This window comes from Phycodurus eques, chromosome 15 (genome assembly GCF_024500275.1).
Source record: "Phycodurus eques isolate BA_2022a chromosome 15, UOR_Pequ_1.1, whole genome shotgun sequence".
In the NCBI taxonomy this organism is placed as follows: domain Eukaryota; kingdom Metazoa; phylum Chordata; class Actinopteri; order Syngnathiformes; family Syngnathidae; genus Phycodurus; species Phycodurus eques.
The window spans coordinates 21,182,308-21,319,807 of record NC_084539.1 but is presented as its reverse complement, the minus strand read 5'-3'; the positions used below and the strand labels follow the sequence as shown (position 1 = coordinate 21,319,807).

The 137,500-nt window shown below is 42.1% G+C and overlaps 5 protein-coding genes across 29 annotated transcripts in view; 2 read left to right on the top strand and 3 right to left on the bottom strand.

Moving 5' to 3' along the window:
- Positions 1 to 7,671, bottom strand: part of arhgef28a (Rho guanine nucleotide exchange factor (GEF) 28a) — a 26,497-nt gene extending 18,826 nt beyond the window's left edge. For 4 of the 11 annotated variants that reach the window (XM_061699008.1, XM_061699017.1, XM_061699016.1 and 1 more), the window contains exons 1-3: positions 6,034 to 6,065; positions 3,769 to 3,953; positions 431 to 656 (exon numbers count right to left, since the gene is read on the bottom strand). In XM_061699008.1, coding sequence (XP_061554992.1) covers positions 431 to 656; positions 3,769 to 3,953; positions 6,034 to 6,035 — 413 coding nt within the window. In that variant the 5' untranslated portion in view covers positions 6,036 to 6,065. Of the gene's footprint in view, positions 1 to 430; positions 657 to 2,362; positions 2,416 to 3,768; positions 5,567 to 6,033 lie in introns of those variants that run through there. The other 7 variants (XM_061699013.1, XM_061699012.1, XM_061699010.1 and 4 more) reach the window with 7 other exon arrangements.
- A 1,190-nt stretch (positions 7,672 to 8,861) lies between these two features.
- LOC133413929 (transcription factor 7-like 1-C) lies at positions 8,862 to 14,529 on the bottom strand. Of its 3 annotated transcripts, none has more exons than XM_061698862.1 (9): positions 14,387 to 14,529; positions 13,167 to 13,566; positions 12,781 to 12,861; positions 12,419 to 12,480; positions 12,255 to 12,341; positions 12,031 to 12,178; positions 10,844 to 10,975; positions 10,714 to 10,765; positions 8,862 to 9,212 (listed from the first exon to the last, which is right to left on the bottom strand). In XM_061698862.1, exons 2-9 carry the CDS (start codon positions 13,524 to 13,526, stop codon positions 8,908 to 8,910), a joined length of 1,227 nt encoding a protein of 408 aa, XP_061554846.1. In that variant the 5' UTR covers positions 13,527 to 13,566; positions 14,387 to 14,529; the 3' UTR covers positions 8,862 to 8,907. The 3 variants fall into 3 exon arrangements, with proteins under 3 accessions (XP_061554846.1, XP_061554847.1, XP_061554848.1); XM_061698863.1 differs by having other exon boundaries at positions 8,862 to 9,203; XM_061698864.1 differs by having other exon boundaries at positions 13,167 to 13,379.
- Positions 14,530 to 28,241: 13,712 nt separating this feature from the next.
- egfl7 (EGF-like-domain, multiple 7) lies at positions 28,242 to 38,166 on the top strand. Of its 2 annotated transcripts, none has more exons than XM_061698892.1 (9): positions 28,242 to 28,452; positions 30,738 to 30,958; positions 31,523 to 31,675; positions 33,371 to 33,483; positions 34,349 to 34,444; positions 34,989 to 35,141; positions 36,282 to 36,361; positions 36,438 to 36,594; positions 37,652 to 38,166. In XM_061698892.1, the coding sequence occupies exons 2-9, from the start codon at positions 30,861 to 30,863 to the stop codon at positions 37,669 to 37,671; spliced, it is 870 nt and encodes a 289-aa protein (XP_061554876.1). In that variant the 5' UTR covers positions 28,242 to 28,452; positions 30,738 to 30,860; the 3' UTR covers positions 37,672 to 38,166. The 2 variants fall into 2 exon arrangements, with proteins under 2 accessions (XP_061554876.1, XP_061554877.1); XM_061698893.1 differs by lacking the exon at positions 28,242 to 28,452 and adding an exon at positions 29,290 to 29,532.
- Positions 38,167 to 40,286: 2,120 nt separating this feature from the next.
- Positions 40,287 to 49,267, bottom strand: agpat2 (1-acylglycerol-3-phosphate O-acyltransferase 2 (lysophosphatidic acid acyltransferase, beta)). Of its 2 annotated transcripts, XM_061699452.1 has the most exons (6): positions 48,867 to 49,267; positions 46,158 to 46,291; positions 45,441 to 45,616; positions 45,253 to 45,348; positions 41,549 to 41,621; positions 40,287 to 41,473 (listed from the first exon to the last, which is right to left on the bottom strand). In XM_061699452.1, exons 1-6 carry the CDS (start codon positions 49,055 to 49,057, stop codon positions 41,319 to 41,321), a joined length of 825 nt encoding a protein of 274 aa, XP_061555436.1. In that variant the 5' UTR covers positions 49,058 to 49,267; the 3' UTR covers positions 40,287 to 41,318. The 2 variants fall into 2 exon arrangements, with proteins under 2 accessions (XP_061555436.1, XP_061555435.1); XM_061699451.1 differs by having other exon boundaries at positions 40,287 to 41,621.
- A 2,794-nt stretch (positions 49,268 to 52,061) lies between these two features.
- On the top strand, positions 52,062 to 114,241 carry LOC133414208 (formin-binding protein 1). Of its 11 annotated transcripts, XM_061699423.1 has the most exons (18): positions 60,903 to 61,121; positions 71,220 to 71,335; positions 77,519 to 77,575; positions 77,654 to 77,801; positions 82,659 to 82,721; positions 84,040 to 84,144; positions 89,827 to 89,955; positions 90,441 to 90,587; positions 92,113 to 92,307; positions 93,521 to 93,709; positions 102,284 to 102,298; positions 102,570 to 102,605; positions 105,755 to 105,864; positions 106,057 to 106,189; positions 106,535 to 106,656; positions 106,746 to 106,918; positions 108,312 to 108,470; positions 111,043 to 114,241. In XM_061699423.1, the coding sequence occupies exons 1-18, from the start codon at positions 60,990 to 60,992 to the stop codon at positions 111,048 to 111,050; spliced, it is 2,037 nt and encodes a 678-aa protein (XP_061555407.1). In that variant the 5' UTR covers positions 60,903 to 60,989; the 3' UTR covers positions 111,051 to 114,241. The 11 variants fall into 11 exon arrangements, with proteins under 11 accessions (XP_061555412.1, XP_061555407.1, XP_061555406.1 ...); XM_061699428.1 differs by lacking the exons at positions 60,903 to 61,121; positions 111,043 to 114,241 and adding an exon at positions 52,062 to 52,473 and having other exon boundaries at positions 108,312 to 110,986; XM_061699422.1 differs by lacking the exon at positions 111,043 to 114,241 and having other exon boundaries at positions 108,312 to 110,986.
- Positions 114,242 to 137,500: the final 23,259 nt, after the last annotated feature.

Here is a 137,500-nt window from a genome sequence, read left to right as displayed (position 1 = left end):
CCAACTAAATATGTTTTTATTAAAAAACAGTGCTTTCCTTTTCGTAACAGCAAAAAAAAATAAAAAATTAAAATCTAAATTCTAGTGAGCTCAAGAAATTAACAATTAAACATGTAACGCTGCATTCACACCTGACAGAACCATTCACGTGACGTGATTACATAAAGCAGTGCGCTACATTCAAATCTTGCTAGCAGTTTGAAAACTGCATACGTTACCTTTAAGTTAAAAAAAACAATCAACTTTTGAAAGTGACCCATGCGCCTCGAATGTATCACATTTACATTATATTTAATATATGCAATGCTAATCGCATCATACCTAATGTCCATACACCTTCATGTATATCATCATATTTAATGTTCTATACACCTCTACAAACATGACAATTTAGCACAGGGACACATGGCCAGAGTACACACGAACATACCTGAGGCTGCAGCTGTACAAGGGAGGGTCCGTGGCGTGGGCGTCGGGCGCCAACATGGCCGCAGGGGGCCCCTCCGAAGGCGGCGGCGGCGCGTCCGTGGCGGCCAGTAGATGGTCCGAAAAGGTTCCGTCAGTATCGGTGCTGACACTCGTCACGCCACTGATGACGCGCCCAATCCGCACTGCTGTGTGCTGCGTAAAGTGCTCACCTCTGGACTGCATGTGTACTGTTGTTTAAAAAAAAAAAAAAAACACACACGTAGAATCTGTAGATTAGTATGTGATTAACTCCAGAAAGAGGAAGGTTTTGACCCAAGGGAACGCAAACACCCCAAATATGAAGCCCCAGCCAGCAGTCTGTTCGCTTAGCGCGTCATAAAGAAATCAAATACGTGACCAAATGGATGTCGTTCTGACAGAAGGAAGAAAAGGAGCACAGTAGACTCTGAGCTTTCTTGATGAGATTTTCCATGCACATTCATCCAGGATTTCAATATCTAGGAAGGCTGAGGCTGCTTTTTATTGAGAGGAAATCCTGGGCATCGCCGAGGCATTTCCGCTTTCTTGTGCTTGCTTTTGGTGAAATTCTGTCCCTGAATGCGGAATCACATGTTTCGGGTTGACAGGTGGTGGGGGGCGGCGGAGACAAAAACAACACACTTAACGTTGCACTGAGACACTCCGAGGAACAGACGAAAAAGGCTTTGACCAAAGGTAACTCGGCCACATGCCTCAACAAGCAGCCATTTAGCTTAGCATGCCACACGCACTGGAAACAGCGAGATTTTGGCCCAAGGTAACAGCAAACATGAAACCTCAACATGCAGCCAGTTCGTTTAGGTTAGAATAAACACAGAAAACTGCTGGGTTACGTCCCAGGGTAACGCACCCACACTAAATATGGCACCTCAACTCGCAGCCTGCTCCGTAATTAGCACGTCAAGAGAACAGAGTTGACACTGACCAAGGCAACGGCTTAAACATCCCTCCATCCAAATGTGGACAAGCGCCTTTGAAAAGGACTTCACGTCAACTAAAATGTCAAATTTTTGTGAGCCAACAATATGACAGCTTGTAAAACATATGCCCCCGGGCCCCCCCCCTCGTCTTTTTCAGGTGGGTAAGAGAGTAGAACGGGCCATTCCCACCGTGGGGAACAAGTTGGACGCCATTCCTATACAGATTCCAGCCAAAGAGAGATGCCCACAGCTACCTCGGGGTAGATTTTCAAAAATATTTGATTTCAAATATGATGTCTACCCTACTATTGTATCTACTATCTACCGCTTTCCGATTTGCAAAGCAACAAGAGAGAGCGACGGGCCTTGATTCAAGGGAACACAAGCTACATTTTCATTCAAGAGTTTGAACCATAGTTACAACAAGGTCTCTAATTATCGATTGTCAGCTAGCTTAGCAAGCTATAAACACAAAAAAATAGCTTGGCTTTGATCCATCCATGCTAAATAAAAACAATACAGTAAATAGCGATGCTGCGTCTCAAGGTAGGACAACCGCGCTAAATATGAAGCCTCAGCCAGCAACCAATTAGCAAGACATGCTAAACAATTTTATTACAACAAACATGAATCAAAAACCTTCGGACTGAGCTTAAGTGACGATCAGTTAATAAAGAATTACTAAAATAAAATAGCATTTTGCCAACCCAATAAAGATGGACTTATTTTGGAGCTCTGCCCCTCAGTTTGGGAACCCTATTCATCGCGCAGTCATCCTTTAAAGTCGTGAAGAAGAACATAAAGTTACCGCATGAAGAAGCTGGAATGCCTTCTTCATCATCCACAGAGAGGAAAAGCTGTTCTTTAAAAATCTTACAGAAACAAAAAAAAACCAAACAAACAAACAAACAAACAAAATCACTTCTGGAAGTTTTGTTAAGTTGTGGATTTAAGACAACAAGAAGAAATTCAACCTTTGAAGCTTCCGCCAGCCTGTTGTCTTCTACTCGCAGCTCCTCGCTAACGCCTGTGCAAAATAAATAAATACATAAATATTTTACCTGAGAGCAGATACACCCTCTTTCTCCTCCCACTGTCTTCCGCAGAGGATACAGTGCAATGGCCGCGGGAAAAGAAACAAGACATCCCCCCCCCCCCCCCACCCCACCCCCACCACCACCACCACCAGTCAGAGAGCAATGGACGTTTGCAGGGCTCCAGACGGGCTGAATGTCAATACCGAGGCACACTTCCTGCTCGGGCTTTACTGGTCAATACCACCATCACCACGGTAACGATTAATAAAAAAAAACAAAAAAAGCAACAACAAAAAACAGAAGCTACAGGTTGTGGGAGACATGCCACACTCGTTTTTTGGACGTAGAGTTGACTTTATTGCCATTTATTGGCTTTACTGTCATTTACGATGACCCAGATTTAAAGTTGTATGACATCACACAAGGATTTATTTTTTCCCCCTCAGTGTTATATTTATTTTTTCAAGATATTAGTAGCAATTTTCAACAAGGGAGTTTGTATTTTTCAGGAATTGTTTTTTTTTTTTTTTTTAGAAAAAAAGTGGTATATTTAGAGGGAAATTTTCATTTATATAATAAAAAGTCCTAATATTTCAAGTTTAAACTACAGTCACATTTTTTTTCTATCTTCTGGATTGATTTGAGAAAAAAAAGTTTTGTTCATTTTTTTTTTTTAAAGAAAAAAAGGAGTCACATTTTCCTGGTTTAACTGTATTCCTGGGGCAAAAACATCCTCATATTACAAAAACAAAGTATTTAAGGAAAAATGTGTTGTGGGGCATTTCTTTTTGAAAAAGGTTGTATTATTTTAAATCTGATTTGTTTAGCGAAAAAACAAATGTACATGTAATATCTGAGAAATCTGTTTTTCATTTTTGGAGAAAAGGGTAGTATCATCTGGAGTTATACTTTTTTTTTTTTAAAGATTGTTTTCACACACACGTTAAAAGTATTTTTTACACTTGTGTTACCACTACAAATTTTAAAGAATCAGATACCGCAGACACATTACAGCTTTGTTGTTAGAGTTTAGATTAAGGTTTTCTGTTTTATACTATTATACAGTTTCCATTTGGATGACAGTTAAGAATGTTGAAAGGTTTTATGATGATTTCTATTCCCATTATTTCCTGCGGGAACAAATTGTTTCCATATCCACACTAATCCTGGAGTGGATGTACTGTTCTGCGGCTTTGTGCGTGTGTTTGTTGCTGTGTGATGCCTTGTTTTGTCGAGGATGTGTCTCAAATGAGGGAACAAACAGGAGAGAGCACGTAACCGACAACGTTAAGTAAACACACTTTCGAGAGCAACTTGACGACGAGCCCCAATTAACTCCTCACCTTTTTCAGGAGGAACGTGTTCAGCGTTGACTCCCTCGGCTCTCAACAACTGGATCTGGAACATAATGTCGATATAAAAAGGACCACTCGAATCAATAAAAAAAAATATATATATATAAAACATTATCGACTCTTTTGACCATGTTGAGGACATCCCGGTCTCCCAGTGTGTCCCGCAGGGGTCCCTGGAACACAAACAACGGTGTTTAGGGACACGCAGAACATGACACCCACCTTGAAATCCACAACGTAAGACTGGATCTAGCGTCTACTGAGCGCTGTTGGCCGGACCTGATAGGATCCGAGTCGTGCGGCACTGTTATTTGTGGTCAGCACTTAGTAGTGTCACGGTTATCAATGTTGTTTTGACGCTGAACAGAAAGATAAGATGCAGGCCTTTCTTAGTCCTGAGCACTGCATTCACTCTTGAGGTTTTGCTTGATAAAATTCACTTCATTTAATTCAAAACATGCCTGAAACTTCTGTCTTGCGCCAGGTCTCTGTTGAAAAAGTGGTTTTTAATCTCAATGAGACCAACCTGGTTGAATAAAGGTTACAAAAAAAATAAATACACAGAGATATTGTCGCTTTATAACGAAAAGCATGTATTTTTTTTCTGGTCTTACTGTATAATCTTATTATCGGTCTTGCTTCCAGTCTTACTATGGTTTTACTAGAGTCCTACAACTGATCTTACAATACAGTCTTACAACCGGTCTTACCGTGGTCTTGCTACCACCTCTTAGTACCTGTCTTGCCATGGTGTTATTACCAGCAGGTCTTAAGAGTTATTTTTATAGTTTTTCTTTAAAACAAAAATGTGTTGTTTTTATGTTTGGATAAAAAATAAACACCTGCAAAATTTTGAGATAAATGCTTTCGAATTTTTGCCACCGGAACCTAAATGGAAACAATAAACCTCTACAATAAAAAAAAAAGGTCTGCCCATTTGTAATATACATCCATCTCCATCAAGCGCACATGACAAACAAACAAACGCAATCTTTAACCCTAACTGGATCATCGCTGCCCTGGGGAAGGTCAGTCTGGCAATCTCTGGCTTTATGGCACTACAAAACCTGATCCTGTAACAATGAAATATTCAGCAGCTTACGCTTGCATCGCATGCGTCCCATATGGTCAGTGTCACGTTGGACAGCCTGCGGGAATAATAAAGGTTTGACACTTGTAGCCTCGCTCAGATAGGACACAATGCCCGTCGTCTGACAGCACGGTGACTCTAGCACCTTCGCGTGTGTTTGTCTTTTCAGCAGGCGAACAAAACAAGCGAGCACGTGCTGCCTACGGTCGCCGGGGAAACGGCAAATCGGCGGCTCTCGGGCCGCCCGTCATCCCCCCGGGAGCTACGCATGCGGTGATGTCAGCAAAGAAACAAAAACATCTCAGATAACAGACGCTTCTCTTTGACAGGTCTCTCTCAGATTTTACCATTAGTCTTATTTTGGTCTTCTTACGGGTCTTACTTTGATCGTACGATGGTGTCCTTCCAAGGTGCTCTTACAACCAGTCTGAGGTCTTGTTCCAGGGTTTACAATGGGGTCTTACTGCGATTCATACAATTACAACCTGACTTACTATAGTCTTTTTCCGGTTGTACTTCCAGTCTTGCTTTGGTCTTCTTACAGTGGCCTTACTGCCCATCTATACTCATATTTCGTGCGTGCGTGTCAGCCGGTAACGGTTCACGTCTGGTTCTCGCGCGCTCCACCAAATTGGCGACACAGCCAAAACAAGCAGACACATCGGCTTACCCAGAAATCTGGCAACGGTCTGGTCAAGCGGCCCACCCACGCGACCACCCCGAGACCCTTATACGCAAATTGCCTCCCTCGGGACGAGAACTTTCTGGTTTGGGTTTTGCTAGCAACAAGCAGCATGAAGTGTGAACGCATTTGACATTTTTCAGTATTTGCCATAACGGTTGGTTACCGTTTGCTTATTTTTTACCCCCATACTTAATTTTACCGGACACCTTTACAAGATACAAAAGCTATTTAGGGAATTTCACCTCCACTGTCCAGTATCCAGGACTTTATTTCACTGTCACACTGGTTGAAATTTTGGCTAAAAAGTTATCAAATCCATTTCCAAACACTGAATCGTTTCAGATCGTATCGTTCTACATGAACCAATCTCATCCTTGAATCGAATCGCCAATCACAAATCGTGATATGAATCGAATCGCTGCCAAAATGTATCGCTCCGACCTTACTAATATGCTTAGGAAAGGAGTGCGGTACTTACATGTAAAGGCACCTTGTTTCTGGTCGCCTCCATTTTAACCCGGAAGGAGGGAGAGAGGATAATGACTAAAATGAAAACAAAAGATCACTTCAAATGTGTTCAATTGAAGAGGAAGTTGATAGTGTCATGACACATTACATACACTGAAGCCCCATGACACTTTTCTTCTAAAGATACACCAGCGTGTCATCGAGGGATCATCGTCACAGCTGGGACTTTTTTTTTTTTTTTTTCTTCCTGTAATTAGACTTCCCTCTATAATGACACCATGATTCTCGTGTGTTGTACGTGGGCTTGGATTACAGGAAGTGAGACCTCACAGTGCAGTTCCAATGCATGCATGGTCCACCATGTTATGGCTCCAAGGATCACACAAACTGCTTCTTGTGACTGAATGTTCAATATCAGGGTTCTTTTTGTGTTGATTTGTGAGTTTTCTTGACATTTGCTTTATTTTAAGGTGATTGCTTCAACCTATAAAAGAGTATTAATAAAATATTTACGGATACGCAAAACCCTCACCAAGGCCTTAAATACGAGGTGCGAGTCGTCGTGGTTTGCTGAATGTTGGTTTTCTCTCAACAACGACGATTATTTGCTAGGTGAGCGGCGGAGATGCTAACACTCTCCGATTTTTCCCAGATGGAAAGTAGCACCAATTTCGACAATATTAACATCTAATTGATCTTTCGGGTTTCACAATAACATTGTGCCATTTTCCCCCTATACTGTATCATCATGAATTTCGTTACCATGAGAGTTCCTAAAAAATAATATTGCTATTTAATCCTGAAGTCACCTCGCATTTTGGGGAAATTGTCACTAACTCGTGTCACAAGGACTAATTTAACTAGCTAGCTAACAAACAAACAATGAGCTAAAACTATTAGCAAACTACAACTAGATAACTTACATAGCTAAATAACGTTTGGCATGATATCTGTGTTAAAGAGGCTACTCCATTACACTCGTGTTGAAAAATGCAAACAAAAAATTAACGAGTGAGCTTTAAAACAAATAAAAAGAACATTTTCTTAAAAAATTAACTCCGAGCTCACTAGGCTCCATAATGAACAAGACATGAAGAAAATGACTTTTTTTTGCAGGTTATCTGTGTGAAAAAGGTTACGCCATTACACATGTGTTAGCAAACAAAAAATGGAAAATGTATCTTCATATTTTGGCAGCTGTCTTATTGATGGTTTAACGCACATCACTAGTGCCTCAGTATGAGTTTAACTAACACAATTGTAAATTCATATAAACGTAAATGCAAATATCAGACGACACCACTTCAAACACAACTATAAATTACACGTATGGTGCAAATTAACATGTGAAGTAACAAAAGCTGCTGTGATAGTAGACAAACAGTAAATGGACGCTTTCAAAACAAAACCACTTTACCTTTTCACAACGATGTACATGAAGGCACCGGCTGTCCAAGCAGCGAACACAGCCAAAGTAAAAAACGAGTACTTAAACGCAGCACGACCATCTTTGTGAATCATTACCTGCTGTCGCTGGCGCTCGCGTGGTTGGCCACTTGTATCCCACTTTTTTGGAAGTTTTTTTTTTTTTTTTTGTCTGTTTGTCTTACACGACGAGTCTCTCTCTGCTGTATCCGCGTCGTCAGCTCGTTTTTGCAGGTGAGAGGAGAGCGGCTCCTCCTCTTCCTCCACTCCGTTATGTAAACATAATTTGGCCACTAGATGGCGCCTTCTAATCATAATCATCATCATCATCATGTGATGTCAAAAATACAACACAGCACTTGCACCTAATATAAATGCTAAAAAATGTATGCATTTAAAAATGCATGACAACCAATGGCAATAGGCCCAAATAAGTTCATATTAAGTCAACATTAACATTGGGGAGGAGGGAGGGGGGGCGGAGGGAGAATACATTGTGGCCACAATATAGATATTACATGCACATAAAATGCAAATTGAAAAAAAAAGTATTTTGTGGCCATAATACACTAATTTTAGCTGAAAAATTGGGACATTTTGAGATTTAAAGTTTCTAATAGGCGGCACGGTGGCCGACTGGTTAGAGCGTCAGCCTCATAGTTCTGAGGACCTGGGTTCAATCCCCGGCCCCGCCTGGGTGGAGTTTGCATGTTCTCCCCGTGCCTGCGTGGGTTTTCTCCGGGCACTCCGGTTTCCTCCCACATCCCAAAAACATGCATAAATTGGAGACTCTAAATTGCCCGTAGGTGTGACTGTGAGTGCGAATGGTTGTTTGTTTCTATGTGCCCTGCAATTGGCTGGCAACCAGTTCAGGGTGTACCCCGCCTCCTGCCCAATGACAGCTGGGATAGGCTCCAGCACGCCCGCGACCCTCGTGAGGAGAAGCGGCTCAGAAAATGGATGGATGGAAGTTTCAAATATTGCACTTCACTCGGCAAAGCAAGTTTTGCCGAATGAAACTCATCAACTCACTTCAACAGAGTTCCTTGGTTGGTGCGAAGGAACTCTGCCACTAAATGGTAGCAAAACCACTACTTTTATCCAAATGAAGCGCCGTAATTCCCTTCAACATGGTTTCGTGGAACCGAGACGCCGCAAGATAGCGGTACTCTTGTCAAAATGAAGCTCTACCATTAACTTCAACGTACTTCCTTTGTACCAAGATGAACCAAATTAATACTTTTATTGCCTTGGCAACAGCAAATAAGGGAGGATAGGTTTCCCCCCAAAAATGCCCCACCCCCAAAAGAAGTTAATAAATCCAAATGAACCAAAATAAGTGCAAATTGTCTTTTAATGAAATGAGTGAGAAAGAGTAAAAAAAATCATTAACATTTTTATACACTATTTACATACAATACATTACACAAAAGTAAAAGCGCTGACTGTGTGTTTGTGCCTAACAGCATCCGAGCAGGTGTAGCAGCCGAGCGTCCATGCCCTCGATGTCGGACTCGTCGCCCGACTCCGGACACTTGTTGGCATCGGAAGCGGCGGAACACGGCACGGCGGCGCAAGACGCGCCAGCGCACGATGCGGAGGTACACGGCTCGTCGGGGGAGTCGACGCCCTCGGCGGTGATGACGGCTTCCAGCCACGAGGAGAGAGACGAGGACGAGGAGGCAAAGGAGGACGAGTAGGTAGAGGCGGGCGCATCGTCGCCGGTGTTCCAGCCGTCGGCGCCGTGACGCGGCGCTGCGGAAACTGCATGTCAGGAAGTACAGAAATTGCATGTCAATGCTGAAGACCTCATGCTGTGGAATTAATTGAATTGTTGAAATGTAAACTTCAACTTGACATTCATCACATTATAGTCCGCTGGGGAAAAAAATTAAAAATTCTAAGACGCCCTGAATGAGCTGAACGATTCGAAGTAGGACTGGTTTGAATCGGTCGAGAAATGGGAAAGGTGGCAGGGTTTGAACTGATTAGTAGTTGACTACACCGCATCGAAGTTTAACGCTTTAAGTCGACTAATAACTCGTCTCGTGTTTTTCGCATCTAGTTCTCCAATTTGCCAATTTACAGTCGCCCGTCTGCTGCCGTCACCAGACGATAGGCTCTGTAGTGCAGCGTAATATCCGGTGGATGAGATTAGTCGTTAGCCTCGCTAGTTTCAGCTATTCCGATCTTGAAATTCATACGAGCGGTACCTTGGGACTGACACGAACGAAACGAGGGAAGCGGCGCTAGTGACACGCCATCTTCGTCATTAAAATATTCTATCTAATCATACCCAGACAACAACTGTGTGCTGACACGAACTTTATTCATCATGCAAGTTGTTTGCCACAACATCGCAACGCTTGCATTGCTTTACGACAACGACAGCGAGGCTTGCGTCGCTTTACGTCGCTGACGTCGTTGGCAGGCTCTAAAATATTAAGCATCACTCACTGTTTTTATTTCATTTGTGCTTTTATTGTATTTGAGGATAGGGCTTGCTACTAGTCTCATTTTGTTATTTTATGTATTCATTTTAATATTTTACCATATTTTTTTTTTGGTAATATTTTCACACGCTTGTAGGCATACGCCCGTATACACTGACGCCAAGATCGTAAAGCGACACGAGTGTCACTTTTAGTGTCGTATAGCGACAAAAGTGTTGCAATGTTGGTTGTATAACACAACTCCTATGAATAAAGTTAGCGTTAGCACACAGTTGGTACATTATTAGATGTAACATTTCGGAGACAAAGATGGCGTTTCACTTTGTGCCGCTGCCCTCGTTCCTCGCCGCCAGTCCCGACCACAATTCGCATCCACCATCAGCTTATTTTGTACTCATAGATCGTTATAGTCCAGCGACGACAGCAGACGCGAGAGTGTAATTTGGCCGTTTGTAAGACGAGATGCCAAAAACGTGATTTCGATACGTCGCGTTCAAGCATTTAACGTCGATGCGGACTTGTGAAGTCGAGCCGGCTCGTTGACTAGTCGACTAATGGGAAGTTGTAGGAATAATTGTAAAATGATTTTTTTTATATGGCAAATGTGGAGTATGGAGTAGAAAAGTGGGAATTTGGGCAATGTGGACAAATATTGATGATGAGGTGAATACTTTGATGTTGTAAGAAAGGAGGATGAAAAATAAGATGCTTAATTTAAAAAAACCAAAAAAACATTGTTTTGTGCTAAATAAACTGGTCTTCAGAATTCATAGAACAAGACATCATTTGCATCCGGCTACAAACTATCTTACCTGCATGTCTGGCGGCTGAGGCGTTGCTGCGCCGCCTCTTCTTCTTGGGGCCCTGCACACACAAAAAACATCTAAGACATCGGAGACACCGGGCCGGTCGTCGCGTTTATTGACGCGAACGTGGACGCACGGTGTTGTTGTTGCTGGCGTTGTTGCCGCTGCTGCTGCTGGAGCCGTCGGAGGACATTTGCTCGTGCACCATCTTCTCCATGTAGGCCTGCTCGTAGTATTTAGCCTGCTGCTCCTTGCTCATTGACGTCCACTGCGAACCCAAAACACTGAAATTAATTTCACCCTGCTGAGTGTCATCACAGTTGCATGTCAAGTAGGCCTGTCACGATAATTACTATATCGTCTTATCGTTGAATAAATAAAATCGACACGAGTTTTTCCGGGGCTCGATACCTTGTGATTGTTTTGCTGAGCCTGGGCGCGGCTCACTCGGTGAGCCGACGGCGGGTTGGGGGGGGGCTGTGTCAGTAGCCGCTAGTGTGCTGGTGGAACGCCGGCGGAGCGGTCTTGGCTCCGTCCAACACACCACAGCTTTGCTCCATGTGCAGCGCGTAGCACACAACAAAGACACTTAAGGGAAAGTTAACTGTTTATTGTGTTCGCTAGCCCGCGATCTAACGAGCTAGCGAGCTAAGGAGCCCAGCAGCTCGCTCCACCGTAGCGACATCGTTTAAAACGTCAGCCCCGCGCTCCGATTTGTTGTGTATGTTACTGGCAAGTTAACTGTTTATTAGGCATAACCTCAGCGGCGCTCGTTATTCTGCCAGTGGTTGACAAAAGCGAACGTATTTGATTGACAGGTGAAGGGCTCGTCTCCAGCCTTCAGCGGACCAATCACACAGTCCTGCAGCTCGAGGGCATAAAAACAACAACAATATTTTCATTGATCATGATGGTTTTTGGGAAAATATATCGTCCTAAAAAATTTGTTATCGTGACAGGCCTATCAGAAATGTGGTAATATTCGTTTTTTTTCGCAGAGGATAAAGAATATACGCCTGTGAGTATTACATCGCGAGCATGTTGAAGCCTCTTTTTTTGAGGAATTGTTCATTGGGAAGTGAGATGCGTTCACTGGCACCATGCAGCGCTCGTATCGCCAATGTTTGCTCACAAGTCAAAGCAAAAAAAATCGACCGAACGACAGCTCGTATCTTGAAAAACGTCTTATGTTGGGAACCCGTCTGTATCTCAAGGCACCACTGAATATGGCCAACTACAGGAGCCGCAAAAAAAAAATCGTCCTGACAAATAAACCCGAATTAATCGATGAAATCTGTTAATCGCCCGGCCCTACAGACTCACCAGCTGAGCTAGCAGCTTGTTGACAGCCACGCTGTCCTTGTGCTGGCTCTTAAACTCCGGGCGCCGTTCCCTCAGGAAGCACATAAAGGCGTTCGGGGGCTTCTTGACGCCAGCCGACTTGCGTCGCCGCTTGCACTTTCTTTTACGGCTAAGGGACCAAAAAGCATGCGTCAAATGTACACAAAGTGTCTTATTGGGATGGGGGGGTGGTGGTGGGGTCTTACCCAGAGGAGCAGGTGGATGTGGCGGGAGGAAGAGGAGGAGGCGTGGCCTGAGAGGTGTCCACTGCCGCGTACAACACTTCCCCGTTCCTATCATGCAAACAGGAAGTGAACATCTCGTAGCGGTGGTGTGAGCGTGTGTGTGCGTTTGTGTGCGTGCAACTCACAACATCCCGACGGCGTGCAGCGTGGTGCCTTCGGGCAGCGGCACCACCGGCAGACTTTTTTTCTGGAGACACAAAAAAGTTGCAGCGATCTCACAAGTCCACCAGATGTCAGCAGCATGAGCCATTTTAAAGCGCTGGTGTAGACTTATTCATGCTGCTACTCTTTTTTTCCCCTAAATTTCAAACAGTTCTTCCGTCTGTCTCTTCATAACATGGGCTGTTGTCAAAATACCCCAAGGATCGATAATTATAACTGTAACTGTTGTTAATAGTCATATTTTGATTAAGGTTAGATAAGATTGACATTTAACTTGTCATTTTTCTGATGGTTGGAGATGTCCAACGTGTTTGCGTGTGTGTACCGGCTGCTGTGGAGCAGTTGGGAAGCTAAAAGACGGCTGGCTGTGGACGACCTGTTGCTGTGGCATCTGGCACGGCAAGTACTGCAGGGAGAGAGAAAGTGTGCATTAATTCGTAATAGCAAACGCTAACACGCATCTCGCTCTCAGACCAAATACAAAATACTGTGGATGCGTGGAGATCCAAATTCCATTTTTGGGACCATTAAAGTCATGCAAAAACATCCAAGGCCAAACACATCTTAATGCGTGGTGACACTTGAGCGCAACTTTAAATGTGTTTTACTTTTTCTTTGGCTTTTTCTGTATGGGATGTCACCAAAATCGGAGGGAAGTGATAAATCCTATTTCTTGGTGTTTTTGTTCACGAGACCTTTGCATCAACTTACCTGGAGACGGAAAGGAGCCCCCGCCTGGCGGCTGAGGTGAATGGGGTGCACGAGGTACGGGTTGAACTGCGGCCCGTACCTCATACTGGGAAGCGGCACTAACTGGGCGTGCGGGACGAACGGCAACCGCTGCGGGAAGCGGGCCAGCTGCGGGTGGCCGTCGAACGAAATCCCGGCGTAGGCGTGAGACGCAGGGGCGTTCGAGGGCGGGTGCTGGTTGGGAGGATGAGGAGAAGGAGGAGGAAGAGAGTTGGTGGGGTCACACATGATGTTGGAGCACAACTCCTGCAGCGTGTCGGCAACATCCTGCCACTCGAGCTCGCCTACGATCTGCTCAAACTCTTCCCTGAGCTTCTCCATCAACGCCCTGGTTTTAGCTGTCCCTAATTCTGTCTTCTTGCTGTTACATACATACAAATTAGATAGATAGATAGATAGATAGATAGATAGATAGATAGATAGATAGATAGATAGATAGATAGATAGATAGATAGATAGATATACTTTATTAATCCACCAGGGAAATTCACTAATAACTAATAATAACATGAACATAAATAACTAAAGCGAAGCAAAGCACATTTATTTATATAGCGAATTTCCTATACAAGGTAACTCAATGTGCTTCATCCGTGTTGTGGATGCAACTACTCGTGTGCGTAATGACAAGAGAGAGAGAGAGAGAGAGAGCGAGAGAGAGAGAGAGAGAGAGAGGGGGGGGGGGACTTTCTGTAGATTACCTTCGTGGCTGTGTTCTTTCATTTTACAGGGACTTTGTGGCGGAGTATCGACTCCATTGAAATTGCTGGAAAACGAAAGCTTGACGTCACATAGACGAGAGACCGGGCGGTAGGTTAAACATGCAAATGCATCGACCTTATTTAACAATCGCCACCAGGGAAATGAAGTGATGTAAACGCTCCAAACGGGAGGCACCGGACATTTTGACATTCACCGCCATTTTGCGAACGGAATAAAAAAAAAAGAGCCGTTAACAGTCTCCCACATGAAGATTTTAACTCTAACTATTAACCGTTTCTCTCCTAGAGTACATAAACGCTTTTGTGATATTTAAAAAAAAAAATGAATTGTTAAAACTTCTGGGGAAAGAAGTGACATATTTAGACGAAGTGTTCAGCTAGCAGTTAGCGAAAACGCGTTACACTTACGGTATATACGGTTGTTTTATTTTTGAATTTTTTTTATAGATAGCAGCTTACCAGTTGGTCCACTAACGATTGGGTGTTTATTAGTCGGTCTGACGTGTTGTCAGTGCTTCAAAACTTGGCCACTCGCTGCAGATATTTGGAGCAAACTGGTCGGAGTTGTCGCTCGATGGACGATCCGTCCGTCCCCCCCGCGAAGCCGGTTGCCATGGTAACCAAGGCTGCGTCACCACCTCACGTGAGCCATCAGAAGTACACTCAGTCATAATGTGCTGGCTGATATGTATGTTTGTCAAGTGCATTAAAATTGTAATGTTAGAATTTTTTTTTTTTTTTATAAAGTCTGTTTCTTTTTTCAGCAGAAATGTTCGGAACCGTTAAACAAAAATGAATGAAAGGCACAGAGTTTTGCGGAAAATCTTCTATTACCGCTCAATCTCATGATTAAACGAAAGGTACCATTTAAACATTTTAAAGGTACAACAAAACGCTGTTTGTCATATATGTTAAAATGATCTATAGGAACTGGCAGTAGAATACTATCAAAATGATCTTTTGTAAAATTTCACAGGTACCATTAATCACGGTACCTGTGAAAAAAGCAACAAGTTAATTGAAAAAGTGTATCCATTCTTTTGTCTCACCCTGTGTATTAAATAAACACTGTAATCCGATATATATATATATATATTTTTTTTTTTAATTCTTAAAGGCATTAAATGCAAAGCTGTTTTTCATATGGAGCAAGTTTAAGACCGCACTCCCTTTTTTCAAGAACGCTCCATGACACAATGATCTACAATGGTAATAAAACTCTACTGCTATTAGGAATGATAATCATAGTGATAAATGCACATCTGGGAAAATGTACTTTCAATTCACGAGGACAGGGTTTAGTAGTTTTCACACATTGTGAGTTTTTGATTTATTCTTCATAAAGTGCCCTGGGTGTGATTTATTTCGTCAACATCAGAGAGGACAGGCATCTATTACATGTAACTCATGTTAGGCGTCATATGTACAAGCTCATTTTTATCGTAATCAATGGCTTATGTTATTGACTATTTTTACCTTGAAAAGAAAATCCAAGGAGTATTTTCTCATGGTAGATGACATTATTTGAAAACAAATAATAATCATACAAATTGGAAATGAGGTAAAATAAATAATACATATGACAGTACAATAAAGCCAGCTGTTTTTATTTGCTGAGGGAGAACGGAAGCCTCTATTTGGAGTGAGGAGATTATTTGTCCCCATTGATTAATTGAGGCATGGCATCTATTATAGCGGAGATGACTATTTGAGGAAATGCAGCAAGAAATATACTGTGTATATGTATATGAAGATACTAGCGTATTACAACAGAAAGTCATCACAGCTGGTAGTACGACCTGGTAATTTATTCCGGTGGAGAAAAAGAAAAAAAAAAAAAAAGAGATGTCGATTTGGGGTGCGGCGCTGAATTTTCGCAAGCAGGCAATGCATACAGGATAGCATCATTTGTAATGTACTTTGAAGTTATCGATGTACGACACGGACCATATGCGTGTCCTTCACCAAGTTTTGGATGTATGTTCGAGAGGAGGCCATTCATTTGAGGAAATATGGCGACTAAACTGACCTGCGCCACATGCGGGGTTGAATCACGTGACTTTGTTGTTGCTGTTTTAAAATGAGCTTAGCCGAAAAGAAAAAATGAACTTCGCTTTGACATCTAAGTCAGGATTGCTGGGAGCCATGGGGACTCGCCTCCATTTTTATGTTTCCCCCCATACACAAAGCAGGCTGAGCACAAAAGCACACTTGATGCTTTCCAAATGTTTCCTGCGACTCAGCGGGAGTTTTGGCGGCCTTTAAGGACGTCAAACCCGAAACAGGCGGAAGATTGATCACATTTCCAAAGCTAATTCTGCAGATTTTTTTTTTTAATCCTCGTTTGGCGACTCCGAATTGTTTAGTTGAGCGCAGTTCTACTTCAACTCAGATTTATTTATTTATTGCATTTTAATTTTTTTATTTGAGTTTTTATTTACAATATGCATTGCGCCAGGCTGTGGAGTGCTCAGAAAGAAAGTGCCTATAAAATGACAACAACAACAAAAAAATACGTTTGGATTTAATATTGTGCGCATGCAGAAATTAAATAAAACCAAAAATGTAGTTATTGTTATTATTTGCACATGCAGATGAACAAAGAAAGGTACAAGGTACAAATAAAAATATAGTAGTTATTATAAGTACAGACTACGGGCACACATTTTCATAAAAAAAAAATAAAACAATAAATGAAACTAAAAATAGTCATTGTTATCTGTACATGCAGACAGCTAATAACACTTGTATTTAAACAATAAAATGCAAAATGAATAAAAATACAAAAATATACAGTACTTACACAATCCATGCAGACAGCTAGAATAAAAATAAAAATAAAAAGCTACAAGGTACAAAAAAGTAGTTATATGTATGTGGGCTACGGAAGTAATTTTAAAAAATAAACTAAAAAAATAATGACAATAAAAATAGTCATTGTTTTCGGTACATGCAGACGATAATAATAATTACATAAAAAAATAAAATGCAAAATTGATGAAATTGCAAATGAAACAATGTTACTTATATCCATATATATATATATATATATATATATATATATATATATATATATAAATACACATTAAAAGGTAAGAACTACAAAATCCCAAAGTAAGAGATTAGAGAGAGAAAAAATTATATATATATATATATATATATATATATATATATATATATATATATATATATAATATATAGATAGATACAATATATCAGCATTATATTATTCTTATTATTTTAAGTGTGGACGAATCCAAGTTAAAAGAACTTTTGAAAAAATATCATTGGCACACTACAGACATTTTTTTCAATTCTGAGATAAACTATCCCAAGCATGCGCTCCAAGCCAACTAGTTGCTAGTCAGCTGCCAGCTGGTTAGCCGGATTTTTTTCCCCCTGAGACTGCGGAGAACATTTTCTCGTAGGGCTTTTGTTCATTCTTTCCACAGAAAGCGAGCGAAAGCTTACGCAAGCTGTGCCGCCGCCGCCGCCGCTCCTCGAGAGTCTCCGCACACTCCGTGCTCGTCGAGTGCGAGAAGAAACAAGAAAAACAAAAAAAATAAGAATCATCAAATAAAATGACAACAATAGATGACGACTGAGCACAAATATTTTCCCGGTCACGCGTGACTTTCATTCTGCCGTCCGTGTCTGCTTGGGAAGGTTTTTTGTGTGTGTTTTTTTTCTTTTCTCATTTTCCCTTTCAGCGGTGACAGAGCGGGAGAGGCCACTCGGGGAGAAAAAAAAAGGGGTCAAGGAGGTCAGACAGAGCCGATCCGTGTGAAAGGCAACCCGCGAGAAAATGCAACGGCGGGAGCACGAAGCCCACGGCATCGGAGGAAGTGTCGGACGGCGGCTGTGTTTCGTCTGCTCATCGAATGCGGACTTCCGCATCAGCTCACGGTGGCGGTATTATCCCGCTTTACTGGTTTCTGTGTGAAAGCCACTGGACTCTTCTTATATGGCTCTGACGCGACAATTTTTCAGGAATGTCTTTATAAATGACGATCAAAGTGCGTGATGTGGTGTCACTGTCTGAGCATACCACTTTGCTGGGTTCTGCGTGAAAGCCACTGGCCTTCACTTAAATATAACATTTTGTGGGACGTCCGCGTGAACGAGGCTAAAAGTGAGCGCGGGATTCCACTTGGTCTGTGTGAAACTGCACATGGCCGTGGTATTATCCTGTTTTTTTCTGGGTTATGTGTGAAAGGCATTGGACTCTACTGAGGTATGTGGCTCTGATGGTAAAATCTTGTGGGACGTCTTGGTGAACAAGGCTAAAAGTCATTGTGTGATGCCGTGTTGTTGTATAAAACCCCAAACGGTTGCTGTAATTTTACATTTTGCTGGGTTTTGTGTTAAAGGCACTGGTGGAAATTCTTTTATGGCTCTGACGCGACAATTCAACATCAGTGCGAATGAGGCTAGAGGTGAATGTGGGATTCCGTGTGAAATGGCATGGCAAAATCCTACTTTTCCGGGTTCTGTGTGAAAGGCACTGGAGTACTTGTATGGCTCTCAATTTTGCGTGAACGAGGCTAAAAACGAATGGGGGCTGTCGTGTTGCTTCACACAGTTGCAGCAATATTGCACTTTGCTCAGTTCAGTGTGAAGGTTTTGTAAGTTCTAAAGATGCATTATCACTGAATGGCTGCATGGTGATATTAAGTCGTGTAAGCCTGCTCCAAACAAACACAATTGGGCTTCTTTTGCAGGTTTGTCATACCACTGTTCGTCAATAGGGGGCGCTGACACCTTTGCTGTCATATCGGGATGAATGTGACCTGGAGGGATAAAACCTAACCATTTTTGGTTGTTTACTTTTACAATCCCCATTCAATTTTTTAAAAAAATTCTTTTTCATGTTAGGCTAATTTACCGGCCACAACATTAGGTACAGCAAGGTACAGGTGGATGGATGGATGGATAATTAGATAGAAAAAATAGATAGATAGATAGATAGACAGATAGATAGATAGATTGATAGATTGATAGATCTAATATAAAATTATTTAAGATAATACCACATAAATAAAAATAAACAAAAGTTTCGAAATTAAAATAAATAATAACTGATAGCACAAATGGCCTGTTAAAAATATATAAAATAAAATTGAAATAAAATAAAATGCAAGTTGAAAGAGTCGAAAAAAAGCAGACTAGAGAAGCAAAGCAAGCTTGTTTATATAGTGCATTTCATACACAGTGTAACTCAATGTGCATTTTAAAACAAAGAGGGAAAAAAATCCTACAGTAAAAGAAAGATCATGAGAAGAGAGAAGACAAATTTCTCTTTTTAAAAAAAAAAAAAAAATACGAAAAGAAAATTCAACAATTCTAAAATCAATAATAACTGATTCAAAAGAAGAAAGTTTAAAGAAGAAAAACTAAATTACGGCATAAAAAAGTCCCTCAAGGAACCAATCTCCATCAAGACGCACTATTATAAGTGTTGTGAAATGGCTGCTGGAGGGTTAAGGATGGAACAAAGCCTCACGTTTGATCACACTGCATTAAAACAACTTAATAACAACCAGCAGACACAACGTTATGATACATCATAGCAACTAATAAACACAAGTCACGGATGGAGCGGGAAAAACGCAAGGACAAGATATTTATGAAAACCACAAAAGTTCTGGAGGGGGGATTCGTTGATTCACTCATTCGTCACCACGGTGAAGGCCTCGCTCGGTCACTCCCCGGCCGCCCGCTCGCTGGGAGCCGATCGGTCACGCGGAGCGACGACCGAGCTCCGGGTGACGGCCAAAGAAACGTTATTAATAGCTCGCGTTATTGCTACGTGCCCTGCGAATATTTGCTTTTATGACTTACAGTTGGCGGTCACGTGAGCCTCGACTGTAACGCTATTGTTTCCTTTTAGTAGGAGCAGAAAAAGAGTTCATGCGTTGCTGTTCTCTGTGCGCTAAGTAGAAGTTCGTTACAGCAGCATTGATGCTAATTCCCATTCGCCTGTCTATGTCGTTTCACATTATATGCTAGCATTTTCGCGATGACATGGTCTGGTCGAACATTTCGGTGTTTCAAAAGTTCCGTGGTGAATTTCCCGGCATTGTAAGTTCACAGAACTTGGAACCAAAATTGGTTCCCGGTATCTTTGCCTCAGAGAGATAAAAGGAAAGCGAGAGGGGTCCGAAGCCATCATGCCAGTGTGGGAATGCTTTTCATTCAGCCTCATTCAGCCTCCCCCTCTCGTGCACTTTCACCCCTGAACCCCCACCATCGACACACACACACATGCACACAGATAACAGACAAGGGCTCGCAAACATCGCAGACGTCTGACAGAGCAAAAATGCTGATAAGGGGTCGCGTTCAAACATGTTCACACACACATATACCCCCCCCACCCCCATCAGTGTGCAGGTGCTTTGATGTGTCCTGCCGGGTCATATGACCCAATCTGATTTGGGAAGAGGAGTAGTGGGGTCATTTTTAAACCTGATAACTTGGTGAGCATGGAATGACAGGCTCGCCAGGAAGATGAATTGGGGGGGGTAACCTCACCTTTGCAAAGTTCTAACGGTTGAGGAAGGAGGGGAGGGGGCGGGGGGGGGGGGGGGGGGTTCCTCGCTACAGATGACACAAATGACAAAACTCCCAAGAGGACGTTTGCTGACGGAAGAAAGAAAGAAAGAAAGGAAGGCTTCCTTAAACGCATTATACGACAGACAAAAGAGTTGTAAATAATTATTTGTTTATCTTTCAAGAATTGTGTATTTAAAAAAAATTAAAAAAAAGGTATCTCAAATCAATGCAGTCAAATTTTGTGGGCTCTACTACTAATACTATTACTGCTACTACCGGTACCAATACTACTACCAATATTAAACATAATAAAATCTGTTGTGGTGCCTTGAGTTTCAGTTGTTCCGTAACCACACTTATATTTTAAAACACTTCAATCTTAAATCACTTAAATCATATTTCTCCATTTAAATGAATGCAGATGCCATTAATTTGATCTAGCGCCCACCCCCCCCCCAAAAAAAATAAATAAATAAGAAAAATAGCCCTCCACAGTATCAGAATCAGAATTATAATTGTAATTAGAATTATAATTACAATTATAATTACAATTAGAATTGTTAAAACTTTAAGCAACGGACATCCAAACACATGTGGTGCAGCAACACACGTAGACAGACAATATAACAACACTCACAGGCATATATTCTTTATCCTCCTCGAAAAACGACTAATATTACTACTGCAGCTTACTGAGTCACTTAGTTGTGAAAGTCTTTTTCACAATATCCTGCCCCCTGTTGGCCAAGGTGCACACACCAGAAGAAGCACAATGTCAATGGGAGCAGGAAATCATCATGCAAAAACTGTTAAAAGTTTGCATTTCATTTAATGATGTTATAACTGTAATGTACAATACTGTAGTGTGCTATTTTTCTGATTTAAAAAAAATGCCCCCCCCCCAAATCACATCATCTGTACGCCGTGTATTTTTATGAGTAATGAGTGTGAAATAATATGGAAGCGGTTTGTAGTACATTTCCAATCTTATACAGGCATTTAATGAACGTTATGAAGAGGGGGAGGCATCGGTCGCTTGCAGTTTTTCGGCATTGGCAGCAGAGCTCGGTCGCTTCCCCCCCGCCGAAATCTTTGCCCGGCCAATCCGAGCTCTCGTGGAGGCCCCGTCGTCTCTCCTGACACCGAGCGACCGCTTGTGTTGTCGTTGCAGGGAAACAGCCGGCGAGCGGAAGTCGGTAGCGAAATGACCTTTCCTGTCCCCCGCCACCCCCGTTCCTCTTTAACTTAATTAGCATTCATGTTTTCATTATTATTATTATTATTATTAGATTGAACTAGCTACACTTTTGCTCTTAGTTCCGTGAAACAATCACGTGACTTGTTGTGCGCCTACTTTAGAGTCCATAGGGAGTAAACAATAACCTATGCTGTTTCTGAATTAATTCAATAAATAAATGCAAAAAATAAGTTTGAGTCTCTTTTTATCCTATATTATTTATAGATTTTGATGAATTAATATTACTTTATTTTATCATCCTTTTATTGTCGTATATTGTTTTCTGTTGTTGGGTGTGAATAAGATAAAAAGATGAATTAAAATATATCATATAACGATTAAAACTTACAGTGTATTCACATCCAACTGCAAACACATAACAAACATACATGTGAAAGGAATAATAATCATCATCATCATAATAATGAAATGTATAATATTTTTAGATCTACTCATATACACACATAAGAATAATACAAATAAAATGAATACATGCAAATACAAGTTGATTTAATTCTTTGTCATTTCCATTTCACATATATTATTCTTTTATAATTGATATTGTCTTTCGTGTTAGTGATAACGATTTATATCATACATTAATATATATTATATGCTTTTTATTCTTAACTTATTTTGAGTTTTAAATGTGTTTGTTTACACCCAACAGTAAAAAAAAACCAAAAACATTTACACATTAATAATATGATTGCATAAAAATAAGATCAATGATGAAGTAAAAATATTGAATCAAACATTTTGTAATATATATACAGTATGTATATACAGATATTTATATATAAAATATATACATAAATAAACAAATTAAATAAATAAACAACATGACACACCTCATTAGGTGGAGTCATTAGATGGTCTGAAATTTGACCTTATTTAGGCACACGAGAATCCAAAATATTACAAACAAATCTTAGTATGACGCAATGACTGACAGGCGTCAGTCAAAATAAGATTCTATTATCTTTGGGAAGGTCCACAATTTTTGTGTGTACCTAATAAGGTGGCCGGCAAGTGAGATTTTCCTTCAGGACGTCCACCATCTTGGCCTGCTTAATGGTCACCGGGCAAAGTGGTCTGCAAATCTCAGCGAGGGAGGGGCCGAGGGGTGTGAGGGGGTCGCGGGGGGTCCGGTCTGCAGGATCCAGATAAATCCAGAGGGGAGTGGGCAGGAAGTGCTCGCACATCACTTCCTGTCTTTGTCTCTGCCGCTATTTTCAAGGCTCGGAATGTCGCTCCTGTGGCGCGGGAGGGGTGAAGGAATTCAAAACAAGTTCATTAAGTTGCAGGAGAACCATGAGACGTAGAAAAAAAAATAAAATCTCCTTCGCTTTCCACTTGAGGCCCGAGCGTCGCCCGGCTCGGGCCGCGCCCTGTTCGCATCCTGCGGCGGACCGCCGCGCTCCCGCCCGCCACCTCCGGTATCATCGTTAACATACATCAGAGGTGGGAAGAAGTCACGTATGTGCGAGTGGTGTGCAAGTCTCAAGTCCTATTCAGCCGCACACCGAGCGACGTGGCCGAACGCAACTGAACTGTGGCGCACTGTGCATGGTCGTGTGTTAAAAAGCCAATCCTGTAGGCATCGTAACAGGTCTCCTGTTCGCGCAAAGCTACTGTTAGCATTGTCACAAACATGCTACAGTAAGGTGTGTTGTTCATAATGTTAACGACTAGTTGGGTGGGCAAGATCAGGTGGTCCCAGAGGACTTGTGGGAACAGATGCCCCCCCTCCAAAAACATTCTCGTTTTTGCTTTTGATGTGGTGTGGTGTCCCATCCACAGAAGTGACGGCTTGCTTGAGCGTCTTGAGATGCACTCGGGGAGAAACTCAATCTTCTTGATGGCACCCTGAAGAGGACCTCGGTGGCTCTTAGACTTGGGATACATCCATTGAGTCCGGGTAAAAAGAGCTCCGAGATCCACCTGGACGCATTCAAAGGAGGAGCGAATGATCTTTAAAGTCTCCTGCTTTCTGTCGAAGCTATGCTAATGTGTCACCCTCCGGTCCACTGGGGGGCAATGTGTTATCAAGCGGCGCGTCCAATGGAGAGGCTTCGTTTAATAATGCTAACGCTTACTTTACTGATCGAAAAACAAAACCGTGCGGTGTTAGAAATGCTAACAGTTAGCCACCTACGGTAACACCAGGTTGAGACAGAACCCATCGAAAAATGGAACCTGCAGGAATTTCTGGCGAGTGCTGGATGTGTCCGACGCATGACAACAATATCCTATATTCTTCATATGTCTGGGCTATGGCATGTTTGGTTTTTCGAACCTCAGGGGTCTTGTAGTTGCAGAAATTCCTGGTAAATATTGGTTGTTTCCCATACGTGACAACAATCTCCCATTGATGAATGACCCGGCCCATGTGTCTGTTTTAAAAAATCAAATGTGGCCCTGGAGCACAAAAGCTTTCCCAACCCTAATTTTGTGCTTTACATTATGTCGGAAGCTCGAGTTTCACTGAAATATTTCTTCCAAAATTGAAAAATCTCAGCATAATGATCTCTGACGTCCCCGCCGAGTTGCTTCCCGTATTTGATGACATGCTAACAGAGCTATTCAAAACATTTAGCGTTTAGCCGTCCGGAAAAGCTGTCGAGCTGTCAGCAAACGTTGGCGAGTCTCCAAACGAGTTCTACAAAGATTGAATCCCCTGGGACACTGCAGCGAGAGAGAGAGAGAGAACATACATGAAGTCTCTCAAAATCATATTGGAAATCTTTTCAAATCAATGTTTTGAGACTTTAATACTGCCGAGATTTCTGGCAAGTGCTGCCTCCTACATGTGTCAACAATCTCCATGTATTCTTTATTTGGTTAGGCTGTGACGTAAAGCTAAATGATGCAAAATGTACAATGTTGAGTCCAGGGAGCGCTTAGCTACAGGAATTTTGTGTAAGTACAGGCTATGCCCTAAGCCTGTCTAACATATGACAACAATCTTCGCGTATTCTTCATTCGTCTGAGTTATGATGTAGTTACGTTTTTGGACTTCAGGGGCATTGTAGCTGCAGGAATTTCTAGCAAGTACTGGCCGTGTTCTACACGTGACGACAACCTCCGGTACTCTTTATACCGTACGTCGGGCTATTTCATAATTACATTTTCAGTCCTCAAATACCCAAAAGTTGCAGGTATTTCTGGCAAGTATTGGTTATTTCCTACACATCACAACAATCTGCTATATTGTTTCTATGTCTAGGTTGTGAGCGTGGGCGAAATCTGTCAAAGAAACACAGTACACTACATTCCAAACATCTAGCGTTTGGCCGCCGTTTGGCCGTCTGCAAAAGCTGCCAAGCTGTCAGCAAACATTGGCGAGGCTCCAGTCGAGTTGAAGAAACGTCGAACTCCCCCGCGACGTGACGGGGTCTGGTTAATATTTACGAATTTGTGCCAGGAGAGAATATGAAGTCACTCTGGGACGGCGCTTTCGGAGAAACATTCGGACAAATCCAAGAGGGCAGGCGGGGGTTTATAAACACGGGGGGGAGGCCGTTGAAGGGACATAACAACATGTAGTGGCCAGCAAAATATGCGCAATATTAGTCAAAGTCTACCGCACACAAGTTTTGAATTATCCCGTCTTTACGCTAGGAAGCGCCGGGACCGCTGGGGTAAACGGGGGAAAGGGGGTAGGGAGGGAGATTCAGGCAAGCACGCTTCGGCTGGGTCTAAATGCTGGGAGGGAGGGGTCTCAGGCCTTGGATGGCAGGATGTCCTGTTTGGATGGAAATCCCACCGAGCAAAAAAAAAAAAAAAAAAAAAACGAAACATGTGACATTGCTCGTGAGTCCGAAGATTTGATCAAACCCAGCGAGGGGAACGTGTTGCCGTAGGGCCTCAAATGTATCTTATTTAGCGCGGCTCTCATTAACTGTAAAAATGCTTTCGGGCCACCATACATTCCCTTGTGTCTGCATGTAACACGCGTAATGTAAACATCAGTCTTTAGAAGCGGGGACTGGCAGTTTTTGGACCTCGGCGTGTCGTGTGCGGCATAAGACAACAATCTCCCATAAAACATCCCTACTATATTTGACAAAAACATTCCTCAAAAGGATGTGGGAAAATATTTGACAATGAGCATTCCTGGACCTCGGAGACCACCTGAGTGGAAGAGATTTTTGGCAAAAGCTGGCCTGCACGTGACAACAATCTCCCATTTCCTTTCCGTGTGTTTGGGCTAAATCTGTCAAAAACAGATCCAAAGTCTCCCAAAGGTATTTCGGTAAATGTTTTATGATGCCAGTTTTCTGACCTCGGAAGCATTGCACCTGCAGGAATTTCTGGTAAGAACCTGCTTGGAGCCTACATTTGACAACAATCTCCCATATTTTTTGATATGTGTGGCTATGGCATATAGTCATTGTCAGACCTCTGAGACCTTGCCCTCTGTAGGAATTTCTAGCGAGTGCCGGTTGTATCCTACATGTGACAACAATCTATATTCGTCAAATGTTTGGGATATGCAGTTTTCATCTTCTGTTTTTTGTCTTTCTTTTAAATATGTCCACCAAAGGTTTTTCTACTACCAAAGAAAAGTTGCTCATGTTGTGACTTCAAACTCTCATAGATGGAAAATTGTTGGCGACCTCGGTGCAGGAATTTCTGGCAAGTACTGGCTATGCTCGACATGTGACACCAATCTCCCATTTTGTTTTAAATACGACCACTGGAACTTCTTCTACTACTGAAGATAAGTTGCTGATGTTTATGGTCCCCAGATTTTAAGCAGTCATTGACGGCAAATTGATGGAGACCTAACTACAGGAATTTCTGGCAAGTTTTACTACTACTACAGAAACAATGTTTATGGTCCCCAGAACATGAGCACTTACTGAATTTCATTTGTAATTTTCTGTCACTTTGAAAGCCCGCGAAAGTGAAACATTCTCCGCAAAATGGCGATTTTGTTTTTCTTTCCTGAACTGACCAACTCTCTCCACGCTATGAACTCTAAAGTTGTGTTTGAGAGGCGCAACGATTTGCCAGGCAGCCGCCCCGGTCCGAGGTCAGCGTCGCTCGCCCTTTACCCAAATCTGTCTGACGCAGATCCGCTTCCCGTCCGAGCGAGATTGGTATTGTTCGCACGGAGCCGGCGCACCGATCTCGCTCGCGCAGACGTTTCCTGTTTCCTGTGGACGGGGAAGCGGCGCTGACGCTGGCCCCGCCTCCTCCGCTGATGAGCGTTTGGATTTCAAAGAATGAACGCCGCCAGAAGAGACGCCCTCTTCCCCGCACTGATTTTACATCCTACTCTGTGGTTTGCATTTGCCACCTTCTACCAAGCGACTTCTCAGATTTTCTGGCTTCAGGTTAGAAATGTTTCCAAGGACCCCCCCCTCATCACCATACCGCCAATTAAGCATAACTAGCACGTGTACCCCTGGATGGCATAAGAATTAAAAGAGGAAAAAGTCAAAATGTTACGATAGCAAATTCATATTTTTTAGAGACAAAATGCACCATCAACACCGTGTGTGTCTGTGTGTGTGTGTGTGTGTGTGTGTGCGGGGTCACCTGCAGGTTTGCTGCATTGTCAAGAAGTCTCAGCACCTAGACACGGTCATCATCGTTGTCCAATGAGAACGCGGCACGCTCGCTGAAATGGAACAAAGACACTCGAGCCTCATTGCGGGCTAATGTACCCGAGGAAAGGCGGTCGCCACGGTAACAAGCGTATTAAACGGCATAATTCGAGAAAATAATAATCGTTTGTACGTTTTGAGCTGTCGTGTTCAAAATTCGAAATCAGTTTCGTTTTCAGTCTCTAAAATGTTGGCAAGAAATCTTCGAAATTTACACGGGAACATTTTTTACTGGCCTCTGATTTCAAAAGATATGCATATTGTGTACGTATAATATGAGACGTTCATACATTTCATACATTTATGTGTTCACAGCCATACTAGCCCTCCTAGGAAAAATATAGCCTTCGACCAAAATTGAGTTTGACACCCCTATACATTTAAGGCAAGTTCTTGTAACATGATTTTCATAGTTTCAATCTGGCTTTGAAAAAAAAACATCTCACACGGATGCTATGAGAGACATCAAAACAAAAACAAAGTATCACAAATCCTCCAATTTGATTACAGCCATAAACACTCTCCTGCAAAATGGAGTTAGCCCACTCTTGTTCTCAGTAGCTCAAACGATGGAACAGATTATTTCTAGTTCCTTGATTTCCTATGGGGATTCCCATCCAAACTGTGCGGGCCGAGGATGAGGTAAAACCCTGGTTTGTACGGCCCTGCGCAATAAAACCACAATAAGGGAGCACGTCAGTCCGACCAATAAGAGAAATAGAACAAAAAAAGTGCTTCCAAATCATTTTTAGTCGCAGGATGAGAGTGTGTTTGTGCACCAGTCGACTTTTCTTTTTTTTTTCTTTTTTTTTATCAGGGCCCAACAGTGACAGGAAGTCCGCTTTGGGGATTGTCCGAGCAACTCCTGCCTAAGTTGCAACAGGAAGCGCGGCATAAAAAGCAAGTGGAAAAACGCCCTGAGATCATTTCGGAGCACAGAGGAGGACCGCCGCCGCCGGTACCACCGAGGCCACCGAGACCACCGAGACCGGCGCCGCAGAACGCACGGACGGCTCCAGGATGGAGGACGCGGCCGGCGGGCCACAGGGCCGTAGCTGGAGGGGGACGACGAGGGCGTACACCCGCGCGCCTGATGAGGGCCTGCAGATGCAAGGGTAAACAATAGAAGATGTATTTGGGAAACATATTCTGCTTCAAAAGATTCCAGTTAGTAGTTGGTAGCAGTAGAGGAGGCCAACATATGACTTGAGTTGATTTGGTCTACTTTAATTTAAAAAACCAGAAAATATTTTGACAGTTCGTGGCATTTTATTTATTTATTTATTTATTTACTATTATTATTATTATTTTATTATTATTATTACTTTTAATAGTTTGCCAATTAACAATTCTAATGTAAATAATAATAATTAAACAAAAAGTATACAAGAAAAATATTTACATATTTTTTCATTTTAATTCAATATTTCTAAACAATTAGTAATGTGTATTTAAATATAAATGTAAAAATATCAAACAAAACAGAATACATAGCTTTTTTTTCTCTTTTTCTCTTTTTTTCTGTTTAAAAAGTGATCAAATACAAATGTGATTTACATAAACTTTGTTATATTATACCAACAATATAAAAATACTTTTAAAATATTATAATATATATATATATATATATATATATATATATATATATATATATATAGAATATCAAACAAAATACATTTTAAACTTGATAAAAAATATTTATTTTAAATTTTATTATTTTAAATATTAAACAGAAACTACACAAATTCTAAACACAGTACATACAACGAAAAAAAATCCTCAACAAAATACTACAATTTTTTTTATTGTAGTGCTGTATTATTTATTTATTGTTTTTATTTTTTTGTGTGGATAGACTTCCAATTGTGTCGTCATCAAAAAGAGACAAAGGAGTGTAGACGGGATGACGTAAGTGAGGCGCTGGGGGTCCATCGAGGGGACGGTGAGGGGGGGTCGTAAATGGGGGGGAAGGGGGGGAGGTGCTCCCATCACCCCCCATGCGCACCGTGTGTGTGGCAGTCTGAGTTGATCGGCCGCGCACACACACGCGCACGCACGCACGCACACGTCACTGGAATTTTGATGACTATTAATCGGATTATCACGAGTGGATTTGAATTGGAACTATTAACTGGAAGCGAGCCTGTTGGACATTTTTTTGTTGTTCTACTTTGTGGACTTTTCCCATAGCAAAGGTGATTGTTTTGTGGACGCTTCTTTCTATTATCTATGTGTGTGTGCGTGTGCGAGTGTGCCCGTGCGCGTGCGCGTGGTCGCTTCGTTGCTTCGTATGTGCACGCGACAGTTGCACGTGAGCGCGCGCGTCGTGAGTGCAGGAAGTCGCGGTTTGTTAGGGAGGTCGTTGAGGGAAACGGCGTCCCCGTGTGGCCACTCGCGGTCACGACAAGGTGTCGGTCACTCATAAAGGGTAACGTGGGTCACAATATGTACGCAAGTCGGAACATACGAAAATTAGCATAATGAGAAAATCTGGCAAGTTTGAGAGCATTTGGATTTATTTGTTGGTAAAGTACATTTTGAATATAAATGAGGTGAACTCAGGAGGTTAAAAATGAAAAATGTATCGTCGATATGTATGCGTTTAGAGCACCGCGTTTATCAGTTTAGGCCGAAAACAGAAAATACACAAAATACGCCTTTATAAATGGAATCAAAAGATAATCATTCAGTGTTGCTTTTTCAAATATCATGCAGAAAATACAATGATGAAAGGGGTTATCGGTCAGAGAAAATGCAAAAATGAAAAAAAAAAAGTAATTAAATTAAGAAAATTAACAAATGCTACAAACATAAAATGTAACTTAAAAATATGATTCGGTAAATGCACAAATTGCTGAACATGTTACCATGTTACCTGTTGTTAAAAATGTTACTTCCGAAAATTCATAAATTACTCAATACCCCTTCTTTAAGAAAGCAACATTTACACAGACTACTGTGTTTAAAAAAAGTAATTCATTATGAGCAATTACTGGTGATACAAGCAAATAAATGCACAAACATACAGAAGATTGTAATCTTACATATGACTCATAAAAAGTAATAAAATGTATTTTTTTGGGGTAATTTCCATGGTTATAGCACTTCTGTGGTGATGTCACGCACCATAAAAAGCCAAAGAAAAAGCAAATCGCGTGCAGCGTTAAAGGTGTTGACGAACACGGAGGCTTTTGGAGGGCATTCTCCAAGTGTGGTATGCGGGCTCCCTCTAGTGGCAATCAGAAGAATTGCTGCCCAAGTACAGCTCAGTTGTATTTAACTTTTTAGTACAATACATATGTAATCTGTTATGTTTTTTTTGTAACTTATATTGTAGGTAAAAAAAAAAAATGTTTTGTGCAAGTGTTTTTGGAGTGCTCCTCTGTTTCTGTCTCTCAAGCGGTCCTCCTGTCGGCGGCGCGCATTCCGAGCCACGTTGGCCCTCCCGTCCTCGTCTTGGCGCCGACTGGCACGACTCGGAAGAGCGTGACAGAGCGAAGAGAGAGCGAAAGAGAGAGGGGGAATGTCGTGGGAAGGGAAAATGATCCAAACGGCGCTCCTCGCCGCCCTCCTCTTCCTCCACGCCGCGCCCTCGTCCTACGCTCACCACTACCACCACGGGTAAATCAAAGGCATCGTTTCCACATTATAGTTGATAGCACCTTGACTTACAAGTAGGGCTGTCACACACACATCCAACACACGAATACTACAGTACAAGGAGATACAAATACAAAGTCGGAAGGAAAGGTACGAACTTACTGCAATGTGGGGAAGGAGAGCCAAAGTCCTCCATGCACTTTTCAGCTTTAAATTGTCCCCGAGGAAATAATAATTAAATGTCACTTTTAAAAATATGGTACAGGAACATAACTCCGATTGTTAACAATGAAATCAAACTAAACGTCATTTTAGGGTAAGTTACCACAGAAAATTCACAAATGACCCTTTAGAAAACGTAACTTGAAAAAGTAGATATGATACAGAAAATATACAAATGGTCAAAAAGGAAGAAATGTAACTGCAAAAAACACATAATGTGATGTGATTAAAAATATATGTATATACATTTTAATTCATGTAACTTTAAAATAAAACTTAAAAAATTGAATACAAATAAAAGTAAGAATACATTTAAAAAAAAGAAACAAATGAATTAAAACGACTTTGTTTCTGTCTTGTTAGGAGGAGGGTGTGTGGCAGCTGGGATACGCACCCCCAGCGCCACCAGCAGCACCAGCATCATCACGTCGTCACGGCAACAGAGTCGTACGTCCTCCCGCTGCACAAGCCCTACGTGGCCGTGTGTCAGGGCCACCGCCTCTGCAGCACCTACAAGTACGTCCGCAAAATCCTCCATGATGCCATGCGCAAAACATCGCCGCAGAAAATAGAAGCGACTTTCGGACCCGTTTCTTCACTTCCTGACCCCACTCACTATTGCTCTGGACGGTTGACCCCAAGTATTTGAAATTCTCCACCCTTGCTATCTCGTCTCCCTGTAGCCTCACTCTCCCCCCACCACCCCTCTCATTCATGCGCATATATTCTGCCTTACTTTGGCTAATCTTCATTCCTCTGCTTTCCAGTGCATGCCTCCATCTTTCTAACTGTTCCTCCACCTCCTCCCTGCTTTCACTGAAGATCACAATGTCATTAGAAGTCACCTTTCCATTTTTCATCCTCTTTAATGCCTTTCTAACTTCCCCCTGACTAATCATTGCCACTTCCTGGTCCACCACACTTGCCTCTTCTACTCTCCCTTCGCTCTCATTTTCCTCATTCATCCACTCCTCGAAGTATTCTTTCCATCTATCGAGCGCACTACTGGCACCAGTCAACATATTTCCATCTCTATCCTTAACCACCCTAACCTGCTGCACATCCTTCCCATCTCTATCCCTCTGTCTGGCCAACCTGTATAGATCCTTTTCTCCTTCTTTAGTGTCCAACCTGGCAGACCAGTCATCAAATGCCTCTTGTTTGGCCTTTGCCACCTCGACCTTTGCCCTATGCCGCATCTCAATGTATTCCTTTCGCCTCTCCTAATGAAATAGAAAAAACATTTGAATAAAATAATGATAATACATACAATGTCACTTTTTAAAACGTACAACAGTAAGCACACAGAGTTCATGACAATGAAATGTGATTCTTCTTCTTCTTCTTCTAATGTTTAAACAAACAACACACTAAGTCAGATGTTTACTTGTTAGGACACACACACGCGCGCGCGCACGCACACATACACGTGGGTCAAAGTGGAATCTAGTGCAGTTATCAAGTATTTTGTATAACTACGGGAAATGTGCACCCACTGAGAACCACTCTGCTTGTTTATTTTGGTCATCCTCCTCTTGGCTCGCTCGTTCCCACCACGGCCAACCCAATTTTTTTTTTTTTTAACTCTCACCGCACCACCCTAGTGAAATCAAAGTACTTACTTTGGTGTTCATGAAGGCTGTTTGGATTTCCAGTCATTCAGGTTAAAGGGCGGCGGGAAGGCAACTGGATGTCTTCTTCTTTGTCTTCCTCTTTTTATCCTTCCTCCGTATTCAAACTTTTCCGACAGCGACAGACAGATAAGCATTTTTCCACAAATTAATATACCTCTTCAAAGAAATAATTCTGCTATCAACAAGACGGAAAGGCCAGATATATGAAAGCAGTGACAAACTGGTACATGTAAGTATTCAAATCTGCCCACGTGCATTGAAAACAATTCAGATTCTTCACAATTTTGCGTCATCCATCTGTCTGGTATTCATCATTGAAATTTTGCAGCCAACGGACAAAAGCTCCGCGACGAGTTGGTCTTGAATGGCCGAATGACACTAAAATGGCAGCTTCAAACCAAAATGGCTGACTTCCTGTGTGTTTTCAGGCACGGCTTCTTGAGACTTTCTTTCACGGGTCTCCTCACGAGAGATATTGCTCTCAAGTTTCATGTTACGAAGCAAAAGTGGTTTTGATCACGTGGAGATGGCTTATTGAGGAATTTGCTGTTTAATGTTTGTGTTTTTGTCTCGACAGAACGGTGTACACGGTGGCTTACCGTCTGGTGAGCAGAGTAGCTTATTCCTCCAACTTCTACCCGGAATGTTGTCCGGGATGGAGACGCTTTCACTCGCTTAACTGTAACCAAGGTAAACCTTTAGCATGCATTTATCGCTATGCTAAGCTATATGCTAACTGCCTGGGTGAGGGTCTAAATCCCACAAGCCATTGTATTGATACAATTGTTGCAAAAGCAGTTGCAATATTAAATTTATCATTTTTTTGTGCTAAGCTAAGTCAATTTAAACTATAACGTTTAAGGATTCATGTTTTGTGAAAATCAGTTTGCTACTATGCTATGCTAAGATAGGCTATGCTAGGCTGGAGCAGTGGCTACAGTAAAAAATGTTCAAGAGACTCATGTCGCTTTAAGAGGTTTAAAACTTGGGGGACAAAGAAGTCTTGGTGCTAAGCTATACTACAAATGTCAAAAATTTAATAATGAGCACGTTAGCTAGCATACTACACAGACAACAACAAAGATGAGAAATCCTCCCAAGAAGTCGTATGACTTGGAATTGGACCAAGCATTTCGGGGGGGAGAAAACCAGCAATAAAAGGGCTACTTTATAAAAACACGTTTTGTGCTAAACTATGCTAAGCTAGGCTTGGCTGCTACAGTATTTTGAGCTGAAAACATTTGGAAAACACTTGCTTTAAGACGTTTAACATTTGGGTTGAAACAGTTTGGGCGCTAAAATATGCAAAGCTAGGCTAGGCTACATCAGCTAGCCTAGCCAAGAGTCCTGCTTTGAGCTAAAAAAGTCGGAAGATTCTTTATCTTTAAAAGGCCTAACGTTTTGGGGAAAGCAGTTTTTGTGCTAAGCTATGCTAAAATAAGCTAGTCTAGTCTTTTATCTTTAATATTTTGAGTAGAAACCGTTTTGTGCTAAACTATGCAAAGCTAAGCTATGACACGTGATGCCCTAACAATGATGTCGTTGTGCCTTCCAGCCGTGTGCGATGACGACTGCCTGAACGGCGGCTCGTGTCTGAGACCCGAAAGGTGCGCTTGTCCGCCGGGATGGACGGGACGCCACTGTGGGACAGGTACTACAACACCAGCCGTTTGAGCAGTGCTCCATATCCTTGTGTCCTATTGCACTTTTGTCCTCGATAGTAAGACAACTTTGGCCTACTAGTATGGCAGCTAAATGTTTCTGGTGAGGCAAAACTACTAGTGGGCATTTTAGTGCCACTATTAATGTCCAGGAGGCTACTCGTGCGTAACACGTCGTTTAATTGTGTAATAGAAAGCCCAAATATGCATTAGTAGGAGAGAGAAAAAAACATTACTAGTAAGACACAGTCGTTCTACCGGTGCGCCCTCGTCATTATAGTAGTTCGCTGAATTGTCTTAATAGTGAGGACATAGAGCGTACTAGTACATGGATCTTAGGCTAGATATAAAAAATATCAATAAATGCTCAAACGGCTTTCAAGCATTGAATGATTTATTCCATATCCTTGATATCCATCTTGAAGTTGGACTAGTAGGCCAAATTGTGGCACTAGTAGCAGAAAAAAGACACAGTGGTTCTTTTAGTGTGCCTTAGTCATTCTTGAAGTTGTTGTTTTTTTTTTTGCTTTCCAGATGTGGACGAGTGCATGGCGCAGCATCCGTGTTCTCAGCAGTGCGTCAACACGCTCGGTAGTTTCCGATGCTCCTGTCGCGACGGTTTCGGGCTAGCCGGGGACGCCCGCACCTGCCGCCGTCTCGGACCCTACACTGCGGCGCCACCATCAGGTGGGCGAAGGAAAACAAACGAGCAAGCGTGTGCGTCTGTGTTGCGTATTTGCGTGAAGACGAAGACGAAGATGAGATGATAGCCAGCCTCGCGGCTCATTATTACTTTTGGTACGCGCTATGCCGCTCTCAACTCGTACCGTGAGTAATAATGCACTGCGACTGGCGCCCCCTACAGCTCGCAAGCATGAATGATGTGTGTTTTTCTACATTATTCTCCTTTATGAATGTGGAATGTGCTTTAATTCTCCACTGGGAACCCTTTTTTAGCCTTAAAACAAAGCGTTCACGCTTTCTGGAATATAGTAAACCCTCGTTTATCGCGGGGGTTAGGTTGCGCCCCCACAATAGGTGAAATCCACAAAGTAGCTACTACATTTTTGTGATTTTTTTTTTTTTGTCTCTAGCTATTATAGCTTCCCACACTCTTTATTACCTACCCTAACATACTCTATAAACACTTTCTATACTCTTTAACACCTTTTAAACTCTTAAACATACAGTAACGCAAGTAGTACTGTACACTATGTACATCTTATTCCTTCTAATGTTTTTTTGGTTTTTTTTGACAGTTTTAGGGTAGGAAGTGTTTATTTTACCACAAAACAATTTACAGCATACACTCAAAATTCCATGATATGGTCCGGATTAGTTTGTTTACGAGTAATGTCTTAGCTCGGACAATGCCGCAGTTTTTGTGCTAAGAGAAGCGATGCCTAGCTGAGCTATGCTAAAATAGGCTAGGCTGCAGCAGTGCCTTCATCTGAAAACATTTGCGCAGGAGACTTCCATGTCTGGCTGTCAAAATGTAAAAAAATGTCAGGTCAGCAGAGAGCAACATTCCGCTGTCGGAGGAGTTTTTTTGTTGGCCCGGTTGGCCGACATGTGTGGTTCTGCTTCCAGCTGTTCCCGGTTCCAACTCCGTCACGTCTGAGTTCACGGCGTTCCCACTCCGCCAATAACGGAGCACATCTGGGAGAGATTGAATAGGTCTATTTTTAGTCACCTCCACTTGCCCGCCGTTCCCATATCCTAACCCCCCCGTGTTCTACATTCCCTCGGAATCCCTGCAGCTCCTCCGACTGTAGCGGCTTTACAGATGCCACCCGTTAACCTTGCGCTTCCCCCCCGACACTGCAGGCGGAACGTCGGGTATCATTCCTGGGAATGTGACGGAGGAAGTGCAGAGTCTGAGGAGCAGAGTGGAGCTTCTGGAGAAGGTATGTACCCACACACAGATTTCCATCTTTTCTTCTTCTTTGCGTCATTATTTTTATTTTTCGGATTTCCCCACAGAAGCTGCAGGTGGCGCTGGCGCCGTACAGCAGCGTTTTCCCAGAGGAGGGCGCGTCGCAGAACAGCGTCACTTTGCTGTCGCACTCCTTCCGTCAGCTGGACCGCATCGACTCCCTCAGCGAGCAGATCGGATTCCTGGAGGAGCGTCTGGGAACCTGTGAGTGATTCCAGGAAATGCGGGAACATTTTGACGGAAAAGCGAATAATTTAACACGTTAGCTCGTAAATGTAGCATGCTAAAAAGAAAAGAGGAAATAAATGACGGAAAATTTGACAAAATTCCAGTTGTACAATTCAGAATAGGACAAAAAAGTTCAGGAAAAAAAACAAAACTTGTTTGGGATAAAAGGTTTAATGCTAGCTTCAGCAGGGGCTTGAGCTTGAAAATCAAAGACAAATCTGAGAAAATTCCAGTGGAACCTTCCCCAAAAGTTGTACAATTCTGTTTTAAACCAAATATTTCATGGGAAATGAAAACAAGGTTGAATGTTTGAGGTAAAAAGCTTCCATGCTAAGCTAGGCTATGTTCTAGCAGTGCCTTGATCTTTGGAGAAAAACAAAATATAAGAAAATTCTGGGGGAACCTTCCAGAAAAGTCATACAACTCAGATTTGGACCATGTTTTCAAAATGTTTGGGTTAAAATCTGTTTTTGTGCTAACCTGTGCTAAACTAGGCTAGGCCGCAGCAGTGCTTTGAGTTTGAAATATTTGGGAAGTCTTGCTTTAACAGGTTTTTTGCTCAAATCTATGCTTAAGAAAATGCTAAACTATGCCAGGCTAGGCCTTGAGCTGAAAAACAATTCATACATCTTTCAGGAAAAATATAGAGAGAATGGGAACCACTTGCTTCAAAAGGTTTAATGTTTGGTAAAAATCAGTTTTGGTGCTAAACTATGCTAGGCTAAGCTAATAATATAAATGCTTTAGCTCTTACATGCAGCATGCTCAAAGTCAAAGAAACCAGCACCTAGAAGACTACGTAATAAAAAGAGGTTTTCTGCTAAGCTAAACTAGCCTGCAGCAATGTTTTGTGCTGAGAAACGGGAAAGAAGAAGAGTTTTAATTTTGAAACGTTTGTTTTTGTGCTCAGCTATGCTAGGCTAAAGTAGGCTGCCGCAGTGCCTTGAAACTTTTGAAATTGGGAGACTCTTCAGCTCAGTGAGCACCAAAAGGATTACCCTGTAAAAACGTTTTTTTTTTCTCCCCCATGTAGGTTCCTGCCAGGAAAACTAGCCGAGACAAAAACTAAAACAACATGGCCGACACACGCGCACACCAAGATTGTACTCGCCGGGTTGTCGAACGCAGTCATCGCACAAATCAACACGGGGATGTTCCCTCACAGGTCCGCTTCCGAAGTCTTCAAACTGTAACATTGTCTCTTTGATGCTTCAAACGACGACTGTAACGTCTTTGAAATTTTGAATTAATTACAACCACTTTTAACATGTCTTTGATTTTTCAATTTATTCAAAACGTTGGTGTTTCAATTGTTTTTGATGTTTCAAACAACTGTCACTTTGTGTCTTTGATATTTCAAATAACTAACGTGAACCCAAATAGTCATCAGAGCAGCTGTGTCCTCACAAGAGGACGTCTGTATTCATCTCGTATTTGTTCTTTTACATTTTATTTAAAATTACAACCAGTTATTTCTCAGTACACATTTTTTTGTAACATTTTGTAATAAAACAACATCAGTGAACAAAAAATGCGATGTGTATGCTCAATGACAACGTGAACAGTGGACAAACCTCCTTTCTTCAAACAAACCACTCCAGGAGAAACTTGAGAGAACAATCATCATAAAAAACGGAAGTAAGAAGAAATAAATTTATTGAAATCTTTTGCAAGGCAAATTCACATTTACCCCATTTGTTTTAGTAAGTCAACTAAAAAACACGACATCGTCAATATTAGCCAGAATACTGCGAATGGGGTGGCGGGGTTTAGGATCCCACACACACACGAACACATGCACACACACACTGCGGGGTATTACGTCCCGATTTTAATAGCTTTGGTGAAAACGATTTAAAATAGAAAAAGAAAAAGAAAAAAACATAAGGAAATTGTTCATCATTTTCCTTGACATTCTGGGAGAGGGGAAAAATATATAATTGCAGCACACCACAATACAGTCACCCATACAATAAGCCTGACTGCTTGACCAATTGGATGGTCAGAAAGGGGGCGGGGCATATGTCCCAAAACGCTCCCTTGAGACAATTATTATTATTTTTTGGTTCTATTTGACATTCAAAATGCAAGAAGTTGACAAAAATATAAATATATTGAAGCAGAGTGTTGCAAGTTATCTTTAAAGAAAAAGTTTGGGGGGGTGGATGGGTATATTTTTTCAGATCGTCTGCTTGTTTTACCAGAATAAAGTAATACTTTTTTCCTAAATGTATTTTTTTTTTAGATTAGATTAGATTAGATTAGATTTAGTCACAATTTATCAAGAAAAAGTCAACACAAAGGGTTTAACACTATGAGAAAAAGTCGTAATGTTATGAAAATAGTAGCATTTCTTTTCAAGGATGAAGTCACTTTTTTTTTTTTTTTAAATGAAAAAGCCGTATTTGATTGGGGGAAAAAAAGGCCGTAACATGAAAAACGTCCAAATCTTATGGGAATAAAAAAAAAAGTCAACACCCCGCGTCCCGAGTGTGAGGATGAGCGGCTCAGAAAATGGATGGATGGATGGAAAAAGTCAACACAAAGGATGGAATATTACGAGAATGAACCCCAATGTGATGAGAATAAAATCGCATATTGATGACGAGAGGTGGGAAGGGGTGGGGGGGTAGCTAAATAACTGGATTAATAACAAGTTAATATTCCTATTGGCTGAATGCAACATTAACTGTGACGTGTGCGTGTACAGCGGACGTGAATTAAGCGAATACAGGCGAGCGTCACTCGTCAAACCAGCTATATATTGAACATTGAATCAATAGACGCGTGCTAGCTCGGACGCTAGCTCAGCGCGCAATGACGTCAGCCCACTTTAAATAGCACAAAACAATAACCAAAAAAAACGAGACATTAAGATGCAGTTAGTAGCTCGCACACTCATCCCGAACGCCGAGAGAGGTACATTAGCAGAATATGAATGACGGCCGAAATTTGTTAAAAAGTAAAATATAATAACGCTACGGGGCAAAGTCACTAAGCTAAAACATGTTACGCTACATTTATGATGCCAATCAAATGAAAAACATTTCAGTGTGCCACTTTTTGTCCATGTGACAGTAAAGAAACGAGACTTCACCAGCCACGTGTTTTAAAAATCGTCGCAAGTCGTAAAATGTCAAGAAAATACAAACGCTGTGACAAGAGTAAAAAAAAAAATTCGGGGGGTGGGGGGTGCTATATTGAACAAGTATTTTTTTTAAAGAAAAAAGAAAAAAGTGATATTTTTTTTGGAGGAACAAAGCGTGTTAGAATAAAGTCACATTTTATTGGTAAAAAAGTCAATATGAGAATATTCCTTCTTATATACTATTCACAGTTAGTTCACCATTTACGAATTCACTTTTTTTTTTTTTTTTGTGGAACTGTTCCTCAGTAATTCACTTAAAACTCACCAATCTGTAGTATTTGCTCTCTTTCTGTAATGGTATAATCTGATATAACATATTTGAGGGACTTTATTTACTCACTTTTATTTGCTATTCACAGCAAGGCTAGGTGGCTTTTGCCTGCAAACAGAACAAGTTCACTGCCGTCTATTATTTATATTTAAAAAAAAAAAAAAAAAAAAAAAAAAAAAAATTTGTAGCTAACAAGAAACATTCTTATTTTAATGGAAAAAAAAAAAAAAAAAAAAAAAAAGTCGACCGAGGACGAAACATGAGAATATTTTTCAAGAAAAATACTTTAAGTAGATATTTGTTTTTTAGAAAAGAAGTCAGGACAAGTCAAAACATTTTTTTTGAAGAATAAAGTCAGAATTTTTTAGAATTAAGACTATGGGTGCAATATTAAGAGAATTCAGTCATTTCTTTCAGAAAAAAAGTCAAAAATGGGCATAATATTACAAGAATAAAGCAGTAGTTTTATAATAGTCACATTTTGAGCAAAAAGTTGGAATAATACAGTCACATCTTTTCCAGGAAAAGGTCATCTTTGTCTGAGAATGGTCATATTTATTTATACAAGAAAAAAATAAAATCAAGTCATAATAGTGAAAGTGAATAAAGTTGCATTTTAGCTAGAAAAAAAAGTCAACAAAGGGCATAATATTTTGAGAAACACTCCTAATCATAATGACAATAAAGTCATATTTTCCCTTCGATTTGCCTGTTAAATTTAAATTTTACTGCCATTTTCTCAAAATTCTTTATTCTTGTCGTAGTAGTAATAATAAAAAAAGTTCCATTACAAGTATTTTTTCATAGTGGCTCTGATACATTAGCTTGAATAATGGCGAGAGCACCGCGACAAGTGCAGTCTCGTTTCTTTATTGTCACCCCACCAGATCAGAGAGCGCCTGCTAAACAAACGCTGTCACCGCCACTTGTTGGCGCACCAGATGAACTTAGAGTGGTGTGTGGACGTCCACCTCGTCCCAAAATAACCACGACAAAGTGGCAACATGAGAGGATTTAAAATAAAAAAACAAAACAAATGCATCCAAAGCGAAGAACGCGCAAAGGGCATGCACGAAAAAATTACGCACATCCGTACAGCTGGGCTCGCCGTCCGTCACTCCGCTCGCAGACACCGCGAGGGTCAGGACTGCGCGGACCGGAACCGGGTCCCGGACCGGGACCGGCTGCCTGGCCAGAGAGTAATGGGGGATAAACGTGGCGGTGGGCGTGGAGAGGCCGAGGTTGACAAAAAGGCGGGCGGGCGGGCGGACTGGCGGGCGCTCAGTGCCTCACGGGCCCGTTGCCGCACGTCAAGCCAGAGATGTCCAGGAAGGCTGATCGCATCGCGTCAAAGGATTTGTCGGCGAGGGACGCCACGTCCTCGGACGTCATGCCCTTGGTCTCGATCTTCGGAAGGATCTTCAACCGGATGGTCCCTACGGTACAGGTGGCAAAAGTACTCGCACTCTGTGCTCGAGTACAAGCACAGATACTTGTGCGGAAACGCTTACCCGATTTGAACTGCTTCTCTTTCCGTAGGTAGAAGTTACTGTACGAGGAGAAGACCACCGGTATGATTGGCGCCTACAGACAGACAGGAAGTCAAATTAGACACGAGCACACTGTTGAGATTGTTGTCACATGTAGGATACAGCCAGTACTTGCCAGAAACCCCCAGCTAAATTTCACCCCTCAAAATGGCTGATCTCTAATCATAACTGTCCTGTTACACCATAGCCCAGACATGCGAAGCATACTGGGGTGACTGTTGTCATGAGTACGACGCAGCCGGTTCTTGCCAGAAATCACCCTTCTTAATTTTACCCTTCTTGACCCTTTCAAAATGGCGGCTCACCGCTCGGAGCTGTCCCGCTGTCCACACGATAGCCCGGCCAGCCAAGAATATTGGGGGAGATTGTTGTCACACAGAGGACACAGCCAGCAATTGCCAGAAATACCCCTGCTAAATTCTGCCCCTCATGGCCCCTCAAAATGGCAGAGTCAAGTTTGGTTCCCACGCAGGGGATGTCCACGCCATACCCTAGACATACATATAATACTGGGAAGATTGCTGTCCCTTGTAGAATAGTCACTATTTGCCAGAAATCCCTCTGCTGAATTACCCCCCCCCCCCCCCCCCCCCCCCCCGAGATTGCCGGAATGAGCCTTTTACTGATTGTTACCATGGTAGGAAGGGCCCACAGATGGGCATCTCTCCAGTGCAGTGTGGTTTGTTTGAAAAGTCCATTTCCTGGACGATAAACAGGCAGTGGATGCCGGACTCGACAAACAGCCAGCCATCCTTTTCCAATGCTGCTTGTCCTTATTAGGGTCAAAGGTGAGCTGGGGGCTCTCCCAGGCAGGGTACACCTTGGACTGGTCTCCAGGGCACATTTTGACAAACAAGCACTCACGTTCCCGTCTAAGGACAATTCAGAGTCTCAATCAACCTAACGTGAATGTTTTTGGAATGCGGAAGGACGTTGGCGTGCCCGGAGGGGGAGACACGCAAGCATGGGTAGAAAATACTATTTTGAGATTCAAACCCTGAACCTGGCGGCACGGTGGTCGACTGGTTAGCGCGTCTGCCTCACAGTTCTGGGGACCGGGGTTCAATGCCCGGCCCCGCCTGTGTGGAGTTTGCATGTTCTCCCCGTGCCTGCGTGACTTTTGTCCGGGGACTCCGGTTTCCTCCCACATCCCAAAAACATGCGTGGTAGGTTCATTGAAGACTCTGAATTACCCGTAGGCGTGATTGTGAGTGCGAATGCTTGTTTGTTTGTATGTGCCCTGCGATTGGCTGGCAACCAGTTCAGGGTGTACCCGCCTCCTGCCCGAAGATAGCCGGGATAGGCTCCAGCACGCCCGCGACCCTTGTGAGGAGAAGCGGCTCAGAAAATGGATGGATGGATGGATGGAACCCTGAACCTCAGAACTGCGAGGCAGACGTGCAAACCACTCAGCCGATGTGCTGACTGACTCTACAATCATCACATCTTATTTCAGTCTTCGCTCACTGACACACCAAACATCCCCTGGGGGCTGTCCCGCTTCACTCGATCTGGCTGGCTGTTAATGGAAGAGAGAGAGAGAGAAAAGAGGCACCCAATGCTATAGAAACAAACAGAAACTGATAGAACCAGTCCATGATCACGCCACGAGCCTCCTCACTAGACCTCGTGTCGGCCAGCATCAAACGATCCACTGTGTGTTTAAAGAAAGCCAAATCATTTGAAGCAGAAAGACTCCGGCGGTGTGCAAGTACTTTTGTCCAGACCGTGTCAGGTTGCTTGTTCTAAGGCAAACTTTGGTGCTCCAGGGACATATTTCATTTTTAAAATGAGCATATATACAAAACTGTTGTGTGTATATTTAGATTATTTTACTATATTTTGTTTTATATGTTTTTTAATCATAAATTAACCAATTGTTAAATTGAAAAATGTTACAAGTCTAGGTATGTATCATTTACATTAAGCAAATATTCAAATGTTTTTGTTAAATGTTAAATGGTATGCGTCAAAATATTTTACTAATATTTTATTATTATTATTAAATGAGATAACTGAATACAAAATACATTTTCAATAGAAAGATAACATTTTAATTCATCAAATCTAGGAGAAACAAAATAACTAAATTACCACAACAAATATTACAGGACTCCTAAAAATGTAACCGTCTGGTGGGCCAGATTAAAGAACAGAGCAGACAGTGCGTGTGGCCCGCGGGTCATACTTTGACCACCACCTGGGTTAACTTACGTTTAAACGTGTGGGACGATGAACAATGTTTGAATAAAAACTAGTTGTTGGTTTTTTTTGTGCCTTTCCAGACCCCGTTTGATCAAATTCCTCGCAGCCGTCCCGGCCTGGAGCGTGCGCTCTGAGCGGACGCCGCGCGCGCTCTGAGCGGACGCCGCGTGCGAGAACGCTCGCGGCTGTCGGTTACACCGTGGCTGACTGACAGCGTCTTCTCCAGAAAAGAGGGCAAAATAATTCTAATCATAAACTATTACTACAAACAACCTTCCTTTTTTTTTTTTTTTTTTTTTTAACTCAACAACTTAAGGCCACTAGCTCCCCCTAGTTTCTGGAATTGGAACAGCCTTCACTCTTTGAGAGTGATGGAAGTAGTATGGAAAGTTCTCAGCATTTCTTCGATGTCCTTGATACCCAGGCTCGAGGTCTATATACTAGAACACTCTTTATCCTCACTCAAGTTCACGCACTAGCAGCCTCTTTGACTTCATGACTCGGACAATTGCGCACACTAGTAGAACGACTGTGGCCCAGCAGTAAAGTTTTTTCCCAATACTGTACGACTACTGCACCGCTAGATGTTAACTAAGACGACTTCATCAAATTGTCAATAGTCGTCCTTCGAGCACACAGTTTTGCCTCACTAGTAACATGTAGTTGTACTACTAGTACAGGCCAATACATTTAGAATACATTTTATTTCAGTACTCTTCTATGTTATATTCAGTAAGCATAGAAGAAAACACTTTTCAGAAGGCCAACTCCTGCCGAAATTCTATATTAAAAATGATTTTGCTTGTTTGCTATGTCATATTCAAATTTCTTGAGGTGAATTTGGGGTTTTTTGTTTGCTCTAAACCATAATCATAAATCAAATCATGAAATATTTCACTGTGTATGGGGAATTTATGTCATGTACGACTTTCACTTTTTGAAGTGAAGTACCGAAATAGATTAAGCTTTCGACGCTGTTGGAATTGATTGAGATGTGTGTGCCAAAGTTGCCCGATTAGTGAGGACAGAGAGTGTTTGAGATCTTTGACATCCAGCTTAATGTCGTACTAGTAGTGGGAACATTTTTTTATTTACCAGTAAGATAGTCGTTCTACAGTGCACTCAGCTAACAAGTGAGGACAAAGAGCATATTAGCACAGCGACCTTAAAGTGGATGTCAGTAGATATCGGATAAATATTCAAGCTGCTTTCCATAAGGTAGGCCCGCGTTTCCCAACCTTGGCTGAGCCAAGCAAGGCACACATATTTTACATTCAAAAATCTCATGGCACGCCACCAAACAAAAATGTTGGAAAAAAACGTGGGCACACGTGAATTATAGAGCTACTGCCATCTAGTGGAAAAGCATTTCACTGTTCTGCCGGTCAGCATACTTTGCTCGTGGTGAATATAGATGAACAAAGCTACAATTATGTGGGACGTTTTCCAAGGGTACTGACTTGCGCTTGCACGGCCAGGTGGAATGCGCCTTTTTTGAAAGGCAAAAGGTCTCCTCTCTGGTTCCGCGTTCCCTCCGGAAACACCCACAGACGGATCTACGGAAGGTCAAAGAAGATTTTATTGAGGGCCATATCGCCCTGGCCTACTTCCCAACAACGGGAATGTGTTAGGAGGACGTGTCGCTTACCTGCTCGTTCAACATGGTTTTGGCGGCGTCGGCCATGACGCTCTTGGCGTCGCTGGTCTTCTTGCGGTTGATGAAGACGATGCCGCCCAGCCAGCAGATGAGGCCCACCGTGCCGGCGTAGATCAGCTCCTTCTTGGCGATCATGGTGCAACGGTCGGGCAGGATCTCCATCAGGCCTGCGGAAGGAAGGAAGTGAGCACGTCAGTCGACACAAATAACGAAACACATCAAGCTGATCAAAGAGGCGCTGCGAGTTGGCTATTCGAGTATTTTAGCCGTGAGATTTGCGACACATTCCCCTAGGCAAAGCATTTTCATATTTCAAATGTTTTTTTTGATCAGTCTAACAGGTTTCAATGATGTCCACAATTCTTAGGAAAACAGCTACTTGATTTCAGCCAGCCTCAGAATTCAACGAATCACATCTCTCTGGCGATTGCGTAAGCACTAACAGCTAAAGCGCGGTAATTGTGTTAAAAGTCTGGACAAATGGGAGAATACAGCCTGTCAGCCGTATGCTTTCATATCGGCAAGTGTATTGATCAGAGCAACAAATCTAAATATGCTTTTAAAGTCATTGACGGTTGTCCCACTTTTACGCGAAGCCTGGTTTACATAGCAGGACTCCTGCTGATGTAAATGGTCAGCGGGCCGCGCGACACAACGGCGTGGGCTAAACTACGAGTAAAATCAGCACCAATATGGGACGCGACTCACCCAAAACGTCGAGCGAGCTCTGGTGGTTGGAGATGACGACGTAGGGGCCCGGGGTCTGCAGGTGCTCCCAGCCGCTGACTTCGAATCGCAGGCCGAGGAAATACTTGACGTGTCGAACCAGGGAGCGGATAATTCTGATGGGAGGAAAAACACTTTCTGAACCAAACTCAAAAATTGCCATCCCAAAAAAAAGCCCATTATACACTGCATAAACATGACTTGTAGTCCATAAATAATTTTCTGACCAATTCAATGAAATTGGTTGTGAATCCCTCAGCGCTCTATACATTCTAACCTTATCATCATATAACTGATAGGTTATCTTAACCCTCCGGTTATGTTGCGGGTCAAATTGACACATTATGACAAGTTAATATGTAAACTGTAAATCTATTTATTTTTAAATCGAGCAGAAACTTCCTAAACTGGCCTCATTTGTATTACGCATGCTTGTATTCTAAATTTGCAAACGCACCCCATTGATGGTACATTAAAAAAAACCAAGTAGCTAAAAGGGGCAGGTTAAAAATTGTGATTTTCCAAAAAAGACAACAACAAAAAAAATCTTGAAAATACTCCTTGCCCTAAATATGGACTGATAAGTTAGTGATATTCAATTCAAAACTATTCAGTCAAAACGTGATTTTCTTACCATTCTTTCAACGTTGAATAAAAGTATTTTTGTTTCTGCAAAGATTTTGTGTGACTATTGGAAAACTCCCTGCCTTATCCTTCACAATTACCAATTGTGCCGCGATGTATGCATTTCTAGTCCCTTCAGTGGAGTGGGTTCATTCCTCCTTTATAATCCACTAATAAGACAATTTTGAAAATGTGACGAGTGTCTATTAGCCAGCATGTGACGCACAGCCAAGTGAAACCAAGTTTCTACTTCCACTACATATTTTGACTGTAGCACAACTAAACTTAAAATGTAACCTTTACCCAAGATGTCAGAATTCTTTTGAGTTATATCTCATCAGGGCAGCGATAAGTCAGCTGAGTTCAAAAGCCGGCGGTTACGCAATTGCTCGATCCGTGGTTCAGCATTTTGTTTTTGTTTTTCATGAACAGCCGTAACAAGAAGGGACTGGGCTGTTCGTAGGGCTCATGTTCAAGGCTGCCACTTGATGTTTTAAACTCACCAAGTAAACATCTTAAAGATGTAAAACAAAGCAACATTGTTGCTACCCTGCGGCTACAAAACTAACTTTCATATCTCCAAGCCTTATGCAGTACAAATAGGGCAAACATAATTTTGTGCCTGAGTCAACTGGGTCAAGTAATTACTGGACAGCAAGAAGTGATGTTTAGAACACAATGGTGGTCCTAGAAGGGAGCTTTGTGGCACCCCCAAAAACACAAGAACAGCGAATATGTTGGATCTTTAACCAACGTGTAACAAGAAACTACCGACACATTGCGGTATGCCCATATTGATCACAAAAAAGTTAACAGGAGGAAGATCAGCGTATGAAACATCAGAGTAGTATGCACATGCAGGACCTCGGAGTATTATTAGCTACAGAGTCACCATATTCTATTCGCAAAATGATCTCATAAGGGCAAACTTTTTAACTTACTGTCACAGTATCAATAAAACATACTAATGTGTATATATATATATATATATATATATATATATATTAGATGAAAAAAATACTACAAATAGAAACATATCAGAAAACTATGTAAAACAATCTAGAAAACAATAGAACTGTATTACCATTCAATGACAATTATTAGAAAATTCAAAAGTCTTAGATGACTGGAAGTACACAAAGATTAGAAAAATTATTGAAACAGATTTTAAATTTTAATACAAAATAACATCATTTTGTAGAAACATGGCTTTGCTGGATTCTGTGTGAAAGGAAACCGCAAAAAGCCAGTACCCTGGGTGTGAGGTTTAATGCCAGCCATTTGCGCTGTTGTGTTGAAAGCAATTTGTGTCAACGTGCAATGTTCGCTGCCTTCTGCACGAAAGGCTGATAAATCTCAGCTCTACTGTTGCAACAATTTGGCAAATACTACAAAAAGGTGATTTACACAAAAGCTGCCCTTTTGTGTTGAGAGCAACTGCGTGAACACATCTGGAGTTTCTAAGTTCTGCGAAAAAAGGGAACAACGGAAAGCCTGGACAGGGTAGTGAAATGGAATGCTCCACACTCGTCCTGTTGTGTTAAATGCAATTGTGTGAACACGCAGAGAGGTTGTGCTGAAAGCAGGATTCGCTGCGTTCTGTGTGAAAAGCTTATAAATCCAAGTATGAGAAGTTTGCAGCATCTGTGTGAAAGGGGCTTTAAATATACTCACCGAATGAATGACATCGTGTTTGAGTACACAACAAACATCCATTTGAAAACTTAAAAAGGACCCCCCAAAAAATGGTAATGAAGACGGTTTGCAGTTTTGCAGCTGTAGCGTTGTTTCCCCTCGCACAAACACCCAGGAGAAGATTCCAGAATTGTACCTTGTTGTTGTTGTTGTTGTTGTTGTTGTTGTTGTTGTTAGCGGCTAACATTATGGCAGCAGGTTAATGTCAGTCGGCTTCGTTTGGAATTAAAGGTTCAGGAGGTGTTGAATATTTCGTTGGCATTACAGGTCGAGGTTTGTTTGGAGCCGTGGAATCACAGCTAGCCTGTTAGCCTCGCGAGCTAACGGCGAGCGGAGCTGTCAAAACGAGCACAAGTGACAACAAGTCCTCACCTCATGTTCTCCACGTCCCTGCCGCCGCTTTTGAGCACGCACAGCGGGATAGCCAACAGCGCCAGCGCCATCATCCAGGCCACGTAGAAGCACTTTTTGAAATAAAACACCAGCGTGTGACCGCTGCTCCACAGCAGCACCACCACCACGAGCGGCACCATCAGCGGCGCCATCCACAGTAGAACATCCATAGCGGGGAAGGAGGGAGGGTCGGTCGGGTCGGTCGGGCTAACGGCCGGGGCTCCGCTCACGCTGCTCGGCGAAAGAGAGGCGCCGCGAGCCGGTCAAACATAACACGGTAGTTGTTAGTTTCTCTTCCTCTTGATTCTGGTGACCACCATGTATCGTTATTCATCTGTTGCGAGGTGGAGTCCGTGACACGGTCGTCGTCATCCGCTGTTTTTTTTTTCGTCCTTTTTTTTCTCCCCTTCATTTCCGGGACGGTTCCTGCTCTTCTGGACCGCTATATGTGACGTCATCAGCACAGTTAGCTTTGGATGCTAATGACTTTAGCATAAAGCCTATATGATTCTAAAAATATTTTGGGCTTCCAAACCAACCTTTGCCCACTTTTTTGTTGTTGTTAAATCGATCCCTTTTAAATCCATTGTGTAGGTTACACCTTTTACACCACATAAAAAATATTTGGCTTCCTGAATTGATCTTATTTTGCAAATTCCTACCTCTGATTAAATCGGTGCTTTTGAAACTTTTTTTAATCACCTAAAAAAAGAAAAAAAAAAGAAAAGTGAAAGAACGATACCCATCATTAAAATACAGAAGTGTAGTAGCAATAAATAATTACTCAATTAAACTGGTTAAACATTGTACTCAAATGTTGAAAAACAAACAGTTCTCAAATGTTAAACATCAGTAAAAATGTTTTAAAAAAATATTACAACAATGCAAATTTACAAAAAAAATAAATAATACAACATATTCGAATAGGAACAAAATCATAATTACAGTTAGTTCCGGGTGCTAAAGAAAATTAGCACCTATAGAACATGTCAAATTACATTATTTTGCCTATGGAAATACTTTATACATCAACAATAATAATAATAATATATATATAATAATAATATATATAATAATAATATATATAATAATAAAAGGTTAGTTTGCTTTAATTGCTGCATTCACTTGTCTATCCCCAGAAATGAGACTAACATGTACATAATGGGATTAACCGTGCTAATCCAATCCGTGGCCATATAATCTGAGGCTGTCTGGAGTTTTTCGGCTCTACTTGACACGATTTGAGAGATTAGGAGAGATTGATGGATCCTCCGTCCTGATCGGATCCCGATCCGTAAGTAATTGTGAGCAACGACACCACCGTCTCGGCTGCATGGATGGCCATTGGCCCCAAATTTGCTTGTTTGTTTGTTTTGTTGTAAAAATGTAAGATAATGTAGTCACGAGCAAATTTAATGTACATGTTTTTGTAAACACCAAAACCAAAGACAAGTAGCCACCAAATTAAACATGCATGTTTTTGTAATGTCTTGACCAACAAAATTAACATACAGTGGATATCGTCATAAATCTACGCACACCTGTTGAAATGGCAGATTTTTATTAACATTTTTTTTTTTGCCAGTAATGGGTCCAAAAAAACTGTACTACTCAATTAAACATTCATCTTTTCAAGAGAAGTAAAAATAACCAACTGAGATAATATGGTTGCACAAGTGTGCACACCCTCCCATTACTCAGCAATTCAGCAATCACATTCAAACTCCAAAGAGTTCAATAGCACAAAACCTTCCAGTTTATGATAGAAAGCAAAAAAAATCAAAATAAAAAATCAAGGAAAATCCCACTGGATGAAATGAAATGATTGATCTTGGTCTCATTTTTTTATATCCGAGCATTTGAACATGGCTGTGTAGACTTTTTATATCCACTGTAAGTGTTTTTTTTTTTTTGTAAACACCAAAGACTATTTGGTCGACTTTAGCATGTGTTTCTGTAAAAATCAAAGATAATTTAGCCCCCAACAGACTTAACCTGTTGGAGACATGTAACTAGTCCCTTAAAACATGTTAACTTCCAGCAATCCTTATAAATAACATGGTCCTTGAATGTAAACACAAATTAAATATGCATGCCAATGCTTCCTTCTCAATACCAGATGAAACTATACAAGATTCGATTTAAAAAAAAAAAACATAATAAACAAATCGGTCGTGCCACTAGTGCTGTATGCTCATTTCCTACCACTGGGTGGTGCTGTTGTTTTAATTAACAATACTCTTCTGACTTGATGAGCTGAATCAGAACGATGTTTTACCACGATGTGACTTTGTTGTTGTTAAACATCAAAAAGCAGTTTGGAGTCTCGAGTGAAATTGAGTGTACCAGTTTGAAAAAGATAAGTAAATAAAAAGTCCAGTTTACTTGTATTGCCTTTTATCACCAAAGAGTCTCAAAAGGCGGAAACAACACCAACGTCAATGACAGTTAAGAATCTTGAATGTGGCCTTTATTTACCCTGTACAACTCAACTGGGAAATGTTTTTAATCTTTTAGACAGGGCACGTAAAAGTCAACAAGTGCGATCACGCGGTTGCACAAGTGTGCACACCCTCGTATAACTGGGGCAATTAAGCAATTACGTTCAAACTCCTTACGTTCAAATCCATTTTCAGATGTTCTATGAGGCTTTGCCTGACATTTTTGTGGTCACGGAAAGCTAACACAGCATCGGCTAAATCTCATTGTATTAAGTCAGGTGAAGGCAACAAAAGAATCTCCAAGGCAAATATACCATCATCATCACATGACCAAGAACTGGACGTCCTTCCAAAATTGATCCGGAAAACCGATAAGGGAAGAGGCCAAGAGTCTACAACAACATTGAGGGGAGCTGCAACCTTCCATCTTTATTCTGTCTGGGCTGCGGCTTATGGTGGTCAGACGGCAGCCAGGGGTGTGCAGACTTTTGTATCTACTCCGCGTACGCAATTCAGTGCATATATGTTATATTGAAGAGAAGGAGGCCATAAGGAGAAGGGATAAGGGCAAAGTAGTTGTTAAGCACACTGGGGGGGGTGTCAGTCAATGAAACATCTGCCTTGGTGGGTGTGCCCTTTATCTGGGGGTGGTGGTGGTGGTGGGGGGGCTCCTCCTCCTCCTCCTCCCATTGCACGCCCACCCTCCCGCTTTCCTTTTTCAAGCCCCACTTCACGTGAAAACATCTGCGAGGAGGCTTTACGCTTGTATTATTTGCTCCAAAAAGGACAACCGAAGCCCACTCGGCGGGACGCCCCCGACCCAACCCCCCACCCGCCGCATCCCCCCCCCCCCTCCGCCCCACGCCGCCCCCCCTCACCGCCGTGCACGCGCACCACCGGAGCAGCTGTCATTGAGTCCAGGCGGGAGCGCGCGCGCGCGGGCGCTGCAGTGATCGAGGATCCATCCGCAAGCTCAAGATGAGACGCTGACCAAAAACGGCCACAAAATTGGATTTTGGGCTGCGTTTCATTTGAAATCATCATCATCATCATCATCATCAAAGACAATCACAACAAGCAGCCGCGTCGTGGATTAATTCCGAGGACGTCGTCCCGAAACCATGAGCTGGGGCTTAGAGCTGTGGGTAAGTGTCGCTATCATTATTTGCTCATGATTAACAATGTCGCCGAATGTGCATTTAGAACCTAATGCGACACGTCCATAACGACGTCCAAGCAGCAGCATTAGCCTGGCTAGCCCCCCCGCCAATAAAACGCATCCAAGCTAATTTGGTGTAGCACAGCTAGCTGCCTTTGAACGTCTTTTACAGTCTTCCTTTATCTTTGATGTCATCATCATCATCATCAGATCATCCTTCGTTAAATCGTCGCCGTTGTCGTTGGGCGTCCATTTTTTTTTTTTTTTTTAGTCGTACACGTTAGTTAGGGCATACACACCCCCTTCACCGTGGAACAATAACAACAACCATCATGTCGTCACCTTGCAAGCTAATCCACTTATCTATCTATCTATCTATCTATCTATCTATCTATCTATCTATCTATCTATCTATCTATCTATCTATGCAAACAGGTGCATGCTGTTGCATGTAGTGGTTAACACAGTGCGTTGTATCAGTTTGAATCACTGCACTGTCAGTCATTAAAAAAAACCACACAAAAAAACAAAACAGAGGTGGGAGTAAGGCATGTATGTATGAGTCATGAGTCTGCTGGCAGGTTGTGACCTTCAATTTGACTTTGGCAAAAGTCAAGTGGAGTCGAGCGAGTCGAGTCAAGTCATACAATTCTTGCCTAGTCTTAACATACAGGGTGTTGCGACAAAAGTCATTGTACAATTCCTTTTTTTTTGCGTTCAAATTCTATTCAGGTGTCGTGAGGCCTTTAGCGTGTGACGTCTTGGGCTTTGCGGTTTTTGTAAACAGATCCTTTACTTGCCCACGGCTCGCCAATTGACATTGGAGCAGTGTTGCCAAATTAGTAAGAAGCTTTTCTGTCCCAGATTGCTGTTCAGCGCCTGTTTGGGAAGTAGTACATTTTACGCTATTCATGAAAACCGGATCTGTTCTTGACAAAGCGCGCAGCGGAAGGCCTGCTACTGCCACCACTTCTGAAAACAGTGAACTCCTAGAGCAGGCGTTTGCGCAAAGCCACAGATAGTTTCTCTGAGGCCGGCACTGGAACTCGCCATCAACAGAAGCTCCATTCGGTGGGGAATGATAAAGCTTTACTCCTCGTAATCTTCCGCTTGAAACCTTTGAACTACCTAAAGATCCTGTTTTTCGAGAAAATGGAAATAAATTTGGAGCAGTGTGACAGCGATAAAGCTTCTCCAACTGGTGCTGAGCCCGCAGTGGGGCACGGAAAAACGTCTTGCACTGAAAAGAAAAAACTGTAAAACCCCTAAGCTGTGAAATGCGGACGGGCTCCTTTCTGTCCCAATAAAACCTGAAATGAAAAAAGGAAATGTAATGTGACTTTTTGAGACACCTTGCATATTCACACATTTAGCGTTTTTGCACTCCGAATCTGTACTTGTGTTAGTTAGCCGCGATAACACATTCACAGTCGCATAGTCCTGTAATGGTTCCAAAACCAGTCTCCATATTGTCTATGACTTTATTGCCTTGTCAATGTAACTTCATTCAGACTCAAGTAGTGCTTTGCCGCCATCTTTTGTTATCTTGGTGCCAAGGGACTATGTTAAAGTGAGTTAAGGAGGATCAGTGGAACTAAAGTAGGGCTTTGCCACTATCTTTTCGCATCTTGGTTCCAGGGAACTATGTCAAAGTGAGTTGAGGAATTTCCTTGAGCGGAAAGTATTGTATTGCTGCCATCTTTTGGCATCTGTAGGCATTTATAAAGCTTTTTGGGTGTTTGGGTTACTTGCTTGCAATATTTTACTTATTCGCAACAGGGCTTCGTCCGTAATGTCTTTGTCATGTGCATTTTCTATCAGCAAATGGATTGAAAGCAGAAATTGGATTTAAACCCAGACAATTGTATTTTATGGCCATATCGCCCATCCTGAACGGATGTCAACAATTTCACCCTGCAGCGTTAACAGCGATGTTTTCCCCAACAACAACATGGCTGCTACACGTTCAGTCACAAAAGCTCCTTCCTGTTCCACTGCTGTTTGTCACTATCACACACTGTCGTCAATCATCCGCTTACGATGAATTGTCAAGCGTTGACACGCCACCGTAGCACTCCAGGTGCTGTCAGGGCTTCGACAGGTGCGCATTAAATGCAGAGAATGCTTAGAAATGACTCCCAATACATTCCCGTCTTGTTGTGTCACACTCCAAGCCATTCATTAACTTCTGTTTGTCCCGTCTTCAGACACTTAGTCAGACATTCGGGTCTCAAGCGTGGCAACAATGCAGATGATAAATAAGGCTTGCAAAGCTATTTTAAAGATCGTAAAAGGCGGTGAGGATTGCGGGATTCCCGTCGTGGAGTTACCGGCTTGGGTTGTCATGAGAAAAAGGTTGGCAGCTCGTCGTTGCGGGATTCATTACGCATGGTCACAAGCGGCGTGGTATGTGTGAGCGCACATGCTTGCAAGTCGCTACACGGAGATGTCTTGTGAGCCAGCGGGAAGGCTCTTTTGTATTTGTCGAGCCCCATTAAAAGCAACAGCATAATAAAAAGGTCTTTCTCCTGGTTTTACATGGGAAAAAAACCCCATCAATTAGAATGGCTTGATCAAAGCGCAAACTTTTTTTTAATTTTTTTTATTTTTTAAATGAAGCGGTTTAGTCATAACCCGTGATGGAATTTCAAACGGTTAGTATTTCATCCATCCGTTTTCTATAGTGCTTGTCCTCATTTGGCTCGCGGGTGAGGTAACCCTATCCTAGTTGAAGGTATACACCCTGGACTGGTTGTCCGCCAATCACTGGGCACTTATAGACAAATAAACATTCGCACTAACATTCACACCTACGGACAGTTTAGAGCAGAGGCATCCAAAGTACGGCCTGCGCTCCATTTTTCATAATTTATGCTAAAAACCGTTAACCAAATAGCATAATTGCCAGAGTCATCTTTGAACGTTTTTGGAAAACAAACAAACAAACCAACAACAACCAACAAATTCAGCAAACAAGAAAAGTCCATGTGCCTCGATTCAAGATTTGCATGTGGATTAACATCACCTGGATGACAGACAATCTACACAGACATCGAGAAAAAAAACGCAACTTTTAGCAAGCACATTAGTATTTGTTATTGATATTGTGACTGTTAAGTTGCAAATGACATAGGAAATAATGCTTTTAGGCTAACAAAATAGTCACAGTAAAATGGCCAGCAACACTATAAAAAAAAATAAAAATAAAGGGCTGCTTTAAAACGACTTTCCATAGTTTGGACTTTTATTTGTCTCAGGCAAGTAACACGTACAATAAGTGTTGAAATCTCAAAACAACACTGCTTAAAACATTACAGTGTCTGTCCATCTTAAGTCAAATACAAAAGCCCATTTTCTGCTCCCTCCCAAGGAGCAGAAAAAGGCCTGGACGTAGTTAAGTCAGGGATGTGTTTTTCTTTCTGGGAGGGGGGAAGCGGTAAGGGGAGAGAGACTCTTTCATTCGCTGGTAATTTACCTGGTGCAAAGTTCACAGAGAAAACATTCTTTGCCTTTTCCCTGTGATGTCAGTGTATTTTTCTTTACAATCGCGCAACGTAGCCTTGAGGCTACTTGACAAGCTTCCATGCAGGCCCTAAATCTGGAAAACATTTCTTCCAAGAATCAAGTCCTGTACTGGGCTTCTTTTGCAGACCGAATTGTATTCCAGCCAGATGGTTTCCCGTCTATAAACACGTAATCCAGACACTGGTCGCGGTGATCCTAAACAGGGCAGATCAATACTCTACAGGTGGTTGTCACTGGAGACAGTGTTTATTTATTATCTTGCTGGCTTAAACTAGCACAAGCAGAAATACGGAATCGTAATGATGGCGACCGGAATTTCCTGCATCGCGTGGGCAGGATGTTGCGGTGTGCAACAGGGATTCACCCATGCAAGTAATGATATGTAACATGATGTGCAACCATACAGTTTTCAACCATTTCTTATTTATCGCACTTAAATGTGTTGGATCAGCAAGCCAATTTTAATGTCACACAAAGTCAGTATTGCAAATGAGAATCTTTTTTTTTTTTTTTATTGCCCTACCTGGATCAAATCAAGGTTAAATAAATAGTTTAAAAAGAGACAACAAACCCAATTTAATGGTGATTTTATTTACGACACTGCAAGTAGTGTTTGTATGTTTTGCACTGTTTGATTTTCTATATCTTTTGACAAGATGGCAATATAACTCCGTAGATGACGAATAAACCACCGCCATGTGATCAGGAAACGGCACCAATCATTCAGGAAGTGATGTCGCTGTCGAGCAAGATTTCTCAACTTCCCGCTAGCGCGCTTATGAAGCAATGCAAAAGAGGCTTTGCGGTCATGTGCTGTCGTGTCATCAGGAAACTGCAGCATCTAAGAGATTTGTGAGAATAATCGTGCTACTAAAACTAAAAAGGTCAAAAGTATGCTTTTCTAATGAAAATGCCAGAAAATCTTGACTGTACCAAACAGTACTGCTTTGTGTAAAGGGGCCTACAGAGGATAATAGTTGTCTTGAAACAATAACAAATACTGGGATTATACTATCTCTAACATGACAGAGACGAGTGGTTTGACATGCGTACAAATGCACCCGATTTTCCAAATAAAGCTTCTTTCAGACTGTGATGAGCAATAAAATGTTTTTGTTTTGTTTTTTTGTTCAGTCTCTCTGTTGTGACCAGTATGAAATGGCCCATCGACTGGTACCGGCGGTTGGGGACCACTAGACTCGATGACTAAGAACGTAAACGGACACCACAGTTACTCGATGGAACTCAAATTGTTGAATGCCTTTGGTGCAGCGACACAGCACTGATGACAGCATTCACTGTGCTCATAAAGCCAGAGAAAGAGAATGAATGGCTGCCATGAAATTATGACCATTGCAGCCTGCCCGGCCGGTATAAAAACAATAAAAAAATCAAAGGAATGTTTCCACTCAAGTCCAGCTGCAAAATCATAATTCCAAATCCAGAGCTACTTGAAAATTTGTCTGCTGGGATGTCAACCACTTAAGCCTGCACCAAGTCAGACGGTTCACTCCGGTAGGGAAAGTGATTTTATTGGCTTTCTATTGTGCAGTGGGCACATTTGTTTAGGGTGTAAAGCTGTAAATCCTCCCAAAATTGCACAGATTAAAAGGGCTACCAAAAATCACCCCAAAATTGCGCAGGTTAAAGTATGACTACTCCAAATCCTCCAAAAGTTGTACAGGTTCAAATAAGACAACCATCAAGCCCTCAAATAAGACGACTGTAAATCCTCCACTATCCATCCATATTCCGTACCGCTTCTCCTCAAAAGCGTCGCGGGCGTGCCGTAGCCTATGCCAGCGATCTTCGGGCGAGAGGCGGGGTACACACCCTGAACTGGTCGCCAGCCAATCACAGGTAAATCCTCTACTAGTTGCCCAGATTCAAATACCACTGTAAATCCTCCAAAGTTTCCCAGATAACAAGATATCACTACCATAAATCCTTCAAAAGTTGTCCAGGTTCAAATATGACTAACATAAATTCTGTACCATGGCGAACTGACCTCTGCGGCTCGACATAAACGTAACTCAACGGCGTTACAGGTCAGTTTGATAATGATAATCGCTTAAACTTCCCCTTTCCCATCGCTGTCCCCTTGAGCAAGTTAAAAAAAACAAGAAGTTGAACTTTATCCGTGATTTAACGTTGACAGTACACCTTTCTACTTTGACTCACCTTGAAAATTTCACTTCTCCAGCGAACAGGGAGTAAGGGAGGAAGTCGTTATGGTAGCACACTGACGCTTTGAATAGTCTGCGCCTAGTCCGGTGTCGTCGTTGATCAGGCACGATGGATAAGGCGGAAAGTCTCCTCAAAGCGCAGCAGCTTAAGGTAAGTTGATGTTGTAAAAGGGTTTATTTCAATATGTGAGTCGGGAGAAAGAGTTTTGCATGGAACATTTTTATCATCATCAGCTTCAATCAGAGGCGCACAGATGGATGTCATTCATGGCAGTGGTCTCCTGGTAGTCATGTTCTCATTCTGAGCTCTAAACTGCATAGTTTTGGATTCACGTCCTGAGTGTTCTCCCAGTTTGGAACCACCAAGAGTCCCAGCGTTATCTCCCCTGCCGCTCATTTGACATTTAAGAGACTTCCAAGTCCCGGAAACCCAAGCTTGTTTGTTTCCTTCTGTGAGTCAGTCCTTTCTTGCACAGTGACAGCCAACCCCCATCCATTCTCAACCCTTGTGAACAGCTATGATCACCCACCTGCTGACTCTGTGAGACTGCCCCAAGACCACTTCTTCTTTGAACCCCCTGTGACTGTAAATTGGCAAAGAGTGGACACACATCTCATCTAAAAGGCCTTGCACTGCTCCCTGGGGGTGCGAGGGGAGGGCGGTTAATGGAGTATTCAACTAAAGTAGGACTGTGTTGACAAAGATGCCTCACAGTCTATTGTGGGGCTTTGAGCTGGTTCTTATCTGGCTGGTCACTGGCTTCTTTTAAAGATCATTGAAGCTTGGTAAAGCTTAAAGTGGAAGAAAAGTCTGAATATGTTTTGGCATCCATCAGGGGGGCTCCTCAATGGAAAGTTTGGTCCAGTTCAGGAAAATGCCAGTTGCTCCACTCACAAAGCTGCCCTTTGATTGGATGAGTCATGTCACGTGAGCGGGGTTACAATGCACACGAAATAAAACTAATGTATATTCGCCAAAGGTTGCACAGGTTAAAATATGACTAAAGTTCAAACATGACTACTGCAAATCCCCCCCAAGTTGCTCGGGTTCAATAAATCTACCCATAGATCCCCCCCGCCCCCCCAAATTGCACAGGGTCAAATGAGATTACTATTAGGGTGTGTCTCGTTCTGGATTTATTGAGGATCTCTACAATTCTGACTCTATTGAGGACCATTTTAGAGGAATGTGTATGTCAGTCCTTGTTTTTGCCCTCCTCATCACTCAGGAGAAAGAAGCTGTTTTGTAATTTTGCCCGTGAGTCAAGATCTTCCCGTTACAGGCTGTTACAGCCTCTAATCTTTAACCATTGCACTCTTGCGTTGTTGCAGCTAGCCTCTAATCACCTCAAATTATACTGCCAGCGCAACTCAGTCACCTGAGCGTGTTGCCTTATTTATTTATAGTCAGATAAGATTTGCTTGTTCCTCATGGCAGTGGGTTGGCATGCTTCTGTACATCTTCAAAAACAGCAACTAAAAAGCCAAACGATCTGGCAAGATTGGCTTGCTTTAGAGTTTTTGCTTACTTTTCCTAGGAAACGTTTGTCCAATTCAGAATTTTTCGAAACAAGCGACATTTGGCTTCAAGACGTTACACTGTATAAACAATCGTTAATCTCGCTAGGATCGGGATTTGCTGAAGTCTGAATTTCCTGACGTCTCGTAAACTATACATATCAGGAAAACGGATTGACCTCTGGAATTGTTTAACAATTTTGTTTTAAAGAATTACGGCAAATTATGAATTGAAGACTTCAGGGACATTTGACTTTAGAGGTTTCACAGATATAAAGATTTGTTAATTTCGCCGGAGTTGGTGAAGGATTGTGAGATGTGATGTTTTTTTTTTTTTTTTTTTTTTTTAAACAAATGCCAAATGACGCACTGTACTACTTTAGAGACAGAATCTAGAGGTTCCACTGCCCCAAAGATTTGTTAATATTGTGAGATTTGGTGAGGTTTTGTGAGCTAATTGAAAGCCTAGCTTCACATCATGAAGCTGTATTGACCTATGGATCTTTTTAAAGCACATTATTCAAGAGTTTTGCAAAATTAGGAATTGTTCAACTTTAAAGCCATATAGACGGATCGGATACAGATTTTTTTTTTAACAATTTATTTTTAAATTACAACATGCTGTGTCACGAATTGTATGACTTTGGGGACATTTGACCTTAGAGGTTTGACTTTATAAAGATTTGTTCATCTTTAAAGATATTTTAGTCTTGTGTGACATCAGGCATGAAGATGGATCGACATCTGGATACTTTTAAAACTTTTTTTTTTTTTTTTTTTTTTTTTAATGAATTGAATTATGCCAAATTCTAAATTGTATTAGAATTATTTGTATTTAAAATTTTCCCCATTAAAGTGTGTTAGAATAACATTGATTCTACTTCTTACTGTGCCTTATGTTGCAGCAAGTTTGGTATTTTCTTATCCCGAGTCCAGGCAATTGTATTTGTTGTATAAGAATTAAAGAGCTTTGTCCTGCGCACAGAAAAGAAAAACAGCTCAGCTGGAACAATGACTAACGTGTGCTTGAAGGCCAGGCAGCATTAATCCACAGAGCAGCAGCCTCTCATTGGATAAGTGAGGCCAGTTACCAGGGAGTTGCCGTAATCAGATTAATAACCGCGTCATTTCATCTATTTTCTTACTGCTCGTTCCCCCTCGCATTATACTTTTTCTTCCTGACCAGAGATGGACTGACTTCCTTGGAGGTTTTAAAAAATTTTTTTTTTTAATTTTTTAAAAAACTTTTTACGGTACTGTAAAGACTGCTGTCATGTTGCGCCGAAGAAGTGAATTTTTCATCTTCCTGGACAACCCCCCTGTGAAACCTGAGAAGGATGGGCACAAGCTGAGTCCTTATCAAGAGTACTTACAGGTGCTTCTCCAGATGAAGATGACCAGCACTGTGAGTGACCACACATGATATTGAAATTGAACCACATTCAATTGAATCCAATTGTATATTTATCCATCGTCGTTAGCTGACGAGCACTGCTTCCACTAACAACAGGGCTGCGAACAGAGAGCAGTTAGTGTTGCCAACTTAGCGCCATTTGGTCACTATATACTTATGATTTTCCGACTGCTCTTGCGACCGTTTTTAAAAGAAAATCAACTAGCTTGTTTAATCGCTTCTCAGAATCAGACAGCAAGAGTGGAAGAATTTTCACATTGTTTTACATACGACACGAAAACAGAACAGCGGAAGGTAATCATGGAGTCTATGGAACGGAACATTGCCAAAAGACATGGTGCCCTTTTATATGTTGCAAAAGCAGTGATTTATCAACATGTTGGAAGATTTTGACCTGAGGTACAGTATGTGCTTCCAATTTTGCTGAGGTCGCCATGCCTCACCTGTATAACCCGACATGAGAAAAGAGTGTGAGTGTGCTTGGAATGTCAGATTTATGTGATATGTCACAATCATATCAGAACTTCTTATTGGCCCAAAGCTAAGGTAGGGAGGAGTAAATAGTTTTGTATGTTTGTTTTATCTGCACGCCAGTTCCCAAATGTAGGTATGCCTTCTTCAAAAACTGATACATATAATAATTTATTAATAATCATTTTTCGGATACCCTGAAACAAACAATCGCATGGAGCCGTCTGCACTAGGACTGGACTGCCCACAGGCCACCAGAAGGGAGCCCCCCCCCCCCCCCCCCCCCCCCCCCACTCCCCCCAGTGCAGCTGTGATGCAAGAGCCTGCCCCTTTGGCGACTGGGGACCCCTAGAGGCCGGACCACGACCACATCACAGCTCTCAGTGCAGAGGGCTTCTTCTGAGGAAACAGTAAAAAGATATTCATTCAAAATATAAAATAAAATGCTGCAAATATAATTAGCAAATCTAAAAATATAAAAGCAGGATAAGTTAAGATACAATAAATAATGATGAAAGAATGGAGAGAAAATGGCGGCACGGTGGCCGACTGGTTAGAGCGTCAGCCTCACAGTTCTGAGGACCCGGGTTCAATCCCCGGCCCCGACTGTGTGGAGTTAGCATGTTCTCCCCGTGCCTGCGTGGGTTTTCTCCGGGCACTCCGGTTTCCTCCCACATCCCAAAAACATGCATAAATTGGAGACTCTAAATTGCCCGTAGGCGTGACTGTGAGTCCAAATGGTTGTCTGTTTGTATGTGCCCTGCGATTGGCTGGCAACCAGTTCAGGGTGTACCCCGCCTCCTGCCCGATGACAGATGGGATAGGCTCCAGCACGCCCGCGACCCTAGTGAGGAGAAGCGGCTCAGAAAATGGATGGAGAGAAAATAACAGTAAAAGTTAGGGCTCGCGAACCCCCGTGGTGTCCCCGGATCCCAGTTTGAGAACCACCGTTCTCAATTGATAGATTGAAGTGCGTCGTATGAAAGGAAGCGGTGGTAAACAAAGGATGAGTGGACGAGGCTTCCAGTTAGTCATGTTGGTGTTGCAGCGGCGAGCTCTCTTCGTTTGCAGGAGTACACCATACGATAGAGGTCTTACATTTCAGCTGGGCTGATGCGTTGTCGCTTTAAATAACCGCGCGGCTTGTAAACGGCAACTCTCATGGTTAAGGTCAGCAAACAGCTGCTCTGATTTTGCACGAGGTTCCTGCGAGTGGCCGTCTGCAGTCAGTTGTTACTTTGGTAATTGATAACCGATCGCTATTTGAGATGGCGACTTTTTGAGTAGACACGCCAGAGTCAAATAAGTAAGTCACATATGTGCAAGTGATAACTCATAAGTCAGTCTCAAGATTTAACCAAGTTTCAAGCTGGTCCCAAGATACTGTGGCGAAAATCAAGCAAGTCAAGTCATTACTTTGGTTAAGAAAATTACAAGTCAAGTCATACAATCTGAATTCAGAACACTCAGAGAATCTCCACTTCTGGGAAAGTGTTGCGAGACAGTATAGCCGGGCTAGGCTAAGTTAGCACTGTGTTTACATTTGTTGGACTTTGGGATGAGCCAATATCAGAATCTGACGGTGTGATAACATTGAGCAAAAAAATTGTGGTTTCACGGTATCACGGTATTGTATTGCTACCACAGCTCTAAAATGTATCATTTTGCATTGGGTAAATAACTTTTTCTCTCTCCATTGAGCGCAATACATTTTTTTGAAACAACACATAGAATCTTTGGTACATTAGTAAACACAAGAAGAAAAACTACAGATTTTTTTCCAAATAAAATCTAAATGTAGTACAACAGTAAATAAATAAATAAATAAAATGAGTAGGTACTTCTCTGCCCCTCTGTGCTTTGTGAACATCACAGATATTAGCCATGCTTGTTAGCCTTGGTAGCAAGGCTATAGTATTTATTTCACCATTTATGGACAGGCTAGCTCTCATAGCTGGTTGAAAACTTTCATATCTAGACAGTATTATGGCAATATATTAACGTTACCTTAAATTTGTCGATACGTGATGGGTGGTGGCCCGTTAACGTGACATCTTATTGGAAGTATCGTCTTCGTGATCCCGTTTTGCGTAGCCTTTCTCTACCAAGCTGTCGTGCCTGAAAAATTCTTTGGCAAGGGGATAAATCGTAGTGCTCACTGTTGCAAGGCTGTTTATGTAAAAAAATAATAAGAGCTATTAACAAGTTTATTTTGTTTTATGTGACATGTACCAACATTCCGTGTTTTCGTTTTTTCACGTTTTTGTACATTTTCCCCGTAACTGGTCAGTGAAGGTCTTCGGTCTGGCACGTGGCTGTTTCTCTTCGGCCCCTGTTCCCTGTGATGAGGTTACTCCGGGCTACAGGAACATTATTCCACCCCGCTTCCTTGGACAAAGCGCCATGTGTGTCAGAAGAGATGGCTCGGCATGTCCGCCAAATATTTGTCCACCCTTGTCGTACGCCCACGGCCCGTGACACAGCGAAGCGCTGCACCGAAGCAGCATAGTGCCTCGCTGTGTGTGCTAGTTGAAGAAGCAGTATGTGAGGCCGTTAAACGTAGTGTATCTGCTTTGTTGGACAACAGGGCTATTAGTCAATTATCCCATTTGGGAGTAAGGGGTTTCCCCTCAACTCGTCTCATGACCTCTGCCAAGCGTGTCAAGTGTGAGACAACTCTGCGAGTTCACTGTTGCTGCGAATTTTCAACCAAGCCAGTAGTTCAACCGGTCGTCATGACTGGTCGGGGCCGCTCAATCGCTCTTCATACACAGCTGAGATTTTTTAACCGGCTCAGATTTAAGATGGCCAAAATGCGGACCAAAATTCTTTGGGGATCCAATACACTGTTCCTATTTGTTTTCAGGTAACAGCTAGAATCTAGCCGAAATGTCCTCACATACCTCGGTTGCACACTTTGTGATCAAGCATGTTTTACGTTTTCACAGATGACCTATGTCAGTGAAATTGTTACAACAAATTAACGTCTTCCTCAAATTGGTGCTTCCCTTATCGTAAGTGGACGACAAAACGCACTAACAGCCGGCCGGGTTTGTCGGCCTCCTGTGACAAATAAACACCTTCCTTTAAAGTAGACGCTTCCCTAAAAAGTTATTACCTTTACTTATCCTGATCGGTGGCACGTCTGTATGTTTACAACGTCTTGGATTGCGCATAGAAGTTGTCGCAAGATCCATTGTAGCTGTCAGTGGGCCGTGTTATGAATACAGATTATCAGGAGTTCTGCTGTACTTTGTCTTCAAAACAATAGGCCTCAGGGCTACGCTCCCCACCAGAACTTCTGCGCAGGCCCAAAGACTCTGGCGGAACATCTGTTTTGCATTGACTCAACAGGTTTCCTGTCTGCCTCTGATGCAATGTAAAAGAAGCATTAAGCAGACGAGACTGTAAATCTTCCGGTTATAAAAAAATAACTTGGTAGCGCCCCCTGGAAAGTAGAAAAGAAAATTACCCCCTGGTACCAGTTTCACCGATCGACATGAAATTGGATGAAAAGGGCTATCGTAGCAGAAGGCGTTAAAAACGTCACAACAATGACGTCACGAACCTGAACAGGAAATGGGCCATTTTGTTAGAAGCAGCTGTCTAGGGAGAATCCCATAATTCACTGAGCGGCGCTCCCTGGAAAGTTAGAAAAAACTTACCCCAGCACCAGTTTCATTGGTCAACATCGTTTCATTTAAATTTCGTTCGTGGGTCAACGCTGTCCCTTTATTATTGCAATTGTGTTTCTTTTCTGGTAAGAGTCATTATTTTGGGTATCTGCAGATACTTAAAAATATTTTTAGGATCCTTAAAAATGACATGTAATCCCTAAATCCACCGTGCAGAGGTCATTAAAATACCGGAAACACAATAAGCAATATTTCTGCAATTTATAACCCTAACCCTTAACCATTTAGCATGTTCGGATAAAAGCAGATGGACTAGAACCCCACCAAAAGTCATTGAACCCAGATTGCTCATTCGGAATGATTTAGTGAATTTTTTTAAATTTGAATTAGCTTTACAAAGGTCTTTAAAATACAATTAGATTGACTGAGTTGTTTGTGATCCCACAAGGTGACCTTTGTACACCTTTTTCAGTTTGTTACCCTATCTTTTGAGGTCATTAGCAAGGGTTGCCTTTTAAAATCCTTGAGTTAATATTTTCTCTCACTCTCTCGTATTTTTAATCCTGTATTGATTTTTCTTCTTCTACTTCGTCTGTGCGGCACGGTGGCCGACTGGTTAGAGCGTCAGCCTCACAGTTCTGAGGACCCGTGTTCAATCCCCGGCCCCGCCTGTGTGGAGTTTGCATGTTCTCCCCGCGCCTGCGTGGGTTTTCTCCGGGCACTCCGGTTTCCTCCCACATCCCAAAAACATGCATTAATTGGAGACTCTAAATTGCCCGTAGGCGTGACTGTGAGTGCGAATGGTTGTTTGTTTCTCTGTGCCCTGCGATTGGCTGGCAACCAGTTCGGGGTGTACCCCGCCTCCTGCCCGATGACAGCTGGGATAGGCTCCAGCACGCCCGCAACCCTAGTGAGGAGAAGCGGCTCAGAAAATGGATGGATGGATGGATACTTCGTCTGTGTCCATCGGAGTGGCAAACTGACGGTGGTATAAACACAATGGGTACCTGGGAGCGTTTGTCCCAAGTTCTGAATATGCCACGCAGCAATTGCCTTATGTCAAACCTTGTAGTCGAGTGATTGCATCTCATCCTGGTCATCAAGAATTCTCACTGCTCCATTGGTTTTCAACAATCAATTAAGAGAGACGATGATCACAACGACAGTCATTCTCATTTTGCTTGTTCAGCATGAACCCAGATGCTTATTTGAAAAATGTGTCCAAATATGCGATCTTTCATGTGCACTCTAGTGCTAAATCTGTATTATCAGTCATTTGTGGTACGTTTTTATGAAATATGTTTGAGTTAAACTAGTTGATTGTGCGCTGTTCGTAACATAAACCGAGGACTCCCTCGTGTGCATGGTTGCCATCGGATAGCAACGTTGCGGTAATACCCTCAACTCCCGAAAGCACCTGGAGGCACCGCAGTCGAGCCTGATTGCATCATATGTGATTGACTCATTTGCTCCGCTAGAGTCCATTCATTCGAGAAACTAGGAGCTCTCCCGTTATCTGGCTAGATCAGATCAATATTCCCTGGGTAGGCTGTAATCAGCAGCTCTAATCCGGAGTGGTGGCTAAATAACGTGCATTCGCTGCGATTAGGTGGCGGTACGGAGCATTTCGATGATCCCTAATCCCTGTCACCGTTTGGGAAGGGCTGTGGGTCAGCAGGCTGATCCTTGAACAACCGTTTATTTGTTTGCTTTATGTCACATGGGCCTCCTGTACTTATATTTAGCCCCCCCGCCCTCCCCCCGCTTGAACTCTCTTTTCATTTCCCGAATAATAAAAAAATGTTTAGCCGGGCACTTTTATTTGTTTTCCCTCATGTGCTACCACAATAGAGCACAGATCATGGGGAGTGGTGGCTGTGTCCTGAAATAACAAGCAGAGAACGAAGAGTTTTTGGGTGTTTTTGAAAGGTTTCACATGCAGTTAACTGTTGTCAAAACTATCTTCATTCACGCGGACTGAAAAGGCTGTAATATTCATGCCGGGCCACTAGTTGGCGATGTCACTTTGTAAAGAAACACTGCAGTGAATCCCCAACTGTTCGCCATTCGCTGTTTATCGCTCATATGCTCTCTGCAGAATAGGAAAGTAGTAATTGGTGTCAGGCAAATATGTTGAAATATGCTGAGGAGGAGCTAGGTTTAACCCGGGTTGTTAGCGGAAGTTATGGAGCGTCTTTGTTGGATGTGCATGTTTTTGCTCTGGCTCAGGGTAACAAACGATGGCAGTCTCGTTAGTGCTTGACAGTTGCTATTTTTAGGGGTTGCAACGGCCTTCCACTGAATTCTTTCGTAATCAGATCCTGATATGTTTGGATTTTTAGGGTACTAAATGTGGTTACGGTTTGTTTTGTCGAAATGGCCCCACAAAACTCGGGTGAAGATTTCCGGATTGGCATGTCTCGCGTTTTTGTTGAACTACCGAGTCCAGTGAAATCCCGATACTTCATTTGAATGAATTAGTCTTGTGTCTATATCAATAAGCACCTAGAAGGTATATAAAAAGTCTACACACCCATGTTCAAATGCCAGGTTTTGAAATCTAAAAATTAGACCAAAGTAAATAATTTCAAAACTTGTTCTATCAATAATGGGACCTTTAACCTGTACACAAGAAAATATAATAGCCCTGAATCTTTCGTGCTAACACGAACAGCTATTTGGAACTGTTCATAATCCCTCCATTTTATATAAAAATTAAAGGTATACACATGTAAACGTGGAACTACATTGCAAGCAAAGTAATGCTTGTGCAGAGTGTTCGCTTGTGCACCTTTTAAATAATTTGTTTCCTTGCCTGCCATTGATAATTCATAAAGTTTCCAGTGGATAGTTTGCCTCTTCTTGCCCTGATGTCATGAGCCCAAAATGATTCAAATCGGAGATTAGAATGTTATTCTTGTGGTTTTAACGTCATAAAAAAATGTGGTCCAGTGAAGGCCTGTGGGGGTGGGAGGTTCAAGGCCAACGCTCCCCCCTCAATTGTAATCCCTTTCCTGTGTAATCCCGCCCCATCCCTCCTCCCTCCCTTCCTTCTCTTCCTACCTCTCTCTACCTCCCTTCTTCTGTTCCATTCCCTCACTGTCCTCCTCCGCCGTCACGTCCATTGCACCTTACGCCTGATGGAGCATTAACACTGCGGGCCGCTTCACATTTCACATTGACTCGGAGAGTGGAGTCTCTCCCTGATTTCTGTGCCTAACAATCAGGAATTGTCGCGTGGGAGTCGGCGGGCACGGTTCCCAACCGCTACTCGGAAATGGTCTTGTGGATGGACTCCGTGTCGGACTAACCTGGGTTTTGGATCTGAGCTTTGGAACGGGATACGATGGTACCGCTGCAAAAAAGGGTAACGCCAGTTATGCGTGGAGGAGTGTGTTTTTGATTGCAGCTCTGATGATTGTAAAGCCAGGGACCTCTTAGAGAGGAGGACCCCCCCCCCCCCCCCCCTCCCACGCCTCATAATCATAATGGCCATTAAACATAACTACTATGTGTACAATGGACCACCGCACATTCACAAATTCATCTATTTCCCTTTTTTGAACCCATCTCCAGTTATTTGTGGGAACCCTCAATTATTCATGTCTTTTTTTTTTTTTTTTTTTAAACGATCCCCTGCTTTTTAAACGTATTATAATTGTTTTTATACCCTTGTGGATGTTGTCGTTTTCAAGACACTTAACTCACATTGCCTATGAGTGACTGGCCCCTCTGACCACCACCAAACATCCAACATGTTTGATGGTGGTTTAGTTTGTTTTACTTTATTGGCCTGCCAGACCCCATATTTAGGTATGCACTTTGTAAGAATCGTTAGCATAGTTGCCTAAGTCATCTTTGAACGCTGTCGAAAACACGAAAAAACCCCCCAAAAAACATCAACAAACAAGAAGAGTCCAGTTGCCTCGATTTAACTTTGACTACCATCACCTTGATGACTCAGAATCTACATAAAGAAATTTTTTTTTTTAACCAAGCACACTGGTATATTTGATCAATATTGCGAAAGTAGGTTAAAAATGAGTTTGGCAAGCATGATGGATCCTCAGGCTGCAGTTCACGAACCCCAATTTGAGTACCACTGTTCTAATGAAAGGTCTTTTTAAAGAAGTATCCTGCGTTATCTGGTCTGCCGAGTGGCTCGTCGATGAGTGATAGCGCATTGAAACAAGCAAACAATACTGGCCGGAAGCTCCCCTCTCACTCAAGACACTATTATTGTCTCCCCCACCCTGTGAGGGATTCACGGTGAAGGCCATTCTATCCTTTTGGATGCAACATTGTGGCTTTTTACAGAGCTACAGCTGTACCGTGGCAAAGCAAAAATCTCTTTTCCAGAGTCGTCATAAAACCTTATTCTGACATTATTCATTGTCGCACGAGTCACCTGATATTAATACCTTAAAAAGAATAAAACACTCCTGTGGATGTCGCAATATCTATGGGCCTGACTGTAAGTGAGTTTCTGCCGCTTTAAGGCAACTCTGGTGTTTTTAATACACAAGATGTGTGGAACGGCTTGAGCATTGTCCCCCACCACAGCTACTTCCTGTGTCACAAACACATTTTTCTGCAGAGGCGCGTTAGTCAGTCACGTCGCCTGCAGGTTCTGGTCATGAACGTATCGAGTGGACACTCGAGACGTGGTAGATGACAGGATGGGGAGTTGCCAGAGTGACGCCATTCTAGCGTGTTTGTATCTGCAAAAATATAGCGACAATGTTGTGAGTACGCCAGTGGATTTTGTCTCTTACAAGGCGCATTTTGACATTTGCACTCTATGCTTTCATTTTATTGTATTAGCAGGGGTATTCCACGAGTAACTTGGGAAACTGCGCAGCAAAATAGTGTAATACAATTCCTGTGTCCAGAGCTTAGGCAAAGCGACAAGCCAAGCTAATATTAGCATGCCTGTTTGTTATTGGAAATCTATAAGCGTAGCACATATCTCCTCCACCAATAAGCAACCACAAGTGGTTTTCTGCGAGGACCGTGTGAAACTGTGCAGCAAAGTGGAGACTGCAGTCTACTAATACTGCAGTACCCCAAGCTAATGTCCAGCAACAAGCTAAGATAACATTACCATACAGGTTTGATTTGAACATATCTAGCCCCAATCTGCTCAACCAATGAACAACGAGCAATGCTTTAGTATTAGTGTACTCCTCGTTCTCCACTTTGCTGAACAGTTTCCCAGGTTCGAGTTGCTCACTGGTCGATAAGACTTGTGATTCGCGGCAGGAAATGACCCAACCAAACACACTGGCTAATGTAAGCGTCACCTTTTGCTGTTCCTTTGCGCCGGATGCTGCAGTGTTATTATACTCCAGTCTCCACTTTTCTGAAAAGTTTCCCCAGTGTTGGTTGCTCATTTGTGATGAAGTGACAAAAATAAGCACGCACGCTAACGTTTGCTTACCATGTTGCTATTTCCCAAGGCTACAGTGCAGTATGTGTGTACTGTACTCCACATTCTCCATTTCGCTGCCCAGTTTTCCACAACATTAATGAAAGACAAGTGCTGATTGCTCATTGGTTAAACAGATTTGTGACACGTGGCAAGAAATGACAAAAATAAACATGCATGCTAACATTAACTTAGCATGTTGCTATGCCTTAGCTCCCAAGGCTACAGTAAGTGTATACTGTACTCCACAGTCTCTACTTCTTTGCACTACGGTATGAGTGGGAAACCACTGCTGGTTGCTCAATGGTTGTGCAAGTTTGTGATACGAGGCTAGAAATGATAAAAACTAATACATGCATGCTAATGTTAGCTTAGTATGTTGCTCCACCTTCGGGGCACAATGAATGCGGTCCACAGTCTCCGCTTTGCTGCAGCGGTCCACAGGAACTTCGTTCTCCTCTTAATTGTTTTCGCAGTTTCCAACCTCAGCATTCATTTCTAAATGGGCACTTTTGATGTAGCTGCCATTAACGGAGCACTCTGTCTTTCCCGCAGGATCAATTTGACAACTTGGAGAAGCATACGCAGTGGGGGATCGAGTTTCTGGAGAGGTACACCAAATTTGTCAAGGAGAGGTCTGAGATCGAAACCAACTATGCAAAACAAATCAGGTGAGTGCTTGAACAGGAGTGATTCAAAATACTTTAAACTGGGACATACATACTATTATATATATATTTTTTTATGTCTTGTGTACAAATAGTTGTGTGTCTGGAGTGTAATTATACGAAAATAAAATTGACCACTGTGTTCTTCTAAAATGAAAATTGTACTCACATAAAATCGCTCAATTCTTCTCGTATAAGTACAACTTTATTCTCGTAAAATTACGATTTGTTGCTTGTAAAATGAAAGCTTTATTCTTGTAAGGTTAGAACTTTATTCACGTAGAATTACAATTATACTCTGGTAAAATTCCAACTCTATTCTGGAAGAGTTGACCACTTATCCATCCATCCATCCATTTTCTACCGCTTATCCGGGTCGGGTCGCGGGGGCAGTAGCTTTAGCAGGGACGCCCAGACTTCCCTCTCCCCAGCCACTTCATCCAGCTCTTCCGGGGGGATCCCGAGGCGTTCCCAGGCCAGCAGACGGACGTAATCTCTCCAGCGTGTCCTGGGTCGTCACCAGGGAGGCGTCCGGGAGGCATCCGAATCAGATGCCCCAGCCACCTCATCTGGCTCCTCTCAATGCGGAGGAGCAGCGGCTCTACTCTGAGATCCTCCCGGATGACCGAGCTTCTCACCCTGTCTCTCAGGGAGAGCCCGGACACCCTGCGGAGGGAACTCATTTCGGCAGCTTGTATCCGGGATCTTGTTCTTTCGGTCACAACCCACAGCTCATGACCACAGGTGAGGGTAGGAACGAAGATCGACCGGTAAATTGAAATTGTTCTTTACCGCAACGGACCGATACAAAGTCCGCATCACTGCAGACGCTGCACCGATCCGCCTGTCGTTCTCCCGTTCCATTCTTCCCTCACTCGTGAACAAGACCCCAAGATACTTGAACTCCTCCACTTGGGGCAGGATCTCATCCCCGACCCGGAGAGGGCATGCCACCCTTTTCCGACTGAGGACCACGGTCTCAGATTTGGAGGTGCTGATTCTCATCCCAGCCGCTTCACACTCGGCTGCGAACTGTTCCAATAAGAGTTGGAGGTCACGGCTTGATGAAGCCAACAGAACCACATCATCTGTAAAAAGCAGAGATGCAATACTGAGGCCACCAAACCGGACCCCCTCTCCGCCTCGGCTCCGCCTAGAAATTCTGTCCATAAAAGTTATGAACACAATCGGTGACAAAAGGCAGCCTTGGCGGAGTCCAACCCTCACCGGGAACGAGTCCGACTTACTGCCGGATATGCGGACCAAACTCTGACTCCGGTCGTACAGGGACCGAACAGCCCGTATCAGGGGGTTCGGTACCCCATAATCCCGAAGCACCCTCCACAGGACTCCCCGAGGGACACGGTCGAACGCCTTCTCCAAGTCCACAAAACACATGTAGACTGGTTGGGCAAACTCCCATGCACCCTCGAGGACCAAACAATGGACTTCGTTTTCCCTTGGCTGGACGCGGGTCACCGGGGCCCCCCACTGGAGCCAGGCCTGGTGGTGGGGCTCGAAGGCGAGCGCCTGGTGGCCGGGCCTGCACCCATGGGGCCCGGCCGGGCACAGCCCGAAAGGGTAACGTGGGTCCCCCTTCCCATGGGCTCACCACCTGTGGGAGGGGCCATAGGGGCCGGGTGCAGTGTGAGCTGGGCGGTGGCCGAAGTTGACCACTTATTCTCTGAAAATTCCGATTTGATTTAGATAAAATGACATCGTGGTTACTGTAAAATAAGAACTTTATTCACGTTGAATTACGACTTTGTACTGGTAAAATTACAATTATACTCCTCGAAAGTTGCAACACAATTCTGGCAAAGATTACGACTTTATTCACAATCATTTTATTCACATTGCAATTTAATTACAATTTTATTTTTGCAAAATAACAAATTGCAACTTGAGTCTCAGAAGAATGCCGACTTTACGCTCGGAAAATTTTGATTTTTTTATCCTGGTAAAAGTAGGACTTTACTCTGGTACAGTTACGATTATATCTACCTGAACCGTCCGACTTTATTCTGGTAAAAGTAATGTTTTTATTCTTGTACAGTCAGCCAAAAGGCAAGCAGAGCTGGCGTGTTACCGGCATTAGATTCTGAAAACAATGGCTAAATTGTGGATGCGTGAGTCGGTGTATTTGTGTTTGGTGATGCCAAGTTATTTTATTAATTGACAAGTGTATTTATTTCGTTGGCTTGGTGACAAAATGCTGCACATGACTATGCAATGGGATTTCTTTGGTTTCTTCCTCTTTGTTTGTTGATGGGGTTGATATATATTAGTATTTGAATGAAAGCATGCCACAGACATGTTAATGTCTCCTTTAAAGGGGAAAATGCTGACTTGAAAAGAGGAAATCAAATTCATGACTGTTATCTGTTGAGTTCTGCTTCAAGCAAGAGGAAGTCAAGTCACTCTGTGTGTGTGTGTGTGGTGGTGTGCTGTGGGGGGGGGGGGGCACTTGTGTGTTTCCATAGCAACATGTAGGTATCAGATTTATGTACGCCCCGCCCCCAGTAGGTCTGACCCAGATTTGCGTTCCTCCGACCACAAGTGTCACCCCCCCACTAGATGATGAGCGTATAAGCAGCCCGGCATAGTGGGGATTACACCCCCCAGCCCCCACCACACACACACACACACACACACCATTAGTCATCTTTAAAGAGGACTGGCAATATGGTATTGACTCCCCCCTCACCCTCAGTTTTATAGCGACTAGCCAATAGCATTGCAGTATTTCCTTAGCAACAAATCCTGACAGACTTCTTTTTTTTTTTTGTAAGAATTAATTCATCTTGCGATAATAGGACTATTCGTCTTGTGTTGATGTACGTTCCCCACCAGAATCTGCGGGGGGGAAGGTCTAACGTGCAAACAAAGAGCATAAGAAACAAATAATAGAAAACACTGGGTTTTACAGGTTTGCAATAATAGGATTTTATTTTGGTAAAATGATTACTTTTTTGTAAATTTGTGACTTTATTCTGGTAAAATGACAACTTTGTTTTAAATTACTGATTTGCATAAATGTACTACTGGGTTCAGGTAAAATGATAACTTTATTCTCATAGAATTATGATTTTATTCTTGTAAATGTACAAATGTATTCTGGTAAAATTACATCTTTATCCATTTAAAATATTTTTTTTTATTACTGTCTTGTTCTCGTTGTATCCTGACTTTATTCTTGTAAAAACATGGTTTTAGTCGGGTAAATAAAGTTTGTTTTTTTCTGATAAAATTACACCCATTAAAATTTTAACATTTTCTTTCACTGTATGATTTGATTTCTTTAAAATTTGATATTTGTGACCGAAGCCTCTCAATTACTCAGACTTTATTCTCGTCATTTTATAGATTTGCAATTGCACAATTATACAAAACAAGAGTAACCCGTCATTATTTACAGCACCTTACAGTATGTGTGTTCTTTTCCATAGCAACCACACACGCTGCACTAATCCACATCTAATCCGCTTCCGATTGCATTGGTGTAAACATGCATAATGCGCCGGTTGTGGCAACACATTAAATGCCTTTTTCCCCACCCAAATTCCAGTCCAACATAATCCACGGTGACGTGGTGACAATAAGGACGACTACCTTTATTTCCTTCAGTATATCAAATAGGTGAGTGGACGCAGGTCATCTTGGCACGTGACACCTGGCCTGGAGTGACTGAATGGCGACCTGGATGCTATAATTAGACACGGACAAGAGGAGAGGGGGGAGTTGGACGGTTAAATCTGCCTAGCAACACTCCAAAAGGGATGAGGGTCTGATTAAGAAGGATGGAGTGCAGACACATGGAGGTTTTTTTTTTTTTTTGTCTGTTATTTATTATGAATACATATTTTCCCTTTAATTGTAGCGTAGTGGTAAAATGACTACCTTAGTCTTCAAAATTTACAACTGTATTCTCGTAAAATTTTGATTTTATTCTGGTAAATTCTGATTGTGAATTTATTACTTTTTTACGTTTTTCATGTGGGAAAAGTGTAACATTATCCTAGCAATAATTCTAATGTTATTCTGGTAAAATTACGATTTCAATCTGGAATATATATTATTTTAGTCTGATAAAATAAAGACGTTAATCCGGTAAAATTATGATTTCATGCTGGTAAAATTCCAATATTATTCTGGTAAAATTACGAATTCATTCATTTCAACTAAAATTGTATTCTCATAAATTTACCACTATGTTCTGGTAAAATGACAACTTTATTTTCGTAAAATTATGATTTTACTCTTGTAAATTTTCTACTATTCTTGTAAAATGATGTTATTTTAGTTTAGTAAAAAAATACAAATTCTGGTAAATTTGCACCTGTATCCTGGTAAAATGAATGTACAAACGCCACTTTTGCAAATGCTTTTTGCTCATTCAATTTCTTTGACAACGAGTCTATTTTAATACCATGCTTGTGACTCTATCACAAGGCTTATGATGATGTTTCGGTGACAGAGTAGCCACGTAGCATCCGTCCTCCCGTCTCGTGCCGCTCAGCCCGAGTCACAACAAGGGCGCGATAGAAAAGCATGTTTGCCCATGTTTGTTTCTGGCGACCGGCTCTGCATTTGACCTCCCCCCGGGGCTTGGAGGGTGGGGGGTTGGGCGGATGATTTATGACCCGACGAGGAGGATGGAGATGTCGTAGCTAGGGCGGAAAGCACTCTTTGGAATTGACTGGATAGGCGCTCTGGCAGGTCCACAAGGACTGCGTCAGACAAACATAATAATGGCGGTCACTTACACTCCCCAGTATCTAAAATAGACGGACGGGTGGGTTCGAGATGGGCGATGAATCGGTTTCATCAATCAACTTGAGTTCTTTGCTCACGATGATTTATTATTATTATTATTTGTTTAAAGAAGCGATTATTTTGAACGCCTTCCCCAGTTCAAAGCGCGTCCCCGCTGACGTGCGCTGCTTCCACGAAGGCTGTGTTTATACTATGTTCTCGGCGAGCGACCATGGCAGCCACCGCAGCCGTCTGCCTGAAACGTACAGCGCTGTGGGACATTGACCATTTTTTCCTCCAGTTTTCACACGGTCTATAATGGCATCTGTGACGGACTGCCGCTTAATAAATGTAATAATATTAGTTTTCTGTCAACAATTCACTAATCCATCTGTTGTACCAAAACATGCATAAGAGCCCGTTATTTACGTTCACACTGAACACTGCTCTTTCTCTGTCACACACACGCACATGCAACATTAAGCGTCACAAACGGGTATAACACGGCGAGCATTGTAAGGAAATGAACATGGATTAGCGTTAGAAGAGTTGTAGACCACGAGTGTGAGATGCTGGGTCATAAATTTGCTCCCCATCACACAATGGACCACCTTGAAGTTATGCAAACTAAAACAAGCAGACATTCCAACAGCTTCTTCCATCTTCCCTTTAAATTGCACAACTTTAATTGTCTCAGCATTACCACATTTCCGGTAACCTTCTATTGCTAAGTGACTCTCCGTAGTGTGTTTTTATGTCTCAAAAGTATATATTTTTTTTTGTGTCAAAATGGCTGTCTATTGTCGTACTAGAGCGTCTCCAACTTCCGGCGACAAATTCCTTGCCTGTTTTTGACATACTTGGCAAATAAAGAGAATTCTGATTCTGATTCAGATCTGCACCGTGACTGGCTTTTGGAAAAAAAAAAAAAATTCAAAATGTCGCCGGGCAATCAGGGCCTGTCACATTTCTCCATGCTGCCCCCGTGCATTATCTCACGACTGTCCCGTTTTGGCCACGGAGGCCTGAAACGGGGTTGCCGTTGTGGAGCGGTAGCCTTACAATATGGCTGCGGTAAAATGACCAATTACGAAAAATACGGTTGCCCTTACTCTTCGATTCCTGCAGTTTGGCGGATTATTTTACGTTGTTAAATTATTGAACATTTAAAATATGAATATATTGAGGATCGTGTTTACATACGTGTTTTGACAAACGGGACATTTTTAACGCGGGGGAAGCGCTTAAAAAAATATTTGTATTCAACATTATACAATGAAAATCGCGGCCATCCGTCATTTTTTGGGCAGTTGTTTGCTTGGAATTGTAACACTGGTGGTACTGTAGCATCTGTATCCAGAAGCATCCGGAGATATTGATAATTATTCGAATGCTTAATGCACATGACTTAAATGACTCTTGCTCTCGCAGGAATTTATCAAAGAAATACCAACCCAAGAAGAACTCACGGGAAGAGGAGGAGAGCAAGTAAGCTTTAAGACTTAAATGGTAAACGCAGACGTTTTCTCTCTGGAATGAAAATTCAACGGTCCGACGATTGCTCAGGTACACGTTCTGCCGGGCCTTTCTGACCACGCTCAACGAGTTGAACGACTACGCCGGGCAACACGAGGTGATTGCCGAGAACCTGACGTCGCAGATCATCACCGAGCTTTCGCGCTACCTGCAGGATCTCAAAACCGAGAGGAAATCGGTGAGTTGTCTTTTTGACAAAAACCTGTGTGAGCCTTGACGTTTCCATTGTAGGTGTGCAGTTTGATACAAGAAAGCCGATAAAAACGAGGTCTTGGACGCACTTTTCCGGACCATCTATTGCCTGATAACAGGACAAAAGGGAGAGCAGAACCTCTCCTCCAATATGGAGTGAAGCAGCCCATTTCGTGAGCACGCTCCACTCACCCGGCGCTGGGGTCACGCTTGAGTAAATATAGCTGCACCCAGAGGCTCGCCCACAAGTGCGGAACGTCAACCGACTTGACTCCCGTGTCTCTCAAAGCCTTTGTCGACTATTAAGGAAAACAATTAATACAGTGCTAAGGAATAGCAGCCCTGCAGCTCGTGAGCCATAACTAACGTTGCTGCACTTAAGTGAAACGTGACCAGCTGGAAAATGAACTTTGTGGGGGGGGGGAATGTCACGGAGGAGGTGTCACGGAAGCCCCGAGCTGAGGGAACTGGAGTGGAATAAAAGCCAAAGCAGAGGCTTTTTTTTTTTTTAAAGGCACACTGACCCTTTTTTTTAGTGTATGTTCACTGTTGACATGTTGCCCGGGGGTCACAGCTTGCGATCAGTTTTTATTTGACACTTTGTTCATGTTTGTAGTGGTCCCATAGCAGGGGGAGGAGGTATCTAACCTTTTGTGAAGCCCTCCGGAGTGACACACGCTGGGATTTTCCCACAGTACTTTTAACTGCTCTGGTTCATTTAAATATACTTCAATCCCCCAAAAAAGACATTGAGAGGCACATCTTAACCCTCCTGTTATTGTGTGGGTCAAATTGACACTTTAAATTTCTTTATATACGCTACAATGTCCCCCCCAAAAAAGGCAAAATCACTCTTTAATTCCTTTCAGTACACTAAAAAGCACCAAATAAGGTACTAAAATGTGCACAGAAACACACGTTAAGCCTCTTGTTAGGTTGCAGGACAGGTTGACAAATTAAATACACAAAATGCACTGACGATGCACTAAAATGTACAAAAAAGGCACTGAGACACAAACCGTGGGCCTCTTAGGTTTCAGTTCAAATTGACCCATTAAATAAATTTCAATGCACAAAAAAGGTACTGAAACACACATCTTAAGCCAGCTGTTATGTTCCGGGTCAAATTGACCCTTTGAATACACAAAAATACGCCCAAAAAGCCGCTGAAATGTATTTTAACCGTCATGTAGCAGGTCAAATTGAGCCTTTAAATTCCTTAAAATACACTGCAATGCACATTAGGCACAAAGACACACCTTTATCGTCCTGTTATGTTGCGGGTCAAAATGACCCGTGCTAAAGGGAGACCACTATCTAAACCATGTAAAAAAAATTGGGATGGCCTTCTTTTTGTTAAATATTTGTAATTATTTTTTAAAATTCAATTTGTAAAACAACGGTCACTATGATCCGTCTGTCGTTTGGTACAATAGTTTGTGTAACGCTCCACCCGTCCTTTGCTGTTTGTGCACCTCCCGGCTAAGCTCAACTGGAGGTAGCGTCCAAGATGAGGCCCCGATTGTTGTTTTAAAAGGGCATTTGAATACTGATTTCCCCACATCACAGCCTGGCTTGTAGAATTCAGGCTAGTTACACAAACACATTTGAATTATGAACTCCCCTAGAGAAATAAGATGACACAATCTCCGAAGATTTTGGCTTGCCGAAACAAAGTGTTGCCCCGCTTTCCCTGCGGGATGAGGAGACTGGATTGGGATTGTGTTGAGGAATGATTATAAGGTGTTCTGTCAGCAAACAGGCTGCTGGTGTCACGCTTAGGTGTCATCTTTATATACGACGAAAGCACCGGCTTATGCTACTTTACCGCTACTCGACATTTATGTGCAGTCCAGCCTGCGCTCAAACAGTTTGAACAAATAAAAAAAATATTCGGCCAACATTCAGGGAGTAAACATTTAGCCAAAAGTCAGCTGGAAACCACAGTGTGTTTAAAGTTTTAAGTTTGTGCTGTGGTTGTTGGCCTTGTGTACGCGTGCTGAAGGAAAAGGAGGCTGACCTCAACCACAGGCTAAGGATAGCGTTGTAGTTAAGAACATGTAAAGCAAGTCAAGACCAAGACCAATGAAATATGAGACAGAGTCAACACCAAGGAAACGTATGACTTAGTCAAGAACAAGACCGGGGAAACGTGAGACCAAGTCAAGAACAAGACCAAAGCAAAGTGAGGCCGGGTCATGACCAAGACCGAGGAAATGTAAGACCCAGAACAAGAACATTTGAGACAGTGTAAAGAACATGACAGAAGAAATCAACAGCAGTAAAGTCAAGAGCAAGACCAAAGAAATGTGAAGCAGAGTCAAGACCAAGACTAAGGCAGTACCTTACTCTGACATCGAGTCAAGAAAAAGACCCAGGAAATATGAGACAGAGTCAAGAACGAGACCATGGAAATGTGAGACTGTTTCAAGCACAAGACCAAAGCAATAAGAGACAGTCACAAACCAATGCAGGTCAAAACAATTCAAGCCCAATACAACTGGCAAGACGTAGCCAATGAGAGGCGGAGTCATGAACAAGACCAAACAAATGTTACACCTTGTCAAGAATATGACCAAGGCAGATCAATACCAAAACCAAGACCAAGAAAATCTGAGACTCAGTCAAGGATAAGACCAAACAAATGTGAATCCAATTCAAGACCAAGGAAATATGAGTCAGAGTGAAGACCAAGACCAAGGAGAGGAGAGCCCCGAAAGACAACTGATTGTCGTTATGGAGTTGCAGTTGTAGTTGGAGTCGGTAATGTAGTAGGCAGAAAGATGACCTGCGCTGCTGGCCTTCCATCAGCAGCGCGCCCTTGTTTGAGTCTCAGTGTAAATTCTTTGCTCTCACTGCCCTTTATCTCCTTTATCTCTTCAATGATTTGTGGCTGTTTACAGGGATTATTGTGTGTGGTGACAACCGTGCAGGAGTGAGTGTAGGGGGGTGCATTCCTGCGAAGCACGTCATTCCAATGAACGACCGAACAGTCTTGTTAGAACTTCAGTGCGCATGCAAACAAACAAAAAAATGGAACCTTCGCCACATAGCTTGCGAGAACTCAATTACACAAACGTGGTTTTGCTTTTTCTTTGGCTTAATGCAGCACTTATTCTGAGAGATTTCCAGCATGTCCAAATGCCTCGTCACTTATTAAATTCAAGTTAAAAGGTTTTTGTTATTCGTGTACGTCTTACAATGGCTAACTTCACAAAAACTAAAATCCCTTCACATTACGTCAATAAAACACATTTCAAGTTGGGAAAAATGTTTGCACGTTGTTTGGTTGACCATCGTCCTGGAATGGATCGTGTTGGCGAAACCTTGAAGCACAGCTTGCTTGGACGGCACTGCAAAGAAAAGAGGCGCTGCATAGTTGGCACTGGTGCATTCCCGCATGCCTTTGCTCCAGCCTGATAACCTGGAAGGAGCCACAGGGTCCGCTAGAATTCCTTTGTCTGTGGAAAATGGACTCCATTTGTTTTCAGGACCTTGTGACTCCAGCGAAAGGTCTTTGTTCGCACATTTATGGGTGTTTTGGAAGCGCACCGGATGTCCAATACTTTCCACAATTGTCGTAACGGGGAAACATTTGCTCGTAGGAATTAAGTCACGTCGTCTGATGCTGCTTTGTTGTCTCTCGGTATCAGTCGATTAGTACTGGCAAGACAAAAACGTGAAGGCCGAGCCGCGGGGAAAAAAAAGACACTATGCCCGTTTTGTCCACGTGAGGACTCCAGAGGCTCCGCGATACATTGGAGTACTTCCTCTGAAACAATCAAACACTTCCTTATTTTTAACCAGCTTCCCTAGAAACCTAGGGAAATGGGAAGTGTGACTATTGTTGTGGTAAAGTCGCCAAGTAAATACGGAGTATTCACGATATTATAAGTATGTATAACGGTACATGTATCACAAAACACTAATTGCAAAGATTTGCATGATGTCGAGGCATCTGCATCACAATCGCAAAACATTTGCAAAATTATCACAACATTTTGTGAAACATTGGCACAGCAATCGCAAAACAACCTCAAAACAATCACAAAATATTTACTAAAATACCGTAGAACAATAGCATGACTATCGCAAAAGATTTACAAAATACAGCAAAAAAAAGACATTGTACAAAATATTTGCAAAAACAAACAAAAAAATATTAGCCAAAGTATTGCAAGATAAAAGACAAAGTTCCAAAACAATTTGTAAGGCAATTTGCAAAAAAAAAAAAAAAAAAAAAAAAAACCACAATATTTAAAACGATCATAAAACATTTTCAGGATACCGCAAAACGATTGGATAATAATCACAAAATATTCCCAGAATTTTCAAAAAGAAATTCTGCAAAACAATTGCAACAGATTTGCAGAACACAAAAGAGCCAAAAAACATTCGTCAAAGAATCAAAACATTTGCCCTAATATTGCAAAACTTAATTGCAAAACCGTCATAACATTCAAAACGATTCTAAAACATTTGCTAAAATTCTGCGTAACAATCCCAAAACATTTGCAAACATTTTGCAAAACGATAGTAAAACATTTGCAAAACAATCCGTGGCTCTTCTTCCATCAAATCGACTTGTAGACATCTGCTGGAGCTGGTACAAATCGGTCTTTAAGCTTATCGGAAAATGAGGTCATATACAGCACGTTTATGGATCTAACGTGTGGACGCTTACATCTACAGTATTTACCCTACTTCCCCCCCCCCCCCCTTGCCATTATCACAATTAATATTGATCGCATTCAAGGGTCACTTCAGAACCCATTACACTCATTATTTCAAGATGGTGGCGTATGCTTGTGATTGATATTTGTGTTCATGTGTCTTCCGACAGCACTTCCACGATGGCCGCAAAGCACAGCAGCACATCGAGGGCTCGTGGAAACAGCTGGAGTCGGTGAGTGATCTCAGAGCGGCTTCAAAAGCGCAATGGTTCTGCGGTATGTTTGTATTTGAGTTGTCTTTGCCGTTTCTTTTAATAAACTCTCAGCAAGGCTATCGAGCTAAAAAGCAACATTCTGATGACGAGTATAGAACTGAAAAAAAACAAATAATAATAATGTTTCCAAAAGCTAAATATGACTGCAAAATTCTTTTTTCGACAACAACCACAGCAAAAACATTTCACAGTTCACAGTTGTCCATGTAGTCAGTCCAGTGCAGTTACGGTTGAGTGTGACAAACTACATTAAAGCAGATGCGGCCGTGTCACATCTATTTGTTTTGGTGCAGAGCTTGCACAGAACAGCGGGCCTTATCTGTGCCTCCTCACCGCCCTCTCCCCAGAATGAGCATGACTGCGTTCAATGATCTCTTTGTGAGGCTGATAGGCAGAGTTCACAGTGCGCGCCGGCTCCCGACAAAACTCACGATTGTTGCTCCGGAGCGAGTCGACACAGGCTTGGATGAATGCTTGTTTTCGCGCACACAAGCCGCCACTATGGACGTATGTTTATTCCGCAGCCGACCGACGTTGTCGTTGTGTCATAACGTGACCCACGTTGCGTATTAGAATTTTTATATGACGCATTGCGTACACAGTCTAGTACACATTACCGTGCTTATTATAAAGGTCGCCGTGGCGCCATATTTGACTAATCCCTGAGTCTGGACTTGACAGAAGAGATAAAGTGCTCGCTAAGGGCTAGACAAAATGACATTGCAACATAATACAATATGTTCGTGTTAATTTTTACAGGAGCCCTGCATACTCCGTTTTTTTTCCCCCCTTAAATAAAAAAATAATTGAAAAAAAATTGTTGTTTTTAAACTTTATTGTCATAATAGTTTCGGCATTCTTGAATTCACAGAGATTTTTTTTTTTTTTTCTTGCATTAAAAGTTTATTTCCATTCCTATTTTAAAATTTTATTCCTGTAATATTTTCCCTTTTTCTAAAAAAAAATTTTTAAATCAATACTTTATGCTCCTATCACAGCGAGCCCTCACATATTCGTGTTTTGGTATTTGCAAATTCACATTCTCACATTAAGATTATTCCCCTATTCTTAACACTTTATTCACACACTATTTCGACATTTTTCTAAAAACGTTAATCAAAGCTCCATTCTTATTATGTTGTACAGGTTTAACCTTTTTTTTTTTTTTGGGGGGGGGGGGGGTACTTAGCATCACTAGTCATCATTTTTCACGGGAGGTATCTTTATTACAATTGCTGCGATACTTAATGTGGGCTTCCTTCTCTGTTTTTTGCAGTGTAAAAGGAAGTTTGAGCGGGATTGCAAAGAGGCCGACAAAGCACAGCAGTACTTCGACAAGATGGACGCCGACATCAACGTGACAAAGGCTGACGTGGAAAAGGTACGTTGACCGCCAACACCCCCATAGCAACCCCCCCCCCCCCCTCAGTTTTGACTTGGCACTTCCTGTTTAGATATGCAATCCAAAGAGTCCTCAAACTACCCTCGGTAGCAGGGGTGTCAGGCTCAAGAGTTGACACAGTTCGGACCCGATTAGTATGCAAATACAGGCCGGGGAATAAAGAGCTTTTCTGCTTGCTGGACACAAACAGCTTCGACGGGAAAAAGAACCCTGGAGCAAGCGTGCCAGGCCAAACAATAGCCGCGTTGTGCCGTATACACAGTGGAGGCATTTATGGAAGCGCACTGTACGAGCCTCGTGCATCGCTCGTAATGTATCAGCGGACAGCAGAGTCACACCGTGACCACTGTCAGATAGTCACAATAACATCATATGATTTGTGCAGAAGATGCATCAATACGTTGGATCAGTGGTTCATATCGGTGACGTATCATCACATCGATCTGACAATTTTAGATTTCTCATAGTCTTATGTAGAATTGTGCAGGGGAGGCAAGGCCACCTCAGCCAAATATTTGCAGCTTGGAAGTACGTACCTCGGGTCATAAGTTTCCAACCACTGCTTTTGCAACGTATAATGTTCTACACTGTCATTGAGCTTCCACCGGACTCTTTTCTCGTCATGCACAAAAAAAAAAAAAAAATGGAAATGATTTTGCTCCTGTTGTGCATTTCTTAGTGGGAATTAAAGTTGATTTTTTTCATCTTTAAAATAGTCACTGGAGAAGTTGAAAAATTCGTCAACATTTATAGACGAGTTCTCTCTGTTCGCAGCCATGTTGTTACAATACATTTGTACATTTACGAAACTGAAGTCACACTTTTACGAGAATTAAGTCGTCATTTTACATGACTAATGCTGTAATTTTAAGTCATAATTTTACAAGAATAAAGTCGTAATTTACGGTAATCGTCATCATCCTTATAGAATAAAATCATCATTTTATGAAGAATTAATGTAATTTTACAATAAAATAGTAAATGTTCAAGAATAAAATGTTACTTTTATGAGAATAAAGTCATCATGTTACTGTGCTTTTGTAAACCACCTCCTTTGTTTTTGCAGCCATGTCGTCGTTAGTGCAAGCAGTGCACATCAGTTAGCGCTCATGGATAAATATTTGAATTTAATTCAATTGAGTTTGGTTAAGTTGCGTTATATTAAACAGGTCATAAATATTTTGGTTGAATTGTTTAAAAAAACTAATAATAATTCCGATGGCATTTAGAGGTGCACTTGGTAGTTTTTTGTCAATTGGCCTCAGGACTACTATCTATGCCAGCGATGTGTAGTGACAAGCAGAACAAATGACCTGCTGCTCCATTACCACCCCTCAACCACACTTCACCATTATTTCAGTATACAGTATCTATTTTGGCTCAATAAAGTTTGGTAAACACCGCGCTGGATGTGTATAAAGAACACAAGCGATGGCGTTACTTAAAAGTGACGCACCCGTGACCGTTCCTGTCATTAACGTGTCATGTTATCCATTAACTTGAAGTCTTTGCGGATTTTTCCCTCTGACGCGGATGCCAAAACCTCAAATGGTTCCCTGGGCTACAATTTGGGGTTTGGAAAGATCACTTTTTCTTGCCGTGGAGCTCCGCAGTCATAAAACATCGCAACGATGTTGTACCCCCTACTTATACAGTGGAACCTGTAAAGTTTAACAGTTATGATCACTGTAGTGTCAATAGTACAACACATAAACAGCCAACCTTAACTTTGATAACGAGTGACCACTTGTATGATATAACTCCTAACCATAGTAAAATGTTTTAACCCATGTTAATACAGTGGTGTCTTGACCACAGTATTAACTTTTTTTTTTTTTTAAATAAGAAAAACAGCAGGCTCTAGTATTATAGTATCAAAATATGGTAATAATTCAATGGCCATTATGGTGCTGTGCAGTATAATACATACAGACACATACTACACATAGATTTGATGATCAAACACAAGCGCATAAGAATGGTACATCAAGAACAAAATGGCAAAACATTTAGAGGACTCAAAATAATCTACACAAATCAAAAATGTTTGCATAAAACTAAAACAAAACAACAAAACTATACAAATACAGGAATTGCAAAATAAAGACAAAATATTGCATAACAATCACAAAATATTTATATATGTATTGACAATTACAACACTACATAACAATTGGAAAACATTTTCAAAAATATTGTAAAACAATATCAAAACATTTATTGTACATAAACACCACATAAAAATCGCAAAACTTTGACAAAATTCTTAATATTGCATAACAATCTGACCATATTTGCATAATAACGTTACAAAATTCATAATGTTGCATAACAATGTGACCATATTCGCAAAATAATCTCACAAAATTCATAATATTGCATAACAATCTGACAATCTTCGCATAATCACAAATAAATCTCAATCAGAGTTAGTTCTTTGTTCACAAACGTTGACAACAATCACGAAAAAAATACATAACAATCGCAAAACAATTGCAAAATAAAACAATTGACAACAATAGCAAAACATTTGCGTGACAATTGAAATACAAGTGCAAAAATATTAAATGTCATAAAACAATCACAAAATATTTTTTAAAATGGCACCTAACAATTGCAAAACATTCATAAAATGCTACATATTGGACACAAATCTCAAAATACTTCCATAAAAATGTGTCAAAAATATCACAAAACATTCATAAAAATACCACATAACAATCGCAAAGCATTCACCGGAATAGTCCTCATCAATCACAAAGCATTTTTCTCACAATCACAAAAATGTTACACTAAAACCACAAAACACTCACACAAATACCATAATCGCACAGCATTCACAATTCACACAATTCAATCGTAAAACATTTGCCAAAATATTGCATAATGATCACAGAGCATAACAATTACAAAATATTCTGCTCATATATCACAAACCATTAAAAAATATACCACAGTCACACAACATTCAACAAAAGTAACGCAAAGCAATCGGAAAACATCCACCAAAACATTGCATAACAATCACAATACATTGGTATAACAATCAGAAAACATTTGCAAAAACATCACATTTGCAAAACAGTGACAAAATACATTTGCGAAATATTCAGAAAGATATTGCAAAAGAATCGCAAAACAATGAGGTACACTGACGTCTCACGTGAAGTTTTGCGCGACCTTGAATGCATTTTTTTCCCACTTGCACTGTGTACTGATTGTTTACCCAGCTTCCCCATTTGAGCGATGACAACGGATCTATAGCAACGTTTTGCTTAGCTGTAAAGGGCCTAACCATCCTTTTTTATGTTTATGTGTTTGTATACCATTTTTTTTAATGCCTCGCCTTGAAGCGAAGTTTCCTCAAGGTAGGTGCGGCGGACACCAGGCGTTCCCCCCCCGTGTGTGTCTGGACGTCAGTGGCTTGCCTCACTTTGTCGTTTTTTTACGTGTACAAAAAAAATGAAGGATCGGTTTTAACCGCAATCTGTCATACAGCGTATAACGTATTCGCTGACAGAAAACCGAGACAGGATGTGATTTGGTGTCCATGGTGACACACGGTGGTGGTGTACGAGCGCACTTTGCATAGCACCGCATGCTCACACGTGCACTCACACTTTGACGTGCTTTTTATTTTTTTTTATTTGATTTTTTTTTTTTTTTAAATAAGCTCCATCCCATACATCACCTTCCTTTTGTCCAGGTTGTGACTTCCACACTCGCGTATTAGTATGGCATTTAGTGGAATATATGATGTCAGCTATTGCTTTCCCATGTACGTGTGTGTGTGTGTGCGTGTGTAATTTAAAAGCCAATTTTCCCGATTAGAAATACAGCGGTGACATAACTTCTGAGTTTATTTTGTTCATGGCCACATATGTAACTCAAAACACGCTTATCTCAAATCATATTTGCCTATGGACATGCCATTAAGTTGTTATATCCCACCCCATAAAACACCAGCAAACACCAGTTTTTAATTAACAAAACTCATTACTGTAGCTTATAAAAATGTACAGTAATAACATAATTCATTAGAATGTAAAGAATTAAACAGTTTATCCATCATGATTTTTCAATGGGCGTTGTGCTGTTCCTTCTGCTGTGTGCGCCTTGGCCACCAGCAGCAGTATAATACATACATACACTACAAGACAGATTTGATGACGATAGACAGAAGAACACCGTTGCAAATAAGTAATAGTAGTTGTTTTTCGCCGAGGATAAAGACCATAATATGCCTGAGAATATGTTCCATGTTTTGTCTACATGTGTTGCTGCACTGTTTGTGTTCAAATGTATTGATGCTACTTTCGTTAGCCCGTCGATGGTGGTGATGTTTTCGCATTAAGATAGATGACTTTAGTAAGGCAAATATTTATGTTCACTTCATATTTATATGTTGAAGTGAGTTGAGGAGTTTTGTGGAGACAAAAGTAGTGTTTTGGCACAGTCTTGTGGCATCCATAGGCAATTTCAAACCATTTTGGTGGGGTGTCATGTTTCTCTTTGTGCAACAGACATGATAAAGCCTTTTATTATCATTTAATTGATTCCCCCGACTCGATAAATCACCAACCCTACTCTTGAGAAATATTTTTCCAGAATTTGTCTGACTTTTGGTGATGTTGGGACTTTAGGGGGCTGCGCTCTATCAGGAGGCTTCTGGGAAGGCAACCATTCTTCAGAAGGACTTTCTTGTTATCGGCAGTCCTCAGTTGTGATGGAACGAGGAAACGGATATGCTTAGCTAGCTGCGCACATACACGCGGGCACATGAAGGCAGCGCACGTGTTGTCTCGCTGAGATAATCTCATCTCCATCTGCTGAGATCTGTAATAGTGGCACTCCTGCTGCACTTGATCAACATGAATGTCGAAAAAGCCAAACTAGCTAAAAATCCCACCTTACAAAATGACCCCCCCCCCCTCCCCCTCCTCCTTTTTGACTGTCAAGCCACTTACGCCTTGTTTAAATATCTTAAAGCAGGGCTTTTCCTGGCTCAAATTGAGGCAGAGGTGCTACTAGTGGTAGCATGTGTCAACCACTTGCTCAAATAAATCGATCAATAGTTGCCCTTCTAGTTTGAATATAACGTTACTCCTTCTCAACCGCTCACTTTTCCTCCATGTCCGGAAAAGATGCCTACCTGTTTGAAAGTCGCCACACTTGTGCACGACACGTTTGCAGCCGTAAAAAGAAATTGGCATTTGCGGCTCTTAGAGTGTAGTGTGTGCTCTTATGAATGTTTTTAGCCTCTTCAGTGTCATTTTTTGACCTGGCATCATGAGGGGATTTTATGCCGTGTCCCAACGAAATGAGCTGAAGTTGGGTGCTATTCTTGACTGAGTTTGGTTGTCTTTTTGTTCATTTTCTATTGTACATAAAGTCATTATCTAAACATCTGAAAAATATCTTCAGATAATAACACTTTCCTTAAAGTCAGAGAGGTTTCAGAGCCGGAGGCGGCCCGAAATTAGACGGAGGTGGCCATCTCCAAATTTTCTCTGCAGAAAGAAAAACCTGCTTAAGCGTGCATGTGCTCATATGTACGCACCAATAAGCTGTGTTTGTTTGTGGTTATTTGTATGTTAACAAACCACTTGCCCCACTGTTCTAACAGCGTGTCTTTTTTTCTTCTTCTTTGTTACTGTTCAGGCACGGCAGCAGGCTCAGGCCAGGCACCAGATGGCGGCCGACAGCAAGAACGATTACTCGTCCTACCTACACAAGTTCAACCAGGAGCAGAATGAGCACTATTACACCATAATACCCAACATCTTCCAGGTGCGCAAGGTTTATTTACTCAACCGCAGAGCACAACTTATGTTATCCTTTTTTTCCACAGATCCTAATTCAAATATTAACCATGACAATATCATAGGTATTCATTCTTTGACAGAGAAATTATGCTCTTTAAACTCATATTCATATATAGAGTCGTTCATATACTATATATATTCCCGGCATATATTTGATCCTTTGCGAAAAACCACTAATATGACTGCAGTTTACTGACTCACTTAGTACTCTTCTTCGTGTATTATGTGTGTCTGTATTATACTACCTCCTGGTGGCCAAGGTGCACACACCACAAGGAGCACAACGTCAATGAAGCATGAACTCACGATGCACAAACTGTTTAATTCATTTAATCATGTTATTATTGTATTGTTATTACTGTAATGTTTTCATAAAGTTCAATACTGTAGAGTCATTTTTCTTATCCAAAAAACTTATCCATTTTTTTGTGTTGTTGATGTGCCTCACAGAAACTCCAAGACATGGAGGAGAAGCGTATCGAGAGGGTAGGAGCGTGCATGAAGACGTTCGCCGACGTGGACCGCCAGGTGATCCCCATTGTGGGAAAGTGTCTGGACGGCATGACCAAGGCGGCCGAGTCCATCGAGGCCAAGACGGTGAGTCGACAAAACGCTAAAGCCTTTCTAATCTGTCGGGCAATCTTATGCCGTCCGTCCGTGTGGTGAAAAAGCTGTATGTAAATAATTTTTTTTTTTACATATCAATAAATTACTAAGTATTTAACAAAACACATTTTAAAACATGTTAAATGTGTATTTTTTTTTATTTTACTAATAGCTCTTGTTTTATTATTTACCCCAAAAATATTTTACTATTAATAACTATAACTATTCATTTATCAATGACAATACATTGTTTTGACAATTATTTAACTAATGAGTAAAACATTTTAAAAAATGTGTATTTTTTATTAGACTAATATTTGTATCCTAATTTTGAATCAATTAATTAACCCTTTATTCAACAAAAAAACGTTGAAAGAATGTTTAATGTACATGTGTGTTTTCATTTTACTAATAGTTTTTATTTGCTTATTTGCTTCCGGTGTCTGTGGGGGCTCCCGTGTTTTCATCACGCCTGACACATTTAGCTCTTTCTCCCCCATTCTCCTTTCCTTTCGCGCTTATCACCTCGGCTGTAAACACGCCAGACGGCAGGACGGTGTTGTGCGCCGCCTTATCTGCAGACGCGCCGCTGAGTCGGAGAATCACAGGAAGCAGACGGCCGCGCGTTAAGATACAGTTTGACAGACGACCGAGGAAAAACGGGAGTTTTTGTACTGCGTGCAATTTTTATCCACCACAAAAGCGGGTTTTTAATACTTGAAAAACTCACTTTGTCATTAAACGTGTTATTATAGTTGTTTGTTTGAAGGTCCAAAATCAAGTTCCAGCAAAACATTCCAAGTAATATATCAAAGCCACTGATGAGCACTTTACAGAAATGTAGTTATTACATTAATATGTCCTCATATGATGGCGCAAGGACCACAAAACCACTCATTTCTATTTTGACTAGCAACAACGTCCAAAATAAAGTTTTAACAAAACAGGCCAAGTATTATATTAAAGCTGCTGATGAGGGCTTTTCAGATATATGATACATTTATTGGTATGTCCTCATATGATAACGCAATGACCATAAAAACATCTTTATGGCTATAATTTGAAAGTTCACTCGTAATGAGGTCCACAATGAAGTTCCAACAAAACAGTCCAAGTCATATATCAAAACTGCTGATGAGCACAAGCCAAATATATGATTAATTTGTCGATATTTAATAATGATGATGATAATAAAGTAATGACCACAAAACCCGTTTTTTTTATTTTTATTTTTTTAATGCCACTAATTTTACTGTTGACTAGTAACCAGGTCAAAAATCAAGGTGTAACAAAACACTCCAAGTGATGATAAGTACTTTTCAGATATATGATTAGTTTGTCAATATGTTGTCATATGGTGACGCAATGAGCGCCAAAATCAACCCGACAGGATATCCGATTGTTTTTTTAAAAAAAAAAAATTTTTTTTTTTTAATGCATTTCAGAACTGGCAAACTGAACTGTAAATGTGTGTGTGTGTGTGTGTGTGTGTGTGCGTGCGTGCGTGCGCGCGCAGGACTCTAACCAGGTCGTGGAGTCGTACAAGTCCGGCTTCGAGCCGCCGGGGGACGTGGAGTTCGAGGACTACGGGCAGGCCATGAAGAGGGCGGTGTCGGAAACCAGCTTGAGCAACTCGCGGGTGGAGGTCCGCGAGAGGCCCGCCGGCAAAAGCAAGGGCAAACTGTGGCCCTTCATCAAGAACAAAAACAAGGTAACACACACACAGCAGCACCGCGTCCCCGCTCAGAAAATGTACCGCGCGTTCTCGTGTTAGTATTTTGATGGTGGTTTATTCCCCCCCTCCCTCCCTCACCGACGTGGAGCGTCCGTCGCGTCTGTAACACACACTAATGCAATTCCCGCCTGTCCGGCTTCATATTAATTCACCCGCAGTCTCACTGTGTTTTCCACTGACCGGCCGTCCACTGTGAGCAGTGATAACCCTGATTTCTGACTTGCGGGCTGGTGGTACACTCATTTTTTTTTTTAAGAGGCTTTTACGTCACTTTTGGGTGCTTGTTGTAGTTAGGATGAATGTCTTTAATATGAGGTGTATGACATGTATTTAGACTAAAGTGGAAATAATACAGTAATCCCACGCATATTTCACGGTTCACTATTCACAACTTGTATTTTTTTTCTCTGAGACCTATCCCCTATTTGCTAAAAAAAAATAGTCTTGAAATGTTACTGATAACTTTCTGTGCATGCTGTACTCCCTTGACACCAAATTACTGCACTACTTTCTTATTTAGCGACTGAGAGCCCTAAGATGTTTTTGTTCGTCGGGCATGAGTTGAGTTTCGCCGGGCGTTGCTCGTGGCAGCATGTGCATGTACATGGGCACGTCCGATGGATGCATTAGGGTAAATTTGAACTTGAAATGATATTAAAGTGTTTTCCAATTATTGTTTGTGGTGTATTTAGGGTGTAAACTATTAATATAGGCAATTATAAACATTTGTAGGAGGGTGTCAATTCTCGCAAATATCGGGGGATTACTGTAGTAGTGGAATAGCATCAGAATTAGTATTTTATTGATTTATTTATTTTCTTTTTTAAAATCCTGCATCACCTGATAGTCTTCCGCTTTGGCTTTTGGGAATGACATCATCACAGCGCATGGCATCACTGTATCATCTATTTAGCCAACATTTGCTCAGAATGGACGCTCGCATGCGCTCGGGCTGCGACGGCTGCTTGCTTTCAACACGCTTCTTCGGCTCTGTCTTTGTTTTACTCACATTCCACTGATGATATCGACGTTCCTCTCATGTTGTGTTAGAATTTTTTTGTTTTTTTCATTTACGTGTCGGAGAGGTTTATTGATTTTGTGTTCCCTCCTCCTTTTCCTCCATTGGGATTCTGGCCCCCCTTTCTTCTTCTTCTTCTTCTTCTTCTTCTATGGTTTTCCTTACCGGTAGTTTATGTCCCTGTTAACGTCCCCCCGCCAGCCCCCGCCCGCCCCCCCGGCCTCATCCCCGCCCTCACCCTCTGCTGTTCCCAACGACTCCCAGTCTCCCAAGCAGCCCAAGGAGCCTCTTTCGCATCGCCTCAACGACTTCATGGCCTCCAAGCCCAAAATGCACTGCCTGCGGAGCCTGAGGCGAGGGGTAAGTGTGTGCGTGCGGGTGTGTGCGCGCACCAAGCTTTTGTGCATGCTTTTTGTGTGTCTCCGCACCTGAGCACTCCACCTTCCGCACTGTATGGGACCCCAAGGCATTTTACCCACAACATAAATATGATCGTGATCTGGTCATGTAGCAGATGGAGAGGGTAGCAGCCGTTTTACATATAACTACAGTTTTATAATAGTACTTTATATTATATAGTTCTCCCAGGAAAAAAAAAAAGATTTTTCTTATTTTTCCCCTAAAAAAAAAAAGTAATTAAAATCATATTTAGACAAATAGTGCCCAAAGAATTTATTTGATTCAACTGAGGAAAGCAGCCGGCATTTATTTGTAGAAATGCTGTTTTAAAAATAACTCTTTGTTTTATGAAACATTTTTCACAAATAAATAATGATATTTAACATAAATTCACATTTCCTCAAATGTTGGCACAGGGAGGGTAACAAATAATTACAATATTAAGAATTTTCACAACTAGACGCTGGTGTGAGGGGGTTATTTACTCAACTGCAGCTGTACGAGGCATTTATTATTTGTACAAATTCTGTTTTACAGAATACTATTTTATATGATGTATATTTTCTCTTTTTTCTTCACCAGAATTAAATGATGATGATTAAAAAAATATATGCACAAAAAGTGACTCGATATATTTACTCAACTGCAGAGTATCAGGCTTTTGAGTTCTACCACATTATTATTAGAATTGTTTTCAATACAAATAAAAGATGAAAGTAGCATTTCCCCAAATACTGGCGTGGACATTTATTTACTCAACTGCAGGCTCTGTAAAAATAATGTCAGCCATAAATTACAATCCGGGGCGTTTAAAACAAAAGAAATGGAAGCATTCGGAACAAGGTTGAACAGTTACTCCACGGGAAAAGGAATCACCAATGAAAGGTTGGCGTTTGATTGCTGAGGATGCCACCCTGCAACTAATTGCAACTTTAAATTGTTTTTTTTTGGGTAGGTATGGCATGTATTTTTTCACTGTTAAACTGAGCCTTTTTTCCCCAAACCTCACACATGTATGTAATGCCTTGACTCATACGGTGCGGTACAGGTCCTTGTTCTTTTGTTCTGACTTGCTTTCCCGTTCCTATGAATCGGTGATGGCTGTCTGACTCACCAGCTGTGTTTTCATCTTGTGTCCTCATTCTAACTCACTACGACACACCACCAACACCCCGAACGCCCCCCCTCCTCCCCTCATCCTCGTCCTAGCAATACGCCTTGACAGCAACATAGAAACACATCGTACTTCTCGCTGGAGGCAGATTGTTCATTTCAAAAGGACTGTGGTAATTCCCAGCAGAGTCACAGTTAACTATTTGCATATTCAACTTTTTCACCTTTTTTTTCTGCGGAACCTAACCTCAGCTATTTGAAGATAAACTCGCTGGTGGTTTTTATGCTTGTTGTGGAACTAAGATGCCACAAGATGGCGCCAGAGCCCTGTCTAAATAAGAAAGTAGTACAATTGGTCCTAGGACGTACTATATGTTGAAGTTATGACTCCCAAATGGGAGGCTAGCTGTTGATGAGAGGGAGGAGCTAAGTTCAGCCTGGGTTGCTTCAGAGAGTCTTTGGTGCATTTGCATGTACAGTATACAAGTAAACGCAATTATTAGCAAGCACATTGCTATTTTTTGTTGATATTGCGACAATCATTTAAAAGTGACTTGGGCACTTATATTGTCAGTCCAACGATTTCTAACTGACCCCTCGATTTTTTGAAACGTGGTGTATTTCGCAAATAACTTTTGACATTGAGTTGATCACTTACTGTAGCTGATGTTAAGCAGCTAGCCGATCAGTGGTGATCCGGACCTTTCTCTGAATTTTCTTTGAGGGGTTTACCATCTGGCCCGCAAGAAACATGGCGTCACGCCGCTGGTTGCTGTCAAGCCATCTTAGGACATTACAGGAGTGACTTCCTGGAGGTTATCGGCAGCAGCACAAACGGGGTGTCGTCGTCAGAGAGGTCGAAACGCACCTTCCCGTTCCCATTCCGGTCGTCCCTGACCTCAGGAATGGGTGTTCGCTCACGTTTTCCTTCCGCACGCCAAAAATGTATTTAGGGCACCTCTTGAAATTGCTTTGTTTGGTCCTGGTGATTGTTCTCGGGCCAAGTAAGTCACCGTTTTTTTCCCATATATTTAAAGCTTGTTTATCCTGGTCAAATTCTATGGTCATTTTTTTCCAAAATTCAGCCCCCGAAGATATTATCACTTAGGAGCATGAAATTTGGTTTGCATGTCTGTCATGGGTTGACCCAGAAAAACGACTCGAGAAGCTGTGTTGGAAAAGAAACAGGAACTCCACCATTTTGGATTGAAGAGGCCATTTTAGGGTCATTTTGGCCATTTACAGGAGTCCTTCAAAGACAAACTTTGCCTGAGAGATTTTGTCCAATTGCTACCATGTACACTAGATGGATGATGCCCGTTGCTGTTACTACCAAATTTGAACCAAGTATGCTCAAAAGATGGGTGACGGTAAATTGCGGAAAGGTTTTTGAGTTTTTGCCATTTGCTATGAAATTGGAACCGCGTATACAAGATGGATGGGTGATGCTAAATTCAAGAAAGTTTGAATTTTCATCATTAGTTTGGCTATCAAATTCAGTGATGGTAAAATGGCGGAATATTTTGAGTTTGTGTCATTGCTACCAAATTTGCTACCATAAACTCTTTAACAAGTCAGCTTCACAAGGGCAGCTTTTGACCAAACGTTGACCCGTTTATCGCCTTTCCCAGCTTAAATGCCGTGTACAGTACATTTGAATAGGGGCAGCCGTTATTCAAAGTACTATAAATTAGTGTGAACATGACACGTGAAAAGCGCAGAGGAAACCATTGAAGGTCGGCAGGGAAAATGAGAAGAAGAAAGGAAGTGATGGTTTTTTTTTTTTTTTTTTTTTTTTCCTCTCACATTCTCAGTGTAGCAGGAAGTGCAGGTTTGTGCAAAGCGGAAGCTCGGCGACGTTATTTGAAAGCGCGATAACCGCTGTTCAATCCAATGCGTTATCAGCCTCCGCGCAGATTTTTCGCATTCCGAGGGAGATGATTGAAATGAAAGCCACTCTTTTTCCCATGTGTCCTTTCATCAGATGGAGTCAGCTTCTTCCACGTCATGCCTGAAAGCAACTTATCTATGTTTCGTATATATAGATGTTTGTCCATGTTCCAAACTTTAGTGATGATAGTTTGTTAATTCAACCCCCACTGGCACACAAAATGAATAACCATGTATTCTCTAGTGGTGTGCGATACTACAAGACTTGCCGGTATCGCCCAAATTTGTTAATAATTCAATTAGATGTACCATCAAATTGAATCACTTTTCATTGTGTTAAAAATGTTAAAAAGGTTTCCATTCGGATTATTATTTCGCTAAAACTGAGGTAGCGATCAAATTCCAATGCAGGGTCAGTATCACTGTTACCAATATTAATGAATGAATTCATGATTACGGTTGCTGCGTCATCAAATTGCTGATTGAATTTGAATGACGTTAAGTGTCTTTGTGATTTTTCCTTTGAATTACGAGTAAAAACCCAGATATAGTGCCGAGACAACGTATTATTAGCTAGGGATCTGGCGCCCTCTTGTGGCATCTCGGAGTGTTTCAGAAAGAGCACAAAAAACACAGAAAAAAGTTGGGGAATGGAAATAGGTCAATTTGCGAGTGGTGAACCATGACTAGGCGAGGATTCGCTGTAGGTGATGGAAGCGTCGTAGTGCTTGCATAAGAGAAACTAAACATCGATATTTTGGATATATGGTTTGATCATCACTAGTAATGGGGCAGTTGTGCCAGTGGAGGTGTTGTGTACTTTGTATGTCCAGTATAAGGAAAAGTTTTATGGCTAGCCGTTTGAGCATTTCGTCAATATCGTTGATATCCAACTTTACGTCCTTGTACTAGTCTGCTCTTTGTTCTTACTTGTCGCACAATTCAGCGCACAAGTAGAATGACTTCCACTACTGTATGATGTTTGTGCGCACGAGTAGAACCACTTTGGAATACTAGTAGGACAAGCGATGTAAACTGACATGTTACTAGTACTGGTTGAACTGGTTAGTCGGCGAGTCAACTACTACTATTACTCACGACTACTCCGCATCTCCATGAAACGCTTGAAGTCGACCTATTGCTAATTGTGTTTTTGGCATCTCATCTTCCAGTCTGCCGCCATTGCCGGACGATGATGTCCGGCCAATGAGGCGACACAATTGCTATACATCTGCCGTTAGCCTCGCTAGCTTCGGCTAATCCAATCGGCGCTAGTCTTAACAGATTCATACCAGTGAGAACCTCAGACTGGCGGCGAGAAATGAAGGCAGCGGTGCGAACCTTTAAGTGAAACGGTCCGAGGCGCATAAAAGGTTGGGGGATCCCTGTACTGTCCTGAAAAATATCAGTGACATCATCGATCAATTGACTTCAATTTGACGTTCATCACATCATACTGGATTTGGATTACAAATAAACGTAAGACACAGTCGTCCTATTAGTGCACTGAACTGTCTTAACTAGTAAGGACAAAGAGAGTACTAGTACATCATGGACCTGAAGATCGATATCGAATAAATGCTCAAATTACTTTCCATCGAGTTGAATTTTAGTGTGTCAATTGACGTGTGTTCTCTCCGACAACACCATGACCGCCGCAGCCGCAGCAACAATCGCCGCGCTCGCTCATTTGTCACAAAGAACTCATGAAGAGGACTCTGGGCCGGCCCACGTACGCTTTTGAAGCTCGGCAGTACGTCGTAAGTTGGTGCGCCGCGCTCAGAGGGGATCGCCGCTGTCTTCGGGTCCGATGATCCGAGACGATGACTTCATCCCACGCATCACATGCGCCGGCTTCGACGTTCCCGTGTGTGTGGCGCGGCTGTTTTCCCAGGCTTGGCGTCAAGTTGTAAAGCGTCACAAGCACCCTGAGGATGAGCTGATGATCATGATGATGTTGATCATGAGGATGATGTCATTGCCAGAGGTGGGGGGGGGGGCTCAAGTCACATGACTTGATTCACGTCAATGAGGAGTCGTGTTTGGCTAAAACCTCTGAAGGACTCAACTTAAAACTTCTGAAGGACTCAACTTGACTTTGACCTAGGTATTTATGAGACATGTCTCTGTTTGATCTTGAACTACATGACTGGAGAAGTTTTTTTTTTTTTTTTTTTTTTTTTTAAACGAATCAGCTTTGTAGTGTCGTCGGGAATAAGAGAACGGCAACGTGCAAGCTTTGCAACTCAGAGACACAACACCGGTGGACATCTAACTTCATCCGTCTCTATAAAACTCACATAAACATGTGAGCTACATTAACCTCACAGGGAACCAGTTTGTTTTGCAGCCGTCTTCCTAAATCAAGTCTGCACTTTCGCAGTGAGAAGATGGAGTAGTCCATTGCGTGAAAAGGGAAAGGGGAGCATCTGAAATGATCATGATAAATTGTGAATTTCCGATTAAGGCTGTAATTATTGCTTAAAATCAAAGACATCGTTATTGGTCAGAATTTTCTTTTACCGTTTGTGCACTCTGGGCAACTGCCTACTTTTGACCAATGGCAAGTACACACCTGAATACAGCTAACTAACGCCAGTACAGATACTGATTGTAAAGTGGCTAATGTGTAAATATATTTTGTGACTTGACTTATTTTTCTTTTATCCAAATAATGACATCACCCGTTTGAAATTGAGTGTTTACTCGACTCGACTGGCTTGATTCTTCTTACAGTAATTTGGGACTTGCTGTATATTTGAAGATTAAGACTTAAGACTTTCACCTCTGGACTCATCAGCTATCCAGGGTGTTGGTCACACTTTTGGGGGCCCGTAATCCACCCTTGCAGCCTCCCGCAATGTACGTGTTACATATCTGTGTCTGTCTGATGGCTTAGAAGCACTGTTAACAGTGGCTAGGATGGTTAGTACACCTGAAGGATTCATCATGTGACGTGAAGTGGCGAAACCCCCGCTATTTGCAGAGAATAGCGAAAATCGTCGCGTAATTGACGCCCACTTAAAAAGGTTTTATAATTAGACTACAGATACTGGCACGACTTCCGTCTAAATAAAACTCCTCCGCTCATTTCAACATAGTTCCTTGGCACCAAAATGCCACGAGGTAGCGGCACAAATTCCCAATACAGAATTGGGAATGGAGTATTTTTAAGGGCTTGACTTTACAATCCATTTGTTGGATTTTCAAACAACTTGAAACTGCAAGCATATTGTACTTTTGGTAGCCTGAATACACCTTGGCACGTCACTAAGCTTAGGTTATATTGTCTATATAAAATGAGTACAGTTATTCATTGTAATTTTAATTAAATATTGTTAAATAATAAAAATCTTTAGACTGTATTTTTATATAGGGGAATAATAAATGATTTTAAAAAGTGCAATAATTCATTCTCATCATTCAGTTTTATTGTTCATAAAAATGTAATTATAATGAAATAACCAATAATTTAACAAAATAAATAAAACTAATGTTTACATCAAATTGCTCATTCAAAATAGTTGACTATTTACGATAAATAAATCTAATATATATAAATACATTAAAATGAATGAAAAAGGAATACCTTGTTTAATAAATTAAATGCTACAAACATTTTCATTTTCTTGATCATTTCATTGGGCCAGAAGTAAATATTTAAACTATATAAATACTCATCTATTTATATATCAATATTTAATATTAGAATAATAAATTACTTTTCGTAAATACAATATTTAATTGTCATTATTTTGTTGTATTATTTGGTTAATTTTACGATAATTAGATAACCAATTATCTAAAAAATGAAATCTAAATGTATCCATACAATTGTTTACTCTTTACAATGAATAAATTAAGCAAGTATTTCATTAGATAAATGAATTAAAAAAAACACACATTTTAACTAACCTATTTTCGGGAAATAAATAGCTGAATTAATGCAGCAAATATTTTTAGGCTTTTGATAATGTAAATGTTTGGGGTGCCAGATTTCAGAACAGAGCCCCGAAGCCATACTTTGGCCACCCCTGCGTTAGACGTCACCGCACTGAAGTTTCATATGACATGACGTGCAAGAAAGTGCTACTTTTGATGCCTATTTTTTCCCCGAAAACGCTCCACTTTTGGGACTTGAGCACTCCCACCGCATTCTGACTATCAGGACAGCTAGCTTGTACGCTTGAGGTATTACAGTACAGTTCGATCTACGAAATGGCGGTTGTGGGATCGGGGAAAGACGATCATTTCTGGAGTGTGCGCCAGCCTGTGAGCCTCTTAACCGAATGACCACGAATACAAAACAAAACAGCTTCTTCAGTATCGGCTCCTTGTGACTGGGGGACATCAAGTGAGTGTCGGTCTGTCATCTGCCTCCTTGTTTGGGATCTGCTCGCCTGCTTGTAGCGCCCCCTGCTGTCCAGTGTGTGCCAAAGAAGCAGGATGTAAAGGGGAGGGGGTCCACATCTTCATGCACTCCCCACCTGCCTTCCCCTTTAACGCCTCATCCTTCATCCTTTTAGCACAGGGGTTCTCAAACGTTTTGGGTCCAGGGGAGACATTTTTTCAGGACGCACGCTAATAATCTTAACCCTAAATAAAATATAAACGTCACTTTAGGAATTCAAAACCTGCCATTTTTGAGAAAAATAAAAATTAATTTTACAATAACATGTCTTAAGAGGAAAAAGGCACATGAACAATTTAGTTAGTACAAAATGTTTGAGAATAAAGTCCCATTTTTCCTTGATAAAGTCTCAGCATTGTAGTATTAAGTCAAAGTGAATTTCAAACATAGAACTGTAACGTTATGCCTTTAATTCTAGAAAACAGGCCTTTATTCTAAAACAAAATTAGGACCATCTTCTGGAAAAAAAAGTGATAATGTTGTTTGTTTAGACCTTTTGGTCTAAACAAACAACACTATTAATAAATAGAAATAAATGCAACACTTTTGTTTTAGCTACTCATTTTTAATGAGCTAAACCTTTTTTCTATGTACACAGAAGGCCTCTTTCTTTTCAAAAATCAGTCTCTCGCACACAAATCTCCGAAATCTATATGAATGAGCACCTCTCCTTTGTCGAGATAATCCATCCATTTCACAGCTGTGCCTTAGGCTGCCCACAATAAAAAGCCCCTCTTAAATTTGCAGTTTTACTCTATCCAGTCAGTATTTGCTGTGACCACCATTTGCCTCGCGCAGTGCGACACATCTCTCTCTCTCTCTCTCGCATCGAGTTGATACGGTACAATACGGTAAAATTGCAGATTTGAAAATGGCCTTTTATTGTGGGCAACCCCAGGCCCACCGGTGCAATTATCACGCAATCTAATCAACATTTTATTGCAATTGGCGGACCCCAGTTTGAGAACCACTGCAATTTAGCAGACTTGAAAGTGCTGACGAGCAAATGTTGTTTTCCTTGAAAAGCCGCAATGTCCCTCACGTTTCCCTCTTGACGTTGACCGTGTTGTTTCTCTCTCTCCCGCCTTCGCTCTCCCCTTCCGTCCTCCCCCACCATGAAGCTTTCTCTCAAGCTGGTAAGCATGACCGTTTAACCGCACCACCACCACCACCACCATCATCATCATCATCATCATCAACAACGCCGCATGACGCATGTCCACCCATTAACACATTTGCCAATAACGCAAGTTGTTGTTTTGGATTTGCTGTGACATAACGAGACGGGTGTTGTCTCAATTCTATGTTTTACTTGTGTGTGTGCTTTTTTTTTTTTTTTTTTTATGTTTTATGCCATGGCTGTGTTGTCCCCCCCATCCCTCTCCCATTCCCTGCTCTGTGGTGCAGATCACACTCAATTCCCACGTCCGGAATCTCATTGAGGTGATCAAGTTTTACAGTTTTTGTTTTAAATACTAACTTTTCAGTTGTAGTCCGCACTGCATGATTTTCGGTCATAGTGGATCGCTCGATTGATTATGTGGTAACCACGACAGGTGCTGGAGTTTGATTGATTTAATTGATTGATTGTTTGCTTTATTTGATCATAGAAACAGACAAAAATAAAGATATATAAAATGAAAAAATATTTTAAAAAGCTGCAATAAATCCTATCATTCGGCACAGTTTACATGTCGAAATGGAGTTGGAGGAAATAAGGAAATCATTTTGTACTTCCTCCGTATCGTATCTGATTTACCGCTGTGCAATAACGATTATAGCTTGAAGTTGATTAATCATCAATCACGTGTTTCGGCCGTAACAATACGCACACCTCGCTGAAATCAACAGTTGGTCGGTCGGCGCAGCAAACGGGCATCAGTGCCTCAAGCCGACGAAAAATGACAAGTTCCAAGTGTTGCGAGGCCGCGGAGGTATCCGAATGTGATTGGATGATCGAGTTGGTGCAGCAGAGGAAGGCGGGGAAAGTTGAGCGAGCCAGCTTTAAAACGCGCACAGCGAGTTGACACCAGGACAAAATAGCAATGGCGTCATGAATTGATCAGCGGCTACTCGACTATTATCACCTCAACGTCGACTACAAATACACAGTACAGTCGTATTATCAGAATCAGAATCAGAATCATCTTTATTTGCCAAATATGTCCAAAACACAAGGAATTTGTCTCCGGCAGTTGGAGTTATTTAATTGCGATAGAATTAATAAGGCTCCACTTCCCTCAGTTAACTCGTGAATAGCGAAAAATTACCAGTAATTGGCACCGCCCCTCTAAAGATGTTTAGAATTGCCTGTATTGAATGTCATTAGTATAAAATATCCATTTGTTTTTATTTCTGTAATCCTTCAAATTCCAGTTAGCACAATTTGCAGGTTGTGTGTAAAACTCATTTGAACCAAACTGTTTGATTCATTGCAATAAAGAACAAGGAATTAAAAAAAGTTCTGCTTTAAAGAAATGTCCTCAACTGGATAATAGTTTGTCGTACGATCAATAACTGATTAATCGGGATCGCCGTGCTCGACAAATGCTTAACCTGCTAGCTCCTGCCTACACTTAGCATTTATGCTAAGCTAACACTCTGTAGCTGGTTAGCAGAGGAACAAAACTATGAATGCGAATCACTTGTTCACGTTTTTTGATTGAGTTTAACCTCGTAGGTTTGTTTGGCAACACTAACAAGTTAGCATGTTACGCGTAACTGACAATGATGACATTTGCGTGAGAGTGTGTATGTGTGAGAGCGAGTGTGTGTTGCATGCCCGGGAAGTGTCGCATGCGGCCACTGAGAACTCGAGTGGGCTCACTTAATTTTTGTCATTTTCAGTGTTAGGTTTAGCTTAGGTGCCAGTGCATCTGCATGTTCATATCAATGAATGTTCCGGTACTTCCCATCTTTCGTGCAATATTGATAGATTTGGCGGATGTTTGGACTGAGACCGCTTTTGCGCTAAACTCTTAGTAGCAGCCATAAAGTTGAAATCCAACCATTGATCCATTTTCTGAACCGATCCCTCTCCTGCAAAATGAAAAATGGAGTTAGCCCACTCGGGTTCTCATTGGTTCATGGGCCGACAGGGTAATGTTGCCATGGTGACCAAGCATGTGTAGACCTCCAGCCTTGTACCTGCAGCAGTCACACCCTGTGCCGACCAAAACTCAATGAGATCCAAACCCACCAATCCGCCTTTCCAGTCCACCGTTAACGTCTTTAAATGCCACTTTCCCCCCAAGCAATGCTTTAATTAGCCTTAATAAATGATATAAAAGGTTGGGGCACCTTATATCTGCCTTGAAAAGAGTCTTAAAAAAGAAAAACCATAAATTTGGTCATATCTTTTCCTATAGTACGTAAGGGATTCAATTAAAAGTAGTCGGAGAGCCCTTATCACCCAGTGGTCCTAAATTTGACCAAAGTGACCTTAAAAAGACTCTTGCAATATGTATGTAAATATCATATTAAAATGTGGACAATAAACAAACAAGAACAAGCTCTGAACCCACCAAAAAATGCTAAAAAAAAAAAAAAAAAAGCATTTTTGTGCTACTCACAATAGTTGTGATGGCAGTATAGTGTAGCAAAAAGAATATTGAATATTTTTTCAATTGTTGGAATTTAAGAAATGTGATTACAAAAATCAAATGACATGAAAATCTTGAATGAGCGATTGAGCCCATATTGGTCATATTTAGTGAATGAATTTTGATCAAAGTGGCCTTTTAAAAAAAACACAAAAAAGTTAAGAGATTTGACTTCATTTTTGGCGGCACGGTAGCCGACTGGTTAGAGCGTCAGCCTCACAGTTCTGAGGACCCGGGTTCAATCCCCGGCCCCGCCTGTGTGGAGTTTGCATGTTCTCCCCGTGCCTGCGTGGGTTTTCTCCGGGCACTCCGGTTTCCTCCCACATCCCAAAAAAACATGCATTAATTGGAGACTCTAAATTGCCCGTAGGCATGACTGTGACTGCAAATGGTTGTCTGTTTGTATGTGCCCTGCGATTGGGTGGCAACCAGTTGAGGGCGTACCCCGCCTCCTGCCCGATGACAGCTGGGATAGGCTCCAGCGCGCCCGCGACCCTAGTGAGGAGAAGCGGCTCAGAAAATGGATGGATGGACTTTATTTTTCATAAAACAGTTTTAAATCAGGGGGTAAAAACTAATTCAAATGATTGCAACAAATGACAATTTAATTGTAAATTTAAAAAAAATCAAATTGAGCCCAAATCGGGCAATCCCTTGCGGTCATATATAGTCATATACCTTCAGATATTCGTACGTATGTTTTAATACTGTATGTCGTCAAAACGATTGGCTGTCCTTACTTCATTCCTCCACAAAGTTTGAGATTCACATTTCGGAGGAGCTTCTTCGCATTATGCTGGTAATGAATCAATAGGTTGATACACAAAACATCTCAAACTCTCTTTATGAGTTGATTCATTTTTGATACTTTCTAAGCCTCATCCTCCATGAAGTGACTGCATCGACTGGATTCACTTTATCGCTATTAACAAACTACGCAGCACATTTTGTATATTTATACCTTTTCCCTGCTCTTTTCCCGTCTTTTAGGGTTCTGGACCCGAGGACTTCAGCCACCTACCGCCGGAACAGCGGAGGAAGAAGCTGCAGGGCAAGCTGGACGAGCTCAACAAAGACATTCAAAAAGAGATGGACCAGAGGTGAGCTGCAAAAATTCGAATCGAACTAATTGAAGGCAAACGATGGGTGGTGCGACACCGCCCCCCAGTGGCCCCGGGTCACCGTTAATGTCGGACCCTGATGCTTGTTCTTTGCTACGATATTTCTTCTTAGGAGTGTAAGAGCATTTCACTTGCAACTCTGGTGACACCGTGCTTCTGCCTCTCCTTAAGGGACGCACTCACCAAGATGAAAGACGTTTACGTGAAGAACCCGCAAATGGGTGACCCCGCCAGCGTGGACCCCCGGCTAGCGGAGCTCGGGCAGAACATCGAGAAGCTGCAGTTTGAAGTGCAAAAATTTGAGGCGAGTTGAAACACCGAACAAGTAGCTCTACTCTTGCTGTTTGGTTTATCGAGAGCCAGCCAACGATTCAAACACTTTCCAGCTGGGTTCCTTCCAAACGAGCGCGCCTGCTCCACATCCATATTAGGTGAATGTGTGCTGCTTCAACTGTAACCTTCAATTTCCCAGGTTGCCGACACTTCATTTATTAAAACAAAGTGACGGCGGTCAGCTACATAGTCAACACTCGGGTTATTCTAGCAAAATACCGTGGGTCGGTTCCATTCCCAGAGCCGGTCAGCACTTGGGTCATTCAGAAAAGTTAACGATGGTCTGTCCTTACTTTGTTTTAATGAACCCATTCAGGGCTGGCTGGCTGAGGTGGAGGAGAGGATGCCGTGCAAGAGCGACACACAGCGGAGAAGCGGACTCTACGAGAGCCACAGCAGCACCACGGTCAACAACAACTGCGCCCAGGACCGAGAGAGGTAAGGTATACTCATTGGGGCTCGTTGGAAGTCTTGATAAAAGACGTTCATACCTTTTACTGCGTTGGTGCGCGTTGGCCCTCGAGCAGCCCGGACGGCAGCTACACGGAGGAGCAGAATTCCGAGATTCACGTCAAGGCCAACAACGCCAACGCCAACGCCAAGCCCCCCGCGGCCAGCACGCCCGAGTTCGACGACGAGTTCGACGACGAGGAGGCGCTGCCCACCATCGGAAACTGCAAAGCCCTCTACCCTTTTGACGGTAAGCAACCGTGGAAGAGCCTTCAAAAAAAAAAAAAAAAAAATTCAGCCCCTGAAGTCAATTTGACTCGGGAACATGAAATTTGGTAGACGTGTCTATCATGTGTAGACCCACCAAAAAGTCTCCAGAAGCTATAGCTGAAAACACACAGGACAGGAAGTCTGCCAGTCTGGTTCCAAGCGACCATTTTAGGCTCTTTTCCAGGGGTCCTTCAACGACCAACTGTTCGAATTGGCAACACGTACATTAGACAGATGAACGAAATTGCAGTTTTTGCCATTGCCCGTCAATATGCACTCGCCACTTTTGTTAGACGATTGAATAACAGGAGAACTCATCCTTGAGTTTTGTGATAAACATGCGCACCAAATTTCGTGTGCCTAAGTTAAACTGGCTTTGGCTTTGTTCGTTTTATGGCGAGTTACCAAACTTCACTGGCATGATTCGACCACACGCATAATGAAAACTACAGGAACGCTGCAAATGAATGTCACTGCGCCACCTAGCGGTGGCAGAAAATGGCCCAAAGAGATAGTTGCCCATAAATGTGCGTGGAGATGCTTGGAAGCAAGCACGAGGCCCGCTGGCTGCGCCCACGTGACTGCCGGAACGTGAGGAGGAGGAGTTTGACGTTCCTGGCCAGTGTGTGGAGGAGGAAGCGTGTTGGAGATGAAACGCTCGTTTCTACAGATGCAACCTTTACAAAGTCGCATTCAGCGGAGAAGCAGCAAATGCCAGAGACGTTGACAACGCGCCTGGTCGGATTGTGCGCACATGAGAATATTGATCGTCGCAAACGTTAAGAAAACAAAGACATTCGAAAACAGTCATCTCAGTTTCTTTTGATAATGAAGTTGTATAATTCCAATTCAAAAAGTTTTTTTCCTGTCGAAAAAATCATTGAGAGTAAGTATAGAGTTGGTGGCCTTTTTTTTTTTAGACTCAAGCCATATAATTACAACAGTTGTAGGTCATAATATTATGAAAATGAAATACATTTATTATTAGATCAACATCTTAATGTTCAGAGGATAAAGATGTATTAATCTAAGAAAAAATATGAGTAAAATATTAGCAATATATTACAAAAACAAATGTTGTAGTTTCACCGATAACGTTATAAAATATAGATGAAAATTAGTCATATGAATTATGTATTATGTAATATTGTTAATGTCGAGGTTAATAAATAGTAATATAAATACACATACATACATTAGATAATAATATATAACATGATATATTGTATCCAAGTGAATTAAGCTTTTTTTTTTTTTTTTTTTGTCATTTCGATTTTGAGTTGCGTAATTGTGCTACCAAAGCGAGCATCCAGACGTCACCGCCGCGTGCTCGTCCCGGTTTTTATTTGGCGTTTTGTCCCCCACGCGGTCAGGCCACAACGAGGGCACCATCTCGGTGGCCGAGGGCGAGCTGCTGTACGTCATCGAGGAGGACAAAGGCGACGGCTGGACGCGGGTGCGCCGCAACCAGGACGAGGAGGGCTACGTGCCCACGTCCTACGTGGAGGTCTTTCTGGGGACCAACGCCAAAGGTGCCATGACCTACATTTGACTGCCATTACAATCCCCACCACTACAATCCCACTGTATTCCTCCGCCGTGCCTCCGAGCCTCACACCGCACGCCAAATGAATGTAAACATGTAGCTGTATCCAATTGGAATGCATGCGAAATATGATCTGCTGTACAAGTGTTTAATTCAACGATGACTAGTGTATATCAGAAAAGTTATTTTTCTAGCCTCCTACGACATACAATATATCCTCACGCATGCTGCGCGCGTTTCATTTGAGAGCTGTCATTAATATATTAGCCCTTTCGATCATGATAGCGTTGAATGAGCCCAAAGTTAGTTTAGAAGCAAATGGCAACTTTCGCAGCGTGGCCAAGGCACATATTCGACATGAGAAAAATCTCACCGCACACCACCAAACTATAAATGCCAAATAAAGGTTTTTAAAGTGGTACCTTGACTCAAGAGTTTAATTTGTTGCATGATCCTGTTCGCATGTCAAATGGGCTTTGCGCATTGAAGTGGTTGGAAATGCCATTGGTATGTTCCAGCGCCCCAAAGAACGCCAACAAACATTTTGGTAGCACGTTTTTTGAATAAGAAAGCTGTAGGGCGTCTTGGCCATTAGGGGGCAGCGTAATACACGAAGAAGTGTCTCTGTAAGTCGTTTCTGCAGAGGATAAATATTATATGCCTGTGAATATTGTATGCGCCATCTGCATGTTTTGCTCCCGCTTGTGTTCGAAGTTTAGAACTGCCGTAACATAGAGATGCTAGTATCGTTAGCCCGTCCATGACGCTTTGCATTGTGTGTTCACATGAAGCTAGCAGACTTTCTTAAGACAAAGATCATGCGGATTGGTTAAATCCACAAGGTGTAATTCTGGTGGTTTTATGGTAATGTTTTGTAACCGGTGGCTTAAACAGCTTGTAGCCTCATTTTTGAAAAATGATTAACGATCAACCAAACTGCTGATTGTTGTGAATTTCACAGGAATCCTATCTCGCGCTCTGAACTCAAAATTCTTGTTCGCAGCTCTCGAAATACTTGGAAGTCGAGGTACCACTGTGTCGGACGTGGCGCACCACTGAACGAAAAAAAAAGCCACGAAAAGTATATATCCTGCGATCATGACAATTTCTTCTCACTCTACTCCCAAATTCAAATATTGTTGAGTTTTGTTGAACACTTTGCTGGTATTCTGTTGGATGAATGTCAAGTTGATTGTAGCGTCTGCCCTCTGGTGGAAAACCATTTAATTGTTCTGCATGTCACGCTACGTCACCGGCGTAGCTAGATGAACCAAAATAACTTTATTTGTTGTCAATAAATAACCATATTTGGACCAACGAAGTGAAATTGGATAATTTCCCGCGGCACACCTGATGATCTCACAAAATCCTGAGCGACGTTAGCGCCCCCAGGCTAATGATTTTCCCCTCTTGCGTAGTTCACCTTTTAAACTCTCTTTTTGATGGGTCGCTGTCTTTTTTCACATTTTCTCCTTTATTTCCCCCACAGCCATCAAACATTTCTTTTGGTTCACTTATGTTATGTTTGTTATTGCTAAAAAGGATCAAACCTCTGGACGCACGCCGCAGTACACAACAAACCAATTGCGGGAAATTACGAGAGGGGGGGGAAAAAACCCCTTATTGCGCAAGAAAGAAGTATTTTTTTTATTGATTAAAAAATAAGTAATATTAAGAGTCATAAGCATTATGATAATGTTTTTTAAACCCAGACGTTACAGAAACCTATACAAATAAAGTTGAAAGTATTTGAAATGAATTGCAATGGGAAGAGTATTTTTTTGAACGCCAGAATATGACAAGAATAAAGTTATAATAATAGAAGAGTAAAATGTTAATGATGCCCCTCAAAAAATGAGAGCAAATCTAATTTCATTTGTTTGCGATAAATTCATTATGATGAGAATAAAATATATTTTTTAAAAGTCAGAATTCTACAAAGAACATCTGAATGTTCAAAAAAGTACTGTCATTATGAGGGAAAAAGTTTTTTTAAAACAATTTTCTCGTGTTATCGTCTTTTTGTAAGACTAAAAGAAAAAAAGTCATGCAAGATTAAAGTCATATTTGGAGAATGTATTTTTTTTATGGATAACATTGCAAGTCGTAGTACAAGAAACATATTGAGAAAATAGTCCTGAAAACTGGAGAAATTCAGAAATTTTTAAAATATTTTTCCGCCCACATAATATTACTCCTAATGTTTTTTTTGTTTGTTTCTTTTTAAGTCACAGTACACATAGCTTCTTTAAAATAATGCACGGCAGTCCTTCTATGCCATCTGAGTGTGGATTGTGATTTCTACATTTAAATTGGAATATTTGCCACAGATTATTATTATTTTTTTTAAATGTAACTTTAGTTTCATACTGATTTTTTGGGGACGGTAAAAAGTGCAGCGTTCGAAATTCAAATTCCAACCCCGCCGGCACAGCTCTACTTCCATATAGATGCATTTCTCGTTTTCCCCCCTTCCACCGCCATCTAACATTTCTTCTTTTTTTTTTTTTTTCTTCTGTCACTTGTTGTGTTTGTTTATTTCCTGTCCTGCATTGCAGATTCCTAAACGAGATGCTGGCTGAGGAAGCGGCAGGGCAAGCGGCCTGGGGGAGAAATCGCCGTGTTCCTCCTCTTTAAAAACAAAACACAAAAAAAAAAACAAAGCGAGACACGGACACTTTAGAAAACTCTTTTTATCCTCCGCGGCAAAATTGTTTCGCGCTTTTTGACCCCTAACAGCTGGGCTCGGTCATTTGCGCTTGGCCGCCCGACTAACCTTCTCGGGCGTAGTCAGAGAGAGGACGCACCAGCACCCCGCCCCAGCCTGCCGACCGCTGGACCCACTTTCACCTCATTCGCTTCACCATCCATCCATCCTGGATCCCATAAGATGAGCAAAAACATACGAAACATCCAGAAAACACTCCCAATATTACCGCCGCTTGATTCTCCTAATATGAGGACGTTACGTAAAGTGTTATTGCAGAGAAATATGTTGTAATATTACGAGGTTTATGTGGTACTAGTTCAACTTTATTTTTGACATATTCTGAGTTGTAAGTTTTACGAAATCAGTTGTACGGAAAATATGTTGAAATATTTAAGGACAAAGTTTTGTCTTTATTCTCAAAATATTTGGAAAAAAAAAAAATCAAATAAAGCGTAATTCATTGTGGGGGAAAAAAATAATAATGTTATAAGAAGTCGTCATTATGACTCTATACTCATAAAATTTGGGCGTTACATAAAGTGTTATTGCGGATAAATAATTTCAGTTGCAGTCCAAACCCCCCCCCCCAAAAAAAAAGTCTTTATTCTTGAAATATTAAAATTGTAATGGTACAAAATAGTGTTCTGAAATGAACTGTTATGAAAAAAATGTAATGTTACAATATTTCAGTCGAATAACAAAATGTTGTAAGATTGAAACCTTTTTTCATATATAAAATGACGAGAATAAAGAGAAAAATGTATGACTTTATTCTTGTAATATTAGTATGTTACATAAAGTTTCATGATGGATAAATAAGTCACAATAATGTAGTTGTGAAAGGTTTCAATATTTATGTGGTAATATTCCGATTTGATTCTCTAAATATTCTAAACCTTTATATATATGTTACAAAATAAAGTTGTGCTTTGGCACAAAAAAAAAAATTGTCCTAATATTACGAGAGCGAAAATGTAATTTACGACTTTATTTTCATTATATTAGAATTTTATTTTGAAATGGTACTAAAAATGCCATATGAAATGAAGTTTAAAATATTCCCAAAAACATTAATGTTACAAAGTCATTTTCATAATAAGACGTGAAAAGGTCATTATTATGACAGAAAAATTGCAACATGATGACTTTATTCCACTCGTAATAAATATCATAAAACTGCAAAGCAAATAAGTATTATTACAGAAAAACAATTGTGATTTATGATTGCAAAACATCTACAAGGTTAATGTGGTATTTTTTGTGTTCGTGTGTGTGTGTGTGTGATTGGAGAGGCCTTCTCGGCTCCTCCCACTTCAGGAAGTGAATTTCCCTTTTAGTTGGTCATGCCATGATGTCATCGTGACGTCATCACGTCACCCGTGTGGCTGCTGTCTGCTCCTCTCTCTGACGTGAACGCTCGCCGCCCACTCGCCCCTCCCCCTTCCTCACCTGCACCGAGCTGCCGCCTGCCACTCCTAACCCCGCCCCCTCGCAGGACGGCACCGTCTTTTGCAACCAATCGGTTCTTGGCTTTGTTGTGTATCGTTTGCTTGCCCCCGTCTGCCGCCCCCAAGCCTGCGTGCGGCCCCATGGGGGTGGGCGGTGGTGGCAGTGGGGTGCCGCCCCTCATTGCCTGTTAACTTGAATGACTTTTTTGGTGGGGTTCACCTTTATAGTTGTTTTTTATAGTTTACTGAGCGCGTGCGTGCGTGCGTGCGTGCGTGCGTGTGTGTGTCCCAAGTGGCGCCCCCACGGTGTGGGTAGCGGCGTTGAGGTGCCGCCACTTATTGCCTGATTAGGTGAAAGACTTTTTCGGGGCGTGGGAGGGGTCATATTTTTATTTCGTATTTTATGACATCGGTGCCTCCCCACCCTCAGCGACCCCACAGGGGTAGGTGTCGGTGGTGGGGTGCTGCCCCTCATTGCCTGATGAACCGCAAATAAATCCTTCAGGTTATCCTTTCATAAGATTTTTTTGGGTCAGTCCCTTTAGTTCCGCCCCGCATTGCCTGATAACCTAAATGAGTTTTTGGGGTATTTATATTGTGTTTATTTTTTTGTTGGTGCCCGCTGCCGCCCACCCCCCGTGGGTCCGTCACTTAATGCCTGACTAAACTTTGAGGTTTTTTTTTTTCTTTTCATCTAGATTAGGATTTTTTTGGGGGGGGAGGCAGTGCCCTCCGCTGCCGCCTTCTCCCCTGTGTTGGGGTGCCGGGGTGTCCCCCAGGGTGCCGCCCCCCCAGCCCTCATTGTCTGATAACCTTTTTGGGAGGTGGTTTACCTTTTTATTTATTTTCTGTTGTTGTTGGGTGGGTCGTCACCCTTCATTGCCTGACAAACCCCATAAACAGTCAATCAGGTTACCTTTTTTTTTTTTTTTATGTCGGTGCCCCCGGCCACCCCCACCCGACGGCGGCCCCACATGGGTGGGCCAACAGGGATGTTCATTGCCTAATGAACCCCCCCAAAAGTCATTCAGGTCATCTATTTATTCTTTATTTTTCTCAAGGCTGAGAAGCGCATGTCCCCCAGGGGTCCATCCAGGCCCCCTCGCCCCCTTTTTGTGTTGCCCCGCCTGCCGTCAGACCCCAAAAGTCCCGTTAAGACCTCCTGAAGCTCGTAGTGTTTCTGACAACATACTGTGACCTGCTTTATCTGTTCAACTGACACTTGTCGTTCCCACACTGTCAGACTAAAACCAACCAAGATGTTCACCCACCGCAATGGCACATGTCTTTTATTTGACTTTTTTTCCAGTGATTTATTATTATTATTATTATTATTATTTGAAGCAGAAAATGTGTGTTACTAGCGCGTTCTGCCATGGAATGGCACTGAAACCCACTTTACTGCAAGAGTGTTTGTTTGCTTAATTGGAACATTTGGGATGGCCAGCTAGTAAACAGCAGCCGGCTGAAAAGAAGGAAAAAAACAAGTAGTACGATTTCGAGTGGAACAAGGTGCAGTGTTACACGAGAAATACATTTTCAATATTTCGAGAAATAGAAATTGGGTAATCATTTGTGAAAAAAAAAAAAAAGGAACGTTTCAGAGGTACCATGAGTCTTCTTTTTTTTTTTTTTTTTTTTTTTTTGAAGCCGCCTGAAAATTCAGAACAAAGTTGTAATATTATGGAGAAATAAAAAGTCATTTTAATTTGATTGTATTGTAAAGTCGGTCTTCTAAGGATAAAATGGGAAAAGTATGGAAATAGTTGTCATACTACTAGAAATTGAAGTTGGGAAATTACAAGAGTAAAGTCAGGAAATTCCAACGGTATAAGAAAAATAGTTTTTTAGTTGTTTTCATTTTGGGAGGTGTCAAAATAACATAAGAATAAAATCTTTAAAAACATCAGGAAATTGATGTTTTGAGAAAGAATTAGATTTTTTTAAGGAAGTATGAAAATGACAGCAAAGTTGTTATATTGAGAGAAATAACAACAAAAATAACAATATTTTTATAAAGGAAAATGTTGAGGAAATTAAGAGAGATTTTGAATGAAGACATTTAAATTTATAAAAATTCGGACAAATTTACAACCAAAAGTTTGAAAAAAAGTGAAAATTACAAGTTGTTTTATTACGAAAAAAACGTTATAGTTCATTGTCTTTTACAATTACGTTGAAATATTTCTTGTGGAAAAATAATGAAAATATATCGTAATTGAATTTTTAAAAAAATATATTGTAACAAGAGAATAAAATTATATATATATTTTTAGAAAAGTCATCAAAATAGTATGTTTGGAGAGGTAGACAAAAGTCCGATAAATATCCGGTTTATTTATCCATAACATTACAGTACAACTGTATTCTCATCCAAAATGTAATATATCTCTCGTAATATTACGACTTATCACAACTTTTTTTTTTTTTTTTTTTTTTTTAAATGATTGCAAGATTTCTTTGAGTTCTTTTCTTTTCTCCTTGGTCAAAACAAACCACTTTTTGCTCCTGGCGTTGTTTTCCCGGTGGAGATCCAAGTTTCGTGTACATTGGAGAGCCAGAGAGTATAAAATGTATAAATATGAATATATGGATAAAGAGGCAAAAAAGAAAAAACAAAACTATTTGAACTATCGGGAGCCTGTCGCTTTGCAAACGTGCGTACAGGACAGACTGTGTGTGTGTGTGTGTGTGTGTTTGCGTCTCGTTGCCTATCGGTCAATTTGCTTGTGTTTTGGAGCACTGAATACTTTGTATTGTGTTTACTGTGCCAATTAAATATGCCTGAAAGTCATCTTTTGTCAGCCTCGTTGCTATGGCGACCACCACCACATCGGAAACCACGCGGATATTTTTTTTCTTCCTTTTTAGGCATGATAAAGTAGTTGGGATAATAAATCACAACACGCTGTAGAATTATGAGTAGAAATAAGTTAATTTTGGGGTTTTAAAATATATATTTTCTCCCAAGATAAACGTCAAAGTTACACACTCCTATTGTCACGTAAAAAAAATAGTAAAGTTATATTGGGAGAAAAAGTTGTAAGATTGTGATTTTAAAAAAATGTGCAAAGTAATTTTGCATTACAATTTCTTGTTACGGCAACACATTGAGTGGGTGGCTAACACGTGTGCCTCACAGTCAAGAGGTCTGGGTTCGAATCTCGGCCTCGAAAGGGTCCTCACTGTCGCTGTGAAGGTACTCGGTGGTCTAAATGCGCAATTGGCTGGCGACGACTCTGCTGTGTGGATGGATTTATTCTCAAATTCCTACGCGACGCACAAGAGGAAGTTAGCTGCAGTTCTCCTTGTCGCCACCAGACGGCACTCACGATACACAAGGAAAAAAAAAAAAACACGAGTCTTCTTGCTCAAGGCTTCAAGTGATTTTTTGATCGGCTAAAAAAATGAACATTTGTTGTCAAAAGGGCTTTTTAAAATGTGTTTTAGCAGAACTGTGACGTTTCTATGACACTTCCCACCCTTCAACTCCTTTATTGCACATCTGGTTTGACAATTGAGGGGACACACCTGCCACGCGCGCACACACATTTGCAGACACATGCTGTGCTGCGCTACTGTCACTTTGTTTCCACGTGTGCCTAATAAACTGGGCCAAGAATTCTACACTTGTTTTAAATCTTTCAGGGTACCAGATTATTCCCTCAAATGAAGGCCTCAATTATCCCTCGTTTTAATTAACGGCAAAAAACAGTGGGGAATGTTGCTCCATGCTTTGAATGGGCAAATGTAGTGCCATCTGGTGGACGAATATTAGTCTGCACACGCACATCCGGTCTGCCATACACAGCAGCCTTGCACTTTGGCATTTTGTCTCAGTTAGCAAAAAAAAGTTACAACTTGAGTGAGGCTATCATGCTATTAGGTGAATGCAAAATGTCAATGCTTTTCAATGGGACTGCTATAGTGGTAAACTTTAAAGAAGCCCCCCCCCCCCCCTCCCCACATACACACACAGACACACCCCTGCCATAAAACAACATGGCCGTCCAACAATGACATTCCAGCGGAGACCTTTCACCTGGACTTGTAATTTGCTTTCAGCAGGGACTCAGAAGCCCCCCCCCCCCCCCCCCCCGACTGCCCAGTGGAGTTACTCAAAAGAGGGACACATCAAATGTGGAACCCCCACAAGTATCATCACACACAGAAATCATTTTTAAACCTCTAACACACCAAAAAAAAAAAAAAAAAAGACCGCCAGTGACCCAGTAGACTTCTGATTGTGTACAAAATCCTCTTAAATTGCCATCAGAAGATACTATTTGTAACGTTTTTTTTTTTTTTTTTTTTTTTTCTGTCATTGTAATTAATTTGGGGAATGCCAGGGGGGGGGGTCCGCACAAGCCGGTTAACGTTCACATGCTCGTTTCTTTCCCCCATCGTCATTTATTTACACTGTGGTCGCCTGGCAACCAGCACAACACACACATCTGACGCACACGTGTTGGTGTGGAGGCGATCCACTTCCACTAATGCGCAGAAATTAACCAATCAATGAAGGAATCTTCTTCTTTTGGTCTGCGCTCGGCATTATGCGCAGAAAAGAAGGAGAAAAGAGGAAAAAAAAGCACCTCCGGTCTGCCATGACATCATCCCCGCAACACATCTGGAACTGCTAGGGAGTGTGTGTGTGTGTGTGTGTGTGTGTGTGTGTGTGGCCATAGAAAAGGAATAGCTGTTGACACATCAGCAGAATGGGAAGAAAATAGGTGGCGAGTGGGGAAAAGGAGGCGCAAAAAGGAAGAAAGAGTGTTTGTTCAAGAGCAAAAGGAAAAGTGGCTCCTGGAAAAATGTTCTTTTTGAATGATTTTTTTCCCTTTTCTTTTCAAGCACCAGTGCCTGTGAAGCGCTGATGTTGAACAAGCCCCGTCAGTACAGCGTAAGCATTTTTGTGTGTGCGCCCCCAGCAGTACATATGAAGCGCCACTAGGTGACAGTATTACTCCGCGCTCCCCACGACGGCGGTTGACACGTTTGCTCCAATGAGCTTAGCTCGAGAATGAAGTATGAATATGATTCATGTGAAAAATACTCCTCATGTTAATTTTCTCACAGTCGTCAATTCAACGATTCAACAACGGTAGGAAAGAGAGAAAAATCAAAATGCGAAACCTGATTTCTAGAAAGCTCTGCAAGCAAGTGTTTACATTTTCAAAGGATTTCATCTACAACATTCCTAGGAAATCACAATGTCCAATCACTTGGAGCTTTTTTTTTACAGCCCGCAGGCATCATGTTGGTGACTGCTGGTTTAGAGTTAGGTTTGGGTTAAATTTAGGGTTAGAGGTCGGGGGGCTAGGGTTAAGCTTAAAGATGGGGGTTCATTGAGGTTGAGGTGTAGAAGGGTTTAGATTTGGGAAATCGGGTTAAGGGTCTGGTTAGGATTCCGTTTCCGCACTGCGGGGTCAATAAAATGGCCGTATTTTGTCTCTATTTATTGTCATTTTTGATTTATTCGACTTATTCATGTCCCTCACGGTAAAATTCAACTCACACATCTTCTAAATCATAATTCTTTATATTCCATGTTCTTGTAATTTATTTTATTTTTGAATTCCGATTGATTAATGACCGGTTTGGATAGAAATGTGATGTATAATTTTGTTTTGGGGGGGGGTTGTTTCTCCTCCTTACCACCAGGGTGCAACACCTCACTTATGGCACAAGAACAAGCCCCTCAAATCCTGACATCATCAGCCATTTGCTTTATTTAAAAAAAAACAAAAAAAACGATAGTAACAATGAGACTTTGTGTTCAACGTCCTTCCCATGCGAACGCACTCCACAGAAATAGAGAGAATAAGGAAAAGAGTTCAGCAGCTCCAATTTCGAAGCGAGGGGGGGCGAGGAGGGGGCTTGATGACGGAATGCGTTTGCCAGATGTTTGTCATCTATGTTGAAACAAACAAACATTCCGGGCAGCCGCTCACTTTCTTTTGCCTGTCTGGTTTCCATTTTCACCTTCGACGATTAAAAAAAAAAAAAAAAGCTTGATGAAAGTTGATAAGATGGAGGTCAAAGCCACATCGGACACGTGTGCCGGAGACGTTCTCGGTGTGAGCTCCTGGCCGGGCTCTCCGTCGGGCCCCGCGGACTGTCGTAGACCTCCATCATCTTTCTGCTGACTCATCGTCGTCGTCCTCTTCCAATCTACAATCAGGCTGCATTTTTTTTTTTTTTTCCTGTGCCCTCACCATGAATCACACTCCCAACACTGAAGAGTCTGAAAAGACCCCCCCTTCCCCCACCCCGTAGGGTTTCCCTCCCCACATCGGAAAAAAACAAAACAAAAACGTTGATTCACCGGAGCTTTAAATTCTTTGACGATGTGGAAGGATTCCTCCAAGGCCGGTGTGGCTTGAAGCTGCTGTCAGTAGATGAGATACGAGATTTCATCATCATAAATATCAATGCACGCTGCCCAAAATTGGGGGTTTGGGGGACGGGGTGTTACGATTCAGATCCACGGAAATGAGTTTTAGCTGAAAGGGGAAGTTTGCCATTTTCAAAAGTATCCCTTTTTTTTTCTTTCTGCTCACAATGTCAGTATGACCTGAGAGTGGCTCCGCGAAGAAAATGCCTTTTGATCAACTAATCCCTCTCTGGCCTCATCTTGTACCTCTAATTTGATTGGGAAAAAACACCGCACCCATGGAAAAACCACCAATCACAACAATGGCGGAATGGCCATCTCCGATTCGCAACAAAAGCTTCACCAAAAAGAAGAAGGAATTGGACAGACCCCAAGATAAAACAAACATTTGAGAGGTGGAGGCGCCACAGGCAGCCGAGAGAATTCAGAATTGACACGGAATTAGCGCCGTTTCCGCTTGACCGCTACAGTAAGTTGATCACCTCCTTTAGTTAAGTGTACAATCCCAAAAATACCATTTCCAACCGATAACATTTAGTGTTATACTGAGTAGAGAGAGTTTTGCTACCGATGTAGCAACCGTGGCTAACGTCAGCTTGTTTCCAGCGCACGCGACTTACAGCGTACACGTCGTGTACGTCAGTGAGGGGCGTGGCTTTGGTCAGAGACCCGAGCGGGAGGAGGGATTATTGAAGCGAGGCGACATTCAAATCTTGCTCTCCCACTTTAACTGTTTTTCGCGACTGTTAGCGTTGGGGTGTTAGGATCGGGGTTAAGGGATTGAGCCAAAAATAAATAACGTGCTTTAGCGAAACTGTTTCTCCCATCTTTTAGGATCAGGGTGTCAGGATTACGGAGAGCGTTAAGGTTGCGGAGGTTGGGTTTGGTTATAGTAAGCATTGGGGTGAGGGTTTTGGGTTGAGGATTTAAGGAAATGAGTGAGGTGCTTTAACGATGAGATTGTTTTCTTAGGGTTAGAGTCCGGTTTCAGCTCATGGTTAGGGTTAGGGTTCGGAGGGTTTTGGTTTTCCTGACCAACCTTTCCCTCCCATCTGCTGTTCTGCGCTGTACTGTAGCGTAAGAGGCGGATCCCGTGTTCAGAAAGAGTCGAAGAGTTTCAGGCCGTAAATGAGCGCCGAGCGGAGTCCACTTTCGAAGCTTTCATCTCGTGTGCTTTTCACTGTGCCGGAATGCAGATGGCGCTCATTATCAGTCAGTTCATACGTGGCTGGTCCAAACGTTGAAAATAAATACATAAATAAATGGAGGCGTCTTGTTTTGGTTTCGAGCAGCGTCGAAGAGACTGTGACTTCTTCCCTCAAGAACTGCTTTTGTTGGGACGTTTGTGTTGCCTGCCAAGCATGCAAGCGCAAAAGGATCCTTGCGCTAAAGTGAAAACTGCTGTCAAAGCTTTATAATGTCGCATCAAGTGTGTCATCTTGTTTCGGGATTAAGGGCCCCGCCAAGAACTCCGCAAGTTGTCATTACCTGCTGATTTAGCTCGTCACTGCCCCCCCCCCCATTCAACCTCTTACCATCGTCCCAATTTTTACTTCTCATGAGGCTTCCTCGCAACTGGAGCCTTCACGGGAAGGCTCCAGAAGAAGAAGAAGAAGAAGAAGAAGAAGGCTTCTTTCTCTCTTGTCAGCTGAGCCATCAAAACAGATCCACATGTCCGAACTTTTCACCTTCTGACCTGCCAAAAATGCTCGTCCGCAAACACAAGCAGGAAGAATCCACTGTGCGGCCTTTCTGGAAAACCCTTCAATTTGATTTCAACTTCATTTCATTTCGCAGCAACTTCTTCCCATTTCTTGGCACCCCTAAACCTAAACCTAAACCTAACCCTAACCTATAACCCAATCCTAACGCTAACCCCTCCCTAACCGCTAATCGTGGAGTAGATTTATTCTCAGGAAACTGTAAGCTTTTCTTGAAAACCTAACCCTCGAATTCTCCTTTCAGGAACATGCCAACTGTAAAATAAATCATCTCCAGTTCGTAAAGCTTGAGGAGCAAATTGAAATCAGATGACAGCCTATCAAAAATAAGGTAGCGATGACGACATATACTCTCACGGCTCATTTTATACTTCCTCTCCGAGTCATAGATTTCCAGTCACAAACCTCCTCTTAAAAAGAACATAGAACATAGATGACGATAACATAGAACGCGACATAGACTCATGTGAGCTCCTTTCTGAGACTTTGGAGACAGGAGACCGGAGCTAAAGCAGGGGAACTAAAGTCCTGAATCTCAACACAATAAACACGACAGATGTTTAAGATGGTGAACATTTGGATTTGGGTTCATCAGTCCGTTATTCACCTTTCAATTTCAAACTTTGAATGTTAGCCACACAAAGAGGAAACACCATTAAGATCTTGAATCTTAGATCATCACCCAGGAAAACATTCTGGGCCGTCACCGATGTAATTGCATTTCTGTTCATCGTTCGGTTCTTCCCGTTTCCATCTTTGAACGTTCGCCACGGACAGAAGTAACAAAGCTAAGATCTTGACTCTTTATTCGATTATAATTTCTTTGTGCTTATCGAAATGACGTATGCTTCGCTGTAATTTGTCTTGATCTTGGAACCAATATTGGGCTCATTTGTACTTGTACTGCAGTTTCCACGGTGTAAAATGTAAAACCTGTTGTGAATAAGTTCTCAAGTAAACCCGAACCCATAGCCCCCAACCCAAACCCTAACAAACCCCTTGTACCTCGGGTGGGTATGAATTCTCAGGAAATCCCTAAACCTCTGCAAATGGACCTTTGCACAACTTTTTAAAATAATATTTTAAGAAAGAAATATTTTTTCATCTTGTCTTGTTTTATCGTATTTCTTATTCTATTCATAGTTCGTAAGTGTGCTAATCTGGGACCATGGGCATCCAATCTCGTGCCGTATGATGTGTCAAGGTGTGTCGGTATGACAAAACCTCACCCCCTCCGATCAATCCCAAGACCGACTACCCTGAAACTGATCTTGAGAGCAGTCTTCAGACCAACACTGGCAGGACCATTGCATGGACAAAAACCCGACACAAATTGTCCATTTTCCAAATGTTCTTAAAGTGTTGCGCAAGCTGCGGTGTGTTGGAGTTCTCTCTCTCTCTCTCTCTCTCTCTCTCTCTCTCTCTCTCTCTCTCTCTCCATTTTGGCTCACAGAGGACCCAACATTTTGGAGAGAATGCCTTTTTTTATGCCGTGATCAGCTGTTAACGATTAACATGTTGCGATGAGGAACGCTCTGAAACTCTGACCGCAACATGTCCAAATGCATCCCGTCAGACGTGAGAGCGCTTGTTCTTGTTCTATGCCCTCACACTATGAACAGTCTTTTCCCCGCACAAAGCAGCTGTGGGATGAGTCAGCGTCTGGGTCCGTATCAGCGATAAGCTTGGGCGACTACGTTACGTCCCACTGAGGAAAATGTGTGTAATCAATGTGACTCTCGCAGCGCACTTATTCGGTTCTTCCGTGGCAACGGCGAGACGGTCCGACATCACCGAACAGATGTTTGCGGAGGTTGACAGAAAACATTCTCAAGCCACGCCGACACGGGAGCCTTCCAAAACGTTGAAGGGACTGAGTTTAGCGTAAGATTTAGGGTTTGGGTTACGTTCGCGTTACGGGTTAGAGTTAGGCTACGTTGGTTTGATAGGTTAGCTCGGTTCGGGGTTAGCGGTTAAAGTTAGCTTTCGGGTGAGTTTTAGCCAGAGATGGGGACTCGAGATTTGACTTGGACTCGGGAGTCCAAGACTTGACTTGAAAGACTCGATTTTGTTCATTCCATATGCTCAGTTTAAAGATCTAAAATCGGTTTAGCGCATTGCTGGGTATGGCCCTGTCACGACTGGAGGATTCGTCTGACAATCGGTCAAAGCCCCTCGCTACCGAACAGTACGTCCTTTCAAAATAACATCAACGTCAGCCAGAGTGGGAGTGCTGCAGACTTTCAGCTATACAAACTACCAGTGTGATGTGAAACGGACGATCGGACTACAACGTCGAACTTTGTTGTCATTTGAAGACCGTAAATATCTGTGAATTGAACTCAGTGCAGCGCAGCGGTCAGCTTGATTTGATATTCAAATCACGGTCGCTGACGTTCCGGCAAGCCGCATTCTTTGAAATGATCCCTGAACAGTTGAGTGAACAATGTAGTAATGTAACGGGGAGCATTTCCTTTCAAAACAGTACATGGGATACATGACTTAAAAACTTGACTTTCTCAAGACAAAATGAGATTGGGACTTGCTTAAGACTTGAAATCTGACTAAGGACTTACACCAGCACATGTGTGACCCCATGTCTGGGTTTAAGTTAAGTAAGGTTTCGGGTTGGCTAAGGTGTTACGTGTTAGGGTCGGGTCGGTTCGGTTCGGTTCGGGGTTAGTCCGGCTCTGGGCTAGGGGCAAAGGTCAGATTAGAGTTGATTAAAACTGCTGGCAAGATTTGAATGTCGCTGCACTTCCCCAATCCCTCCGCCACTCAAGTCTCTGAGTTTCAGAAAAGGTAACAGGTCAGCACGAACGGGTCTAAACCTTATTTCCAGGTATTCCAAAATGAGTTTTTCACATGGACTTATGCTATTGGTATTAAAACAAAAAAAACGCGTGAGGCAAGGCGAGCATCCTCCATCTTCGCTCTCTGCGACCGCATCACCCGACCTTCTCTACCTCCTCCTCCTCTTCATCATCATCGGGAGTGTTTAGCCTGGCAGACTCAAACGGAGCGTCTGCAATGGAAAGACTCACGTTACCGGTAGCGGCCGCCGCATGTGTTTACGTTCAAGGCATTTGAAAGACAAACGGGAGGGAAGGAGGAAGTGGCTGGAAAGTGTGATTCAAACCCCAAATAGCCACCGCGTCATCATCGTCGTCGTCATCGTCGTCTTCGTTGGGGGGCGAAGAGGAGGACGAGGGTGGCGGAGGTCTGGTTCCGCTTGACCCGGGAGGCCGACAGAGGTGGAAAGAATTCGCGATCCAGACGGTGAACACGTTAACGTAGAGGAGGGCGGGGGTACTTCCTTACAAGAGCTTTTTTTCCCCACCGTCCCAAAGCCACCGAAAAGGCCTCGACCCTTTTCCCTCCGACGAGTCAGCTTGCAGGATGAAGTGATGAAGGCGAGAGGAGGAGCACGGGGAAAAGGCTGCGAACGGCCGGATCGAGATGGAGCAAAATGTGCAGAACAGCAGAAAATATGGGCCACCTCTTACACTCGCATTTGGTTCGCTCCAGCGGCAGATCGCGACGATGATTCGTGTAAAACAGCAGCAGGCGATGCCAAACTAGCTTCTGTGAGCATTTTGGCTCTTTGTCATACGGTATATTAATACATCAAGTCATTTAATATCACATCATATATGGGCATTGAAAGGGCGTGAACAAACATTTTAGGAAATTCAATCTGGGTTCACATCAATATTAAGATCCCTACCTAATGTTCTTGCCACCCTTCCAAAAAGTGCTTTGGAAACAGGTTGAACAGCTCAATCCTCTTCGCAAACAAAGAAACATAACCTGTTAAAATAAAAATAAAAAACGGGCCTATGTGCATTTATAATTCAATTACAAGTGTTTGCTCTGAGGGTTACTGTCGCTCGATCTTTTTTTTCCACATTCCATACATACTTCCAAAGGCATTCTTTCAGACAAACGATTGTATTCATTGCGTGTGATTTATCACCACGGCGAGGAGGAAAAGCAGGCTGGAAGTAAGCCGTCTGCGCGGAGGCGGGAAACATCTGCTCGCCGACAGTGTCGAGGATGCACTCGGCGCCAGTTCCGATCCAAGTAACGTTGTCGCTGGGAAGGATTTTGAGGGCAATCGATAACTCGGGCAGCTAAAGTCGAGACGAAAAGGATCCGTTTTATGGGGACAAAAGAGGCGGACGCACGAGCCCAGAAACAAGGCCCGGTGCAGGATTGTTGACGTTTCCTGTTGTTTCAGTAAACAGCGGGCCCACCCAGCCAGCTGGAGGCGTGTGTGTGTGTGTGTGTGTGGACGGTGTCAGGCCTCCTCAGTGGACGGGGTGGTGGAAAAAATGGAAGGGAGGCTGGGGAATCTGCGGCTCTGATTGTAACACTTTATACTAAGAGTTTTCCATTTTTTTGGAAGGAAAGAGGAATTTTCCCCTGATAATCCTAACGCCAAACAAACATAATTACTATCTTTGTTTGCCACAAGAATGGAAAATACGGCTCGGGACCTAGCGGAGGGATAAATATTTATACCAGCGTTTTTCAAACTTTTTGAATCCAGGGAATCCGATCAAATCCCTTCCAGCAGAGAATTCTTTCCAAGGACCCCCTCATAAGCCGAATGATAATTAAACATTACTAACGTGTACCCTTAAATGCCACAAGAATTAAAAAGTGATAACTCTACCTACCCGTTTTCCCTAATGCGCTGTTAGGTAATTGGTATTTTGGAAGCTACAGTGAGCTAAATGCTAACGATGAGCAGGAGATTCGAACCTTCTCAAGGTACTAAACTTAATCTAAATATGTTGTTCACTAAATTAAACGGTTGTTTTGGCATTTTGAAGGCTAGATAGCTAATTACTAATATTGAATTGAACTTGTCACTAACTCCGCCATTAGCTAATTAGCATTTTTAAGACTAGCAAGCTCGCTGCTCACTAGGCGCAGGAGAATTATCGCTATCAATTAACTTTTGACTGCATTAAACTTCAATTTCGCTGGTTGTGAAATGAAATGATTGTTTTACCATTTCGAAGGCTAACTAGCTAGCTCTAAAGTTGAATTGAACCTTTCACTATATCTGCCATTAGCGGTTAGCTTACTGACAAGAATGAAAAAGTTGCCCATTTTTGAGAAAAAAATATTAATGATAACAAACTTTGGAAAAAAAAAAAAAAAAAGCTTTTTGTTCTTGAAAGAAATATGATTTTTTTTGTCTCCCCTGAAATAATATGCTCTTTGTTCCCCCTTTAAAAAAAATGCATGCAAGGATGTGAGATTTATGTGATGATACGTCACAATCATATCAGAACTGTAAATTGGCCCAAAGATGACTTGGTTTATTGTTTTTTTGTTGTTGTTTTTTTTATGGACAAACCGGTCGGTCCCCATTATGTAGGCATGCACTTTTCAAAAGTTATACGCCAAGTTATTGCAATTTATTTTGCGGAGCCCCAAGTTACGGTTCGAGAAAAACAGTGTGAGAATCACTGCTCAATAGGCGTCAGACCCACGCCCGTTTGCCAACCTGTCTGCAGCCAATGACCATCTTCCAGGCAGGGGGTGGGGGTCCACTCTCGGGTTCCATACGACGCCAAACGCTTCTTCAGGAGTGAACGTATGTTGTTCGAGAGGATCTCCTCTCGGGAGGGGTGGCGTTGTCTGACAAAGTGTAAATCAGGAGGGCTTCCACAGAGGAGGTCAAGGAGAGGGGATGGGGGGGGGGGGTCCCCAGGAGCTGGTCCCCTTTCGCTGTAATGACTCAACCTCAAAGCATCACCTGGAAAACATCCACACCAGCTAATCAGCTGAGTTTCACCTTAGGATCCATTTGGAGTCATTTTCTGGCCCTGATCCCTGAGGAAAATCTGATTATGGTGCGCCGTGATGTCCTCGCTATTAAACACTATGCAAACATTCCTGGAAGTGGGCTCTCATGTCTTTTGCTAACATTTTGCAAACAAGACTCCCCCCCCCCCCTCCAAACCCCTCCACCCACCTACTCTGACACTCTGGTTGACCTGCAGGGGAAGTACCCAAAGGATTTCTCGAAGGTCCGCAAGCAATCAGCAGTCAAACAAGGGCTAACTATAAACTCGGTGGCCATGTGGCGTAGGTGCCGGTGTAGTCGCCACCCTATGGAACACCTGGATGTGAAAAATCGGTGGGTGGCGGCACTGACGGAGTGGTCACCGGGGCCGCTGCACTGGCGCGTGGTCTACGCTCCTTGACGACGTCTATTTGAATTCGAACCACCGTCCATCCGTTTTCAAGAGTGTTTTGCCTTATTAGCGTTGTGGGTGAGCTGCAGCCTTTCCCAGCTGACTTTGGGCTGGCCAGGGTTCATCCTGGACTGGTTGCAAGTCAATCACAGAGCACATATAGAAAAACAAGGATTCACACTCCATTTAAAGTCTTAAATTAACCTAGGCTGACTTTTTGGCTAGGGGGTAAAAAATAAACCTCGTATTCCCAGTTGGTTTGCCATCCAAGTATTAACCAGGCCTGGCCCTGCTTAGCTTCTCAGAGCAGTTTGAATGCTAAACTGGACAATGCGAAAATGAAAATCAAGGAGCACCATCGTTAGCCTCCACCCGCAAGGTAATCGCTTCACACGATCCGTGCACAGTCGTCTCTCCTGACATGGGAAATAACGTTTCGGCAATTATCCGACCGATTTTCAAGTGCACCGAGGCGAGCGGATGCCACGAGAAAAAGCACTTTTATGAAACGCTGCTGTTTACATTGCGACCCCCGTTGGCCGTGGTCGGGGGGAGCGGCGGGGGCTACGTCTGTTTCTCGTCCGCGGACGCCAGACTCCGGAGTCGAAGCCGGCCGAAGCAAACTCAAACGCGGCTCAGCAGTGAAAAAGATCAGGTCACTGGATGGAGGCAAAAAAATAAAATAATTTACATATCAAAAAGAACACTGTAGCATCCATGCCACAATGTGTACAAGACTAGAGCAGTGATAGCCTCTATTGAGCTGAAGCACATATATAACATGAGAAAAACTATTTTAAAAAAAATGATATGCCAGGGATGCGAAGAGTGAACCGCAATAAAATGGTTGTCCCGCCATTTTGAAGGCTAACCTTGCATTGGAGTTTTCACTCACGCCGCCATTAGCAGTTAGCGCACTATCTTTAAAATTCTAATTAGCTAAGCAATAGCAGGGAATTAGAGCCTTTTAACTACAACCCCAATTCCAATGAAGTTGGGACGTTGTGTTATACCTAAATAAAAACAGAATACAATGATTAGCAAATCATGTTCGACCTATATTGAATTGAATACACTACAGAGATATTTAATGTTCAAACTGATAAACTATATTGTTTTTCGTAAATAATCATGAACTTCGAATTTGATGGCTGCGACACGTTCCAAAAAAGATGGGACAGGCTCAATGTTGTTCAAAGAAAAGGCTCACCTTTTCTTTGAACAACATTCAATAAACATTTTGGAACTGAGGACACTAATTGTTGAAGCTTTGTCGGTGGAATTCTTTCCCATTCTTGCTCGATGTACAGCTTCAGCCGTTCAACAGTCCGGGGTCTCCGTTGTCGTATTTTACGCTTCATAATGCGCCACACATTTTCAATGGGAGACAGGTCTGGACTGCAGGCAGGCCAGTCTCGTACCCGCACGCTTTTACTACGAAGCCACGCTGTTGTAACGCGTGCAGAATGTGGTTTGCCATTGACTTGCTGAAATAAGCAGGGGGGGGGGAGGGGGGGGGGGGGGGCGTCCATGAAACAGACCTCGCTTGGATGGCAACATGTTTTTCCAAAACCTGCACGTACCTTTCAGCATTAATGGTGCCTTCATAGATGTGTAAGTTACCCATGCCGTTGGCACTAACACAGCCCCATACCATCACAGATGCTGGCTTTTGAACTTTGCGTGCATAACAGTCCGGATGGTTCTTTTCCTCTTTGGCCCAGAGGACACGACGTCGGCTATTTCCAAAAACAATTTGAAATGTGGACCACAGAACACTTTTCCACTTTGCGTCAGTCCATCTTAGATGAGCTCGGGCCCAGAGAAGCCGGCGGCGTTTCTGGGTGTTGTTGATAAATGGCTTTTTCTTTGCATAGTAGAGTTTTGAGTTGCACTTACGGATGTAGCGCCGAACTGTATTTACTGACATTGGTTTTCTGAAGTGTTCCTGAACCCATGCGGCGATATCATTTACACAACAATGTCGGTTTTTGATGCAGTGCCGCCTGAGGGATCGAAGGTCACGGGCATTCAATGTTGGTTTTCGGCCTTGCCGCTTCCATGCAGTGATTTCTCCAGATTCTCTGAACCTTGTGATGATATTATGGACCGTAGATGATGAAATCCCAAAATTCCTTGCAATTGTACGTTGAGGAACATTGTCCTTAAACTGTTGGACTATTTTCTCACGCACTTGTTCACAAAGAGGTGAACCTCGCCCCATCTTTTGCTTGTGAATGACTGAGCAATTAAGGGAAACTCCTTTTCTACCCAATCATGGCACCCGCCTGTTCCCAATGAGCCTGTTCACCTGTGGGATGTTCCAAACCGGTCTTTGATGAGCATTCCTCACCTTTCTCAGTCTTTTTCGCCACCTGTCCCAGCTTTTTCGGAACATGTTATAGCCATAAAATTCTAAGTTCATGATTATTTGCTAAAAACAGTAATGTTTATCAGTTTGAACATGAAATATATTGTCTTTCTGGTGCATTCAATTCAATATCGGTCGAACATGATTCACAAATCCTTGTATTCTGTTTTTATTCATGTTTAACACAACGTCCCAACTTCATTGGAATTGGGGTTGTATATTAAAGTTAAACAAAATCCACTGCTCGTTCAATGAAATGGTTTCTCTGCCAGGCTAGCTGCTAACCACTCAGCTACGAGCAGAAAGATGAACCACAAGTTGGTCATCTCAGTGACATTCGGCCTGCTACTACAGAAATGTTCCGTTTTTTTTCTTCTTCATTTGTTCCTTGTTGTTACGGCTCGATTTGAGAGATCCCGAGCGCCGTTGAGTAACATGTTGACATTTTCCCCCACGGGCGAGGAGGTGCAAGCAGGGAAAGGAGAAAAGGAAAAAGAGAAAAAAAAAAAGAAAGAGAGAAAACGTGCAAGCTGAGCTGCGAGAACACGAGGCAGGCGGAGAAGGGGAAGGGGAGCCTCGCCAACGGAATTTGCTGGAAAGTCACGACGCCAAGCAAATGTGCAGCAGTTATCGAGGACTTATGCTCAAAAACAACGTAAAAAAAGCACCCAATTTTATTTCATTTTTTTGCTCGCCTGGTTTTGAGCAAAAGCGAGAAAGGCGTTGAGAAACGGTTTGACAATAACGCTTACAATGGGTATGACAGAGAGGCGAAAGGAGGATTGGGTTGCCGCACCGCGCAGCCCTCAGCCTCCCTGCGGACCCCCACGCGAACATATGTTGCTGCTATGACATGACTATAGCAAATGTGCAGAATAGGAGGAGCGGCCATTAAGGAGGGCGGGACAGACGCCCCCTCATCCCGGCCTTTGTTCCGCCTTTGTTCAAAGAAGCTTTATTGACAACATCACACACTTTTTGGGGGGACTGATGTCATCATGGTTCGGCTTAGGGCTTGGGCTAGTGTTCGGGTTGTTAGCGAGTTTAAGTTAGGGTATGTCGGGGTTAGGGTTGGGCGTAGGTTTTTGTTACAGTTAGGGCTAAGGTGTTAGATCTCATGACGAGAGAAGAACGTCCTCAGCATGAAGAGGACAGGATTGTTGCGTTGATGGAGCGCCGCATATCTGGGATCAGTAAACCTGGGGAAAGCTGCCCGCAAATCACGAGTATTAATAGCAGCAATAACTAGTTTACCAGGTTGACATTTTTGTAGCGACTGGAATGTCATTCTGCTAGACATCCCGCCCCTGCTAAAACAATCACCGTCGTCTCGTCTTGAGGAACGAGGTGGAATGTACCAGAACTTTTCTTTCAGGCCTCCAGTGAGAAGTCAGTGTGTTTGGCTTCAGGTTTAAGATTAGGATCAGGTTTTAGGGTTAATATGGTTAGGGCGTCATTAGATTATGATTGAGGGTTCGGGAAGGGTTTATATGGGGTAAGCGTTAGGGTTAGTTGGGGTAAGGGTTCGGCTCGGTTTTGTTACCGGGAGGATTCCCCCCCTCGCTTCATCTATGAGGACCCGAAACCAAAACATGAAAAACATTTCTCCTCATTCATGGAAGCCTCGTGCTACTATGCAGGGAAAGGCGGCAAGTGGTCCTCGAAGAGGGTTAAGTTCTACCTTTGGTGTCCATCTTCTTTGTGTGTTGTACTGTTGTGCGAAGTTAATTTATCGATTGTTGCCTAATAAATGAAATATTTTGCCTTCGCCCAGTTGCATGAATGTGTAAGGGGGATATGGTTAGATTTGGGTTGCCTGTTTAGCTCAGGTTAGGGTTGGCGGTTTGAGATTGGTGGTGGGGGTTTAGGGTTAGAGCTGGGGTTAGCATTGGGCTCACCGCACACCAACTGTGACTGAACTGTGGTGCAGCGTGCGGTGTTGGGGAACTAGTTTTCATGAGTGTCCTTTGCTGGAGATATGGTGTTGGGTGTAGGAGTTCTCGATGGTTCTGTGAGACAGGACAGGGCTGAATCCTCGGACGCTTCAGACAGTCAAACTCAATGGAACCAAACTGAACCCGGTTTGACCCGACACAATTTTTCATGACTTACCTTTGCTCTTGACAAGTTCCAGAACCACCAATCGCGCAGTGCGGTGCCAGCCACCCGCAGAACCACTTTTTTGGACCAGAACGTGTTGGAATGCAACCCAGAAGAAGCAGCCATGGTCCGGCCTCCCTCACTCAGGATCCAACAGTCGCTGATTTTATTATCCGAGCGCACTCAGTGAACTGAACCTCAGAAGGGTTTCTGTTCAGGAGAAGCCAGCAGAAGTTGGCCTGGCAGCTGAGAACAGCAGGAGATAACACAGAGCTGGACTATTTCATCTTCTCCTGGACACCAAACTTTTACTTTGGAGAGAGGCAATGCCTATGTTGGGAGTCTCAAGTCCCCTTCTACGCTGGCTGGAAAGGATTCCCCCCCCCCCCCCCCCCCCCAGTGTTGCAGTTCTGATACGAATGGCCATTTTATTCCTCCATTGCTGTAACACAACATCAACAAAGGCCGGTGTGGATTGTTGCTTCTTCTGCGACTCTTATCCTACTTACAAGAAGTTAAGTGTATTGGGCCTTTAAGTGAAATCTTAGGACGAAGGTCAAATGCACCCGAAGTTTTCAAGGTGAACCCAATTTGACATTCTTGAAACTTTTCAACATCAACTTTGCAGTGATTCAGAACTTTTTACACAACTTGCTGTTGTGTAACCAGGAGCTGAATGGAAACCCTAACCCTAATCAAACAGCAACTTCCAAGGACAGCCACTTCCATGCCTTTCTGTGACTCTTCCAGTCTAGCGATCTCAATTGCAACCTGTTGATGACACTCGATTGTTAGACGATGTCTTGGTCTCACGGTGTGAAAATGTGAACAACAATGACGCGAACAACTGTTTAAATACCAATTTGAATCGAACCCGGAAATGTCGAGGTCAATTCACGGATCAATCACCGCCCTTGCTGGAGAACAGCAGGTCGTTCAAAAAGTAGTCAAACATTGAACAGTTGGACGTTTACATTCAAGCGTTGAGAGAATGTCAAATTAAGGTCACCTGTATATGTTAGGGGTCATTTTAGGTTCTTTCTGAAATGTCACCCAAACGTTTTGCGTTGGAAGGACGAAGCAATTTTATGCCTCAAGTGCCGTAACGGAGGCAGGAATTTCAACACCCACCATTTTTAATTTTTTTAAATTTTTTATTGGACAGGCAATTCTTATATTAGAATTTTTGAATCTCCTTTCAAAGTGCCTGTAAAAGATGCAAATTTCCCCACAGGTCTGAAGTAATTTGATACCTTCAAGGCCGTAACGGACGCGGTTCTATCAGACGCCGAGCGTCGTCGGTGCGTAGCTTAGTCCCCATCTTCTGGTTTTAGAGCGTCGTCTCCAGATTTATGGCCTCCTTTAGGGCTCTGGCGTCTTTTCCGTTCATATTCCATTCACCGGAGATCCCGCACGCTTCCCCCCCCCGAGTTTCAGCAACACATTCTGAGCAGATGTTGAATTGGAGCGTAGACTAAAAGTGTAATCAATGAAGCGTCTTATCAAACTGGACAGTTTTTTTGTTTGTTTTTTTTCTGGTCTAAATATTAACAACATACTGTAGATGTCGGGTTTTTTTTAACTCCGAAAAACTAAACGCTAAAAAGTCAAAAGGTTATGAGAATACCCGTTTATAACAATGTATGAGAAAAACGCTCAAATATTTCGAGGAAACGTGTCACAATGTTACTAGAAAAGTCCAAACCTTTTCAGCATAAAATTAGGACGTCACAATTGTAGGAGAAAAGGTGCAATATTACAAGAATAATCTGAATGCTACCAAAACATTTGATACCTCATCCTAAAAATCTGTATGAAAAAAAAAAAAAGTCCAATTAGACGATACGGAGTTTCCCTTTTGTTACGAGAAATACAACATGAGATAAGTTAATTTATTAAGAAAAGCTCAATTTATAAGGGAAAAGTCACAATACGAGAAGCCGTAATGTTATGAAAAAGACATTATAGGAATAAAAAACGTTCAACAAAAAGTTGTTACAGTACGTTTATAGGCATTTATTTAATGTCGTTCCAAAAAATTATTTCTTGATTAATTTGAGTTTCATGAGTTTGAGTTTCATGAGTTTACATGATTATTGATTTACAATGCTTAGTAAAATTCCAAAAGTTTGTGTATTTTTTTTTCTCCTGACGGATGCTCGATGACATTTTTTTTCTCCGACAAGTCCGAAGCCACACGCTAAATGCCAGTCGTGTTTCCGTCTGCCGTCATTTGTTAAATTTGCAATCGTGCAGAAAAATTGGTGAAGTCCTTTTGGCCTTTTATTGGCTGAGCTCCCCATTTGAGGCTGTTTCTCTGCCACTGGGCTCACTTCCATGACTTTCTTTCTTCCTCTGACCTTGTGGAAAGCGCTCGTCGACCTCCCGCGCAGCCTCGCTTCCCCTTTTCCGCTGTACAATAGTGCCGATTGTTAGCTACCTTTTTAGTTTCCCTTAAGGTGAAATCATGACTGTGTATGTTTTATTTGAAGTCCAAAATGTTTGACAGAGTTTACGGGATGTGTGTCGTTTTATTTATTCATTTATTTATTTTTCAAAACATTTCATTGCTCTTGAAAAATGAAAGTCGATTTGCATAACTTGCCAACTTGTTTTACTAGCAATATGAATTAAAAACAAGTCTATTCTGATCACATTGTGACTTTTTCTGGTAAAGTTACGACTTGTAACATGACTTTCCACCCCCCCCAAAACAAAAATGCTTGGTACAACTTTTTCTTGTAACATTACGATATCTCGTCAAATCAAGTTTTTCTAAAAAAAAAAAAAAAGGTAGCATGACTTTTTCCTCATATTACTATTTTTTTCATATTTTTTGACTTGTGCGCAAAATGTTTCGAAGAAACAAAAGGCTATTCTCATGCTTTGCGACTTCTGCTAACTTTGTTTAAAAAACGAGGTTATTCTTGTAACATTGTGGCTTTTTCTCGTAGTATTACGTCTCGTAAAAATGATTTAGAAAATTCTCACACCATTAGCACATACAGTCTATCTTGTAACACCGTGACCGTTTTTTTCTTGTGATGATACGACATTGTCTCACAAATGGCATTTTATTAAAAAACACGTCTTGTCACGTGAGATTTTTTTCCCCCATAAATTACAACTTTTCCTCGCGTGATTTTTTTCTCTCTCGCTGTTCTCAAGAAATAAATGATTATTTTCATAACGTCACAATTCCTTGTAACATGACTCGTTTCTCATATATCCGTCAAAACATACGACATACGTTCCGTTTTCTTGTAACATTCCCACTTTTGTCGTACTATTGTGACGTGATATATTCTCGTAACATCCCGATCTTTTCTCGTAATATTACAGTTCTTGTAATTGTAATATTTTTCTCTGTAATATTACGGCCTTTTCCGCTACGTTATGACTTCCCGTACCAAGACGTTTTACTCGTAAATGACCCATTTTGTTCGAAATACTATTAACATAAGATGCTTGTTTTTCCTTTTTTGGGGGGGGAATCTGCCAACTTTTTTCATTAATGACATTTTTCTAAAACACAAGCAAGTCTCCTCACGAGGACTTGAACTCGGTAGCGTTCCTAACGGTGGCGTGTGACCGACGATGAAAATCCAATCGAGAAGTGTGCGGTTTTCCAGACGTGGTGTTTATCGGAGGTGTCTGGCGCGGTGCGCACCGCTCACATTTTCCACGGGAGCGCCGCCAGGCCTCGACGAGACGCTCGCGGCGCGTACGAAAGCGCAGCGCGGATTGCAGTCAAAGGGTGGAAGCAAATGGCGAATCCATTTTCCTCCCTTTTTTTTTTTTGGTTTCACTTCACTCGAGCGGTGGCGAATCGAAAAGTCGCCCAAACCTACATTTGAAACCTTAACCCAGGCCTCGAGCATTTATTTGAAACTTTAACCCTTAGGTGGAGGTCTAACCGTTCTTTGAAATCCTATGATCGGAGACCCAAATTTGAAACCCTAACCCAGGCTTGAAACCCTAATTTTACACCCACCTAATTTCATACCCTTGAAATTCCAATTTGAAACCTTAACCCTTGTTTGAAATGCTGACTTGAAAGAAGTATTTCATACCTTAATTTGAAGCCCTAACTCTTATTTAAGACCCCAATTTGAAACCCTAACCCGCACTCGAAACTCAAATTTGAAGCCCTAACCTTTATTTGAAACCCTCATTTGAAAGCTTAACCTTTGTTTGAAACCCTAACACGACCTTCCAACGCTTATTTGAAGCCCTAATCCTTATAGCAAGTTGACTTTGAAGCCCTAATCCTTGCCGGGCGGCGTACTTCGAAGCCGTATCCCCGGCTGGAGGCCGTGCCCGCACTTGCTGACCTTACCGCCTGGTCGGGTTCCGCCCATGTGGCACGCAGCTCTTGTCCTCGGCTCCGATGGAATCCGCAAACTCGCAACGAGACAAAATGATGACAAATGACAACGTGTCCAATGCTGCTACGTACGTACAATCAATGAAACGGAAATACAGACAATAAATATACAACATTAAATATAATGTGGAAATGGTACATTATGCACACAATGAAAAGTACGTACAGTGAATATGATGCAAATATGGAGGTGTATACAACATTAAATATGAACATATTCTACATTAGAAGTGTATACAACACTAAATGCAATGCAAATATGGTGCAATAGAAGTGCATACATGAAATATGATGTAAAGATGGTACATGAGAGGAGCATATAAATTACGCTGGATGTAAATGTTGTATATTAGAGGTGCAAATGGAATTAAAATGACAAATGGTATCGTAGATGCGCATAAAATAAACATGTAAAGATGTGACATTAGAGGTGGACAGAACATGAAATATGATGCAAATATGGTACATTAGAGGTGTACGCGCATTACACTGGATGCAAATACGGTTCATCGGAGGTGCCAAATGCGTTGTAAGTATGATATATTGTAATATAATGACACGTTTGGGCTTGGGGACATTCCCACAAGACTCTCGAACACGCGCTAACCGTAGCGCGTGTTAGCATCGGACGCTAACACTTCCCAGATATGCGGTCCGCCTCAAACCGCGTGCGTTATTAACCGAGCGCCGTTTCCAAAACCAGCCCGCAGACGTCATCCGGGGCGCAGATTGCGGAGTCGTCTTGGATTTCATCTTCTCGTCAGACCTTCTTTCGGCGGATGACACGCCGCGGCCTGCGCAGGAAACTCTGGAAAGAGTGAACAACGTGCGCTGAGTCGGCCAGGCCGCCGTGCCAGAACCCAACTGGGACAGACGGGGAATGACTCACAGGCGCGGCCGCCCCTTCCTCATACCGCTCACGTGCCGAGACATTTCTTGAAAATGTGACGTGGGAATTTTCTACGACTATTCCTAATATCCTCGTCGTGGTCGCGCGTGAGCCGGAGCCTATTCAGGCTAACTTGAGGCGAGAGGCGCGTACACCCGGAATTGGTCGCCATCTCAAATCAACTTTCCCCATTGAAATGAAAGGAAACGCCATTAATCTGTTCCAGTTTTTTTGGTATTGCGTTTCCAGTATTATAGTCATACGCACAAACGAAGAGTTTCACAACTACTGTAAGCGACTCAGTAAGCTTCAGTAATATTAGTCGTTTTTATAAATAAAGACTACATGCCTGTGAGCATTGTCGCCAAAAGCATCGTAACAACACCGCATAGATGCTAAATGCTAGCTTGTCTATGACATTTTGCATTGTTTGTTAGCTAATTGGTCTTTTGTAATTTCTTTTTAACACGCAATGTGTAATTAGTTTGAGGTTTACTCAACTGGGAGTGGCACCAAACATCTCGAAGCTTCCCTTTTCTAAAGAATTGTTCACTATCTGCCAATCTGCTGCCCGTTGTGACGCGAGTCGAGTTCGCCGGCACCATCGAGCGCTCGGAACGGCAATTTTTGCGCTCGAGTCAAAGCCAGAAATCGTCCGAACGACGACGCCTACGCTGTAAAACGCAAAGTCACGGCTCAGTACGTACTTTGTTTGGAAGTCACGTTTCAGTCCGCGTTGTGTACAGTATGGGAAGAAATAAAAAAAAAAAACAAGCCG

Excerpts from the sequence above, each read along its gene's own strand:
- LOC133413929 (XM_061698862.1), bottom strand. The coding sequence starts at position 13,526 with ATGGAGAAGCTCAGGGAAGAGTTTGAGCAGATCGTAGGCGAGCTCGAG. Across the intron at positions 12,862-13,166 it reads GGGCTCCTTTCCGTCTCCAG|TACTTGCCGTGCCAGATGCC; the intron begins GTAAGTTGATGC and ends CTCTCCCTGCAG. Across the intron at positions 12,342-12,418 it reads CTGCACGCCGTCGGGATGTT|GAACGGGGAAGTGTTGTACG; the intron begins GTGAGTTGCACG and ends TTTGCATGATAG.
- egfl7 (XM_061698892.1), top strand. The coding sequence starts at position 30,861 with ATGTCGTGGGAAGGGAAAATGATCCAAACGGCGCTCCTCGCCGCCCTC. Across the intron at positions 33,484-34,348 it reads CTCGCTTAACTGTAACCAAG|CCGTGTGCGATGACGACTGC; the intron begins GTAAACCTTTAG and ends TGTGCCTTCCAG. Across the intron at positions 34,445-34,988 it reads GGGACGCCACTGTGGGACAG|ATGTGGACGAGTGCATGGCG; the intron begins GTACTACAACAC and ends TTTGCTTTCCAG.
- agpat2 (XM_061699451.1), bottom strand. The coding sequence starts at position 49,057 with ATGGATGTTCTACTGTGGATGGCGCCGCTGATGGTGCCGCTCGTGGTG. Across the intron at positions 45,349-45,440 it reads AAACCATGTTGAACGAGCAG|ATCCGTCTGTGGGTGTTTCC; the intron begins GTAAGCGACACG and ends GACCTTCCGTAG. Across the intron at positions 41,622-45,252 it reads ACCTGGCCGTGCAAGCGCAA|GCGCCAATCATACCGGTGGT; the intron begins GTCAGTACCCTT and ends GTCTGTCTGTAG.
- LOC133414208 (XM_061699422.1), top strand. The coding sequence starts at position 60,990 with ATGTTGCGCCGAAGAAGTGAATTTTTCATCTTCCTGGACAACCCCCCT. Across the intron at positions 84,145-89,826 it reads CAAAGGCTGACGTGGAAAAG|GCACGGCAGCAGGCTCAGGC; the intron begins GTACGTTGACCG and ends GTTACTGTTCAG. Across the intron at positions 105,865-106,056 it reads CAAAAAGAGATGGACCAGAG|GGACGCACTCACCAAGATGA; the intron begins GTGAGCTGCAAA and ends CCTCTCCTTAAG.